The sequence below is a fragment of the Pezoporus wallicus genome, unplaced genomic scaffold (assembly GCF_028554395.1).
Source record: "Pezoporus wallicus isolate ANWC-B61680 ecotype Strahan unplaced genomic scaffold, APGP_CSIRO_Pwel_v1 contig_708, whole genome shotgun sequence".
Taxonomy (NCBI): domain Eukaryota; kingdom Metazoa; phylum Chordata; class Aves; order Psittaciformes; family Psittacidae; genus Pezoporus; species Pezoporus wallicus.
The window spans coordinates 402,412-546,590 of record NW_026642310.1 but is presented as its reverse complement, the minus strand read 5'-3'; the positions used below and the strand labels follow the sequence as shown (position 1 = coordinate 546,590).

The following is a 144,179-nucleotide window of genomic DNA, read 5'->3' as shown; positions in this document are numbered from 1 at the left end:
TCAGCAAGTTTACACTAGAGAAAACATTCACTGATGTGCTCTGTAGTTTCTCCTACTGAGCAACAAAGTTTTTCTCATTCTGTTTCCCCCTGTTTAAAACAAGGGGAAAAGGGTAAGTGCAGCATTGCCTGGATCAAAATTTTCAAGCACTTCTTTTAGGTTCCTAAACAGAGATTAAACACAGTGGTAGCGGCAAACTAATAGCAGTTAATGCCTGTAAGAAGTCATAAAAGAGTACTTCCCCCATCCTTCTAATAGACACGATGTAGGTAGGGGGTGGTGACCGATATTCCCGCTAGACGGTTTATAAAGGCGGGGTTCGAAGGGAGCCCGTCACGGCCGCGGAGCGCCCTATAACAGGGGGTGGAGGGGCTTGGCCTTGGTGCAGCGCTCTAACAGGGCACTTGCGGCTGCTGCCGGCCCTGCCGCCGGTGCTGCCTAGAGAGACCCCACTGTGCCCCTCTCCCCCCCGGGTGGGTGGGGGCACAGAGTTCTGACCGCAGGAGAGCGCTGAGGCCGCCCCTCACCGCTGCCTGCTCCAAGCGGTGCTTATTTACCTTCCCCGGTCGGGGAGAGCGGAGAAGTGCCTGCAAACTGGGAGATTTTGCCGCGTACTCTGCTCTCCCAATGATTTTGGCAGGGTCTCATCTCCTTGAGGAGCTCCGGCCACAGATGAGTGCTCTCAGCCAAGAACATTTTGTCTCTGTGTCTCACATGCTTCCCTCTTCATTGTTGTGCAGTCCTGGGTGTCAATGGTGTCTCGGCATTGCAAAGAGGCTGGCAGCTTCTCTGGTGGTCGGGTCCACCTCCGTGGAGAGCGTGAGGACAAAGCCCAGGGATGCTTGGCAAATTGCTGGCAGCAGAGACGGGGACAGCTCCAGATAACACGCACAGTGGCCAAGCTCAGTGCAGATGGCCTGCCAGCAGCCTCAAGGCCTTACAAAGAGCAGCTTTGGGAATCCAGAGCTGTTCCTGGGAATTCCTTCACTATTACAGACAAAAGCTCTGGTACAAAAATATCAAGCATAATATAAAGGGACTGGCCAGAGATTTTAGCTGAAATTTAGACATGTTGCAGTCAAACACACAAAGCGATGAATTCTCGGGTGAATAAGGAGGGGCCCAGCTAAATTGTGTCCCCCCTACTGATCGCTTCATCAATGTAGGCACTTAAAGAGGCCATTTGCATTTTATGGGCTGGGGGTAGCCTACATGCTGAGGGCTCAGGACACCTTCATCCACTGCATTGTGGGTGACACCACTTGGCAGCTTCTCTTAGCTTAGCAGAGGTGAACTATCACCCGTGCTGATGATAGGTGCTGTAAATCCTCAAAGCCACAGTTGCCATGCACTAGGCTGTACTCTCAGTCCCCAGTGCACACCTCCTGGAGACACTGCAGGCACCAAGATCGGCCCCAGTTGGTTTGCCTGCACAGACAAGAGAGACAAGAGAGAGGCAAGGGGTGAGAGCAAGTCTGTATCTCACTGTACCAGCTGGAGTCAGCGCTATTGTCAGCAGCAGTCAGCGAGGGGGAGGGGAAAGGCAAACGATGCCATGCTCACCCTCGCCTGCTCAACCTCAACCTGCTTACACCACCAGTGGTAATCAGGCTTCTGTGGCACTAGCAGCCTCTGAAAAGTGGCCCATTTTGTGGGCACAAACAGAAGAGCCTGTAGAAAAAGGGCTATTATTAATTCCCATCTGCTGAAAGGAGGCTGCAGCTGGTTTGAGAGGTTTTCCTGCTAGCTATGCAGATCTGCTCAGAATTTTAATGGTTGTTTACCAACCAAACTCTGCCGCTGAAAGAGCAAGACTTTTCCAAGCAAACAAGATGTGAACGTCATTTCAGCTGGAAATAAACCTGTTCTTTCTTGTGAACATTTTTCTGGGTGAGCAAAGACATTTTTCAACTGTTCTTTTTAACTCATCCTCTTCCACCTAAGAAGGATACAGAAGAAGAGGTTCCTTGAAATATACAAAGCATTTTTACACATACACAAAGCCTTTTTAGGGGAAAAAAAAAAAAAAAGGATTAAAAAAAAAAAAAAACCCAAATATTTTGGGTGGCCTATGACTGAAAGGAAGGGTAGCCCCCCAAAAACATTGATCCACAGTTGAAGTAGTATTCATGTAAAACTGGTCTCTGACCAATTATCCTAGCAAGCCCTGAAATAAAACATAGTATACAAAAGACTGAAGAAGGGGAAAATGAAGAGGCTTTGTTATATTCTGGGGACTGACAAGACATATGGCAGGCTTTTTACCTTACATTTTCTGCAGTCGCCATAAACTTCAAAAGGATTGTTACTGCTAAGAAATTAACATTAAAGAGAGTCTTTAATCAAACTCTCTAGTGCGTGTTATTTATATTAGGAATTAAGTCTCTGCAACCGTGCCTGTACTTTATGGCTGCATGTAACTATAAGCCCAGCTTCTGTGGTATTAATCATGAAACTTCTTTGTTACACATATATTGTACATTGCTGAAAGGAGCAATGGAGAAAAGCCTCAGGTAGATGCAAATAAAGAAAGATTTCTCACTTGAGTGCATTTGAAATCCAGGCATTACTTTACTCCATGGACTTCGAACTGTCTGACCTGCAGAGGGTATTTACAGCTGAAATGACAGTCCCTGAACGCAGCCTAGCATTCCTGGTATCACTGCTGCAATTGAGGGAGAGGAAATATTCTCTAGCTTCTGCCATTTAGCCGAAAAGTTATGAGGCCCCTGCATTTAGAGAGCACTATGCCTGAGAAACTGAAAAGACAATGGAGTTAAGTGAAGTAGTAAATGGTGGCCAGGAAATGACCAGGAAATGAATAGAACATTGAGGCAGTGCTAGGGAGAGGATTGGACAGCCTGATGTTTTTCCATCAGGTCGTGCAACTGAAAATATTAATGAGAAAATTAAACTATGCATCTTTCACTAAGACAGAAAGGAAAAATGATCTGGACAGTCTGACCTTCTAATCTGAGTTAAGTAAACACATAAACAATAAAAATGGACTAATATTTCAAGGAATTTCTTTTTAATGACTGTAGCGGTTCAAGTTACCATGAGATATTTTCCTGTAATATAATAGAATCCCACTAAATGGTAATCATTTGACTTCTGGTAATGGAGACACCAAGGCTCTCTGTGTATTGTGTGTCTCTGTTACAAGAGTCCAGAGGGTAGATTATGCTACTGAGAAGAGTTTCACCCATATAGGCCTGAATTTATTCTCTCTTACTAAGTGGTAACCTTCAGTTTTGTGCAATGGTGGTGCAAAGTGAATTTCTACTTCAGTCTAGCTAATTCAAGGAACAAACTTTTAAGACAGTATGTGACTGCAAACAGTGTGGACTGTTAAATATTAGGGATGATTAGATACATTTTTTGAGAAATAGGACTTCCCTGTTCATTAACAAATACTATTCCTGCTCTGCAGCTCAGCCTACAGCATAACACAAACAATGTGTTGGGAAAAAATGTATGGGAAATCAAAGGAGGAATAAACATGGTAAAGTTAATAGCATCATCTAAAATGATCAGAGAGAGAGAGACAAGGCTTTTTGAGCTGCGAACGCACACTGCCAGCTCCTGTCCAACTTTTCATCTACCAGTACCTCCAAGTCTTTCTCCACAGGGCTGCTCTCAATCCCTTCATTCCCCAGCCTTGGGGTTAACTGGGGGTTACCCTGACTCAGGTGCAGGATCTCGTACTTGGCGTGTTGAACCTCATGAGGTTCACATGGGCCCACTTTTCAAGATTCTCTGAGTCCCTCTGGATAGCTTTCCCTCCCTCAGGCATGTCAACTGCACCACTCAGCTTGGTGTTGTTGGCAAACTTGCTGACGGTGCACTCAACCCCACTATCCATGTTATTTATGAAGATATTAAACAGTACTGCTCCCAGTACAGACCCCTGAGAGACACCACTTGTAAGTAAGTGATCTCTGTCTGGACACTGAGCTGTTGACCACTACTTTATGAACAGTCAACATCAGAAAGAATGTGGATTTTATGTCATACAATGTTGAAAGTCAAGTGCCTCTGTATTTTTACTGCTCATCTGAGCAAGATTAAAATTGACCACTTGAGGTAAAGCTAGTCAAAATAAATTTGATTTAATAGGCAACAATAGTTTATTTAAATGCTAAAAAATTTCCTTAGTGGAAGCAACTTCTTAAAAAAGATGCACTGAAATTACCTCAGCAGTAAACTCAGCAAGAGTACAGCACTACCTAATCAGCATCAGGCAGTGTGACATGATTAGTTCACACACTACTCCTCTGTTCCCAGTGTATTCCAAGGTCATATCAGTGTATAGGTCGTGCAGGTCAAATGTACAGAAGTCCTGCAGAAGTCAACGATACAGCTTACCTCTTGCTGTTCTTCCTTGGACACTTACTCATACACTCAGAGACTCATGAAGATGCCTACAGGAGCAGACCTGTTGTGTAATTGACCACATGAGAAGTGGTATATTAGATGTCCCCAAAGGCCTTTATGGGCTGGATTACATCTCCTGTGCTCTTTCTGCAGTCAGACAGCAGTGGGCTGATAGCTACAGAAAGGATGACACCACATCATGAGAGCTGAACAGCCTGGGATTCCTAGGCAACAGCTTGCCACAGTAGGGAAATCCATCCTAATTTGATTAATAGGAGAAAAATACTTGGTCTTGTTTGCACAAAACAGAATATTACAAAGGCACTTGGGCTGATCCTATCAATATGATGTATCTCAGACAAACTGAAAGCTCCCTGATGCAAAGCTGTTTTGTAGAAACTGCCCTTTCTATTGTAAAACTATTCTAAAAATCATAACCAGCTTATTTAGCCAATGACTCACTATTTCAAATGCTACAAACATGTAGCAATAGGACAAGGGGTAATGTGTTTAAACTTTTTTAAACAGCGGAAGTTCAGGTTAGATATAGGAAGAAGTTCTTTACTGTGAGGATGGTGAGGCACTGGAACAGGTTGCCCAAAAGAGTGGTAAATGCCCTATCCCTGGCAATGTTCAAGGCCAGGTTGGACAGAGCATTGAGGAACATGGCCTAGTGTGAGGCATTCTTGCCCATGGGAAGCGCCTGGGACTAGATGATCTTAAGGTCCTTTCCAAGCCAAACCATTCTATGATTTGATGATTGATTGACTTTGTCTTGGAAGATAGTATCACTTTAAAATTCTAATTAAAGCAAATAAGTGCTGAGAATGCTCAGCATAAGTCTTATAATTTTATAGTAGCCAAGTCATCAATTTGAAATAGGAACATACCAAATAAATATGACAAAGTAGAAATTACAAATTGTCTTTTAGAAATACTCTGCCATTTACTCAAAACAGACCAAGCAGACCACCTGGCTCCTTAATATAGAACAGTAGTTGGGTGAGCTCCATTAGGGGAAATTGATTTCAGCAGAGATGGTTTTGGAAAATAAAATCACTTCCAAAAAAAAGTCATAAGGAGCCACTTGTTATTCCCTCCTCTTCCATTTCAAATCTGCTTCAGGGAAAAATCTTTGAGGAGCAAGAATTTAAACATGGCTTCCTCGTGTCTGCTTCCAACAGAATTTTTATGCTCTACTTCTGATTAAAGGATCTGTTCTTATCAGGTTTACACAAACATCACATTTCATGGTTTCCAGATTTTAGGTCTAACTCCTTTGGCTACAATTGCTCTCCTCCTTATTCTTCACCTCTTATAAAATGAATAAGTGCCTCATATGAATCACTTGCTTAATGTTCAAATTCGGTTAAAAGAGTTGCACCAGGCAAGAGAAATGAAAATTAGGATCTTGAAGTCATTGAAAACAGAGTTATTACTAAAGGCTAGAGCTCCGTTGCTCCCCTTTATAAATAGCTATTTCTGTCTATGAAAAGGTGCTGTCATTGGTGTTTTTAACCATTGAGTGTGGTTCTGTAAAAAGCCAGTGCAGAGCCTTTCCCCATTCATTAATATCCACAGCTGAATTCAGTTTTAATTTCAGTGCTGCATCTTGTGGGGTAAAATGTTTTCTTGGTCACATAAGCAGAGATGAGTTTGGGTAGGCAACCATAACTGAAAGTAGGATGATAAAACTTCTGCTTTGATAAAAAACAAAATCTCCAGCTCATGAAAACAGAATCAAGCTGATTGTTGTCATGTTACTTCAATAAACCCAGGTTCATATCTTAGAATTGCTTGGGGTTCATGTAGCAGCCTTCAGTAAATCATTACATTTCTCTGTAAATACAAAAGAAATGAAACTACACCTTTTTGTGTATTCACCCTTTTTTGTGTCTTGCCTTCTTGTCTGTCATGTCTCTATATATCATGTGCTTCTTAGAAAAGACAGATCTAAATTTTTTCACTGTAAATTTCACAGAATCACAGAAGGGTTGAGATTGGAAAGGACCTCTGAAGGTCATCTGGTCTAACACCCTTGTTCAAGTACATCCACCTACATCAGGTTTCACAGGACCATGTCCAGACAGCTTTTGAGTATCTCCAAGACTGGAGCTTCCGCTACCTCTCTAGTCAACCTGTGCCAGTGTGCAGAGCATATGCAAACTTCATAAATATTTTATAAACTTCTTATGTAAGCATATACAAAATTTATACATTGCCTACCACAAAGAGCCCTGTCCTTGTCTGGTATGTGAAAGCTACCTAAAATAAAGAACAAAAAGAGCACAAGGGTTTGTAAACATGGGAGTATCTAGGATCCCGGAGCAAGTAACAAAACACTTCAGTACAAAATTATGCATGTAATCATATTGTCATACATGAAGGGTCAAAGAGTGTTTTACCTGCTTAATGCTATTTGAAGCACTTCAGTGACTCCTGAAACAGCATGAAAACTGTCAGCAGTAGGATGGAGACTTCAGTGCATGCCTAATGAAGAAGGGCTTGAGAATCACTATTCTAACATTATGCATTATTAATATGAAATGGTGTATACCACGTTGTACTGCTGTATAACATACAGCTCATGCATTTCCTCAGAGATATCTGTGTTAGCTCTAAGTCTGGTTGAAAATCAGGGTGTTTTCTGGCCAGGCAGAGGTCAGCAGCAAGACAGCTGTTTTGTTGGAAGACTAGGCTTTACTTTCTTCCTTCACACATTTGCCTATTCAGATTGCATGTAACTTAGGGCTGAGTTTGCCTCACAGTCTAGGTAGTTTTTAGCAAGAATTTTGGCTGCAATCCCTCCTTTCTAATTCAAGTAGTTCTCTGAAATGATTGACAAAATACAAAGCTTTTCCAAAGTTTTTTTTTTTTTTTTTCTTTTTGACCGAGACTTTGGTTTTGTCTTAACAAAAACAATCAACCAGGCAAATAAACATCCTTAACTAGCTGATTTGGTATAGAGGGAAATAAAATTGGCGTAAGCATAAAGATTACTCCAGATGTGGATAATATAGAAGTATGTATCTATGCCTATGCATGGTTGCTAAACATACTGCAAAGGACAAGATTTTCACATTAAATACTGATCATTTAATCTGTTTACATCCGTTAACATGTTGGTTATTCAGCTCCAATGCCCATAAACAGCATCATTAGCAGCATTATTGTAAATAGAATCATAGAATCATAGAATAGGTAGGGTTGAGAAGGACCTCAAGATCATCAAGTTCCAACCCCCTTGCTGTGGGCAGGGACACCTCCCACTAAACCATGTCACCCAAGGCTCTGTCCAACCTAGCCTTGAACACCGCCAGGGATGGAGCATTCAGAACTTCCTTGGGCAACCCATTCCAGTGCCTCACCACCATTACATTAAAAATTCCTCCTTATATCCAATGTAAACTTAGCCTGTTTAAGGGGAAAATAGAGGGAAACTTTTGCTGGGCAGTGGCTTTTTGCTAAGGGTAGCCAAACTCCAGGAAATTAGCTTTAGAGGAACATTTCTGGTTCTTTTTTTTTTATTTTTAATTTCCATTTAACAACTTTATCATAATCTGCTGAATATGAAACAAATTCAGCAGATCGCATAAAATCACTCCTAAACATTTGGGAGGTGTAAAACACTTAGCAGCGCTACAGTGTCCTGGCTCCGTGACTCAGAAACCTGCTGTGTACCTGCAGAGATTTCTTGGTGTCATCATCATTTGCCCACCCAGGTAATACATATGTCTCACACTTGCTGTCTCTCTCCAATGCACATCCAAATTACCTCAGAATTACTGAGCAAGTTCATTCTCTCCACCTAGACCTATGACCTCCACTCACTTTTCTAATGGCTTCCTGCTGACTAATCCACCCTAAAAAGGGTAATATGAGAACAGAGAACGAAAAACATCACTTTTTCACTTGCTGGACAGGTAAAAATCACAAAATGCTAGTGAGTTTGAATGCATCTGCTTTCTTAAACTGCAAATTATTCTGAACCTAGTAACCAGTTTCATACACACAATGCACAGTCACTGAAATATGCTCATACACAACATGCAGTCAGCTTTGTATGACTCATATAAGCCAAATCTTTATTGATTTTCACAAAGACAACAAAGCTAAAATCGTATTCCTTCCACTACATTTCAGAACAGAAGCATGTCCACCTTTTAGTCAGTGACTATGGAATCTGAATGCTTTGCACTCTCAAACAGTGAAGATGGTTTAATGCACAAAGAAATTTTTTTTTAAAATGATGGAAAAAGTCAGCTGGAGAAACACTTTTGCCAAGGTGAAGTTCTCAGTTCCAAAACTCTTGCCATGAAAGAACATTCTGACCCAGAATGTAGCCCCTGACATTTACTAGAAACCCCTCTAATTCTGCCTGAACTACTTCTGAGACAGTGTCATTGCAGTACTTACTGAACTATGTGAGCCTCAGCTAAAAATTAAATACTTTTAAAAATTCTACCTTTTGTTAGAGCAATATAAATCCATATGAGAATAAAATCAGTGAAGCTACTGTTTTCTTACATCAGAGGTTCAGATTATGCAGATCATGCTACCCAATGCTAGAACATATATTTCATGAGTATTTTTAACTGTATTGTTATGCAGCTACAAGAACAATGACAGAGAATGAACCTTTCTCCTACCACTATGTATTTCATATGTATTACTTTTCAACTGCATTGCTGGTATAGGTATGCAAAGAAAAATAAAACAGACAGCTCTGATCAGTGATTGTTTTATTTTGTCAATCATGGGGGAAGCTTCAGAAGGAAGAAAACGTTTTAAGAAGGAAGCAACACTATAGTCTTTTCATTTTTACTTCAGAAAAAATGCTGGCAACATACTCAACACAGTTCTCTGGAAATCCTTAACTGTTGCCCATCATTATTCAGCATAAGCACCGCTAAAAAAAGGCACTTTAAAACATTTTATTTTGTCTTATTTGTTCTTTATTTGCAAAATGCCCTGACACAGGATGGATAAACATCAAAAGAAATGATGGCAGGTATTGATCCAGTTATATGGATTCAAGTTAACATGGAGTAGCTCAAATTGACACTTCACAGTACAAGTGCATAAACAGGGCAAAACCACAAAGTCACAGTTTATAGTTTTCAAACAAGCTGTTTGTACCATTATTAAGCGATAACTTTCTCTAACAAGTCTTTCCCATGAAATGTGTTATAAGTAGCATAAGAAATACCCTCCTTCAAGTTTTATTTACTGTCCAAGTCCATTATGCTGCTCAAAACATACAGCTTTCCATATGAATTTAGGGTGATTTCAGCCATTTTAATCAGTGCTGGGGAAGGACATCATCTGATTTAATCTATGATAAATCCTTCATTTATGGCACAGCAGCACTGAATTTTAACCCAAACCAGGTGAGCTCTATTGTATTTTTAGATACAGAAATCAGCCTCCAAATGAACTCAAGAGGTGTGTGCTTGCATCCAAGGGCAGGTTTTGGCTTTGAGACATTTTCAGTCCAAATCAGATAAAGCTGATTTTCTATGACTTCAGCAGTTTGAAAGAAGAATTACGTCATCTTCCTGCTACAATTAGACATTTTATTTGTATCACAAGTAGAGAGTAAACTCTGAGCAATCAGTAATTAAAAATAATTGACTTACAAATTGAAGAGTCAAGCCTTCTTGTAAACTACAAACACCTCTTTACCTTTATTTAGTTAATTGTAATTAAAGTGACCTTGTGCTTATGCTGTGGTAAAGTTAGGGCCAAAGTTAAAACAGCAGCAGGAAGCTCTTTGGAACCGTAAGAAACAGTTTTAATTTCATTTATTTTTAGTAAAGAGACTAACTAGCCCTCCAAACATGAACAAAGCATATGAACTTCTGCAGGTAAGTTGGCAAATCATGACAAAAACATTGCTATGGTTGGAACTACTGAAATGATGACTTTCAAAGGCTCATTTTGCTAAATCATAGCCATCATTCACTGAGACAATCAGTGGCTCTTATTATACTCATTAAGCCCTTTCTTAGAATCAGAAATTCAGACTTTGGCCTCATGTAGCTTTGGCACTACCAGATGTTCACATAAAATCCCCAGGACTCATTTGCTTATTGTTTGTTTAGGACTCTTTCTCTCATGTCACATTTCAACATGGTGTAGCTACAATTTTTTTCTCCTCAAACTTTCAAAAACAATTCAGCCTCAGCAAAGCACACACACACAGCTTCAGGCTGGTAGGAGAAAGTGAAAGTTAGGAGTGAATCACACCAGAGATGTGTATGACTACTGGAGGGCTCTGGCTGTGGTTCTGCATCAAGGTTCCCAAGTGCTTTTCCTCTGTAGATCTCATAAAAGTTCACAGATGTTAAAAACAATTAGTCATGCTGAAGGACTTGAAACATGTTAAATGGATGTTAAACGCTTTTCTCAGACCTCATAGCAGCATTACAGAGTTGAAGCTAGGCCATATGTAATCAAGTGCCAGACAATTTTCTCCATCATGTCATTGCCCCTCAATACACTGCTGATGATTAGTTTCGATCCATGTAAATATTGTGCAGCATGCAAGGAGTGTACATCCAAGTCTCCTGAAATCCATTTAATGTTATACTTAAATAAATAACTACACTTGTGAATACAGTAGGCAAATGCTGACATGAACATTAGTAGAATAGCCTTCTTGTTTCCTTCTAGGTGAAACAAAATTCACCAAAGTCACTTCCTTTCTTCACGCCCCTCACTCTACTTTCCTTTCTCCACTCCCCTTTTTCTTCATTGCACCAGTTTCATACTTCTTACGCTTTGCTTCAATACCCTTACTACCATATAAGTTCTTACAAGTTCAGTGGTGGTATTTTGCCCTCACATTTCTAAAAGCGCCAGTCCAAAATGCCTTTGTCTTAGCTGCAGCCATCTCTCTGCTTTGTCTCTAGTTGCCCCATGCTTTAAATATCCACTTTAAACTGTGCTTCTCTTAGGCTAAACAAGAAGGTTGTGACCAGTATGCTCTTAAAATCCCTCTTCTAGACATCTGTTTTGGAGTAAGAAATAAAACAGTTATCAACAGTGGTGTAGAGACTCCAGACTGGAGAGAAGCTCTCTTCTTCAAACTTGAACTTACTCCTCTTTTCTTCTTTTCCTTTTAGCTGATTTTCATTCCGTCAAATTACAAGGAAAGATTCATACTGTCTACAGGCAGCATCTACACAGTTTGTGTTTCTGCCTTACTGTGAATAGTATTTCTAACCACTGGAAACAGTTAACTTCCCATGGAGCTGCAGACATGAGGAAAGGAGAGAGAAGTACCTGAGTCACTTTTGCAGGTACTTAATAGCTGGGTCAGATATCCTCTGACTGGATCTGTTACACTGTGCCTAAGGATTTACATTCAGCAAAGGTCTGTGACAGCACTCTGCCTAAAGTACTCTTTGGTGTATAATAACAGAGACCCTGTGAGGATGAAATAACACAGAGCCCTTTACAGATGTTCTTCCTGCTAGCTGCTCCTTCCATATGAGCAGTTTACCCAGGCATTGCATCCTGCAGATTATTATTTTCATGAACCTGCTCCCCTGGGAAAAAAAAAAAAAAGGCAACATCTTTTCATGTTATTTTCTTTCTTACTCAGCACCGGATCCAGGCTCTTCCCTATGCTAAAGGAAAGGTTATAATAACAAGGGCTCACAGTGCTTTGAGTCTTCATTAAAACATACAAGGGGATGTGTCAGCTTCAGGGCAGACATGGAAGATGCAAACACAACATTGGACTGTTTTGTGTTTATGTATACCTAGGCAGGCTTTCCTGAAGGGTTTGGAAGTCTCTCTCATACGCAAACAAAGACAGCTTATTGGTTACAAATATTAACCTCAAAAAAATTAGTTACCTGTACAGCTTTTCACACTTGTATAAAGCAGATATTGCTTTCCATAACAACTTCTTCTGAAATGAAAGTGAGAAGAGGTCATGCCTTTCTGTTTTCAACAATATTTGTAATATGTTGGCTGCTCTGTAAACATAGTTTATTCACTGGTATGTCAAAAAAGAAAAAAGAGGAAAAGACAATCTTTTGTTAAAATGGGAAAAGCCCAACTGTCAGCCCCTAAGGCATCCATCTCTAGCAATGCCATGGTTTAAGCCCAGCCAGTAACTCAAAGCCACGCAGCCGCTCACTCACTCCCCCTATTCTCCCTCCCTGCTCCTGGAGGGATGGGGAGGAGAATCAAAATAATGTAATTCCCATGGGTTGAGATAAGAACACTCCAGTAACTAAGGTGTAACACAAACCACTGCTGCTGCCACCAATAATAATGATAAGGGAAATAACAAGGGGAGAGAATACAACCACTCACCACCTGCCGACCGATACCCAGCCTGACCTGAGCAGCGATTTAGCCCTTCCGGGTAACTCCCCTCAGTTTATATACTGGGCATGACGTGCTGTGGGAATACCTCTTTGGCTAGTTTGGGTCAGGTTTCCTGTCTGTGCTTCCTCCTGCCTTCCCCTCCTCCCTGGCAGAGCATGAGCCTCAGAAAGTCCTTGATCAGACTAATCATTACTTAGCAACAACTAAAAACATTGGTGTTATCAGCACTGTTCCCAGGCTGAAAGACAAAAACACAGCACTGCACCAACTACTAAGTAGGACAAAAATGGCTGCTACTGCTGAACCCAGGATAAGCATCTATCCTCCAAAGCAAGAGTATCACATTTATGTATATATCACTGATTATAATCAGACTAATATTTAAACAAGTATTTTATCTAAAGGCCTGAACATAGAGAGGAGATGGAGATAACATCATTTTACTAGTCCAATAACTTTTACAGGCAGGACAGCTGAAACACAAAGACACCCATTTCACTCTTGCTCATGGAAGTCAGAGGAAGTGCCTCAATGAGGTGGAAGTCTCCTGGTTTTCCATCCTCATGAGACTTTATCAGTTCTGTTTTGCCTCTTTCTCAGATGTTTTGATCCACTCTTTTGTGCTCATCCTTGAGGAAAAATACAGAGAAGCAGGTAAGTAGATGGTAAGGCTTGGTTTAGTTAATCCTTGATGCCAAAAGATGTCTCAGTAGTAGGAGAAACTTCAGACAGAGGAGAAACAGGGAAACATGGAAATTACTAACTTGGAAATTTGAGATCTAGTGGATCTTTATTCAGTGCAACAAAATTTAAAAAACACTGTAATATAGCAGCAACTGTTCTATGCTGTTCAAGTATTATTTTACATTCAAAGTACTGATTAGAGGGCTTTTTTCCCCCTTGGTCATATGAAGACACTCATTCGGCAAGAGTGTCAGGAAACGAATATAAATGTTTTTGTGAGCAAAAACCTGTTTCAACTCCCATGATTACAATTTAACACAGCTGCACCCCAAGAGAACAATAGTAAGATTTATTTCTTTTATAAGTCTCAATTTTATAAAGAACAAAACATTTATGTTAAGGAAAGCTGTGAGCACAAGAACTGTCTGGAAGGATGTGAAGACAAAAGAGAGGAAGCAAAAGCACAAGAGAGCAGGGATTCACATGCACTTATGAAAGAGGAAATAAACATGTTTCCATCTAACACTTAACTCATTTATTTTAGGTACTTAAAATGAATCATAAACTCTTCATCATTCTAAGCAGAAAAACTGCGTAAAATGTAAGGCCTATCTTACATGCTTGCTATAGGCGCTTACTAGTTGTGTGCAAAGCATAAAAGGTGGGAACCCAGGCAGAGGGTCTGCTTGTGTTTTATGGGCAAAACCAGGTCCCAGTGGTGATTTTATCATCTCCTGATAGTTTGCCACAGCTCCCTTTCATCTCATTTTTAAATGTGGTTTGCTGTTGCCACAGGATGAGCAACTTTGAATCTCTTATCTGCTCAGGTTGTGCCGGCTGCATGTATGTGGGGCAGGTACATGTGCCTTGCCACCTCACCTTGCCCCAGGGAGATGAATGTTCGCCCAGATCAGCCACTAAGGGTGCAGAAGTGGGGGTCAAGGATGCTAGGATGTATTTTGTGTCTTGCCAGTCAGTACCTGGGGAAAGGCTCAGCAATTCTCTTAGTCTCTTCCACCTTTAGTGTACAACTTTCTATATAAATCTTTCCTGAATCAGTGGACTTCCTCTTACTGCAGGTGTCTCCCTAAAATGAGCCTCCTTCCCATGGTGTTACCAGTCTGATTAAGAAGGGCTGCTGTTCCCTACCAGTGACCCAGCACTCAGATCCCCATCATCAACATGCTGCCTTTGCAGCCAACCCAGAAAGGTCCCCATGCCTGGGGAGGAGATTAACTGATGGGAAATCTCATTCAATGCAGTGACTGTGTCAAGTCTGCAAGAAACATCCTACCCCAGTTTGCTCTTTTGCAGCTAAGACAAGCAAGTCTGCTTCTCAGCTGAGAAAACAGAACAACCATTCATGGGTATTATGAAAAATGAAAATTGAGGAAATAGAAACAATAAAAAGCAAAGCCTGGCCATCAGAAACAACCACTAAGCAGACTACAGCCTATGAAGAGAGATGTTCCCTGCATTTATTTCACTAATACATAACCAAATTTTGTATGTTTAAGTTGCTTCCACTAGTCTGAAAAGTTATTGTTTGGGGGGAATGGGAGAAATTATGTCATTTTATGAGAAAGACATAAAAAGAAATGCTCAGCTACTTTCTAAATACTGCATTAGAAATGAAAACTTATTCCAGCTCCTTTAATTTGGTAAATGCTTTTTTCCAAAGTGTATGGCATTTCTTCATCACCTATCCTGAACTACCAGTATCATGCTTCTCTCTGACAATGGTTTCTGTATGTCAGTTCAGAGATATCAACATTCAAAAGTGAAAAAAGTTATACATTTTAACAGAGTGCTCAGTCAGGAAATTCAAGTTTTATCTCCAAATCTGCTGCAGATATAAATCCCTTTAGCAAATCCTTCGACCCTTCCGTGTTTCAGCTTCCCTGACTGTAAACAGAGAATCAGCTATTTTTAAATTGCTGTGGGAAGCCAAGATGTATTCTTCTGTGTACAAAACCAAAATACCGGTTCTGAAATGTGATCAGCTATCACTCTCTGTTGTTAGAGGCTACATATTATGATTTGCAAGACACAAATATCTGTGTGCTGCTGTTTAGATGTAAAATTAGAAGTATGATAATTCCACGTTACTTTTTACATAAGGTATATGAAAAAAATTCTAAAGGAAGGTAGAGCATTTGAAAGCACATGCTAGCCATACTGTTCTTCCTAATGGTATGTTTCTGCCATAATTCAAAATGATAAAAAGGACATTAACTTAAGAATGAGTTTGGTCCAAAACTTAGACCAGTCTATTCCTAATGGATCCTGTATCAAACAAAGTATCCAGATATTCTTGTTTGGAGTGGATGTTTTCCATTCCTTTGCATATAGGGACACCAATAAATAGGATGCAATATTTTAGACCAACAGTTGCATGAGCTAAGGATGCATCACTAACACTGGCTACTAAATGCGCACATCTGTTTTGAAAGGTCAGTGCAAGCATCATCCACTTACATAGTGAAAAAAGGTGTTTCTGCTATCTCCCTGAGAACATCCTTTTCCTGAACCAAGACTGTCCCTCAGACTTTAAGTTGAAGAGAGGAGAGAGACAGAGTTTCCTCCACCGTGGTCATGCCACATGGAGCCGAACAGAGTCCCCTTCAGTGTGGCCCTCATGGAGACATTAGCAAGGAAATCCAACATCAGTTTCACCCAAACAGCATGACAGAGCATGCCAGGAGGGATATCTGTAGCTGCCTCTCAGTCAGTAAGATGGCAGCTCTGGGTGCAAAAATTCTGAAGTATTTTCTGTAAGGGAATATTCTTCTTGCTGGGACTACCCTTTATTTAGCTACCCAGCTCTCATAGCTTTTACTGAGTGAGAAATCGCACACCATTTATTCTGTGGGATTTGCAAACCCAAAATGAAACTCAGAGTTTAAACAACCAAAAAGGTCAAAAGCTGCCTTAAAAAAAAGAAAAAAAGGTCAGAGAGAAAGCCAAAAATTGGTTCAGAATTCTATCTTACCAGTGGAAGATGTCATACTTTTACTATTTCTAGACCACTCAGAAAAGCACCTTTGTTCCCTTATCTCCCGTCTTTCCAATTTAGATATCTACATATTTCTGGCAGAAATCACCTTCAAAGTAGAGGAAGGAAGGAACAGAGAAGGAAATTTCTCACACCCTACATATGCTGCATGAGCAACCAACTTTGTCTTCCCAGTAATTCCCAGTTTGCATCACTATCCATAGTTTTCAGCTGCCACCGCAGTTTTAAAGTATTTGTGCTGATTTATGATTTTAGAACCTGAAATTGCCCTAATTTCTCCTCTTATGGGTGCAGCTACCAGCTCCAATGGCAGGATTGCTGGTAGTAACAACCACAACTTGACTTGACTGCCAGCAGCCAGCCTTTGGGGGTACTGGTAAACACCCAATAGGAAAGATTACTCCATTCCTTTGCAGAGTTAAAAACAGACCAGCTACTATATGAGCCATCATCCTCCTACTTGCTGGAAGGATTACTCTGAGAGGGGCCAAATATAAGCTTTTTTCAACAAAAAGATGCTTGATATCACATTATTTGGTTATTACAAGTTTGTGTTAGGCACCCCTTACCCAGAATACAGACTATCAAAGCAAGTAGGATGAAGACCCTCAGTTTGCCATGGTGCCATTTGGAGGACAGGTATCTGCTGGCAGAGAGGCAAAGTGCTGTACAGGAAGAAGTTGCAAGAAGGAGCAAGAAGTGGAAGATAGATGATGGTACACCTCATGAAGAAAGAGGGAAATCTTTGAGATGGTCAAGAGACACTTTTTGTGTCTGTCTCAAAGCAACTCCAAAGATAGAAGGAACTGAGGGAGGCTGAGAGCCTGTTCATGGTGAGCAGTGTCTTGTTGCTTGGGCAAAGTGCAGGGAGCAGCTCATGGGATTGTGTTCCACCAAGGTGGGGAATGTTTTTCCTGTGTTGCCTGAGGTCACAAAGATCAACTGCCATGGGAGCAAGCTCCTTGAAGACAGCGTGACAGACACTGCGGCTGCACCACACTGACGCTGCACCTATTGGGGCACAAAGTTAAACTTGGCCTGGGGGCTTACCAGATAGCCCTACCATCATCTGGAGAGGTCCAGAGCAGCTCACAATGCTTGTGTAAGCATGGAAATGAGTCTCTGCCTGTGGGAGGATTTGGGGAGAACCTGACCCTATAAAAAGGCAAACTGTCCTTCAGCCACAAGGCGTGTGTCCCTCCACCTCTGATCCCAGTGAGGCTCACTGACTGCAAGGACTGCAACTGCAAGGACTGCAGCTTGCTGACCGAGAGGGCATTGCTGGATCCACGTTGTGGTTATCATATTTCTTTGTTTTCTCTCCTTTCTTTTCTTTCTCCTTTCTCCCACTGCTTTGTATCTTTTGTAAGAATAAGAATTTACCAAGACTTGTTGCTCTGGACAGTTTAGGGAAGTTAACAACAAAATTAATCTCCAGGGAGCCTATGGTTTCTCCTGCAAACCAGGCAGAGTGTGGTAAACATTCATCACCAGCAGGGCGGGATGGCACACTCTTCCTAAGCAAAATGTCCCACAGGGCCAAACCAAAGATGTTCCCTCAGGAGTACTCCAATCTATGTATTGGATTGGCTAAGTGTGAGCATGGTACAAGAAACACAGCCCCTGAAATTCAGGTTTTCTGCTGCTCACACACCAGAAACACTGTGGTCAGGAGAGTCACATTCTAATTTTGTTTACGGGGAATCACTTATAAACTATTGCCAGCCAGCTCACAGCTGTGCTGCTCCACACATCCAAGTGACTCGGAGTCATGATAGCTTGGACAAATAAACAAGTAACAGTTGAGGAGAGAAATCAAAGGCACACTGGATTAATGAAAGCCATATTTCTTACTGTTTTTCATACAAATCATTAGATGCGGAACTCATCTGCCTGAAAAAGGGAAAAATACTTTTTTTTCTCAAGGGCTTGGATTAATTTTTGTGTAGTTTGCTAATTATGTTTCTTCTAGTTTTTCTTTGGATTTCTTTTAATTGTTTGTTATAAGCAGAAAGTAAAGAAAATATCTTAATTTTGCAGGATATTTTCCTTTAAAGTCAAAGGAGCTAATGGCACTTTGCAGTAGATACTTGCATCATCGTTTTTGCCTAGGACATTTCTTTCAATCAGCACTGCTTTCTTTCACAATGTTTTTACTTCCCTCCTTGGGTGGTTTTGAGATTGCAACAGCTGAAGAAACCCTTCCTTCAAAAATCCATTTTGACAAGAAATATGTAGGTATATTACTTCTGTGTTCTAATTTGGAAACTGCTTTTGAATCTGAGGTGTAAGAAAAAACCCAAAGGTCAATTTAAAAAAATGTTTCTCCTAAACCAGGTCCAACCTGTTCAGGGAACCTTCTAAAACCATCAAGTCATTGCAAAGGCAGTAGTGTTAACAGCATAAAAAACAAGCACAGCTTCCCACATTCCTCCTTCCTACACAGGGATTGTTCTTCCAGTACCACTATCAGGGAAACAAAAATCAAGAATGTAGTATAGTTATTGATATATTTCTCATGGAAAATTAGCTACACAATTAGCATTCATACAATTAGAAACATACAGCTGTTGTGGTTTAGGCCCAGCTGGTAACTCAGAACCATGCAGCCGCTCACTCACTCCCCCCAAACCTTTTCCTCCCCCCTCTCCTGGAGGGATGGGGAGGAGAATTGAAAGACTGTAACTCCCACAGGTTGAGATAAGAGCAGTCCAGTAACTAAGGTATAACACAAATCACTACTACTACCACCAATAATAATAATGATAAGGGAAATAACAAGGGGAGAGAATACAACTGCTCACCACCTCTGATCAATACCCAGCCCAACCTGATCAGCTATTTAGCCCTCCCAGGTAACTTCCCCCAGTTTATATACTGGGCATGATGTGCTATGGTATGGAACACCCCTTTGGCTAGTCTGGGTCAGGCGCCCCATCTCTGCTTCCTCCTGGCTTCCCCTCCTCCCTGGCAGAGCATGTGACTCAGAAAGTCCTTGGTCAGAGTTATCATTACTTAGCAACAGCTAAAAACATCGGTGTTATCAGCACTGTTCCCAAGCTGAAAGTCAAAAACACAGCACTGCACCAGCTACTAAGAAGGAGAAAAATGACTGCTACTGCTGAACCCAGGGCAGTATCTACCCCTTATTCCATACCATTCACGTCATGCTCAGATCCCACATTTTTCAATAGACCATCACTATTGTCTCATATATGTATGTATATGTATATATAAATGCACATACACACATGCAAAGAGAGAGAGATCATTCCTTAGTGCATGGAAAAATCCCTATAAAGCTGCTGGGTTCATCCAGTCCATGATGTTGGGCTCCATCTCTTGTAACAGTCTTTCAGAGCAGGAGAGACAGTGTGCAGTGTTGGACTGTTGCCTGCTGATGACACTACGGAACTCGTCTGGTCACTGCTGAGCTCGTCTGGTTTCATCAGTCATTGTCGGGATGATGGTCGTAGGGAAGTCAGGGCCAGTCACTGGTGACCTGAAGACATCTAGTTGATGGGCTATAAAAGTGTTACATAGCAGGAAACAGCATACAATTGAGTTCATTAGCTGTTTTCCCCTTGAGGTATACAGCAGACTTCCCCCATCTTCCCACATTACCCACCAAGTATATCCAGGTCCCTGAGCAAAAGCAATCCCACGAGTGGGTTTGCCTTTACCTGAAGCAGGAATTACCCAGACTGTCTTCCCCAGCAAACTCTTTGTGTGCACCACGGGAACTTTGTCCCCCTCTACAATACGTAAAAGTTCTGACTGGGCTGAGCCAGCCCTGTTGGCAGATCCTCTGGTGTTGACCAACCAGGTGGCCTTTGGTAAGTGTGTATCCCAATGTTTGAAAGTCCCACCACCCATTGCTCTCAGTGTTTTTAACAGCCCATTGTACCATCCCATTTTCCCAGAGGCTGATGCATGGTAGGGGATGTGATATACCCACTCAATGCCATGCTCTTTGGCCCAAGTGTCTATAAGGCTGTTCTGGAATTGGGTCCCATTGTCTGACTCAATTCTCTCTGGAGTGCCGTGTTGCCACAAAATCTTTTTCTCAAGGCCCAGGATAGCATTCCAGGCAGTAGCGTGGGGCACAGTGTATGTTTCCAGCCATCTGGTGGTTGCTTCCACCATGGTAAGCACATGGCGCTTGCCTTGGCGGGTTGGTAGGAGTGTGATATAATCAGTGTGCCAGGCCTCCCCATATTTGCACTTCAGCCATCGTCCTCCATACCAAGGAGGCTTTAACCGCTTGGCTTGCTTAATTGCAGCACATGTTTCACACTCATGAATAACCTGGGCAATAGTGTCCATTGTTAAGTTCACCCCTCGATCACGAGCCCATTTGTATGTTGCATCTCTGCCCTGATGGCCTGACGTGTCATGGGCCCACCAGGCCAAAAATAATTCACCTTTATGTTGCCAATCTAAGTTCATCTGAGCCACTTCAATCTTAGCCGCTTTATCCACTTGTTGGTTGTTCTGGTGTTCCTCGGTGCCCTAACTCTTGGGTACATGGGCATCTACATGGCGTGCCTTCACCACCAGGTTCTGCACACGGGCAGTGATATCTTGCCACAGTACAGCAGCCCAGATGGGTTTACCTCTGCGTTGCCAGTTGCTCTGCTTCCATTGCTGCAACCATCCCCACAGGGCATTTTCTGCCATCCATGAATCAGTATAGAGATAAAGTACTGGCCACTTTTCTCGTTCAGCAATGTGCAGGGCCACCTGAATGGCTTTCACCTCAGCAAACTGACTCGATTCACTCTCTCCTTCAGCAGTTTCTGCAACTTGTCGTTGAGGACTCTATACAGATGCCTTCCATCTCTGACACTTCCAAAGCACTGGAGGGACCCACTGGCCTAGATACTTGCCCCTTCTGTCCCACACCCTGCCACTCATGACTGTCCACCCTCAGGGGAACTCTTTTGGTGGTCCTCCTATATCGTTGTCTAATACTAGACAGAACTCAAGCGAGATCCTGCTTAGCTTCCACAATCAGACAAGACTGGGTGTTCTCAGGGTGGTCACACCATAGGCAAAACATAGAGAGCATATGCAGCAAGATGGTTCTCAGCAAGAGGAGCAGAGTGCTTTCAAGGGCATTGAAAGGATATTCAGGATCTTTAAATCTTCCAGAATCTACTCGCACTGTAAATAATCCAGTGGGGGAGTAGAGAGTGTGAGGAAATGTCTCCTTCATAGGCTGACCACCCAAGGAGAGAGAAAAAGATGTATAATTGCTAAACACTTTAATTATATATCTCCCAAATTATAGAGGTGATGACCGCACTAAGAACGCAAGCCAGATCAGTTTCATGATCAATGAGTCTATTGTATTACAAGTCATTGCCATAAAGTACAGCAAAACTATAACCCTAGTCCAGGCCCCCCAGCCAGCAAACATTAAAACAGCAAATACTGTCTGTAAGTCAAGTATGACATGCTGAAACTCCGAGATCAAGAGCAACAGCTTTGAGAGCCAATAAATCAGCATTGTGAGGAGTGACTATTAATCAGAAATAATGAATGCTTATCACAATTAGGATTGACACAGTCTGGTCAGATCAGTCGTTATCTCAACCCTTCGTGCCCCACCTTGGGCGCCACAAGGGACTGTTGTGGTTAAAGCGCAGCTGGCAACACAGAACCACGCAGCTGCTCACGCGCTCCCCCCCTCTTTCTCCCCCAGCTCCCGTAGGGATGGGGAGTGGGGAGGAGAATTGAAAGAATGTAACTCCCACAGGTTGAGATAAGAACAGTCCAGTAACTAAGGTATAACACAAACCACTGCTGCTACCACCAATAATAATAATGATAAGGGAAATAACAAGGGGAGAGAATACAACCACTCACCACCCACCGACTGATACCCAACCTGACCCAAGAAGTGATCTAGCCCTTGCAGGTAACTTCCCCCAGTTTATATAGTGGGCATGACATGCTGTGGTATGGGATACCTCTTTAGCTAGTTTGGATCATGTGTCCTGTCTCTGCTTCCTTCACACAGGTTTTGCTTTGATGGGCAATTTTCACTAAAAGGGATTTATTGTCTGCATTTCCATTTCTGGTTGGAACAATTTAAATAATGGTTTTGTGACAGAAGAAAGGAGTCCAAATTTGGGGACATAAATGTAATTTTATTCTGCATTTGGGGAAAAAGCAGCCACAGAACCCACTGAAAACTCAGTCACTTACCTGTAGGTTAATAAATGGTAGAAAAATTGTTGCGGCAATCAGTTCACCAGGGATACTACTGTTAAGCAGGTTAAAAGTTTGTTGCCTGTTTTGTGAAGGCTAGTTCATTGAATATCCTGCTGATAACTGCATTAGAGGTCCAGCTTCTAAACCAAATAGTTTTGGCTGGCAACCAGACCCTTAAGATGCATTTTTCCTGAATGGCTGCTTTAGCTTCAAATCTCAGGGTTCCCCCTTAAGGCACCTGAAGCCAGGCTGTAACTTCTGCTGCAAACACCTAGCCCCTAAACAAGTGCCACCCACAGGTTTCTGTGGCAGAGGCAAGGATCCCTTCATCCTTCTGGGATGTGAAGATAACATCCACAAAGCACTTAAGGTGGATAATAATATTGTCTAGGATCAGAAACAGGACAATAATTTAAGTGCTTAAGAACATGCAATTTCTAGCAGAGATGGAAATGAGAACTAATTACCTCATTTAGTTTCCAACTATATTCTGAGGAATACCTTTGTGGTCATTCTAAGTGAGATATGCAGACATCTATAATTTTATATTTGTAATTTCTCCTCTGAGTTCACCAGGAACGTGGTGTAATACTATACAAGGACTGTATTATTGCTGAACCTGCAATGACCACAACAAACAGAATTAAATTTATTAAACAGCTTTTGTTATAAACCTTTGTTTTGAGTTACACTGAATTTTACCTTTCAGTCAGAAATTCCCCAGGGTTGCCTTTTTGATTAGTACTACATATGTAAAAAGTTTTTTGAAGTAAGTGACTGAAACAAAATCCTCCCATTTTTGGAATAAAAGGGAAGTAGAAAACCATGCACTTGCCTCAATCACATGTAACAGCCATAGATTCATTTTACACAACTCCTGTGAAGGTAAGAAAAATAAAAAAGAAAAGAAAATCTCTTCAGAGAATGAAAATCAACATTTAACATGGAGGAAGTTAAATAAAGAATGCCATGCATTTAAAGATTAGTTTAGTTTTATGGAAAAAACGAACACTCATACTTCCTCTGGAACACCATATATCAGGCATGAGATGTACACCTGCTTCCTCTGTCATTCCTCAGGGGAGCAAGGCAGAGCAGAACCCAGTTCCTGCTCCCCAGCTGGCCTCAGGGGCATTTCACCTCTGGCTCTTCTTCACTTTCCCAGGGAACAGCCACCAGAGTACCTTTCAAGAGGACTTCTGGCTTTGCCCAGGCCCTGCTTTGCTTTCCTTTCCTGCAGACAGTCCTATTAGCTAGCGCTGCCATGCAAAAAGAGCACCTCCAAAGACACCTCCGTTGGTAGCAGGTCTCCAGGAAAGAGGGCACCAACAAGCCCTTTCTTATCAGGTCCCCTCATCCAAAGGTGGATTTCCTGGCCTGCTTGCAGCTCTACTGAATGAAGTTGCTAGGGTATTACAGCTTGTCTGGTGGATTTTGTTACTGCAGCCCTTCTCAATGGCATTTGGCTTGAGACTACCAAGTTGCTTCCCAGCAAGAGATTACAAACAAGCCAATACATCAACTCCTCATAATTATTGAAAACAGCAAGCTGTCCAAACTAATGAACTACATAAAAAGGGGGTTTAGTACATTAACAATTCCCTGAACTGCCTACTTAGCTTCTTTTGGTATGCCTCTGCTAATGGAAAAGTGGCACAGCTCACATAACAGTAGGATATTGTTGATTTGTAATGAAGGATGTTGGAATTCTGCCCTGCATAGATGCATGTATCTCATTCATGTAAGAAAAAGAGTAGCCAATTTACTGCATTGACGAACAAAACTTTTCTTGGTCTACAGAATTACTTACTATTACATTGGAGAAACCCGAGTGAAACAACATGCATTAACTAGCAGTTAAGAAAAATAATTAATACACTAAAAGCTGGACCTGAATCAAATTTTTTCCTTCAGCTGAGAAATACTTACATGGCCTCTCACAAGCTGTGACTTTTTCCTTGCAGATCCTGCTGTTCAGAGATAATCAGAATTTTACCTACAGCTTTTTGCCCCATCAGAAATTACCAGTTGCTTAAAACAGCAAAATTTTACAGGAATATTCAGTACTGATCCCAGTTTTTATAACAAAAAGAAGGCAAAAGAATTTCCATTAACATTCTTTTGGACAACTCCAGAATGAAGTAAGTTGTTTTTTTCATTTTGAAAAGAATTTTGTAGGAGCCTCATTTTAAAAATTTATTTGCAGAGCGTTGGCATCTTATTTTGATTGCCACAAAGGATTTCTTTTTCATGAGGGTTATTTTCAGAACTTTCTTTTAAACTTGTAAAATTTGCCACCAAACAGAAAGTCTGGTTTCTGTACAGTCACTGTCACTTAGTCTATTTTCTTTGTACAAGGAATCTGTCTCTTGAAGAGCTGAACTGAATTTCAGCCCATGGATGTGAAACACAAAGATGAAGTAAGATTGTATTCATGCACCACTGTATCTGCAAACATTGCATTTATGTGATAATGTGATTACTGTCACATTAGATGCAAACTTCTGTGATTTTAATTTTCTCCCCTTTATTGATAGAGTCCTGCAAAGATGTTATTTGGAGCTGTATCTCATTGCATCGAATTAGTATGTTAGTTTGTGGCTGTGAGTCATCCCAGTGAGTTAAAATGTTGCTGATTCTGAGAGTGTTCTTAACAGAATGATAGGAGCCTGCAGGGAAACTTGATGTCCATATAACCCTCTAAGTCAAAGAAATGTACTGGTGGGTACATCTTAACATACTTCTCAGCAACATTTAGAAACATAGTACTTGCTCAATAGAATGTTTTTTATTCCTTGATTTGCTAACAGACTAAATGACCTATGAAGAAGATGGTGAAGTCACATAGCTGCAGTACAAGGGGAATCAGCTTCTGTTTGTAGTTATGTCTTCATTTTCTTTCTAGTTTCTTTTACATGTACAGTGATCAGCCTTTAACCAGTTTTGGTTTCATAAATAAATATATGCTCCACTGCATCCTTCTATTTATTTCAAATAGCCAGTGATGAACACATGGTATTAACTGAAAAGACAGACAAATGACAGAGAAAGAAGGTTACATGACAAGTGCCACATGTGGTTTTGTGCTACTGAATGTATCAGGGAGATTGCTATCCAGCTGCATCTGGGCTCTCAAACTTCCAAATTTGGAGACAGATCAAGGTAGTGCTCATTGGAAAAATTAAAGGTGACAGACTTCTGAATTTGCCTTTGTGGACACAGGGGAGTGGCCATGGTTCCGGCTGGTCTCTGCAGAGGTAACATTGTCACATACATGCAAGCAACAGGCAATTCTAGCATTTTTTCCCCAAGTATTTGAGGGAAAGTTTGGCTTCAATTTACTATAAAATTTATTCTAGGGAGAAATTTTGACTCATATAGGCTACATATATTGCCATACAAATGTTAACCCTCCCTAACAAACTCAGCCTCGCAGTTATTACAGTTGGGTTTACATAGCTAAGAAGAGTGAATCACTGGGTTCGGTTTATGAGCTGACAGGGGAACATCAAAAAACAATGGTGATTTACCTAAATGTCAGATGGTAACGGAGACTGTAATTGCATTGTCAGTTTTAGACAGAATAGGTCACTTCTCCGATTGCACATCTGTTCTGAAATCCTCTAAGTGGTCAGGTAGAACAGCAAGCCTCTTTCTCATAACCTGTCTGTGAGGCTCTCCTTACTGGCATCAGATTTTGCTTGCTCTGGAATCCCCTGTCCCAAGGGTGATATTAAAGTAGCTGCTAAATGAGGGACAGAGCCTTTCCATTCACTCATATTATCCATCACAGATAATTACAATGTTATCTGTAAATGAATAAGGAGGTTTTTATCTTTTTCATTGCTCTTCCAAATGCTGCAATGTCAAAAGCAACATCTGTGACTTTCCTGTATTTACTATTAAATCAGAACAGTAATTTTGCATGACTCAGAAAAAGAAACAGTATAAAAGAGAATATTAAACACATGCATCAGGAATGATAAGAAAGAAAAGAGAGGGAAGTTAAGGAGGATATACATGTCCTAAGTGTTTGAAAGTATATATGCATGGCTTATGGAGCTGTGTGAAATACAGAATATCAAACTCCATAGACCTACAAAACTACAAATACAGATACTTTCAGCAAGTCCTGAAAAATATTATCTTTGTGAGTCTAGAGCAAATTGAATCCATTTTCATTTTGCAGTACATTGCAAATAATCAATGATGTTTTCCTTGCTGTATGCAATCATTTTATGAATTATGACTCAGACGGTACATTTTCTGCTAACTGATAGTAAAATAAATTCTGTTTTCATGAGAAAGCTTAACATAACATTGTAGGGTTACAGGATATTGCTCAAACCCAGGGTATATTCTGTTATGAATATAATCATCCCCAAACCTCCAAAATTGCTTCACATGGTTATCAAGCAATTACAGGAAAGTTTATTTCTCAGAGAGCAGATCTGGCAAATCTGCTACCTGGCAAATTAACCAAAGTCTTTCTGCAGTGCCCCTTTTCTAGTCAGAGACACTGAAATCCTGTCACCTGCTGTTGTCCCAGATTATGGTGCATATTAGCAATTCATAGGTGTCACTGCTGTTCTGCCAGTTATAAAACCAAGGCCAAAAAAACCCACAAGTGAGTGTTTCAAGAAGTGAACCAGCTATTTACTACCGTAATTGCCCAGTGGCATTCACATCACAGCAAAGAAAATGTGCAAGTAGCCATACCATGACAAAAAGCCATGTTTGAGGGCAAAAGCATGTTCATCTTGCACTGCTCAGGCCATGAACTGAGCACCATGGGGCTTGGCCCTGGTTCATGCATGGCCTCTTCCTCCTGATTCAAGTGCCTTGCCAGTGCAGGAGCCAGGCCCCATGGCGGCTAAGGCAGAGCAAAGAGGGCTTGGCCAGGGACCAGCCCCATTGTAGCCTGCTCTGGGAAAGGGGCCGTTCCAGGCTATCCTGCCAAAACACAGCAGAGAGGCCCTCCATGAGCAGTGGACAAAGCCTCGTGCTGCTTTAAGGCTGCATGGCACTCTCAGGCCTTGTGACAAAGAGAATATGCAAGTATCCATTACATGAAGACACATGGTGCCTGAATGAGGAGAAAGAGCCCTGCACGAGGAGAGGCCCAGGCACCATAGCCCTGGGGCCAACAAGCCCAACACAGGGAAGGGAAGAGTAAATATAGATGAATGAAGCAGCTCTTCTGTCAGAGCTAGTCTGGTTTTCCTCAGCTCCTCCATGCTTGCCCCAGTCAGGCTTTCCCTCTGAGGAAAGCGGAAGTGCCTTGTCAGAGGCAGGTGAATCCCTGCGTCCCCAGCCCCTTCGGCTGTCTCTCTGCTTCCTCCCTGCAGAAGCCAGAGAGCAAGAACAGCCTGGAGCCGCTGCCCACTTGCTAGCCCCAGAGTGTTGCCTGCTGGCATGAGGAACCTGCCCTGTCAGTTTCCCACCTGCTGGAACATCGGCTCCTCTATCTCCACCAGGAGAAAGGTCTGCACTAACCTGCCATTGGACACTGCCCTCCAGACCACACAGTCTAGGGCTTTGATCACCTCCAGCTGCCTCACCACAGGATGGGGTTGGCAGATTTCAAACTAAGGCTCACTCTGTAGTTTTCATAGTTTTATTTTCTTCTGAAATTGAATTAGTGCTGAGAGACTCCAATCCCCCAACATGTGCCCCAGTACCTGGCCTGGCCTTGCTTTTGCCAGCTTCTGGGTGCACTCCTAGTGCTGCTGGTTGGGTGTTTTCTTGCCTGGTGAAGAGGCCTGGGGGCTGCCAGCCCTCCTTTTCCGGGGTCACTGGGCCCCCGCATGCAAGTAGTCCCTCCCCTGGCTGGGAGAGGAAGGACCTGCAGCCCTCTTGGGCAGCTCCTGGTGGGGCTCCTCATGGGGTTTCCGCTGAAGGGCCGTGGCTGAGGTGCGGGGGAGCCCACTGATGATGGGACCAGGAGGGCTGGCAGGGGCGCCGGGCTGGAGATGGGAGCACAACCGAGGCGAGGCAGCACGGCGGAGTGTGGCCGCACGGTGGCCTTCCTGCCCTCCGGCAGCCTGGGAATCCTCTAGGTCCAACCATGGGCGAGCCTCCTCGCTGCACCAAAGCCCGACAACGTCAGGCAGGCAGCAGATGAACAAGACTGTGCTGTCCTGCAAGGAGTGCTCTAGCTGCTGGACCAGGACCTCCTCATTCAGCCCAGAGTTGCTGGACACAGTGAGTTCCTCCACCACAGCCCAGTTGTTAGCCCAAACAAACAAACCCACCAAAAATCAACAGAGGAAAATCAAAGGGGAGATACCCCCCCAACCAAGTAATTGAATTGTGTCAGACTGCTGAAGCAGATTGCATGAAAGCATTGCACTGCTCAGCTGGGTGAGGAGTACAATAAGACGTCATGGTACCTGAAGGCGGCTGCTCTCATGCAGCATGTGGTCTCAGGAGAGAGCCTGTGTCCTGCAGCTGGATTCTACTCCAAAGGCAGACTTTTGGCACCCTGCACAGCCCCAGCACAATGGGGCCTGGCCTGTTCTTGCTGCTTTCTGCCTGCCTGCCTGCAGAGCCTCACCCCATCCTGCTGCTCCCCAGGTTCCTGCTGCATACTTGAGGTGGTCCTAGTGCTGTGACCTCACCATTTCCAGAATCCCCGTCCCAGCTGCCCAGCTTGTGTTTTCCCAACACTGTTCTCGCTCTATACACCCACCTTGCTGAGCACAGAACCTGACTGTGGGTGGACAGCACTTAACCCTCCATGTTATGTCCAGCATGTCACAGCCCTAGAGCCTTCGCATCCTCTTCCGAGAGGGATGCCATCTCTCTGGAGAGCCAAGCCAGTGAGAACACTATGAAAAACAGGCTGAGCACTTCATAAATTCCATTATTTGAATTCTAACATTCTGTACTGGGTAGCTTATATTATAATACATTATTTCTCAGATCGCATAAGTAAAGCAAAAGCTTCAGTTTCAAGAATTCTCTACAGAATCTAAATTCAAAGCAAACAGCTTACTCTGCTTCCATTCAGAACACCATTAATGGAATGATGTTTCCTTTGCAAAAACTGGGAACAGTTGAGGACAATAATTATCTTGCTTTTTTCTTATAAAGCCACAAATTACCTCAGTCTTGGTTTTTAGACATGCTGAAATGTATGTAGCTATCTTCTGCACTTCTCTGGTAATTTTAGCAATTTATGTAGGGAAGAAAATAGAGGAAATACAAGAATTTCACTTCTCATGTTCACCTTACAAACATCTCAATCTTAATTGTTTACATGGTCCATTTCTAGAGAGAATTACTTTTACTACTTGTGACACTGAAAAGAGCTACTTCATCTCTCATAACCTCAATTATGATGCCAAACAACAAATACAGACTTCAAGTTTGCAATCTGTCTTCTGCTTTCTTGAATTTTGCATCTTCCAAGATATGTGGAAAGAAAGAGCAATTATTTCTTTTTGCTTTGACATAAAGAACAATCAAGAGTATGAATAACAGCCCATATAGAAACCTTTAAAATAAAAGCAATTTATGTTCAGAGCAAGTGTGCATTTAACACTGGGGCATTTAACACATGGGGCATTTAATACTGGAGGTAAGTTTACTTTGGGCAAGTTACTATTTTTTATTCTGCTTTAAACACAATTATTTTGCACACTTCCCTTTGAAAATAAGAACAGGATAAAAACAGATGTTTGAATTCTTGCTTGGGGATATTTTAGGGAAGTTTGAGGGGTTTTATTATGTAAATAAACTAATAATATTTTACAGTTACTCTGTCAAAACATCTATGTGCTCTACCTATGTTAATAAAAAGATGAAAAAGTTCTTGTCAAACTTTCACTGTTTTTTCAAAATGTGTAACTTGATGGAATCATTTGAAGACAGTGAGATGAAACAACATCTACTTGGTGGTGGAGTGCAGTGGAAGACTTAACTATATGCTTCATATAAAATTGCACTAATGTAGTAATAAAGCTGCATTCAAGAACTCCAAAGCTGCTTGTACAGACTCTGTTCAGTGCCCATATGCTTATAAATGATGCAATCTGTATGTGTAAACTTTTTTTCCTTGCATCTAGGCCTCATTCACTGCAGAAAAGAGACTCTATACTCTTACTGAGTGACTATTTGATATGCTGTTTTATCCCTATTGTCCACAGTAGGGTCTCCTGCCTTATTAACTTCACACTATTCAAAATATTCTGAAACCAAAATCCCTAAGTTCCTTGCAGGACTCTTAGAAACAAGGGTGTTTTTTTTAAATACAGTGATGCTCATCATTGTATTTCTATTTAGCAAACTCAAAGTGTTTAAGAGGGTGGGGAGGTTTCTCCATTTTTTTTAGCTGAGACCTGGAGTGTTGGTGAATTTAAGATGAAAAATAGCTACAAATATTCAAGTGCCTTATGAGTACACTCCACATATTCAGAACCAGCTCCCACCCAATTCAAGTGTTTCAGTGATCTCAAGTCAGGCATTTAAGAACTCATACTCACCAGCTTTGAGAAGCTAGGAGCAGGGACTTGGCTAACTCCACAAAGCAGAGTCAGTCGTGGACATCAAATCTAGATCTTCAGGCTGGCATTAAAAACTGTTGCTTTTTTGGTGTCTGATCTGTGCTTTAGTTGCTGTGCAACTCCTATGGTTGACAGAGAGGGATCCTTCCTACCTAAGCTCACTTATGACGTACTCTTTCCCATATCATTAGCTCATAGTTTTCAAAGGAATTAGATGTTAAAACAAGTTAAATTTTTAAATTGCTTCTACAATCTGCTTAAATTTAGATTGACATAAGTTTGCATTGAATTTTAAACAGGCATACTTTGAAGTGAAAAATTATGCTCTGTGAATTTTTTAAGTTTCATTTAAATTAAAAATCTGTATATAAATCTCTGCTTTTGCAAGAATAATAGAGAGCATATTCTCCAAAATGAGAGTGCTTACCAGCTGAACATAAACTGCAAGACTCATTGAGCTCACAAGTCTTCCTGCACAGAAGTTCAAGGTCAGACATCTGAAAAATGAAAACTTGTTCTGCAACACTGCCTATAGTTTTGGAGAAAAGTAACATAGACAAAGAGGTTAGAATCAAGGCAGATAGACTGTGTGAAGTCTCAGAGCCAGGAAAAGGTTTAGTAGAAGCAGGAAAACTAGTATACCAGTGCCCACAGGATCAGGAAATCTGTGGGTACATTGCAGGCCTACTGTACAGTCTCTGATGACCACTGCTGAACAGGAGCTCATGACCCAGGGATCACTCAGAATAAACTGTGAGAGTAAATCCAAGTTTATGAGGATGCTTTACAGGAAAACAGGCCAAAGACATGCAGTCCATTAACTTTAAGAAGAGATTGAAAGAAAATTAGCTTCCACAAAGAAAAGAAAACTTTGTTGTAATGATTTATGAAATGTAAGCAGATGAAGACAAAGTGAGATCAAGTGCTAGATATCAACAGTCAGATACAGTAATATTAGAAAATGGGATTTTTTCCTTGTCAATCATCAGAAGTAGGAATCAGCAATTTAAGAAGTTTCCTCAGGATTCAGCAGCTCTCAGAGTCTAACTCAGGGCAGAACTACAAATACTGCTCTCAGCCATCAATGATCAGCCTAAACAGCTACTTTATGACCCTTTAAGCAGCACTAATGAAAGTAAGGTGTAATCATGCTTCTTGTCCTGAAAATCTATAAAGTCTACGCTAATTTGCAAGCAAATCATACACATTATAAAGTAGTGTCAAAATTAGCTCTTTTGAACATTTACTGCATTGGTCTCATGCCACTCTCCCAAAAGTTACAAAAACATGGATTAATGCAGATCTTTCAGGTTTCCCCAAAACAGGAAACTTGCAGAACCTTCAGGTATTTGAACAAGAAGTACATAAGGGCAGATTTGTGGTGTTAGCTGTAATTTCTTTCCAAGATAGCATTACTGGCAGCCTGCAGGTCAGACTATTCTGAGTGCTCCTGTCCTCCTCTTCCACTGTTTTACCAGCTTAGGTTCCTACCTGTTAACTCTGAACTCACTATGGTGCTTTAATGGCATCACTAGCACATCTATTAAGTCTTGACAGGCATGCTGGATTTTTCCTGACTTGTGACTGTAGCTATGTCCACCTAGAAATACAAGACCTGGCCTGTGGCCAGCTATTGCCTCAGACAAAACACATGGAATATTTTGTAGGATAGAAAAAAAATGTAGCACAAGACCTTCACAGGGATAAACGCATCACAGTGCTTCACTGAAGTGAAGATAGTAAACAATACTGAAAACAGCAACAGCATACATGGGATATGGCCAGTTAATGAAGGGGGAAAATACCTCTCTCACAGCAGGGTTTTGGGCAATCTGGTTGCTAGGAGCTATTTTGTTCTGACTAGATAAGACAATAAATAGCTCCTCATATCTTTCCTAGAGCTGTCAGCACTGGATAATGGTAGAGATGAGGTTATAAACCCTTCCCCTGGTTCAGTAGCACAGGTCCCATGTCTTTTCCAGTCTGTGAGGAAAGAAAATTGTTAATCTGGAAATCGTGCCCGTGTATAGAAACATAGTGGATATTTTTTCTATAGCAGTATATCTTATTCTAGGTTATCACCTATATCCTATAATATAGGTATACCTGTATTTGTAGATTAATCACTGACTGTTCAATAAGTAAAAGACAACAGCATAAATTAAAACAGAGGAAGAAGGTACAGGAAAACATTATTTCAATGATTCCTGGTAGCATTTCATGGCCAATACCTATTGAAGTACATCTCCTTCACCACTTCATTAGGACAAAGCCTGCCTCATCGTTAGAGACATCTCATTCAAAAAGACCAGTCACGAGGGAAATACAGTACAAATACCTCTAGTTGCCACTCATAGGGCTGCCTGGAAAGGCTCCTGCTCACAAACAAGGAGCGACATTTTTTGTCTCCTCCAACACTTCCACAGCGGCAGTGTGTATCTGTTGGTGTTTATTTGGTTGTAAGACATTAACTGGCAGCCAGATGTGTATGGTGAAAATAACAAAATTTAAGATGCATACACAGTAACTCTGTGCAAAAAAAAGATACAGCTTCTCCCCAGAACAGTCTTGCAGCTATGAAACATGCTACACTGCTGAATGCCATATGGACTGCTTTTTCACTTCTTTACAAACTTTCTCAAGGGATTATTCTGATAACCGGCATCATGTGGGGATGTGAATATTTCACATATGTAATACTATTGGGCAATGCATTCTAAGTGTACTACCAGTCATCATAGCTTTTATTATAGCAATCAATATTTTGTACCCTTACATGATGTAATATAACTGCCCTTCCCAATTACAAACCTTGGGCTGGAAAATAGTACATTTCTTTCACAGTGTTGACCTACATTACGAATGAAGCTTTAAAGTACATGTTTAAAAAGAGGAAGAAAAATGGGCTTAGGTTCGTGCTACACAAGGCTCTAGCCTTGAAGTGTCAGGTGGTGTTTTGTAGGAAACAGTACTGCCTCTTTTGTCAGTATACCAGGAAAAATCTCTTTCAAGACAGTACTGAAATTTAATTAGCTTAAAAATTAATTATTTTGAGAACCTGAATTTTAGAATTCAGAAATAATAATTACTTTGTTGTACCTAAACTGTGTTACATCCCCTCTCTCTCTTTTTTGAGGCACTGAAAACAGGTACATTTAAGATATCTGAAATCTTTTTGCCATCTCCTTAATTTTCAATCCATCACCACTTCTCTTCCTCTTTTGGCATAGTTTAAATCCTTAGCACTTAGAAGCATATATTGCTTTTCAGCTGGGAATGAGAAAATGGCTTTCCAAATTTCTTGAGAATTACTCAACCCCCCAGCAGACACATTTGGCTCATGTCTCTTTCTGCAAACCCCAGAGCTCAATTAACACGTAAGACTTCCCGCACCTAAGGCTGGGGTCTCAGACACATTCTTTCCACCCTCAAACTTGACACATACTTCTGAAGTTTTGTTGAAGTACTCCATTTATATTATTCTGTTCACATGAGCATCTGATAAGGGTGACGTGAATCATATTTAACAGTGATAATTTTGTGGATCTGGGTTTAAGGTGATGATCTTAACACATAAAGAAGGCTTATATCCCAATTTTGTAGGGAAAAAGAATTGCTTTCTCAGATTGATATATTAATAATACAGCTGGCAATAATTAAAGATCTGTATGAATACAGAAGGGAGAATGGCAGAAATAGAACACAAAGGCCATAACCTAGAAAGATGCAATTACTTGGGGATCCCTAGCCCTCTTGCTCACAGAAACATAATTGAATAATCCTGCTTCTGCAGACTCGTGGCTCTGTTCCTGAAGGGCTAATATTTTGTACAATTCACCCAAGTGGGTTTATGAGTGGTTATAAGACATGTCAGGACCCTTCTTTTGGATCTGTTAGGTCACAAGTCTTATGCTGGGTGTAAACAGGATATACACAACATAAAAGCATAAGGCAATTACCCACTGGCTGGCATGTATGAAACGCAGCTGGGATTTAGTGGGCTGCAAGGCAAAGTGCTAGTAGTGTGCTGATTAGCACAAGAGGGCTCTGGGGGCCAGGCAGGCATTAGTGCCACAGGCAGAGTGGACTCTAGTGGCATGCTCAGCCCCACAGAGAAGTGCTGGCTGCCGACACACTGGCACTGGTGGCTCAGCCTGAAGACTGCCACCTAGATGTTCTCTGTTTTTTCCCTCAGATTTCTAGGCTGGTGTTTCCATTCTTGAATCCTTGACTCACTGGTGATCACACCTCAACAACCCTGCTCCTGCATCCAGCCTTACCTTTCATACTTCTGTGGGGATGCTTTCACCTAGCCAGCCCCCTGGGGGAAGCTCACGGCAGGGATTGCAAAGGGAGAATTTCACAAGCAGCCAAGGTGCCCCTTAGGACATGATTGCCTCTGCTGCCCACAGAATAGAATCAGAGGCATTCCCTCTGTCCCTCTTCTTCAATTTTCTTTCACAGCCAGCGAGTGCTTTGTCCATAGCCACCCTGCCCTGGTTGACAAGTCACAGAGGAGGGTGGTCACTCTTAAGCGCTAACCTATGCTACCCTTAACATTGGCAAGTTGCAATTTATCTTCTCTGAGCACAGCTCAAAGGCAGGGGAAAATCTGCCCACACATCATTAAGGTCTGTGAGGTGGACACAGCCACATGAGCAATGTTAAGGTGAAGACTTCTTCCTCTGCTGTGAATAACAGCATTTTCTCTGCAACAGGGAGCTGTGTGAGCGGAAATGCCAAATGAGTCAGCTTCCTTATAGAATTAGCTGACCAGGAGCCACCCCTGCTTGCGTACACCAGATTTGATCTACCTCCCTATTAAAATTTGGTTCCCGGTGCTTAGCATAAAGGGATTTGCGTAGTTAATATCTTCCTGAGCTCACACACAGATCTGAAAATATCTTTTATTAAAATTACAGTATACTTGCATTTTAGACATTCAGACTTTGGACTAAAGGAACAAGTACCTGAGATACGAAGTAATGAGCTACTGTATTTTAAATAGATGATTTGGGGCTCCTTCTTTCGTTCTGGAACACACACAAGGTGTACATTTGATAACAGCAGAGTTTTTAAGTGGTCATGATTGATGTGGTTTATAACAGAAAGCACTGTCAACAGCAAAGTCAAACCCAAAGGAAAAGGAAATGACACTGGCTAATCACAAGCTAAAGGACTGACTTGACCAGACTGGATGCTTTAGAAGAACAAAGTGACCTAGAGCTGATGTGGATTAAACTGAACTTGTGTAGAAGTGTACACAAGCACAACATCAATGCAAATTAAACTTGTTCCTTTTGTAATTATACACAAACTATAACAGCAAGATGACTGTTGCACAGCATCTGTAAATTTTGCAATGGTCTTTACAGAACAAAAAAACCCAGACATACATTATTTTGGAATACAGTTTGACCCAGTTTAGGATTTTCATATGGCAGGATACTGTAGTAAATTAAATTAAGTGTGATGCTGGATCAAAGCCACATATTAAGGCAGATGGTTGGCTGAGGGTTTGTGTGAGATACTGCATTCCAGTTTGTCTTCACAAAATGTACAGCTGAGCCATTTTAATCTGTGGGGTCAGCTGGACTGCTAGTATCACTAGTAAGATTTATGTAAATATGCTACAATTAAGAAAATATTACACAAAATGTTAAAGATCATCTGTCCCCCTTACTCCGTGTTTCATGCCTTATTTATGCTGAAATCTTTTCATGTTCATTTTCCTTTGGGAATGAAGTGAGCATGAATACAATGCTGCCACCCAAAAGCAGTTTATGTTGCCTGAATAATTAGCTATAGAAGACAACAGTTATGATTTAACCTTGAAAGGCTAAGTGAGACAGACTTGCTAAGGAATGTGGTCTGCAACCAATCAAGTGATGAAAGACCACCTTAGTGAAAAGCAATTCAACTGTGAAATCCAGTAGCCTCCTAGAGCTGTTTCACGTGCTAGGGTTAAAGTTAAGAAGACTGCAGGCTGTAAATGAACATGAGTTTTGGATTTCAGCCTGTGATGCCTTTCCTGGAAGGCAAATAACCTTTGTGTGGCTCTCAAGTTTGAAGGGAAGCAAGACTCTTGTTCTGTAAAAACTAACCCCCTGCCTTGGCTATTTCCTGGCCATAGACCTACATGTTCTGGGGGTAAACCTCATTATGACCTTGAGAGCTTTTCTAATAAGCTTACAACTTATCTTTAATTGAGACACCTTATGCAGATTAGTTGTTATAAGAAGACAGATTAAGCTGGAAGACTTCTGCAGTAGTATTTCGTTTTTTACTCCAGTAGCGTTTTTCAGGGGGGGAAAAAATCCCAAACACAAAAGAACTGAATAGTAGAGTCAGGTATTCTCTAAATACATGACAAGTAAATCTAGAAATTTTTCTTTTCAAGTGTGTAAGACAAAAGATAGGTAACAAAAGTCTAGGGTTTGGAATAAAGTTCAAAGTCTGTACTGAATTGTGCAGAACCTTTTGTACATTTAATATCTTACTTTTTTAAATCTGGAGGGGCAGTGCAAAGAAGAGTCCGATTTCAAGTCATTATAAGTCAATCTCCCACTCCATATTAACAGCAGTATTTTATGTATGGAATTAGTATCGTGCAATTTTGTTAGCCAGGTTCTTATTCCACATTCAGGCCAGTAAAAACTTACAGTAGTGCTATGTGGTGCTGCTAGTTCACATATGTATTCTTCCAATCTACCACGAAAAATGATGCATGCTAAATAACCACCTTCCAAGAAATAAGGGCACACACTAAGCAAAAACATCTTGTGCCAAGAATGCTACATAGGCAGCAAAAAAGCAGCAGCTGTTTGGCATTTGGTAACCACATAATTTGGATCAACAAATCCTATGGTATGCTGCTTCCTTTGTTGCTAAACCCCTAATTTTCAGTGATGATTCTTTCTGAACTGCTTCGAAGACTGCACTATTATATTTTTTACAAAAAAAAAAAAAAAGAGTATTTGCACCTTTTTATAACAGAAGAATTAAGGGGATGTTTTTCATAGCTATGAAGTATTTTACAGAGACTAAACAAACTCTATATATGATACTATTAAAAATATCCAAGCCATCCAGAATGTAAGATAATGCATTCTCTACTAGGTGTCAAAGCTGCTGAGCATGTCATATTTTGAAGCCCTTCTTTCAAAGCAATCTATAGTTTATTTAAGCAAACAAGAGGTCACATCTCAAATGCTTTACATCATTATTACCTTAGAAACATTAAGATCAAAGAAAGATATCCTGATTTAAGAGTCACTGTGACTCTTATACACCCTGCAACAGTTTGGATAACAGAGTTTGTGAAGGAAGTTGTTCAACTTAAACACAATAGACACAGTTAAGTAACCTGCATATGTATTTGCAAAACTGACACTGATGATTCCTAGTAACCACTTGCTCTTTTCAGACAGCTTCAGACAACCAGAAGATCTGCTTATATATTAAAAGCTTTCCCTCAAAAACATTGTCTCAAATCTTAAAATTACTACTGCAAAAATATAAATAGTAAAAATAAATTAACCCTCAATTGCAGTCTGAGTTGAGCTGTAAAGGAATTACTTAATGAGGAATTAACTTGTGACTTCCCCAGATCAGATGAAAAGTCTATTGGCTGTGTAGGAGGGAGAATCTCACCAAAAGACTTTCCTCTTCTGTGTGCTCTGTAATGGCCTTTATTCTGGTTCATCCAAAGTCTTCCTAAGTTTTACACACATTAATGAATATTAAAATTTTTAAGAGTTAGAAGTCAGTTTACTGATATGGTACTGTAAGCCTGCAGCATGCTGACTTTGACAGAGAACAAAAATCCTACTTTCTGAAATACACCCCAGTTCTTTCAGGTGGGTACATTGCGGCAAAGGCTATGATAAATCCTTTCAACATCACTAATCAATAATAGGGAAGCAAACTGATTGTAATTAATTCTTTATTAAGTATTAATGAGTACTGTTACTTGGGCCATGCATAACAACACTGTAACAATTGTATCTATCACAGCATTACAATAGGAACTATCTGAAACCTTGAATTTTTGCATTTTGTGAACAGTGTTTACTGCTACTGCAGCCTTATTGAGATTCAAACTAGTTCTCCCCGATAAGTCAGGCTGATAAAGCAATCCACCTCCAAAAACAGGCAAGATTTTGGCACAAACTGCAGCCTTAGCTGTAAGTTACATTACACCAGGGTAAGTCACCAGTGAAGACACAAAATTTGTGCTGCAACTGAATTATACCTGGGAACAGAATAAAGTAATTCAACATCCAGCAATTATTTAGAAGCAAGACAGTAAATAACAGATGTAGTTACAATATTGTTATTACTAGAAAAAGATACAAGAATATGTTCTCTTCCTAAACAGAATCGGTCATGCTTATAGTAAGAGCGTAATTTAAAACCAGAAACACACTGGATTGCCAATGCATAGAATAAAACCAATCAATTGTGTGGACAGGCTATGCTAGGTGACTGATCTGTGACAGTCCAAGAAGCTGTCACTCTTTGCTATCCATTCTGCCCATTTATTCTGGATGAATTCATAGAACCAGAATGTAATGCCTGCTCAAGCCTCAGCTATTCCATTGCCATCTAAATGACAGACTTCCTACCAAAACAGATAAAAGGGAAAACCGGTATGTGTCTGCCAACACCACTGCAAGAATGGCAACTTGTAGCAGTGAAGTATAAACAGTTGTATGAACAGTCTGAAGCCACTACCACTGCGGTAGTTCTTCCCATGAACTGTCATCCCTGTGAACACAAATGGAGACTGCCTTTCAGAAGGCACATTAAGAAGTGCCACAAAATGTGTAAAAGATAACAGCCTTTGCATTTTCTACAGCATGTAAGGTGAGGGCAAACCTTCACTCTTGAGTCAAAACTCAGACCCACACCTGCCAGACTGACATCCTGCATAATCAAACACATACATTTACTCTAATGCACAAGTGCATTAGAATCTAGTGTAAAAACACATTATTGTTTTAGGAGAGTGAATACTAAACTGAGCCATTACAGAAGTTATGAATAACTCCTCTGCACAGACTAAAAGGTGTAGAAGATATGAGAAGAACAGACATGCATATTTACTCATGATGGTTTTGTACTACTAAGTCACAATTCTTTTTAAGAGAATGAAGTACATTTCTAGTCTTTCCTGTAGTATGAAAATAGTGTCCCAGTATTAACACAGGTTCATATGAAAACTAAGGAGAAATGTAAGTAAAAATTATTTATGTAAGGTACTGAAGTACAAATCCTCAAGGATGAAAATTCCTCTACACTTCCAATGCAGAGGGCTCCTTTTCAACAGGCTATTAAACTTTCTTACTTACTGTATGTAATTCATGGAACACAAGCAATGATAATTTTCACTAGAGAGAGAAACTTATAAAGGGACAAGAATGTATATATTTCGTTATACCCTTACATCTCAAATCTGCGTGAATATTAATATAAATTTAAGCCTTTAAACAAAAAAACAGTAACATACCCAAGGAATCAAAAACCCTTCCCCAGTTTCAGGATCAGAATAGTTTGGATAGGCATCACCAAAAAATGCTGCATTTGAAACAGCAGATCCTGGTCAAAATCTGTCTCCTGATTGAGAATCATTGATAGCTTTCTTTCTTTAATCCTTCTACCAAAGGCACACTTCCCCTCCAAAATACAGTTTGATTTGCAACAGTAAACATTCACAAAGTTCTCATCAGTTAAAAACCTCTGATAACTCAGAAGTGCTATTCTTCATGTTCTTAAAGCCCTTGCACATGCAGTAGAAAATGTATGCCACAATTGGGTCACATCAAGTAAAAATAGCTTGGGAAAAATATTTTTCATTGCAAAACATGTCAGTTCTGTAAACAACTTCATTTCTCTATTAGATCTTATTCTAAGCAGAGGCTAAAGGCGATGAGAATTAGTAGATGACAGGGAAGTGTAAATCCCATGCCTGACAGCTTGACTTTAAACATGAATAACAGAGTCACAGAACAATTATTCAGGCTGGAAGAGACCTCAGGAAGTTATAGTTCAATCTCCTTCTCAGAACAGGGCTAACGCTGGATTGAGACCAGGCCAAAAAGCACCTTCCCTCTTAGAGCATTTGAATTGGGTATATAGTTAATGTGCCCCCAGTAAAGTGAATGCTTTTTAACAACATGCATATTGAACGAGAAAAATGGAGCAACTGGGTAGCTGAACAGTGTACATATCTAACTGGTTCTGGTAGTCATGTACACTTACAAAATCCAAACCTCCTCATATTAAACCATGCTTATTTAAAGGGATTGAGTTTTATACAGTGTATAGTTCTTATAAGCACAGGCTGTATTGATCAGTGTACAAAATTCCTAAACTGAATTCTGAAACTGAAATCACTTAGTAGTGTGGAAGAACAATATAATCCTCAGAAGCAAGGAACAAGTGAAACAATTCATACATCGCTTTTGCATTTTTAATGTAGTAATTATTGAATGGTTCCAGAGCAGGCACTACATTACCTCCAAACACAATTGAGTACCTTTGAAATAATGTGAAAAATAACCTCTTCACCTCAGTATAAAGACATACATGTACAGACACATACATAAATTAATTTAGAAAACCTGTACATATATTTTTCAGAAAGCAACTCAAAGACCTATATAAAAAAAAAAAAAATCTGTACTCTGACACACCATAAATTATAATTATTTTTTCTGAAGACAGGGTTTAACGACACAAAATGCCATGCGGTGATACTTCGTAGAAAATGAACTGGTAAACATCTATTCAGTGCTAAAAGAAAACACAGTACTTCTTAAATAAAGTAAATGCCAGTTTATCAGAAATATTTATTGTCTTTGAGCTAGGCACACCCAAGTTATCTGTGTTTCCTTAAGTATATCCCCATGGTAGACAACATCATGGAAGTATTTGACTACAAAAGCCAGGATACTTAACTTTCTTTTACCGGCTGCAAAGCTGGTTCAAGAAAGGAGTATCCTTGTTGAATCTGAGTCTGAAAGTCCATCTTCCTGATTAGTTGCCTCATAATCACCCACATTATCAGCCAATTCAATGTCTTGATCATCATTACTTTCTGCACTGTAATCAACTTCTTCAAGGAAGCGAGGTTCATCTTCATCCAATACATATGTAGTGGGGCTAGAACGAACAAGAAGTTGCATGAATCATGTTAAAAGTTTTACTTGGAACATAGATTCAGACCATGCCCAGTCCATACCCTGATATACAAAAATCAAAAAACTACAGCAGGAAAGGGGCAGCTTACCTGAAACAGTATTGAGTTTTTAATTGCACGTAAAACAACTGGGAACCAAAATCAAGTTTGTAAGACCCTGAACTACTCAGACATATAAAATTCATTATAGAAACATGTCATGACAAATTAGCTAAACATTACAGACCTAAGCTAATAGCCAGTAAGGACTTCATATAATTACAGCAGGATCAGACGCTGTTGTAGAAGGATACAACTACATAAAGAAACCACAGTTGCTAAAGGTTACAAGAAAACCCCTAAAAAAACAGGTAAGAATCTAAAAATTCCATTGGGAAATGTCTATATTTTATTAAAACACATTTTACTGAAAAGCACTGTGAACAATTACACTGTACCTATCAGACATCACAAAATAAGGATTTACGTCTATGCCTATAACTGAGATTAAATTCCCATATGAATCTCTGCACTCAAATCAGGTCCTCACACACATGCACACAGCTAAGACTTGAAATTTTTATGTTAAGCCTTGCAACTCAGAGGCAGCAGATTTAAGGAACTGAACCACTGCCTACAGAATGGTCTTTGCCTCAACTAGTGATAACAGGACTAACACCTTTAGCGTTAACTGGAAAAAGGTTAAAATACAACTTTCTGATCTTCTCCCATCCTTAACAGAGAGGGAAGGAAAAAAGTGTGAAAGGAAGAGGAAAAAAAACCATTTTCCAGATCCAGTTTTCTAACCTCTCTTGGGACTTAAGAAGGTAACTGCTTAAAAGCACTAGGTATTCCTAAATATGTAATAAGTAATTTTATATTCAGATTAAGTCTTAAAAAGTTTTATAATGGATTTTACCTAATAATTGAATCATACAGAACTCACACAAAACAGTGAGGATGTTCTTATTGAGAAAGGTCACAGGGTACTCGTAGAAATGTTTGCATAGTAATTTTTATGGGGTTTGTCTTAAGACACACAACAGCCTAGTCTGGCTGTAGCTTTATAATTAAAAGAATTAATCACTGCTCCTTTCTAAAGGTCTTTTAGGAGCTTAAGTGGACCACCTGAAATCTGCGGCGCAATCTCTTTTCAATATACATAAATTTCACAGTATTCTTCTGCTACCTGTAGCCTCAATGACATTCTATACTGTCACATGTTGTGTTGTTGACAGTTAATTCAAAGACTGGCAGAAGAAAAATTAAGAATTGCTAGTGCCAGCTTAGGGGGAAAAAAAAAACAACAACAAAACACATGCACAAAAAAAAAACAAAAAACAAAACCAAACCACAAAACCATGAACAGGACAGAAAACCTAAACCAGTAAGACAATTAGTTATCAAAAATTCAATTCAGTCATGATCTCTGGATCTACATTTAAAACAATCTGAATCATGGCTCACTAAACAAGCTCTTATTCATTAAGCCCTGCAATAATGATTGCTCCACAAAACTAAATGCTGTTAAAGATTATTTAAGCTGTAACTAGGGCAACAACCCACTACGTTGGTTAATGAACTGGTGCTTAAAACAAATCTGTTTCCATTTAGGAGAGACAAAGAGTGAGGAAAATAACCAGTATCTTTGCAAAGATGCCAATTTCATTTTACAGGTGGGGAACTCAACATACCCTAAAGATACATGCTTTGCATGAAGAACCTGGGATAGAAGCAGTAAAGGAATACAATTTTCCTGTGCTTCCATCCTATGACATTTTCTCCCAGAGGGAGTCACTACCTACCCACGCTTCTTCGAAGGGAAAAAAAAGTTGGAGGAAAAAAATTAAATTTTAATTTATTTGAAGAACAAAAGGAAAGGAACTTCATCAAATGCATCACATTCCAACAAGTCCACCTTTTTTTTTTTTTGCAACTTCTGCTTCTAATCAGTTGTCGTGGTTTAAACCCAGTCAGGTAACTCGTTCACTCATTTCCCCCCCTTTCTTTCCCTCCCCCTACTCCTGGAGGGATGGAGAGGAGAATTGAAAAGAATGCAACTCCCATGGGTTGAGATAAGAACAGTTTAGTAACTAAGGTATAACACAAATCACTACTGCTACCACCAATAATAACAATGATAAAGGAAATAACAAGGGAAGAGAATACAACACCTCACCACCAGCTGACCGATAACTCGCCCCCCCAGCCTGACCAAGCTCTGACCGACACCTCCTCCAGCCCCACAGTCTCCCAGCCCTTCCGGCTAACTCCCAGTTACATCCTGGGCATGATGTGCTGTGGTATGGAATACCTCTTTGGTCAGTTTGGGTCAGGTGTCCTGTCTCTGCTTCTTCCCGGCTTTCCCTCCTCCCTGGCAGAGCATGAGGCCCACAGAGTCCTTGGCCAAACCAAAACATCATTGTTATCAGCTCTGTTCCCGAGCTGAAAGTCAAAACACAGCACTGCACCAGCTACCAAGAAGGAGAGAAATGACTGCTACTGCTGAATCCAGGACATCAGTTAACACAGATACTGATTTGTTTTCTATTATATGCAAGAAATCCACACTGCAATTGCAGGACAGATTGTGTAATTCAATTCACAGGAAACTGAGCCATTAAATCTGAATGCTGGCCCAATATTAGCTAATAATTTTGAATGCTGAAACAGAAAACTACAATAAGCTATGTGAATAACAAATATTTCTTTAACCACTGACAATGGGATGTTAAAGTATTACAGTAGGCACTTATAAAAATTCATGTTAGTGAGATATAATGTAGAATAGTAAAGATCTTAAAAAAATTATATTCACTATTTAATAAGTGTCATTATTTGGAAATTAAACTCACATAGCTGATCCAGTTAAAAAACAAACAAACAAAACCACACCAAAACTTATTTTAAAGAAAAAAACACAACAGGACACACAAGCAAACCACATAGTTCACCTCTTTGAAGTGGCTTGTAAAACCATACAATATGTCCTATTTTATAGTCTTGAAAAACACACTGGTATATGTATTCAATGTATATATTTATGTTTGTATAAATTTATTTTACTTATTCACGTGTGTAAATAAGTAAATGTAGGCATGCCCTGACTTCCAGAAATTCAGCCACCGTGCACATTCTTGAAGTCAGTGTGTCAGATGTAATATATTTGCACTGGGATGTGTACATTCGAAGCTCATTCGAAACCAAGAGTTGACTTTCACAGACATTTCTCATTTAATACGAAAAAATAAATTACTTTTTATATTCAATAATATATTCTGGAATATATGAACAGATCTTATTTTCAAAGCTACATAAACCTTTAACGTAAAAACTGGCTCTGAAATCTGCCTCATAATAGCCGTAGCTTTCCACTACCATCCAGGACAATAAACCACAACTTCTCGATCATTTATTACTGAAAACAAATTATTATTATTATTATACATACTAAATTTCATTTTTTCACTTTCCCTTTCTTGAGTCTTAATTCCTTACAAAATGGTACTTTCTTCAGTCAAAGGAAAAACCTGTGTTGCATACCACTCATGTATATTTGCTTTCCCATAGCGTGTCTTCTCCTGATGTAGCAAACATTAACCATGGATATTTAACTTTCCAGCAGCCTTTATTCTAATGATTAGCATGAATCTGCAAAGTGGAATTATTACTTCACTGTTTTACTGAGTCTGGATCACAGGAAATGTAGAAATCAAAACACCTGAAAGTATTTCTTGCCGCTTAATCAAATTCTTTATTCTCCTCCCTGCCGCTCCCCACACTCAGCATATCTTGCGACAATATATTTTTAGCTGTCGTCATGCTGATTCTATGGGTTTTAATTTCCTAACTTTTCCCTTGGGCTGTTTCTAATTAACTTGCTCAATAATCCCTCTTCCTCCACTGCTGAACCTCCTACTTTTCCTTTTAAAAGGAAACCATTATTTTTCTCAGGTTAGTAGAGGTTGTTTATCACACAGCTACAGTTCTGTAATGCAAGGGATAAAATAATCTCTATTTTCTTTGAAGTCATGGCAGTTAAAAGAGAATACTATATGAAAACCTGAAGATTTGCAGATTCTATTCAAATAATATTGAACTCCTAGATACCTGATACAATCCTGTGGTATTCACGTTTATTAACAACTTTAAGAATAACCTTTTTTTTACTAAAATTGTATTTGTCCCTTAAAAGACATACTTGGATTTTTCATTACCCGTAGCATTTGAAACTGTCCCACACAACATCTTTGTCTCTAAACTGGAGAGACATCAATTTGATGGAGGGACCACCCAGTGGATAAAGAATTGGTTGGATGACCTGTCCTGAATCCAGCAGTAGCGGTCACTTTTCTCAGTCTTAGTAGCTGGTGCATTGCTCTGTTTTCGACTTTCAGCCTGAAAACAAAGCTGGTAACACCAATATTTTTAGTTGTTGCTAAGTAATGATTACTTCGATCAAGGAATTTCTGAGTCTCATTCTCTGCCAGGAAAGATGGGAAGCTAGGAGGAAGCAGAGACAGGACACCTGACCCAGACTAGCCAAAGGGGTATTCCATACCACAGCACGTCATGCCCAGTATATAAACTGGGGGCAGTTACCCGGAAGGGCTAGATCACTGCTCAGGTTGGGCTGGGTATCGGTCGGCAGGTGGTGAGCAGTTGTATTCTCTTCCCTTGTTATTTCCCTTATCATTATTATCATTATTGGCAGCAGCAGTAGTGGTTTGTGTTATCCCTTAGTTACTGGACTGTTCTTATCTCAACCCGTGGGAGTTACATCTTTCGATTCTCCTCCCCATCCCTCTGGGAGCGGGAGGAAGGAAGTGGGGGCGTGAGTGAGCGGCTGCGTGGTTCTGAGTTACCAGCTGGGCTTAAACCATGACAGTTCTTTGTGGCGCCCAAGGTGGGGCATGAAGGGTTGAGATAACAACAGATCTGACCAGAGTGTGTCTAATGGTATTTGAGATAAGCATTCATTGTTTTGGATTGATAGTCACCCCTCACAACGTCAAAGTTGTTGCTCTTGATCTTACAGTTTCAGCATGTCTTATGGTACTTACAGCCAGTATTTGCTGTTTTAGTGTTTATTGGCTGGGGGGCTTAGGCTAAAGTTCTTCTTTCATTGTACTTTATGGTAACGACTTGTAATACAACAGACTCATTGTTCATGAAACTGATCTGGCTTGCACTTCCAGTGTGGTCATCACCTCTATACTTTGGAATGTATATAACTGAAGTGTTTAGCAATTATACATCCTTTTTTTAACTCCTCAGGTGGTCAACCTATGAAGGAGACATTCCCTTACATTCCCAGCTCCCCCACCAGACTACTTACAGCATCATTTGAGAGTTCTGAAGGTTTTGAATGGCCTTTGGATACCCTTGAGACCTGCCTGCTGACTGTGATGGGCATCACCATGTTGGCACACATACAGAGTGTGTTTTACCCAATACCATTTTGTCTGATCTCAAACGTAAAGCAGAGTCGGGTTTGGGGTCTTTTCTAGGGTTAGACGATGATATAGGAGGACTAAGAGATTTTCCCTGAGGCTGGGAAGTCATGAGTGACAGGGTGTGAGGGATTGTATGGGCAAGTATCTAGGCCTGTGGGCCCCTCCAGCGCTTTGGAACTTCACCACTGAACAAGTGCAAAATCCAGAAAAATTAGCAAAACACTTAAATGAGGTGTGTTGTCATCCTGGTCATACCAGAGACAGACAAATCATGGCAACGTGCTGAACTTGGCCTGTGCTTACAGAGCCCTGTTCAACACTATCCAGCGCCTTCAAAGAGAAAAAGATGTCTCTGGATCTGATGGCAATGCAACAGACAGTGCAGCTACTCCAGCTCCAAGCACAGCAGCTACACTAGCCCCAGTGACAAGTACAGCAGCTACTCAAACTCTTGACTACAACTGATAACGCAGCTACTCCAATTCCAAGCACAGCAACTACACCAACCCCAGAGAAAAGTACAGGAGTGACCCAAACCCTGACAGCAACAGACTGCAGCTGCTGGTGCTACTCAACACCCAAGCACAACAGCTGCACCAACCCCGACAACAGATACTGCAGACACTCCAACCATGGTGATAATCACTGCAGCTAAACCAGAGGACCAATTTGTGCCAGTATCAGTTGCTCCTGTATGCAAAGGGAAAAGCAAACGAGGCATGAAGAGTATCTGTACAGTGAACAAAGATGAAGAGCCAATGCACTTACTACATGGGATCTGAACAAGAGTTATTATGTGGATCAAAGGAAGAGGAACAATAGGTGACTTCTCAACCCTGGACCTCAACTGAGCTACAGAATATGCAAAAAGATTTTACCCATCAACCAGGGGAGCACATCATCACCTGGTTGCTCTGACGCTGGGACAATCGGGCCGACGGTCATGAACTAGACGGTAGGGAAGCCAAGCAGCTGGGATCACTTGCTAGGGAAGGGGGAACTGACAAAACAATTGCAAAAGAGAAATGGTCCCTCAGCCTTTGGAGGCGGCTCTTGGCAACTGTGAAAGAAAGCTTTCCGTACAAGGACGATGTTATGCGTTGTTCGGCCAAACAGACCATGCTAGAAAAAAGCATCCAATCTCTGAGGGAATCACCCATTGTACAGATGATCTACAGCAGGCCAAAAGCTGGGAATGCACCCGTAGATCCAGATGAAGTTGAATGTATACGACCCATGTAGTGGAAATTTATACAGAGTGCACCATCATCATACACCCACTCATTGGCAGCAATAACCTGGCTTGATTGTAGCACCACCAACAGTAGACAAAATGATTCATCAACTCCAAGAGTTCGAAGACAATCTCACCCTTTCCATCATTTCAACTGTGGAAAAACTGTTCCAGGAGTTCAAACAATTGAGAGATGATCTATCCGATCTATGCAGCTCCCCACGTGTACCAACCCACATCTCAGCTATTAACAAAAGGCGTCCTACTGCTCAAAAGAGAACATATAGGAGGTACATGCCACAGGCCACCCTATGGTTTTATCTGCAGGATCAGGGAGAAGACATGAGAAAATGGGATGGAAAACCTACCTCAGCTCTGGAGGAATGGCTGCATGAATTGAAAAGGAGAACAAAGGATTATCATGCAATGAAAGCTGTGGCTTCAGTACCTGGTGAGCAGGTTCCCAGATGGAATGGAAGAGCTGATTTTACTCCAGCTCCTGTGATAACGAAGAATAATCCCTTTCTACAAGATGTAGGGGACCAATGTTGTGATCACTATTAGAGAGGCCCTGCCTCCAGCCAGGTGGAGGTGAGGGACAATCACATTTACTGAACTGTGTGGATCAGATGGCCTGGCACATCAGTCCCACAGAAGTATAAGGCTCTAGTAGATACCGATGCACAGTGTACCCTGATGCCATCAAGCTGCTAGGGGGTGCAACCCATTTCTATTTCTGGAGTGACAGGAGGATCCCAAGAGTTGACTGTACTGGAGGCTGAAATCAGTGGCAAAAGCACCCCATTGTGACTGGTCCAGAGGCTCCATGCATCCCTGGCATAGCTTACCTCAGGAGAGGGTACTTCAAAACTCAAAAGGGTACCAATGGGCTTTTGGTGTTGCGGCTTGGGAGACTGAGGAAATTAAGCAGCTGCCCACATTGCCTGGTCTCTCAGAGGATCCTTCTGTTGTGGGGTTGCTGAAGGTCGAAGAACAACAAGTGCCAATTGCTACCACAACAGTGCACCGGCGGCAATATCGCACCAACTGAAACTCCCTGATTCCCATCCATCGGCTGATCCGTAGACTGGAGAGTCAGGGGGTGATCAGCAGGACCTGCTCACCCTTTAATAGCCCCATATGGCCAGTGTGAAAGTCTAATGGAGAATGGAGACTAATGATAGACTATCATGGCCTGAATGAAGTCACACCACCATTGAGTGCTGCCGTACCGGACATGCTAGAACTTCAGTATGAACTGGAGTCAAAGGCAGCCAAGTGGTATGCCACGATTGATATTGCCAATGCATTTTTCTCAATTCCTTTGGCAGCAGAGTGCAGGCCACAGTTTGCTTTTACTTGGAGGGGTGTCCAGTTCACTTGGAACCGACTGCCCCAGGGGTGGAAACACAGCCCTACCATTTGCCACGGACTGATCCAGACTGCACTGGAACAGGGGCAAGCTCCAGAACACCTGCAATACATTGATGACATTATTGTGTGGGGCGGTACAGCGGAAGAAGTCTTTGAGAAAGGGAGGAAAATAATCCAAATCCTGCTGAAAGCCGGTTTTGCCATAAAACGGAGTAAGGTCAAGGGACCTGCACAGGAGATTCAATTTTGGGGAATAAAATGGCAAGATGGACGTAGACAGATCCCCACAGATGTGATCAACAAGGTAACAGCAATGTCTCCACCAACTAATAAGAAAGAAACGCAAGCTTTCTTGGGTGCAGTGGGGTTCTGGAGAATGCACATCCCGAATTACAGTTTGATTGTAAGCCCTCTCTACCATGTGACCCAGAAGAGGAATGATTTTAAATGGGGCCCTGAGCAACAACAAGCCTTTGAGCAAATTAAACGCGAGATAGTTCATGCAGTAGCCCTTGGACTAGTCCGGACTGGGCCAGATGTAAAAAATGTACTGTACACTGCAGCTGGGAAGAACGGTCCTACCTGGAGCCTCTGGCAGAAAGCTCCAGGGGATACTTGAGGTCAACCCCTCGGCTTTTGGAGTCAGGGATACAGAGGACCTAAGGCCAGCTATACCCCAACTGAGAAAGAGATACTGGCAGCCTATGAAGGGGTTTGAGCTGCTTCAGAACTGATTGGCACTGAAGCACAGCTCCTCCTCGCACCCCAGCTGCCCGTGCTTTTACATACTGCAGAGAGCAAAAAGTTCCTGTGGTGCACATAAAGAATTTGCTGGGGAAGACAGCCTGGCTTATTCCTGCTTTAGGTAAAGGCAAACCCACTCGTGGGATTGCTTTTGCTCAGGGACCTGGATATACTTGGTGGGTAATGTGGGAAGATGGGGGAAGTCTGCTGTATACCTCAAGGGGAAAACAGCTAATGAACTCAATTGTATGCTGTTTCCTGCTATGTAACACTTTTATAGCCCATCAACTAGATGTCTTCAGGTCACCAGTGACTGGCCCTGACTTCCCTACGACCATCATCCCGACAATGACTGATGAAACCAGACGAGCTCAGCAGTGACCAGACAAGTTCCGTAGTGTCATCAGCAGGCAACAGTCCAACACTGCAAACTGCCTCTCCTGCTCTGAAAGACTATTGCAAGAGATGGAGCCCAACCTTATGGACTGGATGAACCCAGCAGCTTTATAGGGATTGGTCCATGCACTAAGGAATGATCTCTCTCTCTCTATGTATTTTTTATACATACACACACACACAAGAGGAGACAAGAGTGATGGTCTATTGAAAAATGTGGGATCTGAGCATGACGTGAATGGTATGGAATAAGGGGCTGATACTGCCCTGGGTTCAGCAGTAGCAGTCATTTTTGTCCTTCTTAGTAGCTGGTGCAGTGCTGTGTTTTTGACTTTCAGACTGGGAACAGTGCTGATAACACTGATGGTTTTAGTTGGTGCTCAGTAATGTTTACTCTGACCAAGGACTTTCTGAGCCTCATGCTCTGCCAGGGAGGAAGGGAAGTCAGGAGGAAGCAGAGACAGAACACCTGATCAAAACTAGCCGAAGGGGTATTCCGTACCACAGATCATCACAGAATCTTAAAATAGTTGGGGTTGGAAAGGACCTTAAGATTATCAAGTTCCAACCACCTGCCATGGGCAGGGACACCTCACACTAAACCATCTCACCCAAGGCTCTGTCCAAGCTGTCCGTGAACACTGCCAGGGATGGAGCATGCACAGCTTCCCTGGACAACCCGTTCCAGTGCCTCCCCACCCTCATAGTAAAGAACTTCCTCCTTATATCCAATCTAAACTTCCCCTGTGTAAGTTTTAACCCGATACCCCTCGTCCTATCGCTGCAGTTCCTAATGAAGAGAACCTTCCCAGCATCCCTATAGGCCCCCTTCAGATACTGCAAGGCTGCTATGAGGTCTCCAAGCAGCCTCCTCTTCTCCAGGATGAACAGCCCCAACTTTCTCAGCCTGTCTTCATACAGGAGGTGCTCCAGTTCACTGATCATTCTCGTGGCCCTTCTCTGGACTTGTTCCAACAGTTCCATGTCCTTTTGATGTTGAGGACACCAGAACTGCACACAATACTCCAAGTGAGGTCTCACAAGAGCAGAGTAGAGGAGCAGGATCACCTCCTTTGACCTGCTGGTCACGCTCCTTTTGATGCAGCCCAGGACACGGTTGGCTTTCTGGGCTGCAAGCGCACACTGAACCCACCTCATGTTAAGTTTCTCATTGACCAACACCCCCAAGTCCTTCTCTGCAGGACTGATCTGAATCTTTTCTCTGCCCAACCACTGCCCAACCTGCCTGTAGCTGTGCCTGGGATTGACCCAACACAGGTGTAGGACCTTGCACTTGGCATGGTTAAACTTCATAAGGTTGGCATCAGCCCACCTCACAAGCGTGTCAAGGTCCCTCTGGATGGCATTCCTTCCCTCCAGGGTATCAACCAAACCACACAGCTTGGTGTCATCGGCAAACTTGCTGAGGGCGCACTCAATCCCACTGTCCATGTCAGCAACAGAGATGTTGAACAAGACCGGTCCCAGCACCGATCCCTGAGGGACACCACTCGTTACTGGTCTCCAGCTGGACATTGAGCCATTGACCACAACTCTTTGTGTGCAGCCATCTAGACAGTTCTTTATGCACTGAGTGGTCCATCCATCAAATTGATGTCTCTCCAATCTAGAGACAAAGATGTTGTGTGGGACAGCTTCGAAAGCTCTGCACAATTCCAGGCAGATGACGTCAACTGCTCTGCCCTGGTCCATCAGTTCCGTAGCCCCCTCATAGAAGGCCACCAAATTGGTCAGGCAGGATTTCCCCTTAGTGAAGCCATGCTGGCTGTCACCAAGCACCTTGTTGTTTTTCATGTGCCTTAGCATGCCTTCCAGGAGAATCTGCTCCAAGATTTTGCCCGGCACAGAGGTGAGACTGACTGGTCTGTAATTCCCTGGGTCATCCATTTTCCCCTTCTTGAAAATGGGGGTTATATTTCCCTTTTTTCCAGTTGTCGCGAACTTCACCTGACTGCCATGATTTTTCAAATATGATGGAGAGTGGCTTAGCAACTTCATTCGCCAGCTCCTTCAGGACCCACAGATGGATTTCATCAGGTCCCATGGACTTGTGTACATTCAGGTTCTTAAGATGGTCTCAAACCAGATCCTCTCCTACAGTGGGCCTAGGGTCTTCATTCTCACAGTCCCTGCATCTGCCTTCCAAGACTCGGGTGGCGTGGTCAGTGGTGCCAGTGAAGACTGAGGCAAAGAAATCATTAAGAACCTCAGCCTTCTCAAATCCCATGTAGCCAGTTCTCCTTAGCTTCTGGAGTGGGCCCATGTTGTCCCTAGTCTGTCTTTTATTTGCAATGTACCTACAGAATCCCTTCCTGTTATCTTTAACATCCCTAGCCAAGTTTAATTCTAACTGGGCCTTAGTTATCCTAACCTGGTCCTTAACTTCCCTGACAACATCCCTGTATTCTTGCCAGGCTGCCTGTCCTTGCTTCCACCTTTTATAAGCCTTTTTTTTTCCTTTAAAGTTTCCTCAGCAACTCCTTATCCACCCAAGGAGGTCTCCTGGCCTTCCTGCTGCACTTCCTTCTCGTTGGGATGCAACACTCCTGAGCTTGTAGCAGGTGATCCTTGAATATCAACCAACAGTCTTGGGCCCCCCTGCCCTCTAGGGCTGTATCCCATGGAACCTTACTAAGCAGGTTCCTGAAGAGGCCACAGTCTGCTCTTTTGAAGTCCAGGGCAGTGAGTTTGCTGCACACTCTTCTCACTGTCCTGAGGATCTCGAATCTGACCATCTTGTGATTGCTGCATCCAAGGCTACCCTGGAAAGTCACATTTCCAACCAGCCCTTCCCTGTTGATGAGCACGAGGTCAAGCATGGCACATCTCCTTGTCTGCTCCTCTATTGCTTGCAGAAGGAAGTTGTTTTCCACACAATCGAGGAACCTCCTGGATTGCCTGTGCCAGGCTGTACCATCCTTCCAACAGATGTCAGGGTGGTTGAAGTCCCCCATGAGGACAAGGGCCTGTGAGCGTGAGGCTTTTCCTATCTGTTTATAGAGTGCTTCACCCGCAGGTTCTCCTTGATCAGGCGGTCTGTAACAGATCCCCACAATGATGTCTCCCATCTCTGTTCTCCCTTTAACCCTGACCCACAAACTCTCTGTTGACTGCTCACCTGTCCCCAGACAGAGCTCCATACTCTCCAGCCTATCCCTAACACAAAGGGCAACTCCCCCTCCCCACCTGCCGGGCCTGTCTCTTGGCTCCAGCCCCTGTGAGTCCCTGCCCGCATCAGCTGAGCTGCCGGCTCCTGGGCAGGTCCTGTCGAGGACTTGAGGCTCCCTCGGTGGCTCTCGTCGCTCCGAGTTGAGGCTCCTGGACACGGAGCTTCCTGCTGCTCAGGTGTTGAAGGTGTCCTCTCTCGAACTACTCACCTCAGCAGCTGACAGTGTCTCATGCTCTGCCAGGGAGGAGGAGAAGCCGAGAGGGAGCAGAGACAGGACACCCGACCCAGACTAGCCAAAGGGTATTCCATACCACAGCGTGTCATGCCCAGTATATAAACTGAGGGGAGTTACCCAGAAGGGCTAGCTTCGCTGCTCAGGTTGAGATGGATATTGGTAAACAGGTGGTGGGCGGTTGTATTCTCTCCCCTTGTTATTCCCCTTATCATTATTATTATTGGTGGTAGCAGTAGTAGTTTGCGTTATACCTTAGTTACTGGACTGTTCTTATCTCAGCCCATGCGAGTTACATTCTTTCTGTTCTCCCCATCCCTCCGGGAGCAGGGGAAGGAAGGATGCAGCAGGGGAGTGAGCAAACAGCTGCACAGTTCTGAGTTACTGGCTGGGCTTAAACCACGACATGGCTGCATGCAGAGTTGTGGTCAATAGCTCAATGTCCAATGGGAGACCAGTAACAAGTGGTGTCCCTCAGGGGTCTCCGTTGGGACTGATTACATTCAACATCTTTGTCAGTGACATGGACAGTGGGATTGAGTGCACCCTCACCAAGTTTGCCAACACCACCAAGCTGTGTTGTTCGGTTGAAACCCTGAAGGGAAGGGATGCCATCCAAAGGGATAATGACATGCTTGTGAGGTGGGCTGATGCAAGCCTCATGAAGTTCAACAAGGCCGAGTGCAATGTCCTGCACTTGGGTTGGTGCAATCCCAGGCATAGCTACAGGTTGGGCAGAGAATGGATTGACAGCAGCCCTGAGAAGGACTTGGTAGTGTTGGTTGACAAGAAGCTCAACAGGAACCAACTGTATGCAATTTCCTATATAGTTTATGCTCTTTATCTCCTAGTCTGTTACCAGACACCATCAGAAAGAGTTCTGTATTCCTTACAATATTCTGTATTCCTTACCTCCCTTCAGGTATTTGTCCACTTTGATAAGACACTCCCTGAGCCTTCTCTTCTCTAGACTAATAGTCCTGCTCTCTAAGCCTTTCCCCCTCTGGGGGATGCTTCAGTCCCTTGATCAATTTAGGGGCCCCTCCCTGGACTCTCTCCTGTATGGCCGCATCTTTTCTGTACCTCTTCTACTGGGGAACCAAAAACCAGACACAGCACTCCAGGTGTGGCCTCGCCAGTGCTGCGAAGAAGAATCACATCCATCAACATGCTGGCTACACACCTAATGAAGCCCAGGATATCACTAGGCTTAGTAAAGTCAAGGCAGGCAATTTCCACTTCATTCCCCACATCTACCAAGCCAGTCATTTCATTGCAGAAGTTTATCAGGAAGCATGACTCCCCTTAGCGAATCTGTGTTGCCTATTCACTATCTCCTCCTTCATGTGGCTGGAGAACCTTTCCAGGACTAGCTGTTTCATCACCTTCCCAGGAATCAAGCTGAGGCCAACCAGCCTGTAGCTCCGTGGGTCCTCCTTGCTCTCCTTGAATACAGGAATGACATTTGCTTTCCTACAGTCTGCAGGCACCTTTCCCAATCACCATGATCATTCAAAGATTATAGACAGTGGCCTCACACTGACATTAGAGCACTTCCTTAGGACTCCTGGATGCACCTCGTCAGGACCTGTAAACTTAAGTAAATCCAGTTTGCTTAAGTATTCTCCAATCTGTTCCTCTTCCACCATGTCCTGGGTTCAGCTGCAAGAATTATTTTTTTCCTTCTTACTACTGCTGTGTAGCACCACCTACTAATTCTTCCTTGCTCCAGATTTTCTCTAGTTTCTGGGTCCTTGACTAATGAAAGTTGGTCTTGCTAGTAAAGACTAGGGTGAAAAAGGTATTCAGTACCTCAGCCTTTTTCATGTTCTGTGTCAACAGGGCTCCTACCCCATTCAGCAGTGGACTTAGCTTTTCCTTAGTCCTCCTGTTCCTACTTACATACTTAGAGAAGCTTGCTCGTTGCCTTTGATATCCCATACCAGATTCAGCTCCAGGTAGACCTTATCTTTCCTAGCCATGTCTCTGCATAGTCAGACATTGCCTCTATATTCCTCCCAGGTTACCTGTCTCTGCTTCCACCTTCAAGGCACTTCCTTGACATGTTTAAGTTCTGACAGGAGCTCTTCATCCACCCTTGCAGGCTTCCTGGCATTTTTGCCTAAGCTCCTGCTCATGGAGATGGACTGCTCTTGAGCTTGGAGGATGTGGTCCCTGAATACTGCTTGCAGGATGTAGTCCTTGAATATCCACCAGTTTTCTTGGGCCCCCAATTCCAATGTGCTCTCCTCAAGTTCAGGGTTGTGATCTTTTCCCTGCTCCCTCCCCTTTTGGGAACATGAACCTGAACTCCATCAGCCAAAACTGCATTCTGTGTTCACTTTCCCAACCAGTGCACCCTTGTTTGTGAGTACCAGATGCAGCAAAGCACCTCCTCTTGTGGGTTTTTGTGTCACTTGGGTCCAGAAGCTGTCATCAATATCATCAATCCAGGGACATTCTGGATTGTTTATGCTTTGCTGTGACCGTCTTCCAGCAGATGCTGTGGTAGTTGAAGTCTGCCAAGGGGACAAGGGCTTGCAAATAAGAGGCTGCTTCTAGCTGTCCACAGAAGGGCTGACCCATTTTTCATATTTCTATACTACTCTTCATCTCCTGTAGAGACTCGCAACTTCCCCAGATGACTATTTCTGAACTTCATTTTTTCTTGCCATATAGAATTTTTACCTGAAGTCTAGACTGACTTTTCCATGTAATTTAAGGCCATTAATCCTGGTCCTGCTTGCTCTAGAGAGAACGGACTCTTTGCATCTGTTTTTCCGTATTTGAAGGCAGCTATCATAGCTATCATGTTTTCCCCTCCTTCTCCATTGCGTAGTTTTCCTTTTTTCTTTTTCTTTTTGATAAGGGTCTTATGAGAAAAACTGTAACCAAAATGATTGACTTTATTTGCCATAGTAGGACTTCCTCTATCATAAAGATGGAATTTCATCTGGTGATTTCCCTCAAGAGCTTTAAAGCATAAAATATTGCCCCTTGCTCTTCACCTTTATGTCAAGGAATATATCTACCTGAGGTGCATTGTACAACTTTTTAAAAAATCTATACACTTCCTTAGCAGTTACATTCTTCACTTCTCAAATTTTGGCCTCTTCTGTCAACACTTACATCTCATCCCAAAGAACAACTGAAATGTCTGACAGACAGTAAGCCTCTCATATATATAAGAATCCTAACCAGATTACCTTCAGACAATACATATTCAGAATCCCTGACAATATATATAAAGCAATACATAAGAAATTGATTTTTTTTCCTCCTTGAGCTGATCCGTGTCCATGAGACAAAACTGCCTGTATCTATGTTTTCCTGTTCCAGGAGTTTAGGGCAAGACAGCTGCCTTCCACAGTTACCTGATGATCTTAGCCCCTGGCATAACTGGGTGGAAACAGATTTTCTGTTCTCTCACTCTGTAGTGCTTCCCATTAAACTAGTATGCTACAGAAATGGAAAATCAGTAGGCCAGTTTCTAAAGCAAAGCATGTAATTACATTAATTTATTCTAATTGACAACCAATGCAAGGAATAAAAGAATTAAAGACCATTAGCAACAACTAAAAACATTGGTGTTATCAGCGTTGTTCACAGGCTGAGAGTCAAAACCTCAGCAATGCACCAGCCACAAAGGATTAAGAATGACTACTGCAGCTGAACCCAGGACAACAGCTTAACCCCCCCCCACTTCCCCCCGCCTTTCTTTTTTTAAACTCACTACAGAGATAGTAGAATGTAGAAGAGAAGGGAGTCCAGGAGGCCTGGTCAATATTAAACCCCACTCCCTCCAAAGGGGCAAAGGGGGCAGGAGACCTGCATGGAGGAGCAGAAAGTTCCTAGTAAATCTTAAACTCAAGAAAGAAATGTATGGGATGTGGAAAAGGGACAGATTGAGTGGGAGCACTACAGGAACATCATCAGGGTGTGCAGGGATGTGACAAAGAAGGCCAAGGCCCACTTGGAATTGAGCCTGGCAAAGGACATCCAGGACAACAAGGAGGGCTTCTACAAGTGTATCAGCTGCATAAGGAAGATTAGGGAAAATGTGGAGTCGCTGCTGTATCAGATAGGTGTCTTGGTAACAGAGGACACAGAGAAGGTAGAATGACTGAATGCCTTCTTTGCCTCAGTCTTTACTGCCGTGGATGGCTCTCAGGAATTCCAGAGTGCAGAGGTAAGAGAAGAAGGCTGGAGAAAGGAACACCTCCCACGGGTTGTAGAGGGCTGTGTTAAAGATCAGCTAGACAGACTCAACACCCATAAGTTCATGCGCCATGATGCGATGCATCCACAGGTGCTAAGGGAGCTGGCAGGTGTTAATCTGCCACTCTCTATTATCTTTGAAAAGTCATGGAGAACAGGAGAGGTGCCCTGTGACTGGAGGAATGCCAGCGTTACTCTCATCTTCAAAAAGGGCAAGAAGGACGACCCAGAAAACTACCTGCCAGTCAGCCTTGCCACCATCCCTGGAAAGGTGACAGAACAGGTCATTCTGGAGGTCATCACCAAGCATGTAGAAGAGAAGATCTGACAGTAAAATCTGGACATTACAAGCATGCTAATCCTGTACTAGTGAGTAAATGATACTGGGGGATCCAGCCATCACCGAGTAGTAGATATCTATACATCACAACTGCTCTTTATACACTTTTAACCACTTAAGACACTCTTTTACTGTTACTCCTATTATTATCACCATTTAGATTAGACTTCACTTTTCATTGCTATCTGTAAATGCCAAACATGAACACAAGCTCTAGTCTTTCTTAGTTCTCCACATTCCAATCAAGGGTAATTTTCCCTTGGGGAAGGGGGGGGGAAGGAGTAGTAAGTATAATAAATGTGTGTTACCTTGTCACTTTACAGCTTGACTCCATCAGCTCATTTTCAATATCCAACAGACTAGAAGGCAGACTGTATTCCAAAGGTGAGGACATTCTTTTTAAACGCAGTAAGCCAACACAGAACTTTGCTCCCATCTCCTCCAGTTCTCTTGTCCCTATCTGCAATCCCTAATTTAAAAATAAGATTTAAAAATACAAAATAGGTATATACAGATGGACCCACACATACTGCAGAATTACTATGGAAAACACACAGTTATTTTATTTAATACACTTGTTCTAGAGACAAAACAAATAAGAATTGTAGAGTAAACACTTTCAAAAGTATCAGAGAAAACTCAGACAATAACTGCAGGATTCCTCTAAGGCTGAGCAGACATTTCTGGACACATCCACATTTCTTTGGAGCTTCCTAGTGTACACATTAACAGGATTTTACCCAGTGACATTGGAAGAGAGACTGAGATCATATGCAAGTTTAAAAGTATAAATTGTAAAAATCTGAGACACATCTTATAAAAAGGAATTTCAAATACAAGATTGCTCAACAGAGGCTCCACCAGAATGAAGATGAGTAAATTCATACTGTAGCTGTAATCAAATTCATTGCTAAGTTAGACACAAATAAGACTTTTTAAGGCAACAAAGTTACTCCTTGACACAAACATCCCTTGCCTCCTGTAATGTAGAGGCTACATGCGTTAATTCTGAAAGTGTTCATTCACACATTTAGTAATTAAAAACAACAAACATGAACTATCAAGAGCCATAGCTATTTTCTAACCTGAATAATACACCAAGGCATTTTCCTCTGCAAAGAGTGTTTAGGAAATAGAACTTATATGATATTCTCCAAGTTTCCATATGTGATAAACCCTTCCTTCAGATAAATCTGTATTTCTAATTTAGCCAGCAGTGCAGTATGGAGAGACAGATTCTCTAACCTCAACTACCATTATGAAGAGAGAATGATATACTAGATTGACCCTCAACAGTTACAGAATTGGCTAGTACTGACTGCATATACACTAAAATTCAACGCCACAACCGAACCCAAACTTCCCCTTTACAACTTCTGTATCTCAGGAGAATTTGAAAGGAATTTAGTTTGGATATTCTAAGCCTCTTAATGTAAAGGATAGCTAAAAAGGAGCTTTGACAAAACAAGCAGGAAAGCAGGAGAACCAGTAATTGGTAGTAAGCTAAGTCATCAAAGCAGGAAAATATGTAAAGCAAAAAGAATGGAGTAGGATTTTTTTTTTACTATAAGCTAAAAAATGGGCACACAAGCTGCGACACTAACACTGTATTTTAAAATGCAAGATTTAAAAGGAAGTGTTATGTTGTTCCAGAAATGGTACAGTCCGTACATTCTTTGTGCAGTTCTGTTTTGCACAGTAAGTGGAAAGTTTGACTTTATTGCTCTTGTGAGTTTTTTCCTTAGTAGTCTTCGTAAACAAAGTGTTTTTCAGCAACAAGAATGCTAAAGCTATATCCACTATACTAAACAGGGCCATCCTGCAGCCAAAATGGTACAGAAACCTGTTAGCAGTGAACAAGAGTTGGATATTTGATTATTATTGTTAACAGTAATACTACTTACCTCTTTTATAATGCTTTTGTGCTGTAGGTTTCAAAGCACTTTATTAATAAAGGAAGAATTATCCTCACTTTACTGATGGAGAAATGGAGGCACAGAGGGTTGAAGCGATTTGCACAGTGTCTCACAGCATGTCACTGACCCCGCTGGGAACAGAAATCAGTTCTCCTCACTCTCAGTGCAGTACCTTATCCACAGAAGCCAATTTTATGTTTCTGTTTTGTATTTGTTTGCACGTCAGAAACATTCGAAGACCCCAATCATAGCTGGGGCTCCACTATGCTAATCACAGGAAGACACAGTCCCTGGCCCAAAAAGATTAAAATAACATTAAGGACAAGAGGCAACAAGTATGCAGAAGAGGAAGAAGGGTAACAGTAATCTCACTGTTACGCAGATTACTAATGTGTAGAAGTTGATGGTTCAGAAACTTTCCCAATCATTTACTTCACCTGCTGTTGAAGAAGTTATCATTAATTGGCAGTTCCTTATAGACAATATAATGGAAGTGTATCCAAGTCAAAAACGGACAAGGGTACAGTATGACAGTGCAAAGACAATTGTTAGAAAGATAAATAGCGTGTGCATGTTCTGTGGCTGCTATTTTCAGCGCAGCAGAAAGAGGATATAACTAATGAGAGACCTAAATGCATCCAACTGGAGGTGGATAACTGTGAAACTTCTGGACAATAAAAGTTTGAACTTGCTATACTGAAAGGCCTGCATACTTGCAGTAAAAGCCCATGCCAAAACACATCTGCTTCTGTTATTTCTTTATATCATAATGGAGAATGTAATGCCACACATCTGAGAAATTCTGAATTTCTTAATCCATTGGTATTCTTCCATCAGCCAAATCCCTTCATTTCCATGAAAAACAGACCCAAATTCTGTTTCAGGAAATCATAATAAACAGTTGCCCTAAGGGACCTGAAGTAAAGTTCACTGAAGCCTTCATTAGACTCCTCTTCTTGATCTCCCAATCACCTTCAGTTGTTGTTTCAGTACCTTTAACTGTGGCCTATTGAAGTCCCTTAACTGTCACAAGCATTGTTTAGAAGCACAAAGCATATGTAAGTTGCTGGTTTTTGGTTCATTTGTTTTGTTTTTTTTTAACATGCACCGAATTTTATTCCTTTTTCTTTACATTTTATACAACTGTCTTTTTTCTAGACTAACATTTCAGATGTCCAGTTCAAGTCTTCCTTACTAACCACATCATGAAAATACATAGAGTGTCTCAGGATGAACTTTGCTTCCTGAAAGCAAAGATGCAAAACAAAGGCACAACAGACTGCAACCTCAAATTGAGGTGAATTTTCCTGTCATATTACTTCATAAATTTAAAAAAGCCATACAAAGATTTGGAGAAGCTAGTTGGACAAGTGAAACACCATCTTCTTGTTCTGCTTTCTTATTTGGCAAAGGCCACAAAGATATGGTAGTTTCTGAGAACTCAAAATCTAGAGATTGAAGAAGCACAGTAATGGACAAAGTCTGTTGACTGAATCATTGTCTCCTCACATCTTCTCTCCATGTGCGTCATATAATTGCCACATAATCTTTTCAATTAACTTAATTAAGCAATGTTCCCACTGATTTCAGCTTTCAGGTTGTTTGAATTATTGAAGAAATTGTTCTTTTGTCTGGCATCTTAATTATCCTCCATAGGAGAACTTGGCGCATCTTTTCATCCGAACGCTTGCCTTTCAATATCTTGAATTGCAGATGACTAACCAGTATTTGCAGCACTAATTTTCAATGCACTACAAAGACCCCATGCAAGCACTTTAAACAAGACTGCTTCCAGAAGTAAAATGAAAGAATGAAAAGAAAAATTGATGTTCTGATATTATCCAGCTCTGGCAAAGACTCAGCATTATTTTCACATAGGATGGTACCATTGAGTAATCCTCTTTGCGATACTAACAAAATTCAGTGATAATGCAAACCAGAAGACAGGGAAAGCGCTTCAGATCTTTACGCAAAACATGCAGTCCAGTCCCTCAAATCTGAACAGTCATATCCTCTGTGGTGGGAAATCGGAGGGGAGGGAGTTGCTACAGTTTAACTCCTATCTGTGTTTTGAAATAACGCATTGTGAAATGCGTCATCTAATTTATACAAGTTTACCCAGAGTTGCTAGCTCCACACCCTCTACAAAAAAAAAGCAAAAAAAGACTGCACTGTTTCATCTCTTTGACCTTCTCACTGGAGAAACATTGCTCTTTTCTCATTCTGCCTACTCATCTTGGCCTTTTAGATACACTTTCTTAGTAAGTCCGAGCTTCACCACAATGAGGGAAAAATTAAGAATTTTCCGGTATGTTCAGAGGATGACTAAGACCTCACAAATTGTTTTATTTGAAATAAAATAAATGACAGAACCAAAATCTGATGTCAACAGGTAGTTTATATTATATAGAAGAATGCTCTTCCCTTTTAAGTAAACAATTTTCCCACAGAATTCAGCCATTTTTTCCCTCCCTTACTGAAGAAGGGCATTTGCAGGCTAAGCATCTTGAAAGTTTGTCCACAACGTATCTTCAATTCACCTTTCTGAAGAACTTTCTGTAGCAACACTGTTAAAGCCATGAAGGTTCATGTTTAAGAATATTCTGGAAGTTTCAAGAAGCAAGTTGGTGAGTTATTATTTTGAAAGCTCCATAATTATGTCAATCTGAGGAATAATGGAATATTCTTACAAAAGCAGGAATGCTTCTGTTGTTAATTGTCAAAATTAACTCCTTTAGTAGTTACAGACCTACTGAAATGCCTGCCAAAGTACCTGTCTTCCTTCTGTCCAGGGAGTTAAGGATGGGTACTTGAGCATACTTTAATACATTAAATACACCTTGTTCTAACTGTTTGGTATTGGGTTTTTTTGTTCCTGCTCTGCTCCCTGCCCTCTCTTGGTTCTAGCCTTCTGACCCTCTTTTTACCAAGCACCTTATTTGACCATGTGGTCATCTGCTTGATTAGCATTCCTAAACTATTTTCAAGCAGAGGAAACAGGGCCTTCTTCAACAAATGTTGATTTTGAAAACTTGCGTCAATATGTATCCAGTGACAGAAGTTAAAGATCAGATATTAGGGTGGTGGTTCTCCTTTTTTCCCCTACAAATATTTTCTTTGAAATAACTTTTCTACTAGTGACAAACTGTAAGCAAGGTCACCTTCTGTTTTCAAATATTCAGCCCTGTTAACACTTGAGAAGGAGACAAACTGAAAATAAGTTTTAAGTCAAGAAGTCAAACAACTGTGATGAGTTCAAATATGCATAACTTGTAGTCCTGGTAACCTGGTATGAAAATATTTTGATTTATAAGCCTGTTTCTGCAACTACACAGGAAAATTCTGCAAGGGACACTACTAAATATCTGCTGAAGAACCATGAACAGCCATTTGTCATGTGTAAAGGAAATCTTTATTCTAGTATTGGCATTACTAAGCAATTTAATAATCTACTGGCAAGAACTGTTCAGATTTTTTTAACTACATGCATACTTACGTGTTACAAGCCATAATTAATATTAATCTTGTTAAAACAGCCAATAAGCACAACATATGGGGTCGAGGATGGTTATGTGACAGATGAAGACTATTATGCAATGTGTAATACTATACATGATGTCATTTCATTCCAACATTAGAGTACACAGATCTTAGAAGAGCTTTAGAAGCTTAAAGCAAGCAAGCAGGGTTACAGAACAAGATACCAACCCAAATGGAAGAAATTATAAAGCAAGATCAATGTGACTGATATATTTCTTACCTTATATTTGCCCTGGTCACATCCACATAAAGTGCTTTCCATTGTGTAGCTCCTTTGTACTCCTATCTCTCTCCAGACAACAACTCGTGCTGTTGATTCCTTGGACTTTTCCACTACAAAGCTGCAGCTGCCCATGCAGAAAGCTGGAGCAGTTTGACTCAGGATCTTGGGGAGTACCTGCAGGACAGCAATTTGAAATATACAGCAATTTTTTTATTCCACTTATGAAAGCAGGGGTGAGGGTAATACGCAATCACAAACTGTTATCAGAAAATTTTGCTGCAATTTGAATTAAGAAAACAAGAATAAAAACATTTCTCCATCTGAAGTTTTCAAAGCCCCGTGTGTTCAAGTGACAACAGGTCTGCCACTTCCTACTTACTAAAATAATCTTTTTCAGACTCAGTCACTGAAATTTACTGTTAGTCATGTGGGTAACAATCAGGATATAAAACAATTCTTCAGGTGATAACCATCTCCTCAAAATTCACTGAGCTAACTTTTTTCCAAATTAAGTGTACTTCATATTCCATATAATTAATTAATTTAAGTTTTAGACTGCTTCAACAATCCAATTTGCAGATCTAAGACAGGCAGTATGTTATTAATACATAAAATTCATTCATATTTAGCAAAGGACTAGGTGCATATTTAACTTCCAAGAATGTGAATGAAAGTTCAGTGTAACAAATGCAGCTTTGGAAAAATATAAGAAACAGTTAAGCAAATGTAGGTATGTATGTAATGCTAAATTATTTCATTCTTTCCAGCTCTTATATGTATCAGTTAAGCCAAAGCACATGGCTACTTTGAATTTTCTATTTCAGTAGCATATTATCAGCATAAGCTTGCCCAAACATTTCAATTATGCGTTTTTGAAACCCAAAAGGCTTTTTCTCAGAAGTCTTACTGACTATTGTCTTCTGTATGCTATGGTAGTGCAGGCTGAAGTGTTGAGAAGCAGAATAGCAACAGACTCAGCACCCAGGAAATCACACACAAAAAAATGAAGAACAATAGATTTTACGTTTTAACGTGTATTTTCACACTTTTCAAGCTTAACTTTGGATCTTCCCAAAAAAAGGATTTGGACGCATTAGGTTTTACAATTAGGACGCACAGGTTTACAATTGCCACAAGGCGGCAGCGGAGTTCCATGGGACAGAAGACAGCGGTAACACATTCTTTAAATTTTGGAATTTTTTGAAGCTTAAACAATGTAGTGGATGTTGTTTGTGCAAGTTTATTACGTATATGTATTAGGGGTACACGCCTTAATTACACCTATTTATATGAGCAACTTCCCTGTTTCCATATACAAAATTAAGTCTTTCTCAGAGCAATCCAGTATTTTATTTTCCTGTTGCTAGTATATTGTTTGCCATGCATAAATGATCTCATCGAGTAGTTATAAATACACGGAAGCATATTTTCCATAGATTTAGTACAATGGTAACACTGAACATAAAAAAAAAAATAAATTCCTCCACATACTGGTACAAATAACTCCCAAAAATCGAAAATGAAGCACTCTACTCATATTAAATCCCTAGTTATGGCAATATACAATGTTTAAAACTCTCAAAATACTTCCAAGTACACTTATGAGCTAAAAAGAGATCATTCTAAGTAAGTCTGCTTATGCTATAAAGTCGCTATGTGCACACAATAATATTGGGAAATTATTTGTAAATACAAGTTATTTGCAAAGCGTATTCCAAATTCATGCCAAGTGAAAAAAGATACAAATGTCAAACTTACCCTGTAACAAGGATCTTCCATCAGGTCACAAGCAGCAGCATTAACATTAGTGTGCCACATTGTCTCTTTGATACTGCAGCCATACATAAATACATTCTTCTTACGAGAGTGACCATGATAATCACAATAGACCTAGAATAAATCATTTAGCAAAATAAAGACAAGGCATTTGGAATTACTATTTTATAAAAGCAAGAGAAGAACAAATAAAAAAGTTATTTATACTATAACACAGCTCCTTATATAATTAACTGTGCATTAAGACAAAAACCATAGGATTCATTGAAGGAAGGTTTAACCTTCTATCCTAGCAAAGGAAATAGACCTAGATCTAAAGATTTGCAGAAAACCAGGTCTCCAACACAAGTTTGAGTGTGACGCAGCTTACAAACTATATTAAAATATTTAGTTTACAGACTAGCTACATAAACAAGGTTAAAGAGATTCAGAATTGTTTACACACACATACTCACCAAAGGTAAACGTTTTATAGCAGCCAGATATTGAAGTAACCCTTTAGCATGGTAAATAGTGGGATGCAGATCTGGATTTGGATTTTGCCACTGTCTGTTTAAATCTTCTCCACTTAAAGAGCAACGGTGGCTATTGTGGGGGGGTGGAAAAACGCACGATGTAGTCTGCATTATCATACTTTTAAATAAGCCTCCCCCCACCTCAAGTTTTCCTTGTCACCACTGCTTCTTTGGAAGAGTCTGGTAAGAAACAAACCAGTTTTCTAACATGCCAAATAATGTAAGTGTTTGGGTTTTTTTAAGTTATGTCATAAAAAAAACCCTAAAAATAAATTAGAAGTAGCTTCTTATATGAAGTCAATTGTAATGTTTTTGAATCGCTGTTGAAACTCTACTTCTGATTCTATTCAAATGCTACTTCAAAATCAGTAATTTCAAATATATGGTATCTTTACAGTTCTGGTGTTTTGATTTCTGTAATATAAACACTAATGTCAACCAGAAATGTAAGACTTGAAACATGAAGTTGTTAAGAGAGAAGTAGCTGTAAGAAAAACAAACAAAAAAAGAAAAAAAACAACCCAACCAAACAAAAAACCCAGCAAGCAAAAAAACATCATCTCTTCATTCAGTCAACAATCAGCAAGAAATTTTAAAGTTGCAGAAATTTATGTTCAGGCAGTCATCTTCAGTACATTTGTCTTAAGACTGTATGTGCTGGATTTAATTTTCCCTGTATGAAAAAATTTCACTTGCATGCTGAATGATTTAATTCCAGGTGTTACGTTATATACATGTTTTTTACATATTTAAATACATGGTTCTACTAAAATCTATTAATTGTTTTTTTATTTTGTTCAGAAAACGTTTTAGAATACTATCCATAACTAGGTGAGAAGGAACTCACAGTGGTATCAAAAAGTTCTGAAATATTCCTTGAGTACATTAAGAAAGGTCAAAGAATTACTATTAATAACTTTAAAGCAGGATACTCTTACCCTTTCCCTTGTACACCTATTAACTTTCCCCCTTTTAATAACATTTGACAACAGCTATTTCTGTAACAGCCTTCTAAATACTAAAATTTAAAAAAGCAAAATTACATAAAAAGCTCAGATACAAGAACTATTATTTTTCATGAGAACCATGAACTTGCTTTGCTTTTCCTAAAAGCAGCTGTGCTCTCATGTAACACTCTACACATAAAGATTGTAATTCAGAGCCAATTAAAATTCTATGTAAAATCACACAGAAATTATTATCGTCCATGAACAACTGAAAATACCTTTTATAAAACTGAAATTCATTGAGCAATGCATCTGCCTTTAAAAAGCCAAAAAATTGAAAAGTCCTAGCAATTTTGTAAGCATAGACTTTTCCATATTAAGTATTTTATTTGTGTGTTTCTGGGATTAGGTTGGATTTTTTTTTATTTACTTTTTTTAATAACACATGCAAAGACTTAGTAGTACACATATATATTTGTGAGTAAACTTATGCTTACTTTCCATTGATGACACCATCTGGATTGAGCATAGGAATAATTTTGAAAATATAAGATTCTCGTAAACATTGGGCACTTGGATTATTGCTCATAAGATATTCCAGGGTTCCCTTCATAACCCAGCTTGCATTAGTCTCTCCAGGATGTACACGAGCAGACAGGAAAACATAAGGACGATTCCCTAAAAGAAGTACGCATAGACATTGCAAAAAAATATTCAGCCGTTTATTTGAAAAAAGAGGCAATAGTCAGTTTCACTTATTACAACGCAAAATACAGTATTTGGCAGTTGAGTATTATTAAGAATCAGTATTATTGATAGAGCTTGCCAGAATATTGTTATACGGTCTGCTAATCACAGAACTTTCACAATGGAATTTTAAATTCAATCATACAATCATATAGCTACAACTAGTCTGAGCTGGCAATTATGATATAATTTTGATCGCTTTTTTCCAATAGCCAACAAAAATACTGGGCTGAAGGAACAAAGCAGTAACACTGTCATAACTGAAGCTTACTTAAAAATGCAGTAGCTTAGATACTGGCTTTGTGAAAGATTTTTTGACAAGCAAATAACCTGAGCATCTGGAGAAAAAAAATTACTCAGAAATCAGGTATTTTTTTTCCAAGAAGTGTTGTCTGCCAAATGTAGCAATTGATTTAAAATGTATGAATATATATATTCTTTAATATCCAGATATAAATATCCTTGACTACCACAAATAAATATTAAATACAAAGCAAATCCTGAATATTAACACCTCTAAATTTAATGTAATTCATTAAACTTATTTTATGATACACAACAGTTAATACTAATTTTCTTTTCATGCAGAGCTAGTTTTAGATTATTTTCAGTTGATGAGAAATAAGAATCATACTTACTGAACTGACAGATATGTTCATAGTAATTAGACTCTGGCATGGCTGTAATAGTGACTAAGGGACAACTGTTGCCAGCCAGAGTCTCACAGAGAACATCTTGTCGAAAATATATCTGTTGCGGGTTGTGCATAGATTCCAGCTTCTGAAGATGCATCTTCATCCCAAAAATAATGAAAAAATACTTGAAATCCTTTGCAGTCACATATCACAACATATTCCACTAATCTTTCTTTTTGTTGTTCTAAAGTTTGATCATAATTTTGACTACAAAATATCATTCTCTACACCTCTTGTCTCTATAAAGTCTATTTCTCCAACTGCTTTGAGGAAGATAAAGGCACAGAGGGTGCTTTATTTTCTACCAAATGATACTGTAAGGGTATGTGGGAGGTAAGAACCTCTGCGTCATTAAGGTTATCTGGTATGGGACTTTTCAGTTCTGCACTGAAATAATAAGTATAATAACGGGAGAAGCAACAAACAGGAACAGAAACAATCCTGGTAGACAAGACATAACAGAAACAACAGCAAAGACCAAAGTCTCAAGTCTATAACTGAAGGCCCATTAAGAATCTACAGGCAAACCTTGAAGAGAGACACATAAGGGAAAAAGAGGAAACAAGAACATAAGGACTGGAGATATTCAAGGGAGGCCTGTGGGACTACACAAAAACTTACGCACCTGATCCCTGCAGTCTGCCCTTGGTTATCTCTCTGTGCAGCCTCACTCTATCCCGTGCATGCAAGTGCTAAGGGGACTAGGTGCAACTAACAAGACAGGTTTGAGTGGGTTTTGGATAAGCAACTGGAGTGAGCAAATGTCTCAGCACCAGTAGCTGGAGAAGCCACGCCTATTGGGAGCATCTCTGTGAGAAACACAGACTTTGTGTCCAAAGTTCCAGCTACTTTTGGCAAGCACAGTTGGTGCCAGCAGCTGAAGCTGTAGGCCATGTAGGCATCCTTCAGTCTGCAGTGCCAGCAAAAGCAAGATGGTGCCTCAATGCCAAGTACTGGAGTGGGTAAGGATCCTGGTGTCCAGCCACTGCGGCAAGAACAGTGTGTCCCCCAAAAATCAGCTACTAGGGTGAGAAGCACAAGTGAAACAAGGGAAGTGTCTCAGTGCTCTCCTCAGAGTAAGGACATAGGTTACAAGTCAGTGCGCCTGGTGCCAGCTGCTGGGGACAGAAGCAATCATATGTGCCTTCCCCAAACCTACTGTGCAGAAGGGCTGCATGTGCAATTTGCTAGCAAAGGTGGACTATGATTATGAGGCCACAGGTGGAGGCAGGGGTATCAAGTGGGCAGACAGTCCATGCTGGCATCTGAGAGGAACCACAAGTGTGAAGTCCATATGAGATGAGTGTGCAAGTACAGACATCTGTTTGACACTGAGCATCAGGCTAGACTAGCCTGCCAGCTGGAGGCCTGTGCAGCAGGTTGAGACGGAATTTAGGCAGGGATTTGGCACGGATGAGCCATGCCGGTCATCCACAAATGTGCCTGTGTTGTGATTCTAGAGAGAGGGTGTGTGTGTACTTCTAGTAGCAAACAGCAATCAGTACCAGCTGGAGAGATGAAAAGGGACTTGAGTGTCTGCAATTATCTTTCAAGCAAGCCCTGGTAGTGTTATACACAGGTGCAGTTGAAGGCAGCACCTTGTCTGCGCCAGTTTGTGTAGCCAGCCATGCTGGAGGCTGAGAGAAGTGCAAGTGTGTGTGTGTCTGTCTCTCTCAATTTGGGACACACAGATCCATTAGTGGTTGAACTTACAAGCAAACAGGAAAGCAGCAGCTGTGTCTACCAGCCTGGGACAGAGACCCCCAGGTCCCTTGGCTGGGCTCCACCAACCAGGCAGAAGGAACTGCCAAGCCTCAGAGCTGCTGAAGGCAGCAGCCTTTTGTAACATCTCTTAACAGGTACCACTTCCAAGAGCAAGCATGGTCTAGTAAAAACCTTTATTCAGTGCTCTTGCACACTGGCCTCTGAATTACCAAGTTCACTTTTACTGCTGCAACAGAAAGAACCCAACAGATACTCAAGCCAAAAGTTTTGCTTAGTACCAAAAGCTTCAAAACTCTTCGCCAATTCATTATCCTAAAAATGTCTCTAATTGTCTTAAATATAGAAACTTGAATAGGTCAGTTATGAAGAGGTATGTGTAGAACAGCAGGATATGAGTCATTTGACCAAAACATAAATGCTTTACCCAATTAGCACTGTTTCCAGTCAATTATGAATTACAATTCCCAGAAAGCCCATTTAGCCTACAAGTATCAATTTTATTTTTCCGAGGACTGTTCTTTAAAATAACCTATACTCTTCACCAGTGTAAACACTCTCATTTTATGAAAATTCTCCATTTTAAAGAGCATTTTGACCTTTATAAAAATAAATAATTCACTCATGAATGTTTACGTTTCACATTGCCTGAAAGTACAAATATTTTTCTATGTTACAGATCATAAACTTCTTACCTTTAAAGTTGAGTATGTATATGGATAATGGTAAGCAAAGTAGCAGACATCATCTTTATGTTGGAAAGTCACTGTGAATGTAATCGTGTAGTAAGATTTTCCTTTCTGACCTCCAGCAGCTATAGAACTTCTTGAAAAGTGATTCCTAAGAGTAAAATGAAGGTAACAAACACATCAGAATATTTTTATATTAGCAATTCTTCCTGAATACACGTTTTAAGAGCCAGGAATGTTTTCAGTGATTGTGTTTTTCTTCTATGTACATCCAGGTTAAAAACACTGGCTACCACTCTTTGTAAAGATACTTTATTATGACACACATTCATTCATACTGACCAAAAAGGGTAATGCATGCATATGCTATACTATCTCATCCTGTGCTCCAGGATTGGTGTACAATGACTGCACCACAGCATGTGGAAGTCTAATCATAAGCATGTGATCTGTATTACTGGAAGTCACTATTAAGATTCCAAGTAAGCATGCACGCATACATTTTCTTAAAAGCTTCTCTAAACACTACGCAATCTCTAACAGAAGTATAAAAGATGATCAGCTTAAATATTAGCATTATGCTAACAAAGTAAGACCCTATGTATTTTGATCACTTCTGTTGTTCTCAATAGTAATTCAGGAAGAAAACTCTGCTCCCAACAGAACTACTAAAATAGGATTATCAATCTCAGAAGCAAGCATTTCTCCTTAAAAATTGTCCCTCATATTAATCTTCAGTGTTTGCTGCATGTTTGATTGGTGTACTTACTTATAGTAACAAATATCTGTCCCAACACGAGTCCAACATGGTCGAGAATTTAATGCTTCTTGAACAGAATACATGAGGGGCTGCATACCTTGAAAAATTACATCTCACTTTAATATATAACAACATCAAGATCTTGGCAGTAATAGACCACATCAACACTGTCAGCTTCCAAACTACCTATACTGATTTACTCACTATCATATAGTTCATGAATGACTGGGCATTGTACATGCTTTCAATCAGCTGAAAAAATATTCTTCCCCCTCTTCCCTCCTAACATCTTAATTTTCAGAAAATAACAAATTAAAGGAAGAAAAAAAACCCACAGCAGATAAAAATTAAATGTTTAAATGAAAGCTGTAGTTAGCATGAATAGTAATCTACAAGAAGCCTTGGGTCCCACTCCATCCACCTCACCATTACCAAAAAATTTCAAAGAGAATATAAAAAGTTGATACTATCCATTCACCTGGATAGCTGGAAAATAACTGATGTTTCAGGACAATTATGTTTTTTTTAAAAATTAACTCTTTGAAGTTTGCATTTTTTTGAGAATATATTTAAAGTGAATTATTAATATGAAGTTAGAGTAGGAAATAACACATATTAATTGAGCATTATTTACTAGTTAGTCAAATCCATTTACTGATTCTGTGTACTTAAACAAAAGTAACTATCAAGTAAGTTTATGCAACATATGAATGAAGATCTAAGTGATAAAAATTAAACAATAATGTAAAAGCACCTTATTACTCGCCAAACTGCCTGGTATACTTGGATTTTATCAATGTGAATTGCACAGTTGTGAGAAAGAAGAATATGGTGTTACTCTGTTCCAATAGTTTGAGACTGGGGGTGGAGAGAGGGGAGCTTTTCCTCCTCCTTCTTAAGAACAAATACCAGAAAATCCAGGGGGAAACAAAAAAAAACAAAACAAAAAAAAAAACAAAACACCACAAACCAAATGGTTTTAAGCTGAATGACACTTACACACACCCCCCAGACAAAGTAGAAGACTGGCATATTCACTAAGACAGTACTTTTGCATGAGTTACAAGCAGCAAGCACTACTCGCTGGAGACTGCAAGGGTCACATACGATGCCCAGCATTTCAAAGGAGACTTGCTTTCCCTTCTCAAATAATGTGCCTCTCTTCCAATCAATGAGACAATACAGTTTGAGAATGTCTCCACTTACTTTCACATCTGAAAATATACGTTTATTCAGAAAGGGATTAATGATGACAGCTGTCATTCTTGTGCCTGTGTGGATCAACAGGCTTTGGTATCTACTCCGCTCTCCCCCACCACTCAATGAATGCTCTTAGGACAAATTTTAGCTACAGCCACCAGGAATTTTCTTCTGCTTTTGCCTCCCTTACAAGAAAACTTCATTTTGAAAACAGAGAGCCATTGTTTTAAGATACTTCTTTTCAACTGAAACTTGTTGAAACATTTTCTAGTAATGCTTTAAAAAAGAATCTGATCTGACAACATGAATATACTGCTGATCTCAGGGCAGAGGGAAGGAAACAGCTGAGCTGTCTAATACGTTTCTGCGTATTTCTTGTCAAAGTACGGGAAATGTATCTTACCGTAGTTAAACTGACTGTTTGACTTTTCACAGTTGACGATGTTAAACCGGTAACCAATGCCAGTTTTCATTCCACTGACTTCAAAGTAAAACCACTGATGATAATGATTGCTATTTATATCCGAGTTCAGAATTAGATCATATTCGTTTCTAAAGATTAACAAAACCAAATACATCTTTTTTTAAGAAGCAGAAATAAAAGGCCTTCTGTGTGGAAAAAAAATTTGAAATATCTTACTTTCTGATCTGAATAACTTTGCGCAGGTTTCCAGATTCAAATTTGGAATTAAACTTCAAAACATCTGCTTCCTCTGGTACCAAACAACTGTAAGTAAAAAAAGGGGCCAAAATGAACAAACTTAAATAAGAAAACAAAAAAAATTAAAAAACTCCAAACTCATTATTTTAGCCCTCACTAGATAATTCAGAAATTATTTTGAACCCTCCTCTAAGTACAGCCTGGAAAGCAGAAACACTGTTACATTAAACATTCATTGAAGGCCATCACAATAGTACTGCTTTAAATATTACAAATCATACCACAGAGAAAGTAGAATAGGCTTAGTGTATCACTGAATATTGTTTTCAGAATGGTAAAAAACTTACCTCAAATTATCAAGGTCATAAACAACTCTGTCTATAATGTCATTTTGATGAATCAGTCTTTCAATATCTTGAGATATTTTTGTCCTACAATATCAAGCAGAGTGCTCATTTAAATTGTTTAATACTGTTTCCAAATACAAAAGAGGAATTGCCGCATACAACGATGAAAAACTACAAAGTTGATATGAAGATAGTGAGACAGACTTTCAGAGAGATCGCAGCATCACCCCCCTCATGTGCACAAACTGTAAGTGTTCGTAAGTTTAAACACCTGCATTCACAGCTGACTGAGTCCACTATCTGTATGTGTGGGAACTGAGTTCTCATGCACACAATGGGTTTTATCTTATGCAGAAAAATGCACCACTTCATACTTTATAGTAGAAACACAAATTACTCAAACATTATTTATGTTAATGCTTTAATCAAGGACAGCACTTTATAACATTAGTAACTTAAATGAGTCCTACCATAACTAAAATTAAAGAGTTTTACAGAGTAGGTTGTACAGTGAGTGTGTTAGTGCACTAGCTTTTCACCTCTGGAGATCTAGGTTCATTTATCAACTAGGTAACAAGTAAGAGTGAATTTGGAGATGTCAGCCAAATGTCAGGTGTATGTTTATCCAGATCATAAAACCATTGCACAACTGGCAGTATCTAGGTCCTGGTCTGGAAAAGTAAGAATGTGTTGCAGTTCAAGAATGAAATATAGTGGCAGAGCTGTGTCGAAAAGCTTGCACAGCACCTGCAATAAGAAGAAAAGGAGGCAGATTAACAACGAATAATACAGGAACAGAGCAGTAAAGTACATTCAGGCTGAAAATTCTCCATTTAATTAAAATAAACATTGTTAACAAATGACAAAAAGAAGGTAACTGCATAACTCCAGTGCCTCTTATTAAATTAAAACTGGAAAACAAGTCACAAGTCTAATGTATTGACAAAATTGTAGAGGCTGACTCACCACAATCTATCTGATCAGGTTCCGCTCAGGGCAGAACTAAAGATTTTTGATCTTGCACTTGCTCTTACAGAACTCTGTAGATCACAGTGTGCCTCAGCTCTAAGGGGTCATAATACTTCCTATCATCCCAAGAGTTTTGCCAAGACAAAATCCATTAATATCAGGCATTCAAAACCCATAGTAACAATCAGTGTAGACAAAGAAATGGTATTCAAGATGCACATGAAAAGCAGTAGCTGACATTTTCAGGTTCCAAAAATCAAGATGAAAGAGAAGCTATTTAAGATAATTAAATAAAAAAAAACAAAACCAAAACCACCCACTGGTTTTGATGTGGAGCTCTCTGTTTATAGATTAGTCCTCTGTGGATCCTGATTTAACTGGTAATGACTTCTAAGTGTGAGATAATTAGAAAAAATTAAAGTGTAGAGCAAAAAACAACCTAAAACTTCAGGAATAGAAAAAAAGTAGAAATTTAAACCCAAACTTAAAATTTTCTTCCCTAAAAGGCTGAATAATATGAAACACTTCAGTCATTCTCGATGATGTTTTTCCAAACGATAATAATCGGGTGACACATTTTGTGAAAATTACATGTTCCTAAATGTAAATGAAAAAACAAAGGCACTCCAAAGCACAAATTCAAAAACACTGCAGCTCCAAGCGTATCGGAAGACTAAAAAAAAAATAAAATAAAATAAAATATCCCGCATCACATCTGTCTAACAGAAGTATAAAGAAAACCCACAAATGTCCCACCTCAGCCCTCAAGATTTTTTTAAATTACAAGGACGTATTAAGACAACTGTTTGTTTTCTAAAGTTTTCTAAGACTTAGCTGAAAAACTGTTTACATTAAAGAGAACACAAATCCCACTGAATGCCAAAAGTTCAGACACAGCTTTGTAGAAGACTGAAAAACTTCTGCATGTCTCCTACCAAATTAATTTTCACCATCTTCCTATAAACTATAAATTCCTAAAAAAAATAGGCCCTTTATAAACAGGTTCCATTCTCAGAAATTTCTCATATTGCAGTAATGAGACTGAGTCACTTGTAGAAAAATGAATTCTTGGAATAGCATACCTTAAAAAGGTGATGCAGGATTTTTTATTCAACTTTAGCAATTTTACCTGATATTTCATTCTTGTTTCACGCAAGATCTAAAAAAGTTACTTTCAACACAGAAGATACAACAAAAATAAGAGATTTTTGAGTTAAAGTAAAATATACTCCAGAATTACCTTCATGGTATAGAAATCAGCTTTATGTATAAACACTCGTGGGTTTGTGGTTAAAAGTGAGAATTAATACAGTGCTTTACATCTAAGAAGAACGAGCATCATAATGCCAAATTCTATCTGTCTTCACTCAGTTTTACTCAGGAAGATTCAGAATTACTAAGTACTACAAAACCATCATGACAATTTGCAAGATTTTCTTAAAATGTAGTTCTTAGGTGATTTCTGTTTCAAGGCTATCTCTTGTCTTTATCAGAATCTTTCTAAAAAATAAGCTTATAGGGAGGATTCTTCTCTGACAACACTGGTGCTTTCTAGTAATGTTATATTTATTATATCACTAATGTTTCATCATTTGGTCATTTCAATAGAATGATCACTTTTTTATGACACATGTGAAACACCTGGAGGATTCTAACTAGACAACCTAAAGACACTTCATCTCTTAATCACTTTAATACTAAACATAAATATGAAGAATCCCATAAAACTGGTTAAATTTATAAAGCTGAAAGTATTCAATCTAATAATTAAGCAAGTGGCAAAGTCTCATAACTACTCAAACATATTCTGCCAACATGTTAATCTTTTTTTAGAACTTACTGCGCATACGAGCCAGCTCTTTATACTATCTCTGCAAATTATTAAGAGTCACATCACCCTCCACCATCTTCTATTATCTCTTAGTGAAGAAAGAAGTGTGTTGATGCATTGTTTTTTGTGGTTTATTTTTCATTCTGTATTTATTGTGTGTCATTCTGCAGGACCTAACCCAAACTGCACCATCCTCTGTTACCTCTAAAATTTGTTACACTGCAAACACTAAAAACAAACATGTAAGTGTATTTATTTCCTAATTTTTCCCACTACATTTTTTCTGAAAGACAGCTTTGTTAGCAAAAAAAAAGAGCTAAAATATCTTAAACTATTAACTGTCATATCTGTGTTAAGACCTGAAGAGAGCATTCAGGTAGGTTATTTGGTTTGTTTGCCTGGGTTTTTTTGGGGGTTGTTTCGTTCTTTTACATACTGCAAAACTTAAATGGGCACAATGAGAAGGCAGAAAGGGAGACTATAAATTAAATTTGGTATTGAAACTGAATTACAGAATTAACAATTACAGAATCAGATTGTGCTCTTGTTTATGGCTCTGCACTGACCAATGCGTACCCACCTACCTCCAAACTGCTTTTCACTGAAAGTTAATTTAGATGCCAAAGTAAACATTATATATGTGCCTGTTAATCTTAACCTAAAGCTTGTTTCTCAAACAAATGAAAAAAACAACAGAAAATGAGTGCGGTAACTCACCTCTGCACCCCATATAGCCTTTCCAGAATAGGCTCTTTAAATGGGGGTGGAATATGGCCAAAATAATCTGGATAGGCCACTTCTGAATATTCAGGAATAGACTTTGTGGTTTTTACCATTTCAATATAAAGATCACAGTCATGAACTGGTGATACATCAGAAACTTCAAGCATGACTTGTTCCCCTGATGAACTAGATGTGGAATCCTCCCCCTCTGAATCTACTCCAGTGCAGCAGAGTTTTCCCAGGGGGACAGATGATCCTTCAAAGAGGCTACTTCCACAGGGTGAAACATGTTCACATGGGTTACTACAGGCAAGTGTGGTAAGGCTAGTTTTGCTTTCCTTCGTTATTACGCATGCTGTACTGTAATACTGATCATTTTTTGCACTGCTCTGCAAACTCATTCTGTCTAAGCCTTTCACAATTTCTTGGCTTAGACACTGGCAGGATAGAGATATGTTTCTTTGATCATTTTGCTGATGTAAACTGCTGTCTTTGATGCTGTCTTTCTTTGGTAGTTCCAGAAAGGCTGGCCTGCTACTGTATTCCCCTATCAACACAGGATTGCCCTCCTTCAAAGCAATTCCTTTTGTTGACTGTATTGTTTCAGCAGAGTACTCCTCTCCGGCTGTAGGAACAACAATAGGTCCACTCAGATTTGCACCAGGTATAAAAGGCTTTGGTTCCTTGGAAACTAAGTCACATTCCTTGAAAAATAAAAGAGAAAAAAAAATAAAACTATTAAAAAAAAAAGAAGTAAACCATTCCTAAAGTTTCATTTATATCAGAAACCTTTCATAATTTCTGAGATATGCTTTACAATAGTCCAAATAAGTGTAATTTAAGAAATGACAGTTATTATATTTTAAACGTACAAAATCATAGCAATGAAGTTTCAACTTTTACAAGAAGATAGTGTCAAAGTGACAAACAAGTAGTTAATCAATATCAAATTATCAACTCAATGCAATTCTACAGATATTTTAACCAACTACTTTAAAGAGGTGCACAGCATTTATGGAAATACCTAATACAATGAATCTCTGTCAAAATCCTATGTCCTTTGTTACTTTCTGCTGTATGCCATAATTAGACATCAGAAAAGTTTTCCTATGTATGTGCCCACAGTCCCCTTATCACTCAAATTAAAGTAATCAGTAACATTTAACTAAACAACTTTTTAGCACTCTCATATGCAGACTCTTATTTTTTGGCTACAGGAACTTTCCACCCAAAAAAAGAACATCAAAGTGTATTCCAGAGACAACCCATCATGATGAGGAATGTCCTGGGAATCATATACTTTACCTGAAAGTTTTCTGAAAGTTCTGGAAAGAATCGTTCATACATTTTCAGTTCTTCTAAGGGTCTTCCCAATTCCTGTCTAGGTTTCAGTTTATTAATATCAGTCTCAATATCGTCATTCTGAAACAGCAGGGGAACAAACAAATCTTGCATCCAGAATTAATAAACTTCTAAAATAATTATATTTACTTTTACTTCTTACATAGCTATGCTTTAGAAGTTGAGTATCACTCTTTTAAAACTAGCTGAACTGCACTTTTCATCATGAAGGTTTAAGCAGCTCAGTTTTATTAGCATGTCAAAGCTTCTATTTCAACAGAACTGTTACAAACATCTCCATTTTCTTGCTGGTATCCAAATGTATTATACACGGGCATCAGACTACATGATAATCCGACTACTGCAGTCTCAAATGTGGAGATTTCATCTGACTGCAGTGTCACAGGAGTAAGTGCTTCTGTAGAAGATATTCCCTTCACAAGGGCTCATGACAGCCTTGAATATAATTTGCCATTCCAGTCCATGGACAGACAATCCAATTAACTCCTGAGTGTATGCACCATAAAAATACAGAATAAGGTAGTTCTGACCAAATGCCCTTTGATGTACTGACCAGCAGTAAAGACTTTCCAAAGTGATACAACAGTGCAAGGTCTGTCTCTACCTCTACAGTTGGATGAACTTCAATATTACCTTGCTAAAACACTTACCTAGTCAATCCCAGTACAGACTGATGGAAAAGTTAGAGCAGCTACTACATACTGAGCAGCTCAGGTGGGAAGAGCAGGCTGAGAGAAATATAAGTCATAAAAAGAATACTGCTAAGAGTTTGCAGTTCTGTTCCACTGTACTCCAGTCATACTAAGTGTGAAGCAAAGTGGTTTTGATAAAAATCTTGAAACAATCTGAGCAATAAATGCTGATATTTTCAAGAAACATACACCTTTCTTAAGTTTCAGGAACTTTCTTAATTTTAGAAGCTGCCCTGAAAACTTCCTGAAAGTCATTTTAACACTGCAAACATAGCTGTATGCATGATTCAAGCAATTTAAAAAAATAAAAACTGTTATGCCTGATTTTTGCCTGTTAATTTTTTCTCATACCAACCTTGAAATGTCGGTCCTTATCATCATTTTCAGTTTCCATTTCTGATTCTGTTTCTGCATCATCGTTATCATCACTTTCATCTACTACATCATCCACTGTGACAGAAAAAGTTTCAAGGCAGATTATACACTTAATCCCATACATATGTTTAAAAAAATTTCTATCTTCTGGGTTTATTTTCTTTTTTTTTATTTACCACTTGAAAAAAAATGTGAAAAACAATGAGTAAATATTAATTACTATTACCAGATTTACAAAAAAACCCTCGCTTGTTTGACAATAGTGCAGACTCAATTTATTACATTTCCATACAGTTTTCAGTCAAAACAAAGATCTCTGGTTTAAACAAGCAAAACAAAAACCAAAAAACATCCAACACCCAAAAAAAAAAAAAACACCTCAGCAAGTCAGGATATAGCCATTAGAAATACTTTACAGTGTGGATGTGCCAAGAATATCTCAGTATGTCTTGAGGACAGCACAGAATGAGATAGCTCTCACATCTTTTCCCAAAGGTAGTAATAATGACCACATCCAAAAATAATTGATGTCTTCTCAGCTTTTAACCATACTAGCTGGTATTGACCTAGTATCAGGGAACAGTGGGACAAAGCACCCTCTTCACCTTTTTTTTTCTTGCTTAAATGGGCCCTACTAACGAAAACACTCAAGGAGAGTCCTCACTACAGCTGCTTAGTGTAACCTGTTGGGAACCAAATTTTACCTCCAAAACATACAGCCAGATGTTATTTTTTTATACATGTGAAACTATTTGCACACTAATTAATAATTTCTACTTGAGTTAGAGACCAAGTACATTGAAGGACCCAGGATTTCCTCTTTCTTTAACAAAAAAGAAAAAAAAAACAAGAAGCAAACTCACTGTTTACATGACTGATGAAAATTGAACAACCCAATATGTGAAAGTGGGCATTAACTGGTTGTTCTGGCAGATATTCTGCTTACTAGTGGCAGATTTTATCTTTTTCTAGAAAGCCCATGCAGTTTGAATGCTGGGGTTTTTTATGTTTTCTGAGACTGTTTCTCATGCAGGAAATTTGCTGGTTGTCAGTAAAAGGCTCACTTGAATGTTCACAAATTATACTGATTTTCTAGTGTATTCACAATGATTACACATATTGTTTTTACAATGCTGATTATATAGTATTATACTTTTAATAAACTCCGAGCAGTACCCATCCCAACATACTACACGTCTTCTGGTACATGAGTTTTCCCTAAAAACAAAATCCTACATATCCCATTTCCTTAGGTTTTTCATTTCTTTTTTTGATAGATAACAAACGTATCAAAAAAACCCCAAACTATCAGTAGTCTACTTCAAAATAGATACTACAGAATATAAAAAAATACTGTACTAAGTAGAGGCTTAATTTCCATTCAGTTTTGGAACAAACTTCTATATCCATTTTCTACTTTGAAGACAAAATATACCCTAAATTCCTGTAATTTGAGTCTGACCCATTTGAATTGAGGCAGACTCAGTCAGAAAGTTGTCTTCTTTCAGACTTACCTACATTTGTTTCAGGAGATATTGTGAATAAGAAAATATCAGAAGTCTGACTTTGCCTCTTTATTTTAGAGTAACTTTCTGACAGCAACTTCATCAGTTGCTTACCCAGATACCAAGCTGTTTCACCATATCTGAAAATGCATTAAACATTAATTATCCAAAAATACTGAAAGGTGCCCAAAAAAATGGATGAATCTATTCCATACAAAGCAGCATAGAAATGTTTTGCAGACAAGAGTTGCCTAAGAGACTGCAACCATCCAAGAAAGCAGCTCTACCTTCTTCATCATACAAATGAAGGAATAACCAAAATGACCGAAAAAATAATGCTTCAAAACAGCACGTTAATCAAAACTCACCACATCCAATTTATCAGATTAACAGAAAGAAATCAAGGATGCCTTAGAAAGAAATCAACATGCCTTAAAATTGGAATGTACACTACATTACAGACCACATGGGAGAACGTGTAAGATAAGAAAGTTAAAAAGAGAGCCTATTTAAGTCTGAGGCTAGTATTTACAACCTACACTTCAGAGTTTGATGAAAATTGCATTTTTGTTCCTGTTTTCATTTTTGTCTCTCAGAAACACAACTACACATGTGTGGACAAAATTTTCATCTGTTAAAACTTAACATTAGAAATTGGCACTCCAGACTAACAGCCACAGACCCCTTGCTGTCTGAGAAGAGTCTCAGAGTCCAAGTTTTAGTGGAAAACACCAATAACTGTGATTGATTCCACCTTACATAAAGCAATGTTAGACATACTCAAAGACAAAACATTACAAAATTACCATACCATCAGGAGGCAAATTGTACAGCTGAGCCACAGGACCACTGGCAGGAATAACTGGGAGTTGGAAACGGAAAGCACTTTTAATAGTTGGTAATGGAAGACGATTTTTAGGAAAACATTTTCTCATTATTAGGCTGGATGTGTTCACAAGGGGATCAAGAGTTCTTACTGCAAGGCACTCCTATTAACAGGAAAATAATGAAGAAAAGAGAAAAGAATCTCTCAAACTAATAGTGAAACTACATTTGTTTTACAGATATCTAGAATTCACTTACGGCATTTTGTTTACAATAATTTTTACTAATGTCTTCTTTGAAGGCCAAAAAAATTTCAATCAGCTCAAATTCATACTTTTAAAATCTTAACTTCAAACTTAAGACTTTTTAAAAATTGAGATTGACAGCCCCTCTCAGAGACAGTCACAGCCAAATAATAGCAAATATTAATCTAATTCTCTACTCTTTCATTCCACTTTAGTCAAGTACAGAAAATAATCCTTTACCCCATAATCAGCTATGACCATTAATACAATAAAAGAACTATGACACATGTGAGGTAAGGATCTGTTTCTTAAGTCAAGGAGGCAAAAACAACACCATAAAAATCCAACCGAGATGAACTTACTTGTGAAGTGTTATAAAGAATTTTCATCCCATTGGCATCAATGAATGCTTTTCTTCCCAATTTGATGTTTGTAACACTTTTAATGCACTGTAAAACACCTTTACGTATCAGCATATATCTGTGTCGACTATCATGACGGTGCCAATCAACATAAATCGTTAAAAGCACCTGCACATATCCTCTGTCTACTGCTCTCCTGGCATTTGTTTCTTTATTAAAAAGAAAAAAAGTTAGGAAAGAAAATTAGAAATTGCTTAATGACTTCAATATTACTTTCAAATAAAATCAAAATTCAAATCAAAATTATTATTTTTACCCAAGTAACTGAATTGTTTAATTTAAAGTAGTATTAGCCATGTTTAGCAGTTTTACATCTACCTAAATAGCAATTACTGAATAAATGAGGTGAATAGTCTACCCTACATTCCTCAGAATAACATATTTTCTTAACATACCTGTCCACACAGACAGAGTAGATACAAGATTTGAAACAAATGTCTTACCACTTATAATTCAAACAGTTTTACAGCAACTATCATTCATATTTGATAAAATCAAAATACCTCTACCCAAAATACTGCGTAACCAGTATGACAACTGGTTCTCTCACACCAGAGGTTAGTGGTTTGATGAAAAGATTTACTTATATAAAGTGCAGGAAGTTGCAATGTCAAAATCCCTCAGGACTGAGTAAAACCTCACAATAAATTTATTTTCTTTCCTTAACATTAAAATTTAACTGCCAATTCACAGAACAGAATACTGACAATAATTAGGACGTATTTCTTTCCCTAAATTTCCCAAGGAGACAGTCCAAAATTAGTAAATACATAAATCTGTAAAACCAAGGTATCACACTGACCAAACATGAGAAAACTCAGCACTCTGTAATAATCAGTACAGAATTTTACTGTCATTTGTCTGAAATGGCTTTCTGCAAATCTGATCACACATCAGTTCTTATCCACTAAAATTAGGAATGCTGTAGCTCTTATACAACTGTTTGGCGAGAAAGATATTTTAATCCCTGACAGTTACAATGCTGGTACAAAATCTGCTGAGATCACATTTGTCAGGATCCCTTGCTGCCAGCTGAGACAGGTAATGTCTGGGAAAAGACTGTTGCTCTGTTACCCTTAGTTCTACTTCATGAGCATCACTGACAGACTTGTCATTAGGACCCAAGACCTAAGTACTCAGAAAGGTACCTGAAGAAACCCTGTATTTTCCCCTGCCATCCAACAGATATTTTCAGACAGACAAAGATGATGCACAGGAGTTAAGCTATAGATAACTATTAATGAAGAGCACTGAAGAGGTCAGTGACTGTAAAAGGCTATTTCTCCACCCTATATCCAGATCAGTTTTGCAGAATCAGCACTGGCTTTCTGCTGCATAACTGAAGAAACAGTAACTGATTTTTAAACATATGTGTATATAACACACAAATTATAGAGCACCAGGGACTGCAGATAAAATTGTAGCCTTATTTCTAAATTTCATAGCCTTGATTTTCTTTTGGCCACAGATTTAATATTAGTTTTGCTCTGCATATACATATATAAATACACACACATATGTATCTCAACTAGACAGTTTCTTGTATTCACTTACTTGATTTCAGCAATGCAGCAAGTGTGTCTAAAGCAACCCTTCAACATAAAAAGAAAAGTCAAAACAGCAACCAACCAGTAAGCTTAATCAGCAACACTGTAAAGCTATACAAAATATTTACTTCTAATATATTTATTTAGCACCTATCCTCATGTTTTCCGGGTTGACTGTATCACAGACTTTGCTCTTAAAACTTGATTTTAAAATATTTAAAATATTTAAAATAAAATATCATGCATTTCTGCTATTACTGAATTTCAGTGGTGAAATTTCAAAATATCAATGCAATGGCTGTACAAGCTTTGAGCCCTTGCAAAAAAATACCATGACAATGTAATGTTTATGAACAATACTCAGTAGATGAGATACTTCTGAAAATCATGTCTTTACACAGCAGCAGAACAAGTACTTCCACACAGCAAAGGACATTATTTTAGAAAACCATAGGTGAAAACTGGCACTGCGTGAATATATTAAAGATTAATGCTCATCAGTCTGTATTACAATACAAGATTGTCAGTATAAGATTTTTCTTGTGCACAAAGATCCTGCCTCAATTAAATCAAGTTGTACAACTCAAAAACATATATACTTATTTTTACCCCCTTTGCATAGATAGTCTGAAATCAGATGTGTGAAGCCTGTAAACAAGGATATCATGATTACTCACATCATGGAATAATAAGTTCATATGCCTAATTTTAGCTGGAGCTTAAAGGCACAGGGCATTTTTTTAAAAAAGACACTCCAGTGATCACAAATACCAGATTCAGGTAACATAGCACTAAGTTTTATTTGTACTGAAGTTAGAACATGAACCATGTAAGAGTATTATTTTGCTAACAAGATGAAAAATTCCAATTACGTAATTCAAAAACGTTGTAGTATATAAAGAAAGGGCTATCCACTTATTTATTTTTACCTTAAATTCTTAAAAAAATAAACCAACCCAACAAAAAAAAAAAAAAAAACCACCAAAATGGGGGAGGGGGCAGGGGAAATTCAAATCACCACATTAAGTTACAAAATGATTTTTCAGTTTTGGTTTTTTTTTTTAAACACAATAGCCAACTGACAGATACTGTAGATATTCCTATTCTGTTTTATGGTTTTGCTCTGAGAGTCTAGAATTGCTTTGAAGTAAAATAAAAGGAAAATTCTATGACAAAATAAAATAGCGTCACTCTAAAAACACAAAGGAAATGGGGCAGCCAATTCAACAAATTGAAAAATGATGGGACTGTCTTGACCCGTTTGTCCTGATCTGGGTAATACTATTATATGATTTCCATGCAGGAACATTATGGACAAAAAGTAACATTTATATTATTTTACCAGTACTGTAACTAGAAATTAAAATACTTTGTGTTACTCTACCAGGTAAAGTTAAACTATTAGATTTGTAGTTCTCCCTCTAAACTCCCTTTAACTTTCAAACACACATGAAATTTGATTTCTCTATTATTATTTTTCATTTACAAGTTTTGAAACATATCTAATATTTTTCTATATATTATATTAAAGAGACCTTACTTACTTCATAAGGCTAGTGTTCTTTTTACTAAAAGGGCCAATGATTTTAAACATCAGTTCTACAACTCCATTTTTTCCCAAGGACACTGCATTTACAGCTGGAAGAGTTAAAAACAATCCATTTTAAGACAGTATAAGAAAGGCAAAAGGAAAAATCCACCTACTTAAACTAAAATACATGTGAGTTAATTCTGAAGCACAAAAATGTTAGACATGTTTGTGCTTGAAGACATATCATGACAAGCAGACACTACTCTGAACATAATTAGTGTGACAATCCAATCCTGATAAAACTTGGAAAGGAAGAAAAAAATTATTACTTTACACATAAAATTATGTACATATTTCAGCTCACACTTCTGCTTTAAGATATATCATAAAAAGAATTTTCTTCCAAAATATCTCACAGTTTATCAAGACAGCGGGGTTTCTTCAATTTCAAGTCTTGAGTTTTATGACTTGCTATGAACCTTCTGTACAGTGATAGACAGCTATGTCCACCCGGATTTGAAAGCCAATTGTTTGCTGTAAAATTTAGAAATGGCAATATATACAAGACTTCCTGAGCTGCATGTTATGCATATATGTTAACAGGAAAAAAAAAAACCAAACCAATGAACCAACCAAAACCTATGCTCAAGAAATGGACACTGGATGTTCGTATGGCTGAAGCCAAATGCTCACTGAAAATACAAACTGCTGAAACAGGCACAGAAATTCAGTTCCCAACTGAAATCAGGAATATGCACTCCTAATGAAACAGAGAGAGAGCAACTAAAAATTGACTTCAACATAACACAAATGTTGTTTTACTGTAGAATTTACTACTTGAACACAAGTAGGAATTTCTTCACCATAAACAGCATCACACCACTGATACCTAAGAAAAGTTAGAACTCTATTCTGGTAGTATCTGCACACAAAATTTTAAACAAAATTTAAACAAAATATACATCAGAATGTAATAAATGCCTGCTTTTTTCTGTTTAGAATGAGTGGGAAACACAGAAACATACAACTGATCTAAGCAGAATCTAAATTAGAGACTCAGTTCAATCTCCTGTTTTCAGGATGAAGTAAATTTTCAGTTAAGCTATGTAACTATCAGTCTTAAACTCTTAAATTTTGAGCCATATTAGCTCACTATCTGACAGCCCAACAGAATTAAGTCTTTCACGTTTTGAAAGTATTTGGACTTTATGAATTATAGGTGCTTATATGAATGTCCTGAAAACATAACTTACAGATCATCAAATCAAATCTCTTGGAGGAATGCGGTTATGTTTTCAATTTCTCACAATTTTTAAGAGGTTTAACAGCCATTTGGAACTCAAAGAAAAACTTACGAGAATCTGACGGTAGAGATACAGCAAGAACCACACATTTTCATCAACTTCCTACTGCCTGCCCAGACAATGAATTAGGTTCTTGTGGAAGAATATCAGCCCACTAGTAGGGCACTTCAACACAAGGAATAAAGGAAACATTAAATAAAGAAGTAAAGTATTTCCTGTTTTAATTTAGCAGTAATTCCTATTTCAATTCAGCAATCAAGAATGAAATAATGAAAAGCAAAACAACCATGAGCATGTATAATAAAGAGAACAATTATTTAATTTGAAGTGTTTTTGCAAGCACAATGTTAGCATTTCTAGTTTAGATCTTAAAGCATCACCATTTATGCAAATTAGATGACTCAATTCCACACATCCAATACCACTGTTAACCCTGCCAACTATATAAACTATATATACACACATAAACTGAACAAAAAGATGTACAAACATGCTTCACAGCTTTTACTAGAATTTAAGCAATTTGATGATAAAAAATGCAAATTCTCAGATAAAAAAAATATTAAAACATCTAACATTAAACAAATATTTAGATCCAATATTTTAACCATATCTAGATAAAAAATTTTATATCATGTGGGAAAGAAAATAATTATCTGCAATACTTACAGCTGGTTGAGTAAACTCTTAATACTTGAAGACATGGCAATATTAGTCTGTGGTTCTGCAAATTCTGCTTCACTAAATTCAATGATATGTTTAGGGCACCATTAATTCTTGCTTTCATGCCAATCTTTTTGTCTGACATCAAAGAAACACAAGATCAATCACATTAATTTTGATTATAAAGAAATGAAAGCTAAATGAACTGTGAATTCCTTCTACTGATAATGCCAAGGCTGGGTAACTATTTTTCACCACTCTTTCCTCCCCTCTTTACTCCTATTGCTCTCCTCTACTAATTCTGAGTAGGTGATGCTTATACCATAATAGAAAGAAAATTTTCTGAAGTGTCAATACTAAAACTGTAAAGTATTAAGCCATATTATATAAATGTATTATTATCACCTTTCGGACCAATTTTTGCAAGAAGGGTATGAAGAAGCACCATTAATTCTTCATTTGGTGGAGAGTCTTTGCTGGCAGTCAGAAGCAGCTGCAATAAGATCTGCGTCCCTCCTTTAGTGACCAAGATGTTTGCCCTCCGACCACCACCTAGGAATTAAAATTTAGCTGATATTTCTGAAGCCAAAGAACAATTAAGTATCTAAGTCAAAGTTATCATAAAGGAAGTCTTTAAAACAGCAATATTTTCTTCATATGTGAGTACACTGTGCAAGAACATGCTGGATTTAGGCTTACAGCAACATAAATTATTTGTCTGCTTGTTTGAAAGGTGACTTCAGTTTTTATGCACTTTTTATTCTGCATACAAATCAGCTTTAGCAAATATCAGGGGAAAAAAAATAAAAATCAGAAGACAACAAAACCAACCAAAAAACAAACACAAAAACTTAAAACCCAAAGTCTACAGAATACAGCAATATAATCACAAATTATTACTTAATGAAAACTTACCAACTGAAATTACCTCTATGAGAATATTCAGTATATTTAGAATAGTTTGAGGATCTTTTGTATTCTGCAATAAAAACACAGAGATTTCTTTGCTTAACATAGAAGTGTAATACAGTGGTTTAGATACTTAAAGAAATTGCCACCACTAAATCAACTTATAATGTAACCACCCAGCTAACCATCCCACTATGCAGCCTGAATTAATGACAAAACCAATTAAAATCTGGTTCGTAGTATGGAGTATTAATTAGTACTGATAGTTGACAAATAATTTCTTAGAATATTTATATTATTTCTTACAGGATTTATACATAAGAGAGAGTACTTAAAGACTGTATCTAATCATTACAATCCCATTTTGAAGACTATCTAAACAACATATTTAATAATATGAAAACCAGTGGTAAAATGAAAACTTCCTATGTACCCATAACCACATAGATTAAAAGGATTTACCTCTAGAGTTGACAGCATAACTTCTATTCCAGTGGAGCCCTTAGAAGTCATCTCCTTCCTGGTTTTTTCTGCCAGTGAGAAAAAGACCATTTTTCTTTTAGTATACTAGCTTGAAGTGTGTGGGGGGAAATCATATACAGATTGATCAGAAACCTGCACTTTGCAAATAACAATGCCTACTGAAAACTGCATATATGTATATAAAACTGAAATAAGTAAAAGACTTAAGTAATTTTAAAACTGATTTTTTCTTTCAGTTATTCAATAATCTTGTCATGCCCTAAGGAAAAACAAAAAAAAAAAAATACACCAACTGTAAACAAAAGAAAATGTAAGAAATCTCTCTTCCAGACAATTCTACTTCTCATACGTATGAATTATTATTTAAATTATAGCTGTTTGAGAACAATTTGTAACCAATACTTTACCAGATGGCATTTAAACATGTCCTTAAACGGGCACTTCGAACTATCAGTGACAAAAACAGGATAACGAAGTTTACCAAACAGAAACGGAAATCGAAAGTCCCGCAACAAAGAAATACAAGAAGAAAGGCTCAAAAGGAAAAGTACTGAAACCACAAAACTTGGATACTTACCTTGACTCTGAACCAGATGAAGGATCTTTGAGGTAACATATCTGGCATTGTCTGCTTCTCCTAATACAGAGCCCAAATTGATCTTCTCCAGCTGTGACAGCAGAGACATAGTCCGAGAACTAGTAGAAACACTACAAGACAGATTTTTATGTTCATTTTTCCATTTAGATTACAAAAAAAAAAAAGATTAAAACCAGAAATCCCTTGTCAGAGTAAGAGGAACAGCTAATCCACCTTCGTATTCTCTATTGGAAACCAGTCTTAATTCTCCTTAATTCTGGCAAATTTAAAGATTTTGCAAAGCCTACATTGCAGTTGACTGAATTTATACAACAACAAATTTATACAACACCACCTCCATAAGCAACTGCAAATGGGGAAATTGATTGCAGTGTGTAACAAACAGATATAGGTAAAATGTTGTTTACCTATGTCAATTAGAGTAACTTGTATTTTATAAAGTTTACCTTAAGTGCCAGGCTACTGTATCAAATTTGCTATTCAAAGGAAAATTGACTACAAACAGTGCCCAGGACTGTTTTTCTTCAGGCCAATGTTTTAGAAGAAAAGATTATTGCTCATGAAGTGAGCAAAACAACACCTACCAGTTGAAGAAAAAGAACACCATTTTGAAGAAAAAAAGACTTCGGAACATGTCCAAAGCTATCATCAGAGTTTGGATTCACTTTGAACATAAGGGTATTTTGGCCTAATCTCATAATATTCCCTAGAAAATGTATTTTAATATAAGAAGCAGTTTTAAATCAGACATCCACACAGATAGGTAGATTACAAACAATGAATAGTCAGCCTAGAATCGTTTTATTTGTTCTTTAGTTTTAGATCATCACAATAATTATGAATAGTTTTGAGATTCACATTTCTACGAGAAAGTAATTTTTAGACAAACATTTAACATTTCAATTACAGCCATGTCATTAACTACAGGAAATCATGATTTCCAAGGATTAACTACCTTGACTTTTCAGTTTTGTAACATTAGTGTCCTGCAATAATCTACAATAATTCATTTTTACACATACACTGTTCTATCTGCAATAAAACTAAAGTATATAGCAACTTTATAAATATTGTCAGTTTTGTTTATAGCAATGAGGCATTATTTCTCCCTGATTTGTATTTTAGATCTGTGAAAAGCTTTCACACTTACAGTTAACTCTACTAATAATTACTTTAGATTTGGACAAAAATGTTAAAAATCAAGAAAAAAAGGCAGGTGATGGCAAAGGTTGGACAGCTGTGAAAGCAAACTGATAAAACAGCTGTTGAGGAATCTGCTTCCACTGCTTTCATTTTTCCACACTGACATCTAAATGAGAAGCATAACCAGAAAACAATTACAGATTAGAGATGATACTTACAAACTGTTAGCATCAGTAATAAGCAATGGTTACAGGAATTCTAGACCTTAAATAAAATTAAATTTTATATTGTAAAATAAGTTTACCACCTTCTCAGTTATTTGTCTTTGATTTAAAAGTTGTTTTTGATCTAAAATAAATCTGTCTTGGTTGCTGAAATATTATTTTCCTTGTATAAGTGCAGCATAATCCCTCTAATCCTTTTTTATAATCCAAAATAATAAACAATAAAGCCATTATTATTTGCATAAGGTTTGTTTTGTTTATTTCCACTTCTTTATTTATCCACTGAACTTGAAATACTCCAAAATAAACCCAAGGTTTTAATAAAATCTACAAGCTCTGTTGATCTGGTATACAAACTGACTAATTTCCAAAGGATACTTCACCAGCTCCACAATCAAAACAAGTGAGTTCAACCAGCCCACCGATAAACCAATGTATAAGAGAACTGCTGCTTCAATTTGTATGTATGTGTGTCAATATATACACATATAATTTTCACTGTGGTATATCACTGCTTTTGAAATAAATGTTGTTTCAAAGCTGGAAGCAACTCAACAAAGCAAAAATGATCCTTAGGAACAAATAAGTTTTTGTAAAGACAAAATTTGTTTACAGGCATCAAAATTTCAGAGCTAACCTCAATTTTGACTGCTGCAGCCTGCAAAATTCAAGCTACACTGACATATGGAAGTAATATACCATGTACGGAAAGTTAGCATCTAATATAATTTTTTCCATACTTACTAAAAGCTCTAAAAGGTTTAGAAAGGGTAAGTTATTCTCTGCACTGGCGAATACAACATTTTAAACTCTAAGATTTAGAGGTACAATCTCCTCCTGGGGCCAGAGTCTCTATCAAGAGCAATGAGCACTGATTGAAGCATTTGAAGAGATATCTTCAGAACGGTTTTAGGTTATTCGTTTTGGATGAAGTCTTCCAACAGAAATATAGTATATGAATTTCACGTCTTCAGTATACCCGATAAAGTGTTCTTGAAAATAACAGAAGCCCAGAGCCTATGCTGAAATGTAAATTAAAGTCCTTATTTCCTCTTAACTATAAGAGTATTCTTTTTGAAACAAGAATTTTGTTCTTATTTATTAATATTCTACACTAATATACACAGTGGTTATAATATTACGACAGCTTTCCATGCCTGCATGGTAAATAAAAAAAGCTGTAGGACAGGAATTACAGCAGCCAGACTGACTGACTCTGATCCCATGGGTGATACCGCTGCGTGAGCCCATTTGATCTAAGAATAAAATGGGAGCCCAATGTCCAATGGGATTCTTTTTAATATTTGTAATATAAGCACATACTTTTGACCAACAAACCATTCAGGATCCAAATCTAGAAAATAGCTCTCCAAAACAGAAAAGCACCATGGAATTCAGTATTTTTTTATCCAACAGCTAGGTGAACCAAGAAAAGAGTCAGAATGGCAGAATAAAAACTGTGTCCTCTCAGAGCTAAATCTCCTCCTACACTGCTGACATTGCAGAACCTCACATGAACACCCTGAACACTGTGTCCAGCCTTTCGTACAAGACTTGTTTTCCCACAACGTGAAGAACTTGTTACTAAAACAGATTATTTTTCACCCCACCCATTCTAAAGCATTCCCATAAAAACACTCTGTAGTCACCAAGTGTCTAAAATTTTTAGTTACAAAAATCATGACAAGGGGGCACAAGAAGAACCTTCATAAGGGCCATATAAACTATTCTCTTCAGAGTTGGATGAACACCACAGATGCTCTTCGTGACAGACCTATGACAAGCCAGTCTGTAACTGCCTGCAAAAATGGTGATTAAATAACCAAAGCACTTTCCTTAGCTTCCTGATGGCAGTCAGATGCAATGGTTATGTCAGTAAAGCTTTAAGCACGTATGTGGTATTTTAATGTCACTTTCCCACTCATGGGACCTGTTACTCCCTCACACATGAAAAATCAGATGTATTTTCAAGAACTCAAACTACCTTTGGCTGTTTGAAGCTTCACCCATTTGGATAGTTCTTCCAGGATCCTTCTGTACAAAGAAGAGAAGATGGCTGATCTACTGCTACTCAGTTTCTCCTCCCCAACTCCCACAAACACAGCCACTAGAGGTTTGCCATTTATGTCTTTCACTACTTAACTCAAACTTCATGAGTTCTGAAGACAATGGACAATTATTATTCTGGGATGAATTTAGACTTTCTTTAAGCACCCCAAGAAGTTTACCACACTTACTTAATCCTGTACGCTTCATGCCTCAACACACAGGAAAACTGTTTGTCCACCCCACATTCAAATGCCACAGTTCAAAACACCCCTCACACCATCACCTTATTTGCAAAAAGGAAGCATGAACAACCTTGCCATCATCTCAACTGTTGCCAAAGCATACAGCATGACTCTAGCTAACCAAAGAGCTTTGTGTATTTCCTTTTCTGGTTAGGAAAGCTACGAGTACATAGAGAGGAAGCAACTGCTCAGACACTGAGGAACACAAGACATAGGGGTTCATGTTTGAGAGAACTCACTCAAAAAGAAAGTATCTTCTCAAAGAAAATGTCTTCATTTCAGAGACATTTCTTCCAGTCTCACCAACTATAAAAAAGTTTCAAGCATTTTTACTCTGTGTATGAAGAAATGCTAGATTCACAACTCTCCATTACCCACTGTACACTACCTTTGCTATGCAAATGCTACACCTTTCTAAGCATCTGCTCACAATAAGAAAGAACTCTACTGGCTGTCATGGCAGCTTGTAAAAATTCCATTCTCTTAGAATGGTTTTAAGCTATTCATTTTTCAAGAAGGCTTGCAAAAGGTAACAGTCAAATTAAAGAAGTCATCAGAAACTTTCAGTTTCCCAGCTGTACCCTCCTTCCTCTGCAACTTCTGTCTGCAGTCAGTCAGCACATTGACATATCAGGGAGTGTGCTCTTCTCCCACAGCAAACAGATCTTCTGTGTTTCAGCACATAAAAAAAACTATTTTAAAGTAGGCAGGCTTCTCATGAGTTTGTTTGCATTTTATTCTAATGCAATCCATTTCTTTCTTTTTCTTTTCTCTCAACCACCTCCACCGTTACCAATCTTTAGAGAGCTGGTACCTCTGATTACTTCACAGCTAACTCTGTACGATGAATTCACCATAATTTATTCACAACTTAGAGAACAACTGAATTGCAGGGATGGAAACCTTAATTTCAATTCAGTAACTAAAGAAGAATACAAGACACTTAAGTTGCCACTCCACAAATATCTAACATTCTTTGTATACTTTATGTATTATAACTGGCAGTATTTCCAAGAATACCCATTGCTGATTAAGAGTTTGACTTTGCTTATTGGAATACCTAAGGAACTAATATACCCTAAGTAGAAAATGCAAGAGTTTTTTTATAGTTCTTTTGATCCATCTCTCACACAAACAGGAACACAGACTCTGATACCAAGCCATTCCACTCTTGAGTCAGCAAAAGCAAACATGGTTCTACATGCAAGCATTAAAATTAAAGTTTGAAATTCATCCCAAAATATAAAATTAATCCATGGTAGGGCATGTCCTACATGCAAATTCATCCACTCAATTAGAAAATAAACAGTACTTCGAAGAACTAAGACTGAAGCCAGAATTCCCTATTTTGCTGCCTTTAGGTATTTTTTTTTTTAATCTGATAGATGGCTTAACCTTTGCTAGTTTAAGAGAAGAGCAGGACTGAAAGTCTGTCAACAGTTTCCTGATGCTTAATAGACATGGTGTTTTCCATAGAAAATCTCTTAACTTTTTCCACATATTTGCTAGAACAAGTTATCATGAAAATAACACACAACTTTTCAACTCTTGAAATATTCTGTAATCTCATTCTTGTTTATCCTAGCTGTGTGTTGGATTGCAGGATTATTGGAGAACTATACACATATTATGACAAATTCATGGCTTGTTATAAACTTGCCTTTGATTCCTTCAGTAAGATTTTTTTATGTTTTTCCCCATATTTGCGTAAAATAAATTACCTGATAATTGTTTCAATGAAATTTAATGTAGACTTTATATTTGAATGTGTCTAACACTGAAAATTTTAAATTTAGAAAGTTAAACATTAAATGTATGTAATTTATGTTAACCAATATTGACTCCCTCAGTTTTTCAGTACATCAATGTACACATTCTTACTAAGGACCCATAATGTATTATTTATCTTATTATTAAGATAAAAACTGCTTTTTCACAAATCTCAAATAACTTGATGTTGAGAAGTCACTACAGTTTTAAATTTACCTTTTTTCAGATGTTCTTATTTTGTTCATATCGGAAACTTGATTCTTCAAATCACCATCTCTGATAAACTGGAAGATATTAAACAGCTACAAGTTATCAGTATCTTTTGTTCTTTAATGATGAAATGTTACCACCATATTGGATGTCTTTACACTAGAAACGTTTAGTAAGTTAATTCACATTGATTGTGCTTCTCCCAAACTATCACATGCTCTTGTCTTAGATCTATTTGATCCAGCTTTTAAAATAAACTATTGCAAAAGAAGTACAGAGTATGATCCTGCATTATAACTGAGTCCCACCAAGAGAGTCTGATTATAATAAAAGTTTATCTAAGTTACTTAATAGACAGTATTTTATGCCTGTGACAGAATTTCATTGCACAAATTTCACTGAACAAAGTTTTTGCTGAAGCCAGTAAACACCCTTCTTTAAACTTACTTGACAATGTTGTGTGATGCCACAACCCACTTATACCTGACTGCCATTTCATGTATCTCTGGGATAACCAGAACTAAAACCACAGAGAGAAACATGGGAGTGATTGGTGCTCTTATTTTAAGCAAGACCTGAATACATTTCTTGGACACAAACCATATCGTGTGAAGAACTCGACTTTCCTATCCTTTTAAGGACATAGTCTCCTCAGGCTACACCGCTTCCTCAAATGGTGGCTCCAAGCAATTAAGGTTGAAGTCTACAGGGCCATTAACCGAACCTCTCTACTTCCATTTGAGATCCAGTATGAGTGACAAATATGCCTACTGTGAGAAAAACAATAACGTCTTTGAAGGGCACAGTGGTTAGAATTTACTGGTTAGAAGACAGTAAAGGGAAAAAGGATATTCAAAAATGTGGGTGAGAATGGAGAAGACAAAGCACTTGTTCTTTTGGGGAAAGCAGGCGAGAAACTCAGCCAAGCACACACACACAAACACAATCTCCCCCAAGAGATATTTGTAACTCCTCTCAAAAATCCTTGTTGTTCAACACATAACGAGGCTTTTATTACCAGTAAATTTCACTCTGCAATTGCTAAAATCTTAAAGCAGACAAAGTATGATGGAAGCTTATTTCCAGACTTACTTGAAAGCAGGATGTTCTCCCAGCAGCCAAGACAAGTAAGTGTTCAGCTTTTCACAAGATTTCACAGCTTGAGTCAAGTAAACAGGTGTCCTAGATTTGTCCAAGTACTCTTCAAGTGTAAACTACCTTGACTTCCTTTAAAGACAATGAACAGTTAGAATCACAGAATCATAAACCAGTTAGGGTTGGAAAGGACCTTAAGATCATCTAGTTCCAACCACCTGCCATGGGCAAGGACACCTCACACTAAACCATCTCACCCAAGGCTCTGTCCAAGCTGTCTTTGAACACTGCCAGGGATGGAGCATGCACAGCTTCCCTGGACAACCCATTCCAGTGCCTCCCCACCCTCATAGTAAAGAACTTCCTCCTTATATCCAATCCAAACTTCCCCTGTGTAAGTTTTAATCCGTTACCCCTTGTCCTATCGCTGCAGTCCCTAATGAAGAGAACCTTCCCAGCATCCCTATAGGCCCCCTTCAGATACTGCAAGGCTGCTATGAGGTCTCCAAGCAGCCTTCTCTTCTCCAGGATGAACAGCCCCAACTTTCTCAGCCTGTCTTCATACAGGAGGTGCTCCAGTCCCCTGATCATCCTCGTGGCCCTTCTCTGGACTTGTTCCAACAGTTCCATGTCCTTTTTATGTTGAGGACACCAGAACTGCACACAATACTCCAAGTGAGGTCTCCCAAGAGCAGAGTAGAGGGGCAGGATCACCTCCTTTGACCTGCTGGTCACGCTCCTTTTGATGCAACCCAGGATACAGTTGGCTTTCTGGGCTGCAAGCGCACACTGAACCCACCTCATGTTCATTTTCTCATCAACCAACACCCCCAAGTCCTTCTCTGCAGGGCTGATCTGAATCTCTTCTCTGCCCAACCTGCAGCTGTGCCTGGGATTGACCCAGCACAGGTGTAGGACCTTGCACTTGGCATGGTTAAACTTCATAAGGTTGGCATCAGCCCACCTCACAAGCGTGTCAAGGTCCCTCTGGATGGCATTCCTTCCCTCCAGGGTATCAACCAAACCACACAGTTTGGCATTATCGGCAAACTTGCTGAGGGCGCACTCAATCCCACTGTCCATGTCAGCAACAAAGATGTTGAACAAGACTGGTCCCAACACCGATCCCTGAGGGACACCACTCGTTACTGGTCTCCAGCTGGACATTGAGCCATTGACCACAACTTTTTGCGTGCAGCCATCCAAACAGTTCTTTATCCACTGAGTGGTCCATCTATCAAATTGATGTCTCTCCAATTTAGAGACAAGGATGTCATGCAGGACAGCTTCGAAAGCTCTGCACAATTCCAGGCAGATGATGTCAACTGCTCTGCCCCTGTCCATCAGTTCTGTAGCCCCATCATAGAAGGCCATCAAATTGGTCAGGCAGGATTTCCCCTTAGTGAAGCTATGCTGACTGTCACCAAGCACCTTGCTGTTTTTCATGTGCCTTAGCATGTCAGGCACAGAGGTGAGACTGACTGGTCTGTGGTTCTCTGGGTCATTCATTTTCCCCTTCTTGAAAATGGGGGTTATATTTCCCTTTTTTCCAGTTGTTGGGAACTTCACCTGACTGCCATGATTTTTCAAATATGATGGAGAGTGGCTTAGCAACTTCATCTGCCAGCTTCAGGACCCACAGATGGATTCCATCAGGTCCCATGGACTTGTGCACATTCAGGTTCTTGAGATGGTCTCAAACCAGATCCTCTCCTACAGTGGGCCCAAGGTCTTCATTCTCACAGTCCCTGCATCTGCCTTCCAAAACTTGAGTGGTGTGGTCAGAGCATTTGCCAGGGAAGACTGAGGCAAAGAAGTCATTAAGAACCTCAGCCTTCTCCAAATCCAGGGTACCCAGTTCTCCTGGTAGCTTCCCTAGTCTGTCTTTTATTTGCAATGTAACTATAGAATCCCTTCCTCTTATCCTTAACATCCTTAGCGAAGTTTAATTCTAACTGGGCCTTAGCTTTCCTAACCTGGTCCCTAGCTTCCTGGACAACATCCGTGTATTCTTCCCAGGCCACCTGTCTTTGCTTCCACCTTTTGCAAGCCTCTTTTTTCCCCTTGAAGTTTCCTCAGCAGCTCCTTATTCATCCAAGGAGGTCTCCTGGCCCTCCTGCTGCACTTCCTTCTAGTCAGGACACAACACTCCTGAGCTTGTAGCAGGTGATCCTTGAATATCAACCAACAGAATAGCTGTGTCCACCACAATGCAGACAATTTCACAGATTATAAAGTCTGTACAAGTGGAGCTAGCTACAGAGCTGAACTACCTTGAACTGCAAGGTCTTAACTTGTTTCACTCCAAATTTATCACAAAGTATTTCAATCAGCATGAATGTGCAAATGCTGCAGGTCAAAGTGAAACAACAAGTAGGTCTTTTCACACTGTCTGTGGAACATTATTCCATCTATACTTCTACCCTCACAGGGGAAACAGGGAGCATCTTCATAGAAAACTTCTCCAGACAGGTAAAGTTCCAAATCAGAAAGCTGCACTTACTATAGTAATGCTACCAACACTAAGATATACTAAATGGACTATAAGAAGTTTCATATTATTTTTACATTTTCTTTTCTCTCCATAAAAGGAAAGACAAGCATTATGTGACTGACATGTATTTGCCACCCTCCTATGTGAATTCTTTGTCACTGAGCCACTGACTCACCTTCTCCACTGATCAATATTTTCAGCCCTGTGAAACGTAGCCACTCACTGGCAAAGCTCATGCAAAAGAGCAGAGGATATCCCCCCTATATTTACGTGTAAGTTTTGGCATGTGCTGAAATGTAACGGAGTAACATGGAACCCAGAATCCTACTTCTTGGATAAATACCCTGATTACAAAGATCCTGTGCAAAATGGTAAGCACTATCACAAAGCGACTGTGATAATGGATAAAGAAATGAACTGGCACCATTTCATTCAGGCATGTCCATTAGGTGTTACTGCGAGTGCCTGTTCGACTACAGAGACTTGTAAGGACACAGCCTTCCTGAATATTGATTTATACGCATTAGGAGAACAAGATGCTCAGCCTCTCCAAGCCAGCAATAATTTACTGACACAAGTTAGGGAGTGACCTGCAGGGGAGTGAAAGGTGAATTAGTAATTCTGATAGTTAATGCTCCATGCTAATACCATTCTGCTAGCATAGGTGACGGGACTTCAGTTTATATACTGGGCATGACGTGCTGTAGTACTGAATACCTCTCTAACTAGTTCAGGTCAGGTGTCCTGTCTCTGCTCCCTCCCAGCTTCTTTTGCCCCTCTTCACTGGCAGAGTGTGAGACTGAAAAGTCCTTGTTCAGGATAAGAGCTACTGAGCAACAACTAAAACATCCGTGTGTTATCAGCATTATTCTCAGACTAAAGCCAAAACACAGCACTGCATCAGCTACTAGTAAGGAAAAAAAACAAGCCTGTTACAGCTGAACCCAAGGTGTCACTAAAAACAACAAACAAAACCTTTTTTTTTTTTAGATCTCACCTATCTGATGCAGTCTGAACTGGCTCCTGATTCTTCCAGAAAGCAGTGTCTCATTCTCATTTTAGGCATTCATTTACTAAATCCACTGTTTTAGCGAAAGAGAAACCTAAAATGCCGTCTGTTTCAAAAAAATAAGCAAATAATAAAAGTCTCCTTCTCTTACATCATGCCAGTGCCTGCCCACTTGTGTTTGTCTTCTCTCTTAGAGGAATCCTTTGTCATCATGCAAATACCAAGAATTTCATACCACCACAGAAAGTCACCTAATCATCAAATCCATCATCTACCTAATAATGGAAAGAGATAATTCAAAAAAAGTAAATGCTACTAACCAAATGCTTTGCATGCACTATCACATAGCTCTTCTTGAATCTTCTTTATGATGCTGTTACTTAAATTGATGCAATTTAAGGGAAAAGTGAGTACACCCATTACCTATTGCAAGCCATCCAGGTGGAATTTCTATATGCCCCAAACAGCCACCTTTAAATAAAACTGATGTAATTAAATCAAATTCAGTACAGTAATGCATGGCTCAACTGCACCAGAACCTGCAGTTAAGTGTAGTCATTGTAAATTGTTTTCCTTTTAATCACTAATAGACAGTAAAGAAGGCCAACATGAAACTGAACTCCATCCTTACTCTAACTTACAATCATAATAAGAAAAAAAAATAAAATGCATTCACCATTACAATATGTCAGCACTGAGCACTTTCATAAGTGTTTTGATAACATCACATCAGAAAGAGACTGTCATACGTTAAATACAGTAAGCTCACATCTGAGGCTCAAACCCTTTATTTTAGCCAACAGCAACTCTGCTTTCATGGTTCTTTTTTCCTCTTTTTTCTTGTTCACTGAAACTGAAGGGCTTTTAAATACATGTTTAAAAAACATGTCTGTATTTTGGAGTCATACCAGACTTCCTCCCATCAAGCCCATTTTCTTGCAAGGGCAAATCTCCCCGAAAAGTTTTAAACAACTCCCATGGAAGACAAATCTACCAGTATCTGGCAAGGTAATGGCAAGAAAAATGAGCAGTGCTAGTTCAACAGGGCAAAATGATTCTGCCACAAAAATCAGACATGCTCAGAAACAATGTGCACAGATAAAGCCTATCTCTCTAGACCATGGAGACTGAAAAAAAAAAAAAAAAAATCTCAGTTTTCATGTTACAATGCTTCTATTGGAAATTTCTTAGAGAAAACAAAGCTAATCTTACTGCTACTGAAAATGGAAGACATTCTGAGTTTACATAACAGAGTTCACATGCTTCAACTAACCAAAATACTTTAACATGGACATGCATGTCTTGGAAGAATAAATGTAACTAAAAAATGTAAACTATCTTTGTATTTTATTTTCTTAAACCCCTCTCCCACACAAAAAAACTTCACACCAAACACACACATCCCCCCCTTCCAAGAAAACAAAACAAAACAACAACAAAACCCACCACATGGGGTTTTAGAAGGACAGAGACCTCTGAAATTTGAAATTTACCTGTATAACGCTAGGAGTTTGCAGGGAAGTACTTTGTAAGTACAGGACAAAGAAGTCAGCTATTTTTACCAAGTGAAACTAAAAAAGTCAAAACAAAGTATCAATATGCACAGTTTACTGATACTACTAAATCTGCTCTACTTGCAGTATATTCTATTTTCTGTGGTTTTATTTTACAGAAACCTGTTTTCTTAAAATAATACACTTTATTCAGAAAGGCCTATTTTACGAGTCTTTGTAGTATATATTAAAAGATGGTTCATTATCATGAACAAATGAATTGCAAAAACCACATATAAAATCATATTCATGAAGAGACAAAACAAAGCTTCAGTTTTGCTGTATATATCTACCCTAATAAGTCTGCAAAAACCTGAGTGTTCTTCTATATATATTTTCCTGTTTTGATTTGTATCCAAAGCTAGGACCATGTTATTTTCAAAGCCAGAGCTCAGTCTTCACTTATACTCATCATGGAGTTATTCCATTTGAAAGGTTACCAAAAGAAAACATTAACAAGTGCATAGCAAATAAGTAATTTCTTTACTGTGTACTTATTTATCAGATAGTGGAAACAAGTAGATGAGAAAATCTTTGTAAATCCTACATACAAAATAGTCTGAAAAAAAAGGAAGGAACACCAAAGTTCAGGGCACAGAACTGTGTTAAAAAAAAAAAAAAACACAACAAAAAAAACCACCACTGAACTAAAAATGAGAGAAAACCCTGGGTATGAACTGAGAAAACATATAATGATTTAAAATTTCATAAATGCTAGGCAGAAAAAAAAAGCAAAATCAAAACCCTCCATGAGATCAGGTGATTGCATTCTGGGGTATGCTTTCAAAAGACACTTCTATCTCTCAGAAGTATATGTGGAGTCTCCCAGAACACACCAGAAACAAACTGGCCTTTGATAGCAAATCATTTCACATGCTCTGAAATCTCGGAAGCTGTCCATAAGTTGAAATATTCTTTTTCAAGACACCGAAAAGGTCTGTTTGAATACAGCTATATAAAATGATTACTGCATTCTTTCTGCTCTAGGTAACCTTAATTCCAAAATAAGGTTTCTGGTTTACTTTTTTAAACATAGAAGTAAATTGTTTGCAGAAACAGACTATTTACCTAAATTTACACTTCTAGGAATAGGTATGTTCAAAATTTAGGATGAGCAGCCAAAACCCACAAATATCTCTGCACAATATGGAAAACTGCAGTATGTGACTTGAGACTACACAAGAAACATTTGCCAGGGCAGCACAATGCTCTTCCTTCGGCCAGCAGTAAGAACTGGCCACTGTTATTAATACAGTCATGTTGCCTCCACCATCCCATCTTGTACCATAAGGAGGACTGTGCCTTTCAAAATGGCTTAGAAATTATACCTTAAACAACCCCTCTGACCATTTAATCATTTACTCTTTCACGCATGACATATTGTTTTCCAATTCAGTGCCCCAAGAGACAACTTCCATGAGTATTTTTAAATGTTTTTTGACAGAAAACATTTTAGAGCTATACAGAGTAGCAAAGTTACTGGATGTGAACAATCTCCTTAAAAAAACATGAGGCCTCATGTTAGATTAAAATTTTCACAGACTATTTTGAGATGCCACAGTTACAGGCACAACCGGCTTTGTATCCTGAAAGCTCAATCCATAGTACAAAATACATAAAAAGTTTTGGTTATCTATAACCCAGTTTAAAACTCTAGTGACTGACAATCAGGGGAAATCCTTCAAACTTCACAACTAAGTTTCAAGTTGGCAAATCCTACACTGTATTCTACCACAACTAGAGATACTTTTCTTCCAGATGTAAGACTTTATATGGAAATGGCAGAAAATAACCCCTTAATAACTAAATCTAACCAGCTCCTCTAAGTAGGGAAGCAAAAAAAAAAAAAATCAATAAATCTTAAGTTTTTGGTGGAAAATCATTTTCAAATTCGAAGTAAAATAAAAAAGCTAGTCAAAGAAAACACTTCTGAAAATTACCTACTGTCTTTTCCTTGTACCCTTTGCTATAAATATTTATTGCTATAAATATTTTTAGTAAAAACAAAAAAAGTCAGCTGATTAATTTACCCATTGCTGCATTATAGCAAAGCGTTGACTTTTTGACATAACTAGACAAACTGCAGTACATAGTCAGACATTCAAAAGGACATACATAAAGCTTCACAAAAGACTGAAACACCAAATCCCCGTACAACAGCTTGCCAACTATGCAATGCATCTTATTACCACCAGTTCACTTAGCTGTCAAAAAAAAAAAAAAAAAGTCTGATACATGTCACTAACAGTACTTCCTTTCTTGCCTGGAAAGAAGCTCCTAGAAAGTTACAGGCATGGCAAGCATAAAGTTACCCCTCAAAATACTACAAATTTGCCATTTCCAGGTTCACAGAGTATCACATTCAAAACTTGTGTGATTTAAGTTGACATAAATACTGCAGAAGTCAGCTACTTGTTGCCCAGCTAGCATAACACTTTCATCAGGCAGAAGGTCAACAGCACAGAGAGGGACAGGAGTGCAATAAAAAAAGCCAGGAAAAGCCAGGAGGGAAAGGACATTCATGGCAGAAACTAAACATTCCCCTACACCAAAAACTGAACAAGAACTGGAAATCCAGTAACTTTCCCCCCAGCACTTGGAAAGGCTTAACTGACAACAGTGCTAAATGTCAGAGATGCTTTCCAACACCTAATCCAGTGAGTCCTCCTTTGGCTTATACCATCTTGATGGCTAAGGTCAGTCTGGAAAGAAATCAACCCAAGCATCTAACCTTGCCTTTAATCAGCTGAGTTAAAGCAAATCTTCAAGTCTGGTTTTAAGCCAATAGAAATAAACAAACATCAAATAAAAATATTCGGCTCCCTGTTGCAGATTTATCTACTCAAATACACTTCGAGCCATGCTGCCTCATTAGTATGGAGTAACACAATCATCTCACAATCCATAAAACTCTCAATAACAACTCTCTTTCAAAACCTTGATTTGTACCATTCAGCTTATGAAATACACCTAAAGCAATTAAAAAGTATTACCTACCTCCAGTACACAAAACCCTGCACATCCTGCTTCTCATAAATTGTAAGGAGTTTTTTTAAAGATGTAGTGAAAAAAATTATGTGCCCTGTAATGTGTTAAGGTTTCAGGGTGACAGTTGCAGGACGGCCACCTCTGCAGTTGTTGCAAAAGGAAGGAAAGACGTTTGGGTGCTTCCTCCTCCCCCCCCACTTAACTGTTACAAAACTGTATTTCCAAATGTAAACCATACTGAATCATATTCAGGACAAACAATGAGCAGCTCATAATCTTCTTGATGCTTAACACAGGATACTGGACAGCTAAGCTGTGGATAGTGCATGGCTTGAAAACATATCCATAGATACACTGCCATTACAAATCCCTTTTAAGTGCCCATACAAGCAGCTGCCTTGTTCAGTACTCTCACACTTGGTCGAACAACCATGACTTCCCTCTAAGTTGATTAAGGAGTTAAACACTTCAATTACTGCAGCTATACTCCAGGCCCAGGGTGACTTCAGCAGCATTCAGATCTTCTGGACATTAGCAATTCATGTTGCAGGAGCAATCTCCTAAAAGCAAGCAGCTTGCAGGTACTGGAATTCAAGGAGAAGTTTCAAGTAACACATCGGGAGCCAAAAAACAGGTGGTTCCCAGATACATCCAGCAGAGTATCTCATGAATTTTAAAGACTGCAAAGTCTCTAATCATAAGATACACTGCTGACAAGTTGCTGAGTGACAAGATGAATGTTTTTCCTAGACTAAAGCCTAAACATGAGGTGAAATAGCAAGCTCCTTCTGTAAGCCAAGAGGACTTCATAACGCCTTCTCACAGGTTTTCCCTTGCTAACTGTAGCTTCTCACACATAATTTCAGGGAATTTGCTCCTAGCAGCAGTAAGCTAACCAGTATAAAACAGTGTTTTACCATCTACTACCAAAACAACTGACTATTTTTCAAGTTCAAAAGCTTCCATTTGAAAGACAATCTGTGACTTTCCGGAATATGAAAACTTAATTATGAGCACTGTCATCTTCAAAACTTGAACTGAAAGCTAAGCCTGAGATCAGATGTCACTTCACACAAACATAGATAAGGTATCACTTCACACACTAAGATTACTCCTGGCTCTGGGATCCTCTCCTTCCTCTTCAAAAAGAAAAAGAAAAAAAAATAAAAACCACACCACAGACAAAAACCAAATTATTTTTTAAAGCTTGGGGGGCTGGGAAGGAATACTTCCTTTAATTTATGTTGGCATTAAAAACAAAAAACCGTAATTAATTGAGACATCAGAGACTAACAATAAAAAATTGTTCTGCTGAAACAGGGGTATGGGATAAAATTATCTTGACCTTAAATAGGAAGGTCTCCAGAAAAGGAGATCATCCTGCCACTCCCCAGACAAAAAAAAAAAAAAAAAAAAAAAAAAAAGAAATACATCCCGACACAGCCTTGCACTTGCATCCACAATGCTCGTCATAGGGTATAATTTCCAGAAAAACTCTTAGGTCACGAGTATGATTTCACTGAAGGATTAGCCAGAAGGTGGGGCTATCCCAGCAGCAGCATCCTGTCACCCATCATTACACGCAGCAATGAAACACACACTGAAAGCTACCTGCAAAACTGGGAAGCCTTTTCATTAAGTATAACCCGTGAAAGTAGTTGCAGATGTATTTTTCTAACAGAAAATTACCGGTGAGAATACACTCGCTGGACAGCTAATTCTCTTATGATGCAAAAAGACACAAAAATTCATACCACAAGGCTATCCAGAAGTTTCATGGGTTTATACCATGCAGGTACACAAATTCTCACCTCTGCCTATAACAAACCGCAGATAGCTTACAGCTGCAAGCGTACATAACTGAAGTTCACCCAGGTCAGCATACCTAAGCATCTGACAAAGCCCAGGGCCTGAAAACAGTTTATAATGAAAAGAAACACCACACCACTCCCCAATCCACAGCCCATTTCTCAGATTCTCTCTGTCACGCACTTGAACCGACACCTAGAGAAGCATTTGCTGTGCTAGATTTCCACAACTGCAGTAGGAGGGAGGAAAATTAAAACACACCCAAATATTAATAAAGGCCTCCCCAGAGAACGTTAAGTTCAGCAGCCATTCAGCAGAAGCCATCCCGGCCGCCGTGTTTTCAACGCACTGCCTATGACAGGTTACGCGGTCGGGCCGGGCAGGAGCCACACAGCTACAGCCTCACCGAGAGCAGCGGGACAGGGGTCACCCTTAGCCTTTCCGCTTCGTGGAACGTAAAAGTTGTGTGGCAACGTCGACTCGGTGTAATGCCGAGAAGAGCCTCTGAGCGGGCCGCGCACCGAACCGTGAAGTGCGAAGAGTAAACGTCCCTCCCGCCGCGGGCAGACCCGACACCCCATTCAGGCCCCACGCCAGGCAGTGCTCCTACCGTAGGGCTGGTACCACCTCCAGGGCGCGGATCCCGGAGACAGCTGCAGTGGCCCCGCGTCCCCACGTACACTCGCCGCTCCCCGGGACGGATGACACAGCCACCCGGCACGGGGTGAATCCGTAGGGGGTAGGCCGGGTGCCGGATAGGACCCCGCCTCGGTCCCGGCCCCGGTCCCTCCCCGCTGGCGCCTAGTCTTGCCCCGCCCGGCCCTGCCCCCACTGCAGCTCGGCCCGCACTAGGGAGGACGATGCGTGCTCGCGGGGCTTCACCTCTGAGGCCCCAGCCGTCTCGAGGGCCGGGGTTGCCCCGCAGCCCTCCTGAGGGGCGGGTGAGGCTGCAGGAGGGGTGCCCCTCACCCGCGGCGCTCAGGCGAGGCCGCCCAGCCGCGCCGGCCCGGCGGCTCCACGCTGCATCCCAGCCGCCTTCACGCGAGCGGCGGCAGGAACCTGCCTTCACCGCAACGCGTCACGGCCTCTCCTGCCGCGCCTCGGCCGTGCGCAGGCGCCGTCGCCGCCACGGGGGGGGAAGCACGTTGCTAGGCCTGTGCGACACCTGTGCCGGCCCGCGAGGGACGGAGCGGAGCCAAGCTGGCGGGCGGAGGGCGAAGTGGGAAAGATTTTCACCTGGCCGCGAGCTGCTTTCTCCCGGTTCGCCTCAGGCGCAGTGCTGCTGCGGGCCTACCCCGCGGCACGGAGTTGCCAGGCCTGTGTCGAGGAAGGGCGCGGGTTGCCTCAGGCTGCAAGAACTGGGGGCGTGTGGGAATGCGATGGTTGCAGGACTAGCATGACTACTCGAGTGAACCTGCCTTGCCGGGTTACCTGTCACACCGTCCGCTCGCACCCGGGCTTCCTTCTTCCACTTGCGCGGTACGATGCCCCTCGCCTGGGGGAACTGTCACACCCTTTATTCACGGCAGGTAAGTACTCGCAACAGCAGTGAAGCCGCGGATCATAGAATCATAGAAGGTTTGGGTTGGAAAGGGCCATAAGATCATCTAGTTCCACCCCCCTGCCGTGGTCAAAGACACGTCACACTAGCTCCGTTGCCCAATGCTCTGTCCAGTCTGGCCTTGAACACTGCCAGGGATGGAGCATTTACGTCTTCTTGGGCAACCTGTTCAGTGCCTCACCACCCTCACAGTCACAGGGTCCTTGCTGCCTTGGGCACTGAGGGAGCTCTGGAGCAAGTAAGAAAACTCATTAGTGATTTGTAAAAACCAAAGGCTTCATTTTCTCCCCCTCTCCTTCCCTTCCCCTCAAAGTCTTTGCAAAAGAGAAATACTTTATATGTTTAAACCTCTGCATGCCCAGGTTTGAGCTACTCAGTATCACTGCAGACTTCTGGAAGTGAGCAATTTAATCCTCACTCCTTGACACTTGTTTATCTGTAACAACCAAGGAGTGATATTTCCTTCTTCATTAAGTTCCTCAAACGAAAAAAGGAAACTGCTTAGAATTCTGAGGCCATGTGTATACAAAGGAGAAGCAGCCCTTTAGCGAAAGCTGGTAAACTGAAATTCAGTTCAAATCTCACTTCTACCAATAATACCTAATGATAAAAGCACAATCCCCAATAGAAATGTGCAAGGTTCTTTTCCCAATAACTATCTGCAACCATGGAGTTACCTGTTCTTACTCAGCAAAAAGCAGATTTCAGGTCCTTTACATTGTCGACATTTTTATTTATCTTGTCTTTCAAAATGCATACACCTGGCTACAGAACTTGCAAATACTGTCTTACACACTACAATTTATTTCACTCGAAAGGAACGAAGATATCCAAAGCAAGTAGATGTGCATTTTGGGTGACAGTTGGCAGCTCTTCCTTAGGTCTGATTCACCTGAATTTTACAGTTACTGCTGTTACTCGTTTAACACAGATGGTGTTTTAGTGTTAGAAAGGTAAGTTCTGTTTGTACCATCCATGCAAATGTTCACAGATAACCTGTGCAGGAGACATATCCAACTATACTTTCTCAACACATAACAAAGACACTTTACTGGCAAGTAAGCAGAAACTGCACAAGTTGGGGGCAGGGGACTACTTTTGAGTAACTATTACAGACAGGAGACACCAGTCCTCCTACCTGGGCCCGGTTAAATACAGTGTGACCTATAGCCAATCAGCATCAGCCGCTTTCTACCCATTAAATCAGGAAACTCAACTAGAGTTCTGGTGGAATTAATTCAAGTTTGAAGTGGTATAACGGTTTCTTTAGTCCATTGCAATAAAATTCATGCATAAACACTCAATTACATATATTAAGTTCACTTCCCACCATATTAATATGAATGAATATGAGTGATTAAGGTATCATCCTTGATTTGATTAGTCTCTTGATCTTTCTCCAGCAAACAACTGAATGTTCCTAGAAACTCTAAACTTGTGGGTTACGATCAGAAAATACACATGTATTTGGAAGGAGATTCCTCGCTCACCTGCCGTACAGATTTCTCCAGTCATCTAAGTCTGAACAAGAAGGCGGCAGATAATCAGAATGTGGGAATTTACCAGTACACTGGCAACAGGTGGGGCCAATCTTGCTTCTTCTGTAACACTAGTCAGGCTGGATGACAATTAAGAGAGAATACTTAAAACAGCAAACAGTACAGCTACAAGTTTTCTGTGAAGTTCTATTCATGGAATTATTTTAAATGCATAACTTTGTTTAAAGCCAAGAAGAAGACATGGAATCACCTCAAGTATGACTCAGGCAAAGACAAAAATAGTTTCATGCAGGCTCTGGCAAGTAAAGGGATGTAGATAAAAATCTCTCAAATTTTTCAAAGTTGAAGTCAAAGTCAGTTTACTTAAGTCAGTTAAGAAAATAATGTTTTTAAATAGCTCTGTATGTGTCCTGGTACACTACAAAAATCAGCTCAAAATACGGTAATTCTGCACTAAAAAAAGACACAATAGCATATCCAAATTAAGACTGGCAAAAAGCGTTAACTTCATTTCAGAAAAAAACAAGTGATAGTAACATGCCTAATGCAGCTACTTCTATTGTGAAACCCATTAATTTTACTCATCGTTAATGTAAACAAAAAATACAGAAGATACACTTCTTAACAGGACAATCCAAACACATATGTCAATCTACACACAATGTGGAAAGGCAAGGACATCAGTGGTGTCCAGTGTCGTAAACATATAAGCTGCCTTTTTAGTTTACACAAATCACATTGCATTCATTTAGTATTTTTGACAAGGTAATACAAGCAATGAATCAAGCAACACTGCTGACGTTTATTCAGACGCAAGTTTTCAAACAAAGACAAGCTCCCCACTCCCGACTGCATGTTTATAGTCCATTAAATCAACATTTGCTACTATGTAAGCAGTACAGTATGACTTCCAGGATAAGACCATACAGCTAAAATAATCACAAATAATGTTAAAAGTTAATGATTATCCCCTCTGGGAGCACGAAAAAGCAAGGAGAATGAGAAAAAGCTCTTCAAAATACTGTAATGGGTAGCAATGCCTAAGTGTTACTGAATTCTATCTTCCTCCCCTGTAGTTATCACCTGCTTACTCATTGTTTCCTATTAAATCTTAAGCTGCACTAATTAAGTGTACCTCACCAGTTTCCATACCTCTATGTATTGAACATATCCAGTCAGTTCAAGATAATGAACAAAGCTACCAGCTCTCCTTAAGGCTGTAAAACAACCACTCCCTCATTTGAAAGCAAATACTTGTCTCCCCATATACACTAGATAATTTGTTGTGGCTCTTTAGATATGCCATCCCTTCCTAATCATTAGAACACTTGGTACTTCTCCAGCTTCTGTTCTTTTTCACCTCTGAGAAGATCTTTTGTGCTCTGTTACATGTATATTTCAATGCATACAAAAGCATTTCAGTTCAGCTTCACATCTGTGGTTCATTCATCTACTCTTGCTTTTGTAATATTACAAATGGAATAATAAATCAATATTCTTTGCACAATGTAATTAAGAACATACGTATTTGTACCCTGGTGGGTATTTTTGTAAAAGTGTTCTGGAGTTTGGGGGTGGGAAGGACAGGGTGTTGTTTTTGAAGGAAGGAAGGGGACAAATGTCTAAAGCAATACACATGTTTTGAAAGCTCGAACCAAACCATATGCCTATTAACAATCACATTTAATTTACATATGCAGGACATTAACACACCGTGACCAAAACCCAGAGCAAATCTCATGTGCTTCAGTCAAACAAGAACCTCCACACTCACAGTTAAAATAAAAATTCATGCATGTCATTTCATTTGTGCACTGAGGGCAATATGTTGCTGCTTCTTCATACCCTGACTATTATTTTTAGTTAAATCAGTGCACCAGGTTCTGACAGCTTATATTAGGACAAAGCTGTCAGGTAAGCTGTGAACCTTCAAACTGTGGCAGCTTTTCAGGTTTTTTGGTTCTGTTTTAAAACAGATCCTTAATTTGAAACAATCTGAATCTTCTTGTAATTTTTTTAACATACAGGCACATTAAAGAACAGCAAGACTTAAAATAAACTTTGGCCCAGCTGAAAGAAATATTCTGTTTGTGAAAGTATTTGCATACTTTCATATGCCTCCATTTTCCTTTTCTCCCCACACCAGTTATTTGTTAATAAGGGCATCCAAATCAATGGTAAGCTCCTGAAAAATCAGCGGTGCTTTAACTAGTGTAAAAGATAAAAAATAATCTTCAAAAATGTCTGATTCCTGCTTCTGGGGGTAAAGCTAACTGACAGTAACTTGCAGTAGGTGACCTCTCTTCCCACAATGGACTGAAGATGTTTCTGGAGGGACAGGGAAGGTTCTCTGTGTTGTTCAGAAAAGTATAAACAAATGATGTAATTTTGTACAAACAGGTCAACTTGGGACTCTCTTAAGATTTGTGATTTTTAGGGTAAACAAGATTTAACTATTTAACCTGCTTCCATTTATTTAGCACATTTTAAGTATAGCATGCACAGCATGAGAATACATTATAAAAAGACAAAACTCATTAGTAAATTGTGTTTTCCATTTTATTTCACTGACCTTTGTGCACACAGTACTTCAAAGACTGCCTTTTTGCTTATGCCAGTCAAAGCTCCTTTTACAGGATTTTTTTTTTCTTAAAACTGAACAGCAAAGGACAAGTTTCCTCATTTTTCCTCTTAAGTATCCTTAAGAAATTCATCATGCTTTAGTACGAGTTTCTGCAGTGTAAAAATAGGCACTCTGTATTACAAACTCATATAAAATACATCAGTAGCTTCAAAATTAATGTAACATCACTTTGAAAAGACAAAAATAGCCGGTAGTCAACTGATTACACCATAAACTAGTATATTGTTAGCTGAAGCTTTCTTAAATTAAGCAGCCTATTCAAGTATATGATGACGATGATGTGTTCTTACTGTATTATAGGAACAAAGATATTTAATTAATGTTGAAGCGAGTTCCTCATAACTCATACATTTTATGTACTCTCACTTCAAGAAGGAAGCACACGTTTTAGACACAACCACAAGAATTATCTAGTTGCTTTTCTGTTTTGCTGAACACTGAGGCCTACCTTAAGGATCCTACACGTGTGTTCTTGGCTAAGGAAAACAAGGATACTTTTGCATTAAACACCAAGCCATTTTAAATACTAGTAACTTGTCATCTATAAAAAAAAAAAATAATTCTGTGTGTGGAACCTAAAAATCAGTAAAAAGCAATTTTATTTCTCTGGATGTTCCCATGTGAGTATCACAAGTACCAGAACTTAGATCAGTCCTTTACAGCGCTCTATCAACATGCTTCATTGTATCATATCAAAGTGCTTTGATATTCTCAAAGTTATCTCAGTTTAGCGGTTACTGCACTGAGCCTGTGTTAACTTTTAAACTGCTACAGTCATTTGACACACACATAACCAACTTGCTGTTCATTTTTGATGCTTGGTATTTTTGCAAGAGAAGTGGTAGTTACTTACAGTTAGTTATGAGGCATCCATTCATTGGTTTGTTAAGAACTGGACTGAGATCTCCACAATTACTTCACAAAAGCCAGCTCATAATTGTCACCATTCAGCCTGTGCACTAACACAAACGTGTATTTGCTAATGAAAGCATCTGTGACAAGCTTTAAACATACCACCTTTTCAGAAACTAATTTTCATTATATATGGGGGGGAGGGTTGTTAATTTCATGGTTAAATGATTATTACAGATTATTATATGGGCTATAGTCCTATTCTCTTGAATTTAAGAATGGAATTCCCCAGAAAATCAACAGTCTTTCTACAGAACAGAGTGCTGGTCCAGGCATCACTGTTTTCTGCATTAAAGATACAACTAGTTTTCATTTACAGATGTTTTAACCACTATCAGGTTTAACAATAATGATCTACTCTTTGCTGCCATAACCTTGAGATCATTACAAGATGGAGTTACATATATGGGGAACAGAAGGCTGCATTAAGTCCTCGTAGCAGCCTTCCAATATTTGAAGGGGGCCTACAAGGATGCTGGAGAGGAATTCTTTATCAGGACCTGCAGCAGTAAGACAACGGGTAGTGGGTTTAAACTTACACAGGAAAGATTTAGGTTAGATATGAGGAAGAAGTTCTTAACTATGAGGCTGGTGAGGCACTGGCACAGGTTGCCCAAAGAAGTTGTGGATGCCTCACTCCTGGCAGTGTTCAAGACTAGGCTGGACAGGGCTTTGAGCAGCCTGATCTAGTGTGAAGTGTCCCTGACCATGGCAGAGGGCTGGGACCAGATGATTTTAAGGTCCTTTCCAACCCAAACCATTCTAGGATTCTATGATTACCCAAAAAATTACATGTAAGTACAGTGCAACTATGAATCATCAGGCATTTCCAACAGCCGCTGAACTAAATGCAATTCTGACATATGAAGTAGGTGTTGTCATTGGTTTAACAGTTCATACTGAGCTTTCTCCTGTTACTTTCCTCCACATACAAATGCTCTGTGCTTTGAGCACACGATGAATAGAAAGGGTGATGGGAGAAGCTAATGTTTTAATTTTAAAATCTAGCTACTTCCTCATAACCTCAAAGGTAAAACCTGCTTAAGCTAGCCCCTATTTGGTTAGTAAATTAGATTAGCCGCTGTCTTTTGCTGGCGATCTTTGCTAGAAACACTGGACGCATTCGGTTTATGCATTTTGAAAAGAAAAATAAAACATCCAACCCACTGTAAAACCGGCTCTGAAATGTAGTTCCCTTAGACATCTTTTGTCCGCTGGTTCCCCCCTGACAAAAGAGATAATCAGCATATCCCAGTGCACTCTGCAGAGCAACAGTTACGTAATCTCTATCAGATCTGCTTCATTAAATCAGAGAGGACAAAAGGAAGAAGAGGAAATGTCTGACACGGGAGAAAAATAAGAAAAAAAAAATCGCCTCAAGTCTTCTTCCAAATTCGGCAGTGCAAATTCGGCACACTGCCAGAAGGACCGCATAGCTGACCCACCCGCCCCGCTCACTCACGACTCCCAGAACACCGCAGTCAGCACTGCGTCTTCAGCAAGCTCCGATTCGCAGCGAGGTGCGATCAGCCGGCGAGAAGCCAGCAACCGGACCGAGATCGGGCACCACGGATGCCTGCAGAGCCGCGAGCTGCCAGCGGCAGCGCTCGCCAGCACCATCTGATCTGGGTCAGATCTATACACGCACACCCTGCGCTCTAGCTCAGGAAGGGCATCCCACCCGCTCGCACCGCCGCCAGGCATCAGGTCCTTTCTCAGTGTTCTCCCAGACCAAGCCGAGCGGTCCCAGCTCCCTGGTCTACGGAGAAAGGCTCCCCCTCCCCTTCTCCCTCACCCACGCGCCGCTCCCCCACAACGGGTGGCTCAGGGCACCCTCCCCAGCACCGAGCTCGGCAGACCCACGGCTTCCGCGTACAGACTGGCCCCAGCCCACCCCTTCGTGGAACTCCCACCTGCCCGCCTCACCCCTGACAACCACCCGGCCGCCACCCCCCCACACCCGCAGGCTGCTGCCGCTTGTTGGCGCACGCGCGCACGAGCCCACGCTGGAGGCGGAATGCGCTTGCGCCGGGAACACCAAAGATAGGTTCGCGGGCTGGCAGCGGGGTGCGCGTGCGCGGGTCTCGGTTTCGCTCTGAGAGAAGGAGGGAGCGGGCGGGCGGTGCCGGTGAGCCAGGGACTGAGAGCGGCTGAGACGGTGAGTTCGGCTGGGCCCCTGCCTCGCGCGGTGGCGGGCCGCCGCCTCATCCGCTTGGGGTAGAGCCACTGCTTAGCGTCTTGCCAGGCAAAAACACCCAAGGAGGGAGCATGGAGCGAGCCAGCGGCACTTGTGACCCGCAGCGGTTTTGCCCCGCGGCGGGGCAGGAGGGCCCCAGAGGGTGCCTATCCGTGGTGGGGTAGGGGAGACCCGGCATGATTCAGGCTGGCTGCCGCCTCTGTGCCTCGGCAGGGCCCGGGGAGCGACCGGGCAGCCGGGGACGAGACAGTGCCGGGCGTGGGGACGCGTGACATGTGGGAAGAGGAGCGCCGGGAGGGTCTGAGTAAAGCGGCCGTGACGGCTTTCGAGGGGCTGTTTAGAGCTTGCCGGGCTCGAAGGTGACCCTTGGAAGATCTCCGACCAGGTAAGGGGAAATTTAGCGCTGCTGGTATCGATCGCAAAGACAGACTGACCGGCAGAACGTACAATCTTTCGAAGCTCCCCGGCGTATCGCAAGATTGCAAAAGCACAATACCCGTTTGAGATAAGTAGTCGGTGGAAGTTTGGAAATTATATGCCATCTTGAAGTTGCTTAACATTCCTGCGGTAATTCTGATACTACTTTACGCTGAAGTCTGGGGAAATACGCCTGTTTTCACAAACTTGTTTAGATACACTTTGTGCAAATAATAAACATGTGGTCAGCTTTACAGTTCCCTCTTTGATTCCTTGTGTCTTTCTGATAGTGTGAAACAACAACAAAAAGATTGTGATATCTACATCAAGAGGATTTGATACTGTTGCCCATTTGACTTCTGATTTGATAAAACACTTTGTAATGGCTCTGTTAAGGACACTAAAACTGCTAGAGTTCTGGTGTCTTTACTGGCAGAGGTTTCATAGCCTACAGGGTACTTGCAGAGAAGTAGTGACCAAGAAAACTTTAAAATCATTTTGATTCTTTTTTTATTTTTTTTCTGGTATTATGTAATGTTACTTTTAAACTGAAATCAGGTTAGTTAGCCTCCCTTTCTCACCTGATTCTTCAAAAGAGGGAAAAAATATGAAGTCTCATAAGCGCTTTCTCTAGTTTGTACCTAATGAGCATTGTCTCTGATATGGATTTAAAGGTGCAGTATCATGGTTATGAAAACGACAGTAGATGATGATGATTCAGGATGGGAACTTGGTATGCCTGACAAGATGGAAAAAAGTAATACAAGCTGGATAGATATAACACAGGATTTTGAAGAAGCTTGTAGAGGTGAGTTGTACTGCTGTGTTCTGAGAAGACTTGGAATTGTCCTTTGGAGGACTAAGTATAGTTTTTTGAGGTGTTTTAAGCAATAGTTTGGCTCAGGTTCAAGCTCCAGATGAGCAGAGTACATTGATTCTGTGTTTCCGTAGAACTTCCTGTGTAAGTTAACTGTGAGGTTGAAAATATCAGAAGAACCTCACCTTGCTTACTCTTCCAGGTTACATAAGTATCTTTTTCAAGTTGTTTTTTCATCTTATGTACTTTTGCACCTGTTTTTATCTTTGATTTTTTTTTTTTCCAATCTCTTCTGCCTAATGGAAACCTCATTCATCCATGCATAAACAACACTGTTTTCTCCTGTACATTTTTTGATCTAGTGATCTACTGTTTGTGTACCTACAAAATACATCTAAAGGCTTCATTAAAAGTAAAGAGGAAAAGCAAGTCTTTCAGTAAGCTTCCCTGGAAAAAAATCTGACTTCTGCATGAAGAAGCACAGAAAATTGTTGTTCTGTGTTCCAGGCTTTTCAGATGCTACTAGGTAATTCTAAAACCCCTTTAACTGTTGGAATAGTAGAGAGGGATGAGGAAAGACTGAGCAACTGGGCTTCTTAGACTTGCAGTCTTGAAAGAGCTTTTAAGTGAAAGTAAATGAAGGCAGAGTAGCAATACTTGGTCTGTGTCCCACACCTTGTTCTCTATTGGCATAAGGCAGTTTGGGAGTGACAGGTATATCCTGGAAGATTTGCCCTAAAAGGATGACTTTAATTGCTTATCCTGTTCTCTTTCTTTGTAGAACTGAAATTAGGAGAACTGCTTCATGACAAGCTGTAAGTATGCCTGTGGGATAGTTCTGATTTTTAGATAGGGTTAGTGCCAGTATTTAAATATTTACTAATAAATCATGCAGTATCAACTAAGCTTTTTAAAACTTTTACCTTAAATAAAACAGTTGAAGTATTTATAATATCATTTGTCTTCAGCAGTAGGTACACAATGCACCTGTTAACATGCTGAACATTTCTTATTGTGCCAGTATTATATTTTCAGTTAATCAATGTAGTTTAGAAGTTGGTAACACGTATTATGATCAGTGGTGTTGACACTTACAAGCTATTTTATTTGGACATACTTAAAAAAAAGCCAGAAAGACTTTAAGATTTTAAATCTGATTGCTTTAAATGTCACTAACAAGTTTAGGATAAAAATCAGTATGCTTTAAAATAACTCTTAAATGACATGCTAAAATCAAAATGGAGAGCTCTACAGATTAAGAAAAAATATATTTAAAAAAAAGCATGTGATAAAGTCTTTCTGAATTCATTAAAACATGATGCAAAATTAACATACCTTAAAGATAAAATTGTTTAGCCACATGAGTCTGCTGAATAAGAAAAATTGAATGAGAAAAAAGTGCTTATTTAGTCGAATGGTTGGAATTGGAAGGGACCTTAAAGATCATTCATTTCCCACCTCCATGCCATGGGCAAGGACACCTTCCCCGTGCAGGGACACACTTTCCACTACACCAGGTTACTCAAAACCCTATTCAGCCTGGTCTTGATCACTACAAGGGATGTGTCAGCCATAACTTCTCTGGGCAACCTGTGCCAGTTTTAGGAATAATAGATCAGTAAACAGAATCACACTGTTAAAATACTACAAATTAATAATTACATTATTAAATTACAAGGTGAAGTACAAGATCCTGTACCTGTTTCGGGGCAATCCCAAGCACAATTACAGGCTGGGCAGAGAAGGGATTGCAAACAACCCTGAGGAAGGACTTAAGGGTGTTGAGCCAGCAGTGTGTGCTTGCAACCCAGAAAGCCAGCTGTGTCCTGAGCTTCATCAAAAGGAGTGTGATCAGCAGGTTGAGGGAGGTGATCCTGCCCCTCTGCTCCGGTGAGACCCCACCTGCAGTACTGCGCTCAGCTGTGGTGCCCTCAACACAGGAGGGACATGGACCTGCTTGAGCAAGTCCAGAAGTGGGCTACGAAGATGCTCAGAGGGCTGGAGCACCTCTGCTATGGAGACAGGCTGAGAGAGCTGGGCTTGTTCAGCCTGCAGGAGAGACCTTAGAGCAGCTTTTGCACACCTAAAGGGGGCCTGCAGGAAATCTGAGAAGGCACTTTTTACAAGGATCTGTAGTGACAGGACAATGGGGAATGGCTTTAAACTGAAAGAAGGCAGGTTTAGATTTGATAATAGGAAGAAGCTTTTTACTGTGAGGGTGGTGAGGCACTGGCACAGGCTGCCCAGAGAAGTTGTTACTGCCCCATCCCTGGAAGTGTTCAGGGCCAGGTTGGATAGGGCTTTGAGCAACCTGGCCTAAAGAAAGGTGTCCCTGCCCATGGCAGGAGGGTTGGAACGAGGTGATCTTTAATAAACCTTTCAACCAAAACCATTCTATGAAATGCAAGCCTGCTTAAAGATGTGTGCAACAATGTCACCAAGTAGTTACTTAGTAGAATCAAATGAGAATTTTGAGGTATAATTTTATACATAAGAGTATTTCAGAGCAAATATGCTTTTCTGAATCAGAATTCATACACGCGCAATAATATTTTCATAATAAATGCTCATGTAGCAGTTTGGATCAATATCATATATACCAAAAGCATATGGTTTGCATCTATATCCTTTCCTTCTGTAGGCCAGTCTTTTGTGTGGTTCTCCTGCAAGCTTTTATGCCATTACTGCAAGTGATCCATTGTCACATGCCGAGTTTTTTTTCTATCAGTTTTTTAACATGCCCATTTTAAACAAAGCTGGTATATTCAATGTATCTTATTGTCAGTCTATGTTATCATTAGTTTGTGGGGACATACCTTGCTTGAGTTTATGGATGTAGTATAATAAGAACCAGCTTGTCTGGATAGTACCAGTTTGTTATGTTAAGTGATCTTTAAAAAGATTGTTACATCATTGAGGTGTAAAGAAACAAGTGCACATAGCTTTAGTAGTGGGATATTTGGCTCAGGACTGTTCTTCAGTTTTCTTGTAGCCATCTGTTCTTTTTCACTTGTGGTGAGATCCTCAAATTCATGAAAACCATGATCTCTGAAGATCCGTAGTGATGTTCAGATACCTTTCTTTATTGTCTGTAGTGACGATACAGTGTGCTCAGTTTGTTGACATAGGTTTTTTACACTGTTTTATAAAGACTGTCTTGTATACAGTAACTTCATTCAGAACATATTTTTATTGGTGTTTTAGTTTTGGTCTTTTTGAAGCCATGTCTGCCATAGAAATGATGGATCCCAAGATGGATGCTGGTATGATTGGAAACCAAGTGAATAGGAAGGTTCTTAACTTTGAGCAAGCTATTAAGGTTTGTGTGACTTCCCTGGTTTTGATTATGCTATCTGTAAAAGTGTGATACAGTTTTGTTAAATGGCAGTTAAGCACAATTCAGCATAATTAGTGTTTCCAATCTTTACTTAAAATTTGTTTTTTCTTCTTTAATTTAGATAGCTAAGTAAGAGATAGCTTGTGATATTTACCTCTTTTCTCACTCACATTATCATAATGATGCTAACTCCTCCAGTGAAAAGTACTGTGAAATTGGGTGGTATCAAGAGCTCAGATAAATACACTTCAGAAATGTTTTTTTCAGGTTACCTTCTGCCTCCCCAAATGTGTCTTTTTTTATGAAGATGTATCAGTTAGTTCCTCTTTTAGCTGGAGGAAAACCAGCTTCCTTACAGAAGCTGGAAATTTACGCTTTACGAGACAAAGTGGTTCATTAACCTTGAAGAGAACCTGGCTAATTTAATAACATTGTTAGTAATGCTTAACTATTGATGCACAGTCAAGATAAATTGGTGGAAGGATGCTGAAAGACTGTTATTTTGGAAAAAATAATGCATTCACAAAAGGAAAAATATTTTTTATTGCTGATCTTATTTTGAATAGACTAAGAGAACTTTGTCTAAAATATTGGCCATCTAAGGCATAAGAATGCATGCAGAGTTGCAAACGCTGGACAGATTAAATGAAAGTAATAGGATTGCTGCTGCCTTGGTCCCTACCTTGAAGGCAATAAATCTGCAAATATCTGCAGTGTAAAACACAGTCTTAAAAGAATGGTTCCTATATATTATTGTTTGTTCAATCTTTATTATGATTATACATACTGTTTTGTAATTTAAGTGTTGACCATTAACTAGCTTTGAACTTTTATTTGCTACTTACAAATCAGAATTTTTATCTTAGCTTTCTCTTTGGATATCTTTATATTTGGTCAGTCTTCAACACGGTGGGAAAGCAAAGTTTTTTCAGAATTTGAGGTACATTATGAAGCTGATCAGTAAAGATAATGGTATATAGATATTAAGTCTGAACAGAATTGTAAAGTCGTTTTTGGCTTTACAAATAATAACTTGTATTTTTCCTATAAACTTCTATAGTCTTAAGGGTTTTTTTTCTTTGTTTTCTAAGGATGGCACCATTAAAATAAAGGATCTCACTTCACCTGAGCTGATAGGAATAATGGATACATGTTTTTGCTGTTTGGTAAGCATTTCCAGCTCTTAACATTAGATGATTTTCCTTACAAAATATAATCCTTTAATCCAGTGTAAAAACTGAAACAAAGTAGAACTCAACAAAAAAAGATTGACCAAGCAGAAAATACATACTTAGTATTTTAATTGCCCTGTAGATATTTACATTGGCTATTATAAGATGCATAATTTTAGTTTGGGGGTTTTCTATTACAAGAAATCATTACAGAAGAGAACTGGTAGCGTTTTTAATTCTGTAAAAAAGTTTTACAATATGTTGGTTTTAAATATATGCTATCTGACTGCCTGCTGTATATTTGTGTTTGAATGTGTTGGAAGGTGAGTGTGCAGTAACCTACAGCACTCTTGCTCGTTTCTGTGCAGCCAGTATTGACTGAGCTTACAGAGGCATTTTGAAGAAAAAAAGAAAATACCCAAATCCATTCAGAAAAGAAATAAGCAAATTATCAGTTATTTGTTAATTGTGATTGTTTCTATGTATGTCTTAATTTCCTCCAGCAAATTATACAGATTATTTTCAATTACTGTTTAAAATCACATCAATAAAATTACTTTAGAAAAAGAAAAAAACAACCAATATTTAAAATTAGTTTAGTCCAAAAAGGTATATAAAGGTCACTGTATATTTGATATGGTGTAACATAATTTGTCTTCTCCCCCACTGCCCCATACTGACCCATTTGAAACAGATCAGTGGTCATTAAAAATCTGATCCTGCCATGGTTTACGCTGTTTCAAGGTAGAAATAATTGTTTAAATTACTGAAGCTTTTCTTGTCGCTTAAAGCAGCATTGAAAATAAGAGAGGATCATGAAAAGAAGCTACAAGTTGTAGAAGAGAACATGCAGAATGTTCCTGAGTTGCATTTTTCTGCCAGTTGCATTTTTCATTCTCTATTTGTATAGAAGCAGCTTATAATTCTGTAGATTTTTTTAGTATCATGTCTGAGTCACTGAGATTAGACCTGAACTGTGTGAAAGAGTTTCATCCAGCCCAGAATTTCATACTGTCGGAGGTTTAGTAACTTACTGCCTGCCACAGCTAGCAGATGGACAAAGGTTGAGAGACCTTTTCTTGCCCATTTTTTTGCTAGGTGGAAGGTTGCCATGTTGGGGACTTCCTTAATGACTTACTGAAGCACAGTAAGATGGGAAAAGAATGGAGATACAACAATGAGGACTTGGCTTTCATGAGTAAAGCATTTAATTTCATTTTCTTTTCCCTAGATAACCTGGTTAGAGGGACATTCCTTGGCACAGACAGTATTCACTTGCCTTTATATCCATAATCCAGACTTCATAGAAGATCCTGCTATGAAGGCTTTTGCTCTAGGGATCCTAAAAATCTGTGACATTGCCAGAGAAAAAGTTAACAAAGCAGCTGTTTTTGAGGAGGTATGTATTACAGTGGTTAAATATGTAATGTTATACATAGCTCCGTAATGCAAATAAAACAGTATATTAGAGAAATTCGTTGCAATTTGATTGAGTACTCTAGGGGCAGCAGTACATCTTCCTAAAAGTATTAGACTTATCTCTTTAAAATGCAGCCTTTTTCAGTGAAGGTGTTTCATAATCTTTCCTGTAATTCACTTGAATAATGGAGTCACAAATATTTGACTCAAGAAGCGATGCAAGTCTTGTGGCTAACCATTTGAAATCGGTGTTACTTGTGGTTTTCTTCCTGTTTATTTTCTTATTTTCCTACTTTAGGTAGTCACAATTGACTTTTGTCTGAAATGTTCATCCAGCAGTGGAATCAGAGTCTGGGTTTCTGTGCTTAGAGCAATTTTTCTTTCCTGTGATCTTGGACAAGTCAGTTCTTACTGACTGTATGTAAAATTGTTTAAACAGTATTTCTCATCCATAGTTCTTGTAACATTTTGATAGGGTGGCACTTGATGAAAATGTGAAGGGCATAATGGTATTGAGAATTTATTTAGAAAATAATTACCCCAAGCTGGGTTTGAACAGGAAAGTCACCCAAACCACGGATATACTTAGTTGTGCAGAAGAAAACCAAACTTTTATACTTGGTGTAGTTAAACAAAAACACTTGAAACAAATCAAACAAAAACGCAACAAGAACACAACTCCCCCAGAAAACTAAACCAAACAAAAAGGAATCCCCAAATCCCAACTTGAAAATGTAAGTACTACTGTTTATATTTCGCTACATATTGCTGCTTTGGTTTTTATTTTTCAGGAAGATTTTCAGTCAATGACTTATGGATTTAAAATGGCCAACAGTGTAACAGATCTTAGAGTTACAGGTATAGTCTGTGCTTTCTGTGTATCTGTTTCTCTCTTTTGAATGTGTTGGTTATGCTCACCCAAACCTAGTGAATTATTAGAAATCTGATCTTACGTTTTTTATTAGTCTTGTGAAAATTGGTCGTTTAGTAAAAAGACATGTCAATTATTTTTCCTTGAAGAAAATGTTCAGTTGTTTTTGTTAAATGCCCAAAAAGTGGAAGGAGTGCTTTTAGATGTGCCCACCAGTTGGCTGGGCATGAGCTCATCCAGGACTGAGAGAGACATGCACCACTGAGAAAGTACATTGCTTAAATTCTTGTCTGCCTTGCTATTTGTTTTGATCTAAACAGATGGCTTTTGAGGGAAAAGCAATCTAATAGTTCTAAAGCTATGAATATGTATGTTGTTAGGTGCATATGTAAGTGTATATGTTGGCCTTTTGTTGCACTGTTTTTAATAAATGAGCTTTTTACTGAATTATTTTTAGAAAATTTGTGAACACTTTAGCTTTGGATCAGTCAGTCCAAAGGAAGTGTTCTGATTTGTCTATTGTTGTAAGATATCCCTACCATTCCTCACAAGAATTTTTTTTTGTCTTATCTTTGGGTAATGGGTATGCAAAGTACTAAAACTTGATTTCCCTTGAATACTTTTCTCACCTAAGTGGTGCACTTCTCAGCTTTTAATTGTGCTGTGACTTTTTACAGGTATGCTAAAAGATGTAGAAGATGACATGCAAAGACGAGTGAAGGTATTTTTCTCTTGTTCACTTAGTCAGTTACACTTCAAGTATATTTAACCTAGAGAGGGAATTGGGTTATGAAGAACGGGGCAGGTTTGTGTCACTAAATGGTGGGGTTTTGTTGAAGAAATTCCATAATGCTGGTAGTTTGCCTTCTAGCTGAAAATGCTGAAGATTTCAGACCTTGCTAAACTCTTTAATAGTTGCTTCACCTACTAGTAGGTGAAATCATGGTGTAGAATATAACACTGGGCTGGGCACAGAAAGTATGTATTTCACTTCTGGCTATTATGCAAGTATGCTGTGTGATGTTAAAGTCACTTAATCTACTTTTACCACAATTGACAATATAAAATGTTCATACAATTTCGTTGTCTATTTGGAGAGTGGGCTGAGATAGGTCTCATTACTATAGAAGAATCTTGGATCATTCAAGAACCTAGATTATATGTTAAGAGGTTTTGAACTTCAGAACTGATTTTTAGCATTATTTAAGAGATGAAATGTTCTGAAGTGGGTGAAGGGATTTTCAGTAGCTTCCCTTTGCAATTTTTAAAAAAATACTTGAAATTCCTTTATCTTCTAGAGCACTCGAAGTCGACAAGGAGAAGAGAGAGATCCAGAAGTTGAACTTGAAGTAATTAACTGTTTACCTTTTTTATGGATTTCATGGATTAGTCCATCATTGCCTTTAATCAGTAACAGCTTGTGAGAATATGTGTCACCAGTGTTGCTGCATTAAACATGGCCCTGAACAAATCCTAGGCTAGCTGATAGGCTTTTATGCTTTGAAGAGGTACAGTTCTGTGTTTATTCTAAGGGCAGAATAGTGATGCTGCTGCAAATTTGCCATTCATGCACCTACCTCTCAAGAAAAAGTCATTAGCAAAGTACATGGTCTTAGCTGTCCTGTACCTTCTTCCCTCTGTCTCTTCCCAGCAGCTTTTACTGCTGCTGGCAGAGTCCCTATCAAGAGGAAAGTAGGAAAAGTGAGTGAAAGCAGTGTCAACAACTTACAGAAAAAGTGGTAATTGATGGAGTTGATGTGGCTGATTTAGAGGGATGTAGATTTCCTTTCCCAGTAATGTAATTTTCTTCAGAAGTTACTTTTAACAGATCCTCGGGGAAAAAGGGGAGAAAATCAGTTTAATAATTTGTGGTTGTTCACCTAAGATGAGATTTGAATGGCATTTGCATATGAGGTAGCTGTACAGCCAATGGCTGTGCTTTACCTAAAGTATCTTAGTGTTTTTTGTGTTAGGGCTTTTCTGACAGCAGTAGAGGTTTCTTCTATAAATCATATAATTTTCCTTTAGAATTATGCTAGATGCCATGCTTTTAAGATGAGAGAGCATGCTTAAGTAAATCTGTAGGTTTTTTTTAATAACTTTCAAGATTTAATGTGTACTGCTTAATAATTTGCAGTATGTTTTTATTACAGCATCAACAGTGCTTAGCTGTGTTCAGCAGAGTCAAATTTACCCGGGTACTACTGACTGTTCTAATAGCATTTACCAAAAAAGAGGTACGTTAATTTGGTCTTTGTTCACATTGTGATCGTGTGAAATACACATATTTCATTCTCTATGATCAAGCAATTATTCTGTAGATTCTGTAGATCTGAATTGATGTTGCTGTAAGTAAAGCATTACAGTGGCAACCATGCAGTCTTAGTTCATTTTTTTTAAAAACAGGGAAAGCTAGTTGCTGACATTATTGTGGCATTGCAGAGAAATAGAATATTTATTCTAGAACACTGATAGAAAAATATTTGAGTTTTGGATTACTGTTTTCACACACATGAGCAAACCTTTTCTTTCTTGACTTCAGTCCTTTTCTGTGGGGTTACTTGACATGGGGCAATGTTTTGTCCAAGTCTAGAGAATTGTTAACTTTTCCTTCTGATGTGGTATCTAATTCATATCTAGACCTCTTTGGTCTGAGGAGCAGAATATAACAGCTTTCCAAGCAGGCAATTTCCCTGCCTTTTTGCATATAAGGTTTCCCATTTGTTGAGGGGGGAAGGAAGGAACTGCATGTTTTAGGGCAAAGGGGTGGAATCACACATCACATAAGACAAAGCTTTTTGTTTGAATAGCTTTGTCTTCATACAAGGATAAATATATGTCTATTGCTTGTTGTTATTTCCATTTTCATAGGGAAATAAGTTTAAGTGACATGGGTTTTTCCCCCATATTTTGCTGTTGGAGCAGTTGCACGCTGTACAGTTTAAAAGGCCTTGATTAAAGTGAAGGATTTTGCAAGTATTTGTCATTGATAAACATCAGTGTTGAGGAAAAAGTGATTGATTGAAAGTAGTTGCATTCTGCACTAGTTATATCATAAATCAAACTGACATCAAAGTGATGTACATTGATGTACAATCAAATTCTGTGCTAACTGCTATCAGTTAATTATCTGTACCAAAATCAGATTATCTCAGTGTCACTGAAGTGTGATTACTTATACTTTAAGTTATTTAAATCACAGATTATGTTGATTTGAATTAGATATGCTTAGCAGCTTATTCTTTTGATAGATTTGTGGATGCTATAGTATGTGAACATATATTATGCAGAGCTACAGATTTTGTTCAGCTTCTATGAGATCTTCAGAGGGTTTTAAAAATTTTTTTTCTCAAGTCAAGCTTCAGTTTGACTTGAGATTTCAAATATTTGAAGTTCCATCAGGCATTTTTAGTCCAGTATCTTTAAAACAAGATTTTAAATTTTATAGAGAGCTACTTTAAATGGTACATAGTTTGCTAACAGATTTGGATTCATAGGATGCCAGGAGATAACAGCAGAACATGAATAAAGTTTGCTGATGGACATCTGGTATATTCTAATATTATATAGTGATTTAACTTCAGTTGATAGGCTGTATTATGTCTATATTCTCAAGAATTCTGTCTTTTCTAATGATAGGTGTTTGGTGGGTTTTTTTTCTTCTCTGCAGCTTGGACTTCTGTCTTACCTGGCAGAAGGGTTACGTGGGTTTGTTTTTTTTTACACTCCCCCCCAAATCAAAAGTAGAGGACTTGCGTGTAGTATATACTGCATTTCCAGCTGTAATTCTTGTTAAGGCTTATCTTACATAGCGAAAAATACAGTGTTAAATGTATGTATAGATAGGTAAAATGTCAAGAACATATTATTGCACAAAAATCCGTTTTGGTCATTGGTTTGGGTTTTGGTGGTGTGTTTTTCTTTTGTTTTTTTTTTTTCCAGACCTGGTTGTGCACAAACATTAGAATCCTAATACTGTTTTTGTTTTTCCTCATTCTAGCATTAATTATATACTCAATATATATAGATTCATAATATAAATGTTACTTGCCTTTCAGACGACTGCAGTTGCAGAAGCTCAGAAACTAATGACTCAGGCAGCAGACTTGCTTTCTGCCATCCAGAATTCATTACATCATGGTATCCAGGCACAGAATGATACCACTAAAGGAGGTACATATCAAATACTACCTTTTATTTTTCTTTCTTAAATATGTTTTTTTGATAAACTTTTAGTATCTGTGTGTATTTTAAAACAATTATCATTACTCACTTTGAACTAATAATACTTGTTATACAACCTGTTAGATTTGCATTGTTTGATCTTAATTTTATTTCACTAAATGATGGTTCTCATGAAAATAATACTGTCGCTTCAAAGCCAGAGATAATGTGAACTTTAGATTACATATATTGCACTTGGATCATTACATACACCATTTTAAAATAGGAAACACCACCTCATTGGCTGTACAGGTATACCATGAGGTGGTGAAGGCTGGGGTATTTTTAGATATTAATCATTGTCTTGGTTGGGTAGTTCGTGTCTCTGGGAAGTTAACTGTCAGCTAAAAAGTTCCTTCTTGCTGTTTAATTTATATTACACTTTCAAGTTTCAAGTGAGTTCTGCAAACAGCTTATCTGGAGAATTCTCTCTCATTTTTTCTCCCTTCGTCCTTCAATAGATCATCCTATTATGATGGGCTTTGAGCCCCTTGTTAATCAGAGACTGCTGCCACCAACTTTTCCACGATATGCAAAAATAATTAAAAGGGAAGAAATGGTCCACTATTTCTCCAAATTAATAGACCGAATAAAAGCTGTATGTGAAGTAGTCAACCTGACTAATTTGCACTGTATACTGGTAAGCATGAATATTTCTTACTTAGAGCAAAAAATAAGATCTCAAAGTGTAACTTGTAAAAAAGTCTTTCCATATATACATGCTGTTTCTCATTGGAGAAAAAAGTGGGCTGTATGTATATATCTTTTGGTAATTCTCATTTTGTGTGCAATTTTATTTTTTTTCCAGATTAAGCAATAATCTGCATATGTACCTATTACACAAGATAACGCTTCATACATATTTAAGTATGAAATCCTTGAATAAGCATAAAGTTAAGCACCTGCTAATGTTTTTTCCTTAAGTGATGTTATTCTCAATTACTGCCTACATTTATAAAAACACACTTAAGTGCTTGAAATACTCTTTACCATGCAAACATTCCCTGACTAAAAGCCACAGTTACATCAGAAGATCAACTAAAATCTTTTGCTTTCCTATTTACTGTTAAATTAGTGTTAGCTTGAAGCTTCCAGTACCAGATAAATATAGAAGTTCTGTTACATACCTGTTCCAGTTACACCGTGATATTAACAGTGTCTTTTTTCTATATTATCCTTCTAAATGCTGCATCTGAAGAAGAAAGTTCAGAAGCTTTTTGTGCTGCTAAATAACAAGTAGTTTAAGAAAAAACAGATTTTAGCTACAAAGCGTGTTCTCATTTGTTCAAATTATTCATGCTTATTTCCTTGCAAGTTGTATAAGCTGTTATCTGTGTGTATATGTGTTTGTGTATACAAAATACAGATGTATTTCATAATTGCATATATATAAAAAATGCAAATGCATATCCATGCATTTGCATTTTCAGTCCATCCATTATTATATGTATAATAACATAAATACGTGTGTATGTATAAAAAATTTGGCATATTAACATGAATTGTCTTTTTTTCTCCCTAAATGTAAATTAGGACTTTTTCTGTGAGTTCAGTGAGCAATCACCATGTGTTCTTTCAAGATCCTTGTTACAGGCAAGTCCTAAAATATGTCTTTGGGTAAAATACTTCTACATCTGTTGCAAATATGGCTTCATCTTAATTTTTCAAGTATTATCTGCATATCAGTAATATATCTCCAGAAAATTATTTACTATATGTAAATATTAGGTATATGGAGACTTATGTGCCGATGTATTTTTTAAGCACTTTTAAATACTGTTGTTTAGATAAAGTTAATACATGCGAATTAAATCAAAAGGTGCTAAAAGTTTTTTTTTCTGCCATAAGGCTGGGCTTGTACATGCATTTTTATGCTGTTCTCCATATGCTGTCTCAGGTTGGGGCTGGGCATCTTCCCTGTTTCAACTGAATTTCATGTATAGACTGCTTCTATTGCTGTAATAGTAAAATTGATGGCTAGAGCAGAACAGGTTACTACTTTTCTTCTCACTGCTTTGCTTAACTTTGAAAGCATGTTGTATATTCCTGAACTCAGAATAAATACCTCCTTGTAGGATATTTTTATTTGACTAGGGTGTCCCAGGATGTCAGAACTTCTTTACATTTGATCCCAATTAAACCACATATGAAGCCAGTTAAATTTACTTGCCAGTAGTTAAAATGTTTTCACTCTTTGTGTGGTCTGGCTTTCCACTGGATGTGTTTGTGCAGTCCCTTTTGGGTGCATGACTGCAGAGCTTCTTTTCCAGCTGCTGAGAAAACATGTAAGAAAGGGACATGGCACTTACGGAGAAAAGTGGAATGAGCATCAGACATAACCAATGAAAGTAGTAGTATATGCAGGGGTAAGAAAAAGTCTACATTAGTCTGACGATCTACCTTTATCTGCCTCCAGGGAAACCACGTAACTTATTTTGTTTATCTTCAGAAACATCTGTCTGATAAATAATCTTTAAAGTCCAAAAAAATAAAATCTTTTCACCTGCACTGTCTTATGCAAATAATAGAGCTGTATTTTGTCATGGGAACACCAGAGAAGTGACAGATCTTAATATGCCTCTGTTTCTGTGTGTGGCTTTGTACCTACCTGAGCCATTTTAATTCTTAAAGCAATGTTACAGGTTTCTGATAGAAAGCTCTTATGGCACCTGTATTCTATGTGTAATTCCTAAAGCACTGCTTTTAATTTTAAGCATGTTTCTAAAAACACATTTCCATTTTCAGACAACTTTTCTGGTGGATAACAAGAAGGTGTTTGGCACACATCTCATGCAAGATATGGTAAAAGATGCTTTAAGATCTTTTGTCAGTCCTCCTGTACTTTCTCCAAAGTAAGTGGTTCTTGAGTTTAGTTGCATGTGTTTACATGTCTGAAAAAATATTTCTGCTGACAAAAGCAAGGACAGACATACAAAGAGCATATATGTTTTGTACTTAGGGTGTATGTATGTATTAGTCCTTGCAATTTGTTGTTGCTGCACTCATGTTTCTTTTTTAATTTCATGCTGTGTAGACTGGTGACATTTGTGAACATATCTGTGTATGTGGATGTTTTCCTTTTAGGTGTTGTCTTTATAATAATCACCAGGCGAAGGACTACATTGATTCCTTTGTGGCACATTGCGTTCGGGTAAGCATTCATTCCAGTTGCAGCATGTTTATACATATATGAGAACTTCCAAGGTTTATTTGTTTGAAAATGAGACTAATTTCTTTAGACACCTGAAATGAAGGCAAAATTATAGAAATTGGCTATCATAGAATGGTAATGCTTTGTGTAAGTCAGTGTAATTTTTGTTGTTTCTTTCCTGTACTATGCTTCCAGACTTTTCACTAACATTAGAAACCTGCTTCATTAAAAATCTGCACTGACTACCTCTCTACAGGGTAGTTTCATGTCACAAAACAAATGCAAAGGACTAGTAAAAACAAAATTATTTTTACACTCCAGTTTAAGAAATTTTAAAATTGGTTTAGAAGATTCAGTTATTAAATAACACAATGAAAATGTAAGGGAATCATAGAACTATTTAGGTTCAAGAGACCCTTAAGATCATCAAGTCCAACCATTAACCTAGCACTGCCAACCTCACCTCTAAACCATATCCCTAAGCACCACATCTACAGTCTTCTAAGTACTATCAGGGTTGGTGACTCAACCACTTTCCTGGGCAGCCTGTTCCAATGATTGACAACCCTTTCAGTGAAGAAATATTTCCTGATAACCAGTCTAAATCTCCGCTGGCACAGCCTGAGGCCATTACCTCTTGTCCTATCACTTGTAACTTTGGAAAAGAGACCAGAAACTTCCTGTCTCCATCCTCTTTTCAGGTAGTCGCAGAGAGCGATAAGGTCCCTCTCTGAGCCTTCTCTTCTTCAGACTAAAAAACCCCAGTTCCCTCAGCCGTTCCTCACAGGACTTGTGCTCCAGACCCTTTACCAGCTTCACTGCTCTTCTCTGGACCTACTCCAGCGCCTCAATGTCTCTCTTGTAGTGAGGGGCCCAGAACTGAATACAGGATTTGAGGTGCAGCCTTACTGATGCGGAGTAGTCCTGCTGGCTGATATAGGCCACTTGGGCACATGGATTTAGGCATAAGAAATCAGAAATCTCTCTCTCACTGCAGCCATTCTCTTCTGAATTAAATTACTAAAGGATGCTCTTTCTATCTTGTTTACTTGTGTACAGGGAAATGGATACTTCTTACATCACTCCAGAGATCTTGCTTGCCTGCTAGCTTGCACTCCTTAGGGAGCCTTAAGGAACCTACCTACTTATATGGATGTATAAAACAGATGTCTAAATAGACATCATAGTACTCCTCCTGAAGTTTCAAAGTTGTAATGAAAATTTAAAACTATCCTTTCTTTTCTTTCAGCCATTCTGTAGTCTGATTCAAATCCATGGACACAACAGAGCTCGTCAGAGAGATAAACTAGGTCACATTCTTGAGGAATTTGCTACCCTTCAGGATGAGGTAATGTCCCAGGCAGCAGGCCAGCAAAATTTTCTTTCCAGGTATATTCCTACCAGAGTGGAGCATGTGGTAGTAGATTCTAGATGAATGAAACAACTCCTTGATCTTAAAATCTTTAGGACAAGGATTCCTAAAATGCAGCCCAGGAAGTCTGTAAGTTGCATCCAAAGACTTTTTAGGTCTCTTGGACAAATGAATTACATTTTTAAGATTAATTTCATGTAATTCCACTGCTTGTAGTCTCTATCCTGTTTATAACTGTCAGTCTGCAAGATGTAACCAGGGTGAGATGGATGAGCTGTGTTTATTTACCTTTGAAAATTCAGTCTTGCAGCTATGTAAGATGTAAACTGAAAAATTTTGTAACTGTTTCAAAATATATGTATAAAATAATAATTCAGAAATGTGCTCTGATTCTGAAGGTTTTGCAAGAATGGGGAGTGAAAGATTCTAGGGAAAGGTATATTTTCACTTCCTGGAAATGTATTTCTTCAGCAGTGAGAGGCATGAAATAATTAAGTATTTTCCAAGGTGTGTGTGCTAAGGAGAACAGTGAAGGAACTTGGAGGATGGGGGATGAGGTATTTTGTGCTTCAGCTTCTCTCAAGGTGATTTTATTGAGAGTTTGTTGCAGTCCTGCAGCTGAGACACACAGTTTTTTTCACTTTGTAGCAGGTTATATTGATTGATTTGTTCAGGGGTACTGACAACCTTTCAACTGGGAGACTTAATGTCTTCCATAAAACTACTTTTGAAGGCTGAACTGGTCTTATCAATGGTGGGCCACTGTGTGTCTTGCATGTTAAGCTTATAAATTCATTTTTTCAATGCAGGTAGTTTTGTTTTGAGTTTGGTTTTTGTTATTTTTCTTCAGGTAATTATTGCTGGTATAGTAAAATGAATAAAAGCTTGAAGTAGAGTTTCAGTGTTAATGTGACTGCTAACAATTTGTATGTAAATACTTTTTAAAAAATGAAATTTAAAAAAGCCTGTTATTACTGTGATATTATTATGCAGAGTGGCCTTTTTATTTCTCTGTGCAGCAGAATTTACGTATGTGAATAGCTTTCCTGTTCTCTGACAGCTCCAGACTATAGAGGTGGCAATATCTGTAAAAACATATTTCTGTCTCATAATAGGGAGTGTGGCTTCACTGACCCAATTTGTATTCAGATTTTTATTTCTGGCAGAACTTGGATGCTGTTTCAGTTAAATGCACTTCCTCCTCTGTCTCTTACTTTGCTCTCTTTTTTTCAATAGGCAGAGAAAGTAGATGCAGCGCTTCATAGTATGCTGCTGAAGCAGGAACCACAAAGGCAACATTTGGCTTGCTTGGGCACCTGGGTCCTGTATCATAACCTTCGTATTATGATACAGTATCTTCTGAGTGGCTTTGAGTTGGAACTTTACAGTATGCATGAATATTACTACATATATTGGTAAGAGGATGATTTATTTGACAGCTGTTGGAGGAGAGATGTTCCCACAGAGCTGCAGATATTGAAAGGAGAGACTTCAACTGTGATTTCTTTTAATCTTGCTCTACACAGTATTTAGTTTACTTATTCATAAAATTACGAGTGGAGGAAAAAAATATCTGATGGTCTCTTTTCTAGACTTACTAAGTAGTGTACCTGTTTTCTTCCCTGAAAGAGTAACTTGCTGTCATGTAGCTTTTTAAAATTGTCTTCTAATGACAGTGAATGAAAAGTACAGTGATTTTTGTCAGACAAGAAAATGCAGGATGAAAGCAATTCCCTTTATTCTTTTCTGGTTTTGCAGTACAAAGATCAATAGTCTTGTTGCTCTCTAGTATTTTGAAAAGGATCTTCTGAGTTGTGACTTTAATCTGAAGGCTGACTACATAAAACCAACATTTTTATCCTGTGAGCAGATTTGAGGAGACATCTGCCTGTAGTGAAAATGACTGCGCTATGTGGATTCAAAATACTCTTTATTTTTCCACTTCCATTCACATTACTTTCGTAGTTGATGACTTGATCCGAAAGATAAGTGGTGGTTCATGTCTGATTCAGCATTAAAAATTTGAGGTTGAACTTTCCTGTGTTAAGGATTCTGTACTTTGCTGGTTTTGGTTTTTGGATGTGTTTTTTTCTGTAAAGCTACCAGTAAGCTCTTACTATATAAGCTGTAAGCGTTCTTTCTGAGAGATTAGACTGGTTCAGTGCATTGAGCTTCAGTGCATTTCATTATGTTTCTATGCTGTTTCATTAGTGGATTTGCCATTAAATGAGAAAATGAGTGCTCTAGATATTTACCAAATGATGGCAATGTTTTTTAGGTATACCTCAGTAACTAATACCAAGTTCTCTGTAAGACAGTATTTTTTACCTGCCTCTATTTCCCCCCACCATTTTAATAAAAGCACTGTTAATGGGAGCAGTCATGTCAACTGCTTTATCTCCTTACTCTGAGAGAACAGAAGAAGGACAAATAGAAAAAAAGAGGAAATTTCTGACAGGGAATGTGCAAATGAGATTCACTATTATTTCACAGCAATTTTCATTCTGAATTGACTTCTTATTATGTATTATGTCTTCATGTGCTCCAGATCAGTAATTTGTAATTTTTTTATAATTTTTTTCTATTCCTTTTGATTTGAAGTCAGTCAAGAGACTGGACCCTCTTCTGCTCACTAAGAAATTGCTTTTAAACAATTCTTAAAGATTTATTTTAAGTCTTAAGGAATTGCATGGGTTCCTCAAAAAAGTAGTTCCTAACAAAATTAGAAAAGGTATGAACATTGTACTTTTTTAAAAATGCTTCATTTGCTAGCAGAAGGAAGAATTCTAGAAAAAATTGGTCTTATACAGGTTTTGAAATAATAAAAAGCTTAGATTTCAGTAAATTTATAAGAAACTTGCACACCTTGAGCTGTGTCTGTGAAATCTGTGTAATGTCTTATTTGAAAAGAGAACAACAGATCACAGACTAACCCGTTGATTTCAGGCGTGCAAAACAGTTGTAAGTGCCCTAAAAGGTGTTCTTCACTATTACTTCTTGGAGTACATGACATGGCATTCAGTGAGCGTGTGTATTATGAATACGTTTTTCACTGTAGTATGTAACACTACCTACTATTTTTACTGTAGGTATCTATCAGAGTTCCTCTATGCATGGTTGATGTCAACACTGAGCCGTGCTGACAGCTCTCAAATGGCAGAGGAGAGAATAATGGAGGAACAACAGAAAGGCCGTAGTAGTAAGAAAACAAAGAAGAAGAAAAAAGGTATCTGTGCGTAGAGTGTAACTTAGACTCATTTTTCCTCTGCCTGAATTAAAATGATTTAAAATGAATTAAAATTCATCATTTAAAGAGTCAACACTGATGTGGTTATGAAAAATGTCATGAAGTTTATGAAGGCTGAACGTAAAACTTTTTTAGTTAAGAAGTCAGTGGCTGTGTAAGAGTTTCCCAGTTACGTATTTACTTATTTTTAGCTATGTCTTTCAGAAGAACCCAGGCTTATATATAGTCATAGCTTCACCAGTTGTGTTATATGTTTGATGCTGTGAGATGTAATTAACAAGTCCAGAGCAATTCTACCTTTCCACAGTCTGTAATTTCTGTGGAATTATTTTGTTTTTTTTCTGTGACTGTAGCTAGATTCAAAGACTAAACTTTCTGTGTATTTCTGTAATTTCTCTGGTTTCAGAAGGTATTAAAGCTGGTATTACCAGCTTTAATAAATCGTAGTCACTGGTTTAAATGGTATCATTTTACAATGGTAAGTTGCCCTGTATTAATTCAGTGGCAGTACTGATTTGCAAAGCTCCTTTAGAAATTCACACTTTCTCTGGTGTACATGCATAAGAGGAGATGAGAATTTCCCTTCCTATGCCATAGCAGTCTCTGTGATCGGAAATGTAAGCCTGCTACCTAAAAAGTGCACACAAACCTTTTTGACACAGATTTAATGCAGATTTGCCATACCTAAGTGGCTACTAAGATTGTAGTATGTTGGAGTTAGCATTAACATTGCAGATAAACACCATGCAGAAGCTTGCTTCTGTTCTTTGCTCTTCCTTCTTTGTGTGTTTATCCTTATCCCCTTTTCAAGGGGAACAAACAATTAGATGTGAATACCTCAAGGTCATGTCAACTAAATTCCCTTGTATCTCAAAATTTAAAAATTACTACTGTATTTTACACTTTTTAAAAAGATGCCAAGTGTGGGGCAGTTTGGCACTAGTTAAATGCTGGAAGGTAAAGGACAGTTTATTATCAGGATAAAAATCTTTTCTTATTAGGATAAAAATGCTTTAACCTTTTAGTCATCAAAGATTAAAAAACAATCCATGAACTAAGGAAACAGGCCTCTCAACTACAGTCTTTAAATTCTAGATTATTAAGTGTTGTATAATAACACTAACTGTCTAGGCCAGTTTATTTCATGGATGTCAGTGTTGTGTTCATGTGACTCTTAAGTATGTCTTAAGATTCAGTGTAATCAGGAGCTAGGTGAGCAGAAATGCACTTCCATGCATTTTATGCTTCAGTTGTCTTTATTTTGAAATCTGAGAATTTTATAATTTTCAGAAAATTTTAAATAATTGTTTCCATCTGAAATTAGTGTATGTACTTATGTTGAATTAAAAAAAAGAATTTTTGTGTGAAATTTTCAGTTCGCCCTCTCAGCAGAGAGATCACCATGAGTCAAGCATACCAAAATATGTGTGCCGGGATGTACAAGGTAATATGTTTGTGCTTGGTGAACACTGGCTTTCAGTTTTTTTTCTCTGTAATAAGTATCAAGCAGATGCTGTATGCCTTTTTTGGTTTTACTGGGAATGGAAATTAAGTTCAGTTTTACAGTATGATATGATAAATTTTCTACTATTTTTCTATCTTACCAGTTACAGCTAAATCAACTTTCATTTTGTTCACAGAAAAATACAACATAAAGTTAACACTTCTTTATATTTATCCTTTCCTTTTTAGACAATGATTGCATTTGACATGGATGGCAAAGTAAGGAAACCTAAGTTTGAACTAGATAGTGAACAAGTTCGATATGAACACAGGTTTGCTCCATTCAACAGTGTTATAACACCACCACCAGTCCACTACTTGCAGTTTAAAGTGAGTACTCTTAAAATGTGGTGCCACTCACACTTTTGTAAGTAAGTCATTTACTCACCTGCTTTAGACATTGTTGTCAGTGTAAAAGGAACCTTTAGTATCTCAAAGTTCGTACTGAAGCATAAGTAAAAATGGCAAGAAGTTCTAGCTTTAGTTGTATGCAAGAAAAAACTATTGCTTTGAATTCTTAAGAAAATTAGACTCAGATATTTAAAAATTGGTCTAGTGGTTTGAGATGCTTGTGTTGGTTTGCATGAAAATATAATCTCTTGGAAGTCTAGTCAGACTTTTTAGCTGCAGTTCATATAGCTGCATGTTTCTATTACTACAGCAAGCAAACAGGAAAAGGAAACTAAAGTAATTTTGAGTATTAAATAACATAAATGTTGGTTGGAAAGGACCATTAGAGGCTTGTCTTGTCCACTCTTGTGCTTGAAGTAGCGTTATAGATCACATCAGCTGTGTCTTTGTCTAGCCAAGTCTGAAAAAAATCAAAGGATGGAGATTCTCCAACCCCTTTGGTTAACCTGATCCAGTTACTTTTTCTTGTCCATTTAGTCTGTGGATAACCAGATTGAGGGCTACATTACTTGCCTGTTTTCCAAATATCCAGTCTGAATTACCTAAGCTGCAATTTGTGGCCTGTCCCCCGATGTTCTGTTGCCTGCTGTTAACAAGAAGCATTTGTCTTCTCACAGCTCTGTAACTGTCTTTCAAGTAGTGGTCTGCTATTAAGATTACCTATCAGCATTCTGGGCCATTGACCTCTCCTTGTGGGTCATGTGCTCTAGACTCCCAGCCATCTCTGCATCTCAGCATCTTTCTTATCCTGAGCAGATCCAACACTGGATGCAGTATTTTGGATGTTACAGCACAAATATGGAGTATAGAATAATAACCTTCCTTGGTCTGCTGGTCATACTCCTCCTTCATAGTCCCATATGAGGCTTGTAGTTAGAACACCTTGTTAGCTTGTGTTCAGTTTGGTGTTCACAGTAACCCTGCTACTCATCCAGCTGGTTATTAGCCTCTACTGATTTGTGGGGTTATTCTGCCTCACGTGCAGAAATCTGGGTGTTTCTTGTTGAATTTAAGATTTCTGGTGGCCGGACTTTTGTTTTTACAGGTCTGTCTGATTAAATGGTGCTATTTTATATGCCAGTCACTTTCCCTAATTTAGTGCTACAAACACTGGGGAAATTAAGACAATCATGACTTTCTTGTGGTCACTGAGGGGTTTTTTATCCCTAAAGAAAAAAAAGTTGGAAGTATCAAAATTGTATAAAATTAACTGTTCATTCATTTGAACAGTTGTATTATCTTACTTGCTATAAACTGAATAAATAGTATCATACTTTTTATTTCTCCTGTTTTTTTCCTGTAATTTCATACCCTGATGCATGGCACTATTAAAGCAAATTAACAAGTTCTTCAGGAGATAGATTGTTTTACAAAGAATATGGGAAGTTTATTATATTTTGTGGTACTATAATTAAGTACCGTATTGCTGCTTGGTTTTTGCCATTTTAAATGTTTTCAACTGAGTATTCTTAAAATATTATTTAGTTAACTGAACTCTTCAATATCCTTAAGTATATATGTTAAATTTGTTGGCAACTGATTTTAATACACATACATATATTTCTGCAACGTGCTAGGAAATGTCTGATTTAAATAAGTACAGCCCACCTCCTCAGTCATCGGATCTCTACATGGCAGCTAGCAAACACTTCCAGCAAGCTAAAATGATTCTTGAGAATATTCCTAATCCAGACTATGAGGTAAGACTGAAATATTGCAATTTATGCTCATAGTAGAATAAATATTTGTTTTCAGCTGGATCTGCTTGGGATCCAAAATATACTTTGTCAAAATGCTGAGCAAAGCTGGGTGCGTTGATTAAGCAGTAGAGAGAGGATAGTGATGGTGTCTTATGCAATGGTCTGTTTCAGGTACATTAGATAATGTAATCAAGGTTGTGCTCACTGTTCCAAAACCTCTCCCTGCTAAGTATCTTAAATAGTAGATAGCAACTTAGTTCCATCTTGCATGTTTCCTTCTGGTCCTGTTGTAAAAGTGTATCAGTTTTATCAGGAAGGTGACACATGCCTCCCTCACTTAACTTGGAATCTGGTAATTCAGATGTATTCCTGAGAGGTGGGAAAAATAGGTTTAAATGTCATCAGGCTGAAAAGAAGATTTTGTCTGGCACTTGTTTCCTGGAGCACTGGGCTGTAAACATAAGTAGGAATTTCCCTCTTTGTCCATTGCTTAAAAACTAGGTGTCTGTGATTGTATTTTGGAATAAAGAGGATGTTCATTCTGTTGCATCTCGGAGGGTTAAAAACAGTTATGGGATTAGGTTCTCCTGAGAATGTAGGAATCCCCGCCTCATCCCTGGATCCTAGTTGCATTCACACACAAGTCATCTGATTGAGGCTAACCAGGGTAGTTAGAATAAGTTTGAGTGTGCCCAGAGCACTTCCAGGCAAAAAGCCACCAGTCTGATACTTGAGTTTCCCCTTCTCACTGTGTCATAGTGTTGGGAGTCGGTGCCTAAAGGCTGTCTAAACCTTTATTTGGATGAGTGCCTCAGAACTTGCCATAGCATGGGGAGCAATCGTTTCTATGATCTGTTGAATTAAAAAATAGAGTATTAAAATAAGCACTCCCTTTATTAAATTTCATTAATCCAGCTTTTATACTTAAAAGCAAATCCAAAACACCTCTGATCTCTGTTAACTCATTCTGTAAGAGGACTGTTGTAAAGTATGTAAACATTTGAATGTGACCTCAGAAGTATTTCAGAGATAATATCTTTCACTTGTAAACTTATTGCTGTCTTGTGTTTAGGTCAACAGAATCCTGAAAGTTGCTAAACCCAATATTGTGGTCATGAAGCTTCTGGCAGGAGGCCACAAAAAGGACTCCAAGGTAAGAAAGTTGAGTTGAATGTGAAATTTAGTATTACACACAATGCTACCACAGGTCTCTTACAGCTGAATGAACAGATTGAGGCCACAGTTACTCTGACTCTTAAAAGAGCTGGGAAAGTAACAATCCATTTTTCCCTTGGAAATAGTTTGTTGCAGTTATTTAAATATGGAATACTCTCGTTTCTAAACGTTTGGAAAAAAAATTGGGAAGTGCATGTGAGAGGACATGTGTGAATATGGGCATTCCTCAAGAGCGGGAAGAACACAGTGGGGAGAGTGGTGAACACAGTGGGGAGAGTGGTGAACACAGTGGGGAGAGTGGTGAACACAGTGGGGAGAGTGGTGAACACAGTGGGGAGAGTGGTGAACACAGTGGGGAGAGTGGTGAACACAGTGGGGAGAGTGGTGAACACAGTGGGGAGAGTGGTGAACACAGTGGGGAGAGTGGTGAACACAGTGGGGAGAGTGGTGAACACAGTGGGGAGAGTGGTGAACACAGTGGGGAGAGTGGTGAACACAGTGGGGAGAGTGGTGAACACAGTGGGGAGAGTGGTGAACACAGTGGGGAGAGTGGTGAACACAGTGGGGAGAGTGGTGAACACAGTGGGGAGAGTGGTGAACACAGTGGGGAGAGTGGTGAACACAGTGGGGAGAGTGGTGAACACAGTGGGGAGAGTGGTGAACACAGTGGGGAGAGTGGTGAACACAGTGGGGAGAGTGGTGAACACAGTGGGGAGAGTGGTGAACACAGTGGGGAGAGTGGTGAACACAGTGGGGAGAGTGGTGAACACAGTGGGGAGAGTGGTGAACACAGTGGGGAGAGTGGTGAACACAGTGGGGAGAGTGGTGAACACAGTGGGGAGAGTGGTGAACACAGTGGGGAGAGTGGTGAACACAGTGGGGAGAGTGGTGAACACAGTGGGGAGAGTGGTGAACACAGTGGGGAGAGTGGTGAACACAGTGGGGAGAGTGGTGAACACAGTGGGGAGAGTGGTGAACACAGTGGGGAGAGTGGTGAACACAGTGGGGAGAGTGGTGAACACAGTGGGGAGAGTGGTGAACACAGTGGGGAGAGTGGTGAACACAGTGGGGAGAGTGGTGAACACAGTGGGGAGAGTGGTGAACACAGTGGGGAGAGTGGTGAACACAGTGGGGAGAGTGGTGAACACAGTGGGGAGAGTGGTGAACACAGTGGGGAGAGTGCTGGTTATCAGGATTAGCAGGTGCCATGTGGGTCAGAGGGAAGAGAGGGCCTTCAGACTTCCTGCAGAAGGCTAAGCATAGAAGAATGAAGGAGCATACTGAAGAGGCACACCCACCAGTCTACAGCTGTGTGCCCATTACTGCTGGAGAGTGATTGGCATACCCACAGCTGGGCTGGAATATTTTCCAGGCGTTAAAGAGCCAGGATTATTTTTTTCCCATTTTTTTGTGGTTTATTTTTTTTTCTTCTAGTTGCAGGGTATCCCTCATTTAGAGCATTAAATTCAGTAGTACTGCTGTGTGATGTTTTTAAATATCTTATTTCTAGGTTCCTCCAGAATTTGACTTCTCCCCTCATAAATATTTTCCTGTTGTGAAGCTTGTTTGAAAGACAAGAGAGTAGGATATCTGACCGTAATCTATGTATCAGTTAACATCTGCAAGATGAAATATCTAGTACCGTATCCAGACTGAGGGGGATCTCCAGGATAGAAGTACTTTACATGGAATATCTATACTCATCTTTTGTGTTATCTATCTGAATAATAACTGCTGTTTAAAGTGGTTTGTATGAAGTTTTATAGGTGAAGCTGATTTTAATCAAGTGCATTGTTGAAGAATGTTATTTTAATTGATTTTATTACAGATTTATTCTTTTTAATTTTTTAATGAGCACTGACAAAGTGGTTGTTTAGGAATTTAGTAACATTTGGGACAGAGTAAAAATAATGCAGTAGAGCCTCATGTCTAATAGGAACAGCAGAGCTACTGAAATTCTGCTTTGAACCAAACCACTTAGAGAGATTGTGAGGTTCCATTATTTTTGCTAAATTGCATCAAATTTGCCTCACTTTGCAAGTAGGAAGACTGGGTTCTTTTCTTGCAAAGTCCTTTAAGGTAAAACAAACTTTATAGAAATTAAGAGCAGACAAAACCTAATAATTTAGCTTGTAGTGTGCTGAATTCAGTAGTTTTTGTTTTACTAGAGTAAATTGTGTAGGAGGTATATTGTCTCAAATGTAGAAGTTGTCCTTGAAGACAGTGAGAAATGGAGTAAGTCACTCCTAGTTGCAGTTTGTTCCTTTGTCTTTAATTGTAATGGTACTGATGAATCTGCATAGCTGAACACTGCGATAGTCACTAGCAATATAGGAACACAAGACATGAGGACTGTATTTTTACTACTCTGTGATTTTTTTTTTTTTTTTTTTAATCCTTCTGTTACTTTGTCATTGCGAAAGAGAAATCACTAATTAGTTCCATTGCTCAGTCAGCTCTTGCATGACCTTCATTTTCTTGCTCTGACTGCAATGCTGCTGCTGGATCCTACTACCTTCTGTAATGGTTGGTATAGGTAGACATCCCAAACAAGAAGAGCCCCAAAACTACCCTTTTCTTCCTGGAACAGGTCATTCTCCTGTGTGAAATAATGAAGGCAAGGTTTTGCGGTGAGCAACCTTCTGCTACAAGAGGAAAACAAAAAACTTTAAAAAGCTGACTTGCTCTTTGATAAACCAAACTACCCAGTCTTATCTGAGCAGTAC

General features: G+C 39.2%; 2 protein-coding genes and 1 long non-coding RNA gene across 10 annotated transcripts; 1 reads left to right on the top strand and 2 right to left on the bottom strand.

Annotated features, from left to right (window-relative positions):
- Positions 1 to 13,132: 13,132 nt before the first annotated feature.
- On the bottom strand, positions 13,133 to 23,891 carry LOC130609609 (uncharacterized). Its single transcript, XR_008974822.1, has 3 exons — positions 23,345 to 23,891; positions 23,110 to 23,261; positions 13,133 to 13,352 (listed from the first exon to the last, which is right to left on the bottom strand). It is a non-coding gene; the product is annotated as an uncharacterized LOC130609609 (long non-coding RNA).
- An 18,082-nt stretch (positions 23,892 to 41,973) lies between these two features.
- Positions 41,974 to 108,931, bottom strand: AGTPBP1 (ATP/GTP binding carboxypeptidase 1). 5 transcript variants are annotated; one of them, XM_057428736.1, is made up of 25 exons: positions 108,706 to 108,931; positions 91,217 to 91,335; positions 90,619 to 90,686; positions 90,163 to 90,226; positions 89,653 to 89,799; positions 89,254 to 89,385; positions 87,294 to 87,387; positions 85,757 to 85,794; positions 84,143 to 84,351; positions 83,522 to 83,699; positions 81,186 to 81,280; positions 80,082 to 80,198; positions 78,771 to 79,480; positions 75,254 to 75,337; positions 74,886 to 74,972; positions 74,649 to 74,797; positions 73,055 to 73,142; positions 72,292 to 72,436; positions 69,818 to 69,971; positions 68,930 to 69,110; positions 67,426 to 67,555; positions 66,953 to 67,084; positions 65,192 to 65,368; positions 59,824 to 59,984; positions 41,974 to 42,315 (listed from the first exon to the last, which is right to left on the bottom strand). In XM_057428736.1, exons 2-25 carry the CDS (start codon positions 91,323 to 91,325, stop codon positions 42,138 to 42,140), a joined length of 3,627 nt encoding a protein of 1,208 aa, XP_057284719.1. In that variant the 5' UTR covers positions 91,326 to 91,335; positions 108,706 to 108,931; the 3' UTR covers positions 41,974 to 42,137. The 5 variants fall into 5 exon arrangements, with proteins under 5 accessions (XP_057284719.1, XP_057284717.1, XP_057284716.1 ...); XM_057428734.1 differs by lacking the exon at positions 108,706 to 108,931 and adding an exon at positions 96,882 to 96,967; XM_057428733.1 differs by lacking the exon at positions 108,706 to 108,931 and adding an exon at positions 96,882 to 96,964 and having other exon boundaries at positions 91,217 to 91,347.
- A 7,561-nt stretch (positions 108,932 to 116,492) lies between these two features.
- NAA35 (N-alpha-acetyltransferase 35, NatC auxiliary subunit) lies at positions 116,493 to 143,045 on the top strand. Of its 4 annotated transcripts, none has more exons than XM_057428741.1 (23): positions 116,493 to 116,597; positions 117,728 to 117,861; positions 118,652 to 118,685; positions 121,075 to 121,189; positions 122,299 to 122,373; positions 123,611 to 123,778; positions 124,590 to 124,656; positions 125,347 to 125,390; positions 125,968 to 126,018; positions 126,823 to 126,906; positions 128,728 to 128,842; positions 129,355 to 129,533; positions 130,427 to 130,486; positions 131,639 to 131,745; positions 131,978 to 132,044; positions 133,294 to 133,392; positions 134,653 to 134,831; positions 136,506 to 136,642; positions 138,040 to 138,107; positions 138,356 to 138,496; positions 140,155 to 140,277; positions 141,350 to 141,430; positions 142,964 to 143,045. In XM_057428741.1, the coding sequence occupies exons 2-23, from the start codon at positions 117,738 to 117,740 to the stop codon at positions 143,021 to 143,023; spliced, it is 2,178 nt and encodes a 725-aa protein (XP_057284724.1). In that variant the 5' UTR covers positions 116,493 to 116,597; positions 117,728 to 117,737; the 3' UTR covers positions 143,024 to 143,045. The 4 variants fall into 4 exon arrangements, with proteins under 4 accessions (XP_057284724.1, XP_057284722.1, XP_057284723.1 ...); XM_057428739.1 differs by lacking the exon at positions 116,493 to 116,597 and adding an exon at positions 116,612 to 116,778; XM_057428740.1 differs by lacking the exons at positions 116,493 to 116,597; positions 125,968 to 126,018 and adding an exon at positions 116,612 to 116,778.
- Positions 143,046 to 144,179: the final 1,134 nt, after the last annotated feature.

Coding starts and splice junctions, on each gene's coding strand:
- AGTPBP1 (XM_057428733.1), bottom strand. CDS start 96,910: ATGAACAAAATAAGAACATCTGAAAAAAG. Junction 90,687..91,216: donor TCATCTGGTTCAGAGTCAAG/GTAAGTATCCAA, acceptor TCTCACTGGCAG/AAAAAACCAGGAAGGAGATG. Junction 74,798..74,885: donor AAAGTTATTCAGATCAGAAA/GTAAGATATTTC, acceptor GTTAATCTTTAG/AAACGAATATGATCTAATTC.
- NAA35 (XM_057428739.1), top strand. CDS start 116,708: ATGGAGCGAGCCAGCGGCACTTGTGACCCGCAGCGGTTTTGCCCCGCG. Junction 116,779..117,727: donor GGGCAGGAGGGCCCCAGAGG/GTGCCTATCCGT, acceptor ATGGATTTAAAG/GTGCAGTATCATGGTTATGA. Junction 133,393..134,652: donor TTGCTACCCTTCAGGATGAG/GTAATGTCCCAG, acceptor TTTTTTCAATAG/GCAGAGAAAGTAGATGCAGC.